General features: G+C 37.4%; 13 protein-coding genes, 1 non-coding gene and 1 pseudogene across 18 annotated transcripts; 9 read left to right on the top strand and 6 right to left on the bottom strand.

The window, feature by feature from the left end:
* Window positions 1-8107: 8107 nt before the first annotated feature.
* On the top strand, window positions 8108-9481 carry LOC121808848. Its single transcript, XM_042209420.1, has 3 exons — window positions 8108-8214; window positions 8953-9424; window positions 9466-9481. The coding sequence occupies exons 1-3, from the start codon at window positions 8163-8165 to the stop codon at window positions 9479-9481; spliced, it is 540 nt and encodes a 179-aa protein (XP_042065354.1). The 5' UTR covers window positions 8108-8162.
* A 2820-nt stretch (window positions 9482-12301) lies between these two features.
* LOC121808847 (protein FAR1-RELATED SEQUENCE 5-like) lies at window positions 12302-14718 on the bottom strand. The gene is made up of 4 exons (XM_042209419.1): window positions 14045-14718; window positions 12964-13801; window positions 12780-12876; window positions 12302-12705 (listed from the first exon to the last, which is right to left on the bottom strand). The coding sequence occupies exons 1-4, from the start codon at window positions 14716-14718 to the stop codon at window positions 12302-12304; spliced, it is 2013 nt and encodes a 670-aa protein (XP_042065353.1).
* Window positions 14719-27945: 13227 nt separating this feature from the next.
* LOC121808846 (brassinosteroid-responsive RING protein 1-like) lies at window positions 27946-28272 on the top strand. The gene has a single exon (XM_042209418.1). The coding sequence runs from the start codon at window positions 27946-27948 to the stop codon at window positions 28270-28272; it is 327 nt and encodes a 108-aa protein (XP_042065352.1).
* A 795-nt stretch (window positions 28273-29067) lies between these two features.
* Window positions 29068-38015, top strand: LOC121808845 (class V chitinase CHIT5b-like). Its single transcript, XM_042209417.1, has 3 exons — window positions 29068-29468; window positions 37085-37791; window positions 37898-38015. Exons 1-3 carry the CDS (start codon window positions 29068-29070, stop codon window positions 37918-37920), a joined length of 1131 nt encoding a protein of 376 aa, XP_042065351.1. The 3' UTR covers window positions 37921-38015.
* Window positions 38016-44039: 6024 nt separating this feature from the next.
* Window positions 44040-47959, top strand: LOC121806300 (ATPase 8, plasma membrane-type-like). The gene is made up of 11 exons (XM_042206296.1): window positions 44040-44233; window positions 44305-44523; window positions 44777-44914; window positions 44981-45295; window positions 45360-45806; window positions 45871-45993; window positions 46078-46182; window positions 46250-46553; window positions 46692-47380; window positions 47457-47615; window positions 47687-47959. The coding sequence occupies exons 1-11, from the start codon at window positions 44201-44203 to the stop codon at window positions 47765-47767; spliced, it is 2613 nt and encodes an 870-aa protein (XP_042062230.1). The 5' UTR covers window positions 44040-44200; the 3' UTR covers window positions 47768-47959.
* A 2225-nt stretch (window positions 47960-50184) lies between these two features.
* On the top strand, window positions 50185-52859 carry LOC121809959 (DNA damage-binding protein CMR1-like). Its single transcript, XM_042210823.1, has 5 exons — window positions 50185-50461; window positions 50735-51365; window positions 51767-52173; window positions 52298-52396; window positions 52504-52859. The coding sequence occupies exons 1-5, from the start codon at window positions 50313-50315 to the stop codon at window positions 52715-52717; spliced, it is 1500 nt and encodes a 499-aa protein (XP_042066757.1). The 5' UTR covers window positions 50185-50312; the 3' UTR covers window positions 52718-52859.
* A 12035-nt stretch (window positions 52860-64894) lies between these two features.
* Window positions 64895-68632, top strand: LOC121809552 (probable hexosyltransferase MUCI70). Its single transcript, XM_042210258.1, has 7 exons — window positions 64895-65141; window positions 65238-65414; window positions 66262-66330; window positions 66419-66657; window positions 67219-67634; window positions 67803-67987; window positions 68086-68632. The coding sequence occupies exons 1-7, from the start codon at window positions 65072-65074 to the stop codon at window positions 68454-68456; spliced, it is 1527 nt and encodes a 508-aa protein (XP_042066192.1). The 5' UTR covers window positions 64895-65071; the 3' UTR covers window positions 68457-68632.
* A 9168-nt stretch (window positions 68633-77800) lies between these two features.
* Window positions 77801-82549, bottom strand: LOC121809794 (DNA replication licensing factor MCM5-like). Its single transcript, XM_042210594.1, has 18 exons — window positions 82199-82549; window positions 81720-81863; window positions 81421-81600; window positions 81252-81350; window positions 81016-81152; window positions 80831-80936; window positions 80581-80715; window positions 80418-80495; window positions 80137-80241; window positions 79937-80028; window positions 79722-79854; window positions 79533-79628; window positions 79205-79296; window positions 79023-79113; window positions 78726-78835; window positions 78345-78474; window positions 78169-78270; window positions 77801-78061 (listed from the first exon to the last, which is right to left on the bottom strand). Exons 1-18 carry the CDS (start codon window positions 82484-82486, stop codon window positions 77978-77980), a joined length of 2202 nt encoding a protein of 733 aa, XP_042066528.1. The 5' UTR covers window positions 82487-82549; the 3' UTR covers window positions 77801-77977.
* Window positions 82550-82700: 151 nt separating this feature from the next.
* On the top strand, window positions 82701-83304 carry LOC121807082 (60S ribosomal protein L39-3). Its single transcript, XM_042207281.1, has 3 exons — window positions 82701-82817; window positions 82935-83038; window positions 83122-83304. Exons 1-3 carry the CDS (start codon window positions 82710-82712, stop codon window positions 83168-83170), a joined length of 261 nt encoding a protein of 86 aa, XP_042063215.1. The 5' UTR covers window positions 82701-82709; the 3' UTR covers window positions 83171-83304.
* A 2229-nt stretch (window positions 83305-85533) lies between these two features.
* Window positions 85534-90468, bottom strand: LOC121809499 (annotated as a pseudogene).
* A 708-nt stretch (window positions 90469-91176) lies between these two features.
* On the bottom strand, window positions 91177-103412 carry LOC121806242 (protein ENHANCED DISEASE RESISTANCE 2-like). Of its 4 annotated transcripts, XM_042206219.1 has the most exons (23): window positions 102959-103412; window positions 102359-102433; window positions 101899-101952; window positions 101505-101570; window positions 101019-101077; window positions 100504-100580; window positions 100210-100332; window positions 99901-99935; window positions 99491-99591; window positions 99328-99423; window positions 98636-98700; window positions 97388-97459; window positions 96677-96847; window positions 95618-95820; window positions 95471-95537; window positions 95170-95342; window positions 94881-94982; window positions 94064-94111; window positions 93486-93629; window positions 93315-93410; window positions 92521-92622; window positions 91794-91938; window positions 91177-91556 (listed from the first exon to the last, which is right to left on the bottom strand). In XM_042206219.1, the coding sequence occupies exons 1-22, from the start codon at window positions 103145-103147 to the stop codon at window positions 91846-91848; spliced, it is 2211 nt and encodes a 736-aa protein (XP_042062153.1). In that variant the 5' UTR covers window positions 103148-103412; the 3' UTR covers window positions 91177-91556; window positions 91794-91845. The 4 variants fall into 4 exon arrangements, with proteins under 4 accessions (XP_042062153.1, XP_042062154.1, XP_042062156.1 ...); XM_042206220.1 differs by lacking the exon at window positions 101899-101952; XM_042206222.1 differs by lacking the exons at window positions 101899-101952; window positions 102359-102433.
* Window positions 103413-103667: 255 nt separating this feature from the next.
* Window positions 103668-103740, bottom strand: TRNAR-CCU. Its single transcript has one exon. It is a non-coding gene; the product is annotated as a tRNA-Arg (tRNA).
* A 240-nt stretch (window positions 103741-103980) lies between these two features.
* LOC121806325 (adenylate kinase 5, chloroplastic-like) lies at window positions 103981-110239 on the bottom strand. Of its 2 annotated transcripts, XM_042206322.1 has the most exons (19): window positions 109970-110239; window positions 109381-109482; window positions 108141-108269; window positions 107929-108063; window positions 107515-107661; window positions 107337-107411; window positions 107158-107251; window positions 106953-107002; window positions 106712-106840; window positions 106199-106234; window positions 106042-106122; window positions 105828-105966; window positions 105557-105636; window positions 105394-105459; window positions 104993-105022; window positions 104799-104908; window positions 104544-104681; window positions 104429-104458; window positions 103981-104346 (listed from the first exon to the last, which is right to left on the bottom strand). In XM_042206322.1, the coding sequence occupies exons 1-19, from the start codon at window positions 110150-110152 to the stop codon at window positions 104322-104324; spliced, it is 1779 nt and encodes a 592-aa protein (XP_042062256.1). In that variant the 5' UTR covers window positions 110153-110239; the 3' UTR covers window positions 103981-104321. The 2 variants fall into 2 exon arrangements, with proteins under 2 accessions (XP_042062256.1, XP_042062257.1); XM_042206323.1 differs by lacking the exon at window positions 109970-110239 and having other exon boundaries at window positions 108215-108269; window positions 109381-109467.
* Window positions 110240-111718: 1479 nt separating this feature from the next.
* On the top strand, window positions 111719-114304 carry LOC121809642 (transmembrane 9 superfamily member 11-like). Its single transcript, XM_042210381.1, has 2 exons — window positions 111719-111864; window positions 112046-114304. Exon 2 carries the CDS (start codon window positions 112130-112132, stop codon window positions 114104-114106), a length of 1977 nt encoding a protein of 658 aa, XP_042066315.1. The 5' UTR covers window positions 111719-111864; window positions 112046-112129; the 3' UTR covers window positions 114107-114304.
* Window positions 114305-119201: 4897 nt separating this feature from the next.
* On the top strand, window positions 119202-119811 carry LOC121806845. Its single transcript, XM_042207005.1, has one exon. It carries the CDS (start codon window positions 119276-119278, stop codon window positions 119615-119617), a length of 342 nt encoding a protein of 113 aa, XP_042062939.1. The 5' UTR covers window positions 119202-119275; the 3' UTR covers window positions 119618-119811.
* Window positions 119812-129084: the final 9273 nt, after the last annotated feature.

The raw sequence follows: 129084 nt of genomic DNA, 5'->3' as shown, positions 1-129084 counted from the left end.
GGACGGAGGGAGTAAAATGCATGACTCAAATTCAAATCGAACGAACTAAAAGCTTATGTAGACATCTATTTATTGAAGGTCGTGTTAGTAATTTTGTGTATCCAAGTCAATTGTAATTTTGTGTATCCAAATCGATTATAATGAATTGATGCAAATATAATCAGTTGATAACTATTTTAAATTGATATCTGACAATTATGTCAACAACCTATGTTGTGGATATCAACACGAAGATATCTATATGTTAGTTGACATACAGATATTCGTGTTGACATATACTCCTTTTGTCCCATTAGAAATAAAACATTTTCCTTTTGTAGTTGTCCCATTAAAAATGAAACGTTTTCTTAAATGGTAACAATACCTTCTCTACTTTTTCATTTCTCTTATTTTACTCTCTTATCATTAACTTACAAAACAACACTACATAAAATTTCATCTGGAAAACCAAATATTTTATATTTAATGGAACTGAGGGAATATAATATAGGCAGTTGACATAGTTGTCACTCAACCTAACAGGACTCCATATGTATGAAAGTTCCTTAAGTTAAAATTGAACGTGGCTTTAAAATATCCCAATGAATTTATAAACGATAGGGAAGGCTGGTGAAAGAAGCATTCAACATTGGTAATGCATTAACTTCAAAAGAAACTTTCAAACGCATCTCTCCACATAAAAGGATATATATATATATATATAGAGGGGTTAGTAATCAAGATATAACTAATCTTAAGTGTATAACTAGAGAACAAATCTCAGCCACACATCTTAATGGAACAAATATTATTTATTTTAATAATCTAAAATAGGCCAAGGGTATTTTTGGAAAATACATTATGAAATTCAAAATCACGTTTCATTTCCTTCCAGATTTCCTTCCAGATTTTCAAATCTCCTTCCAAATCTCCCTCGTAATCTTAGGTCTCGAAATTCCCCAATAGCTTGAAACCACAACGCCACCTTTCTCGGCCTTCTCCTCCGGCGACTCGCTGTTCTTCACCGATGAAGGCGGCGACGATGTAGGCTCCGCCGCCGAGCTCATCATCCGCCTCCACCATATCAACGCCGCACTCATTCATTGATATTGAATGAGAGATGAGAGATGAGAGTTGTTCAAGTGTTTGTTGGAAGATTGTAAAAGAAAGGTGGAGTTGTGGACTGTCGACATTATGATAGAGAGATTATAATACAACAATGGATTATTTGCGCATTTAATTCTTATCAAACGCCAATTTAGTGCGGTCATAATAGGTTGCTTTTGTGATGGTGTATAATAGTAGTTTAGTAATCGTATAATACCCACAATTAGTGTTAAGTAATTATTACTATTTCGGTTAATTGTGTCTGCTACTGTAGCTAGTACATTATGGAGTATAGTATTAGGAGTGATTGAAGAATTATTTGCTCAATCAAATTCCAACTGTTGTGGTATAGTAGCTAGTTAGTATTCACCTAATAAAACTATTCATAACTGATCAGAGAATTCAGAATGAAAAATCAATTAATATTACAGCAGCAAAGGAGCTGCAACATATACACAATCTCATGCATATATATAATGTAACTACTTGCAGTAGCAAGACTAAAAAAGATACACTGATAACTACTTCACTTTTGTTTACAAAACACATCACTCTTATTCTGATTTTACTTCACTCTTGTTTACAAAACACATCACTCTTATTGTGATTTTACTTCACTCTTGTTTACAAAACACATCACTCTTATTTTGATTTTACTTCACTCTTGTTTACAAAGCACATCACTTTTATTCTAATTTTACTTCACTCTTGTTTACAAAACACATCACTCTTATTCTGATTTTACTTCACTCTTGTTTACAAAACACATCACTCTTAGCATGATCTTATTTCACTGTTGTTTACAAAACACATCACTCTTAGCATGATTTTACTTCACTGTTGTTTACAAAACACATCACTCTTACTCCGATTTTACTTCACTCTTGTTTACAAAACACATCACTCTTATTCAGATTTTACTTCACTCTTGTTTACAAACACATCACTATTACTCCGATTTTACTTCACTCTTGTTTACAAAACACATCACTCTTATTCTGATTTTACTTCACTCTTGTTTACAAAACACATCACTCTTATTATGATTTTACTTCACTCTTATTCACAAAACACATCACTCTTATTATGATTTTACTTCACTCTTGTTCACAAAACACGTCACTCTTATTATGATTTTTTACTTCATTGTTATTTACAAAACACATCACTCTTAGCATGATTTTACTTCACTCTTGTTTGCAAAACACATCGCTATTTTACTTCACTCTTGTTTGTAAAACACATCACTCTTAGCATGATTTACTTCACTCTTGTTTACAAAACACATCATTCTTAGCATGATAATGCTTCACTCTTGTTTACAAAACACATCACTATTTTACTTCACTCTTGTTTACAAAACACATCACTCTTAGCATGATTTTACTTCACTCTTCACTCTTAGCATGATTATTTTTGGGACAATTCAACATTGATATTATAATTAGATCAGAGCAAGAAGAAACAGAAAGGGGCTACATCTAAAATGCATAGCTAAAATCTAACAAAATTCAAATACTACACTACATCCCATCATAAAAATTGCAACGATAGCTTATCACCTAATGTTAATTCCCTAATTAAAGGAAATCAAAACTAAGAAAAACAGAAGATAAATTGGGAAATGCAGGCTAAATCATATCATAGATCTGTGTGTTCCCGCTCGGGGTCAGATGCCACGATCATGTACGACAAGATGTCGTAGAGCGGCCCGCCCTTGGCCATCGCCTCCTTCTTCTCCTTGATCACCGCGATGAGCTCCTTCCGGAGCGCCGCCGCCGCCTTGTTGACGGTGGCGGTGTTGTTGGCCGCTGGAAGAGTGATGAGAACTGATAATAGCGTAAGAGTTGAACAACTAATTTTGGCTGCAATTATGTGATTAAACTGTAGATTCACTCAATATTATCTGTAGTAATAATTCCACTCAGTTAAACTGTAGAACTATTGAGGTAAGAGTTGAACAACTAAAAATATTGCGCAGATTCCTTCTCAATTATGTGATTTGATCAAATGACTGTGATATCATTCAAAACTCACGCAAAGTTGAACAACTAATTTTGGCTGCAATGACTATTATACCCCGCCTTGTTATTGTGGTGTAAATTTGTAATTGAGGGAACTAATTTCTCCTTAAATTAAAAAATTACATGTATTAATACTAGCCCTTGATTTTCTTGATCTTGTGGCTGTGATTTGTTCTCTAGTTATATGGTTAAGAGGTGTTTGCCATAGATCATGACCCTATATATATATATATATATATATATATATATAGAGTCCCATTATTCACAAATCCACTCTTAAAGACCGAACCACCGAACCATACCAAATTAGGGTTTTTAGATCTAGTTTTTTTATAGATGAGAGACACAAATTTATCAATTATTTTCACCTTCATCACGAGCCTATTTTAATTCATCTGAAGGTAAATAAGTCATACGAACGTGTTACGAAGATTTAACTTCTTTCCAGTAGGTTTTTACTTCATTCCAGTAGGTTTTTACTTCATTCCAGTAGGATTATTACTTCATTCCAGTACGTAAATGCGGTTTCGCCGTCGCGTGCCGTTCTTTCTCTCCACAATATCTATCACCACCGCCGCAACGCTGATATGGTGTAATAAACACATGGAATGATATAATAAATTATTGGAATGAAGTATGTGTAGAAGCATTTGAAGTCTTACTGGAATGAAGTAAAAACCTTATCCAATGAAGTAATAACGTTTCTGAATGAAGTAATAAACGCACTTGAATAAATTGCATTTTTTAATGTAAATAAAGTAAAAACTCAGGTCAATGAATTCAAATGAAACATATGTTGAATCATTTCAAAACCTACTGGAAGAAAGTAAAAACACGTTGTAGTTTAAAGGTATTACGTACGGAATGAAGTAATAAACCTATACAATGAAGTAAAATGGGCTTGTAATGAAGACCGAAAAATTTACACAGCAGCACATCTCATCAAAAAAACTAGATCTAATGGCCCAGATTTGGTCTCTAGTTCGGTCTTTAAAATTGGTTCGACATTGATCACAACTCTAATGGTTATTAAAAATTAAAACTTATCTACTTTTTTTATTCAATCAAATTGCCAAAAGGGTAGTTTTGGAATTAGGGGAGAAGGAGAGAAACTATCGCTGCTCTTCGGATTCATTCTTTTCAGAAAAGCTGTGAATGAGGAGCTTCGATCTTGATCTGCTACGGGAGGATTTGCTTTTTCCGGTGGAGTAGTACGACGACGACGGAGTTAACGGCGGTATCCAATCACGCCGCTGCTCCAGCCGCCATAGTTTCCGGCCTGCTGTCAACACACCCAGGTGGTGCTGCTCCCCGAACTCAGCCTACTCCGAGGTGGAGCCGTCGTCTCCGTCGTTACACTTCCATCTACTGTCGCCGACTTCGCTACCGTGCAATTCTCCTCTTTCTCTCGTTTCACCCCACCAAAACAAGCCCCAAATTCCTTTCTGTCTCTCTCCCAATTTCTTACTTCCTTCATCAAATTCTTCTTCCAAAGTTCAACATCAACGTCCCTCTTCTCTAAACAAAACTAGAAGTCTGTCTCTCTCTACTCCTAACTGCAAAAATCTTCTTCTTCTTCTTCTTCTTTTACCGACGCAGCCCCAATTCCCTCTCGGTTTCTCTTGGATTTGGAGTTGAAAGAAAGTGGCATAACTTGTAGTTATGGGAAGACTTACAGATGATTGTTTCTCGAAATTGTTGCGTTGAAAGTAAACTGAATTTGTTCCTAATCTTCGTGTGGTAAAGATCATGGAAAAAAATTCCTCAATTGAAAAGAGTGGCTGATTTTGATTTTGCATATTTAGTTGTTATACATATTTCTGACGGGAAATTGTATACAATGGAAAATATAATACCACTAGGGGGAATTGCTCGAACAAGAAATGCATATATTGTCTGGTCTGGTTTGATATTGGACGATTTCCGGTGGAAATCGTCGCGGTAGATTGAAAGAATTTCTGAGTGGAGAAGAATAGATGGAGTATATGCATAGTTTACGAAGAATTATAATTGTAATGAACAAAATAACGTACTTGATGAAGTTATAATTTCAAGTAATGAAGTAATATGAACTGAACTGTGTTGTATGCATCGTTTGCGAAGGATTATAGTTGTAATGAACTAAATAACGTAATTGATGAAGTTACGACCACATGTAATGAAGTAATTTGAACTACCTTGAACTTTAATTGGGTTATTACTTCAGTCCATTACCTTATTAAATGAGGTTATAACTTCATCAACATTGACATACATCATAATAAAGAATAAATACTTCATTTTAAAAACACTTCACAAAGTCTATTCGCTTTAAATTTTGTAAAAAGGTTAAACAAATTCAAATTCAAAGTGGAATGAAGTAATAATCTACTGGAATGAAGTAATTAACTATTGGAATGAAGTAATAAATCTATTGGATGAAGTAATAAACTATAAATGAAGTAATACACGCCTCTGTCATTAGGTATTGCTCTGTTGTCACTTTGGTGATTGAATTATGCAATTCCCTTGGTGTACAAAATAGGTAACAGCCTCTCCCTTGGTAATTGCTATGTTGTTATTTTATTCAACTTGTATTGTTAGTGGCTACGAATTTGGAGAAAAAAAAATATAAAAATCATCGTTATTTAGATTTCTATATTACTTCATTCAACTAGACTCTTACTTCATTCAGTTACATTATTACTTCATTCACCTAGATTATTACTACTTCATTATTTAACTATCTATATTCTTTCATTTGACTAGATCACTACTTCATTTTATTCTATTATATTATTTCATTCAAATATTTTTATCACTTCATTCGACTAGGTTATTACATTAAGGGATTCTTGAGCATATGTGGAAGAGTGATCACTACTTCATTCATATGTGCATTTACTTCATTCAACAAGTATACCACTTCATCACAATAGGATTTTACTTCATTGAACTTCAATTGGGTTATTACTTCAGTTCATTACCTTATTAAATGAGATTATAGCTTCATCAACATTGACATACATCATAATAAAGAGTAAATACTTCATTTTGAAAATACTTCACACTGTCTATTCGCTTTAAATTTTGTAAAAAGGTTAAACAAATTCAAATTCAAATTCAAAGTAGAATGAAGTAATAATATACTGGAATGAAGTAATTAACTATTGGAATGAAGTAATAAATCTACTGGATGAAGTAATAAACTAAAAATGTAATTTGACAAAAATACACTCGGTTGAAGTAATTTGGCTACCTAATGAATGCGAAAATTTTCACTACATCATCTCATCTCATCCATTAAAAATGCATATATTGCTTGATTCGGGCTAGAGAAGCTTCGAGAACAATTTATCGTCATCCGGTTTGATTTAAAAGTATTTCTGGTGGAAATCGTCGCTGTAGATTGAAGGAATTTTGGGGAGCGGAGAAGAACAGTTGGAGAACTGTGTTGTATGTATAGTTTGCGAAGAATTAATATTGTAATGAACTAAATAACGCACTTGATGAAGTTATAACCTCAAATAATGAAGTGATATGAACATAATTGTATTATATGCATAGTTTGTGAAGAATTATAATTTAATAAACTAAATAACGCACTTGATGGAGTAATAACATCAAGTAATGAAGTAATATGAATTGAACCGTGTTGTATGCATAGTTTGTGAAAAATTATATTTGTAATGAACTAAATAACGTACTTGATGAAGTTATAACCACATGTAATGAAGTAATTAACCACTGAAATGAAGTATCAAAACTACTGGAATGAAGTAACAAATTACAAACAAATAAATGTATCATTATATTGTCAGAAAACAAATAAATGAAGTAATAAATTACAAACTAATAGATGAAGTGATGGAACTATCTGAATTAAGTAATAGCTTGGTTAAATGAATTAATATATAATGAATGAATAATATTAGAAATGAAAAGAACCAAATGACTATTAATATTGACGTATAACATATTGTACTAATAAATTGAAAAATACCAGTGCAGAACTTATTTCCAGTAGGTATTACTTCATTTTAGTAGGTGTTTACTTCATTCCAATAGGTTTATTACTTCAATCCAGTACGTAATAAATTGAAAATGAATATATTTTTACTTCATTCTAGTACGTTTATACTTCATTCAAGTAAGTGTATTACTTCATTCCATCCATTACGTAATAAATTGGAAATGAAGATATTTTTACTTTATTCCAGTAGGTTTATTACTTCATTCAAATGTGTCATTACTTAATTCAAATAGGATTTTAGTTCATTCCAATAGGTTTTCACATGATTCAACACATGTTTATTTCAAATTCATTGATTTTTTTTACTTTATTCACCGTAAATAATAGCACAATTTATTCCAGTAGGTTTATTACTTCATTCCAAAAATTTAATACTTCATTATACTAGGTTTTTACTTCATCCAGTAGGACTCCAAATTCTTCTACAAAACTCTGCCCCAATAATTGAACAAATGGATTGACTAGGAATGTAAGTTACGAAGTAAAGACTGAGTAAGCTTCTAAAGCTGGATCCTTTAAGGAATTTCCCCTACATACAACAAAAAGATAAGTTATTAAGCTCCAAAGAGATCAATGAAAAAATCAATATCATCGTTACACCGTTTTCTACTCTGTTAATCGCAACATGGAAAGTACAGAACAAACAACATGAAACAACTAGCGACAACAACAGGAAGAAGAGGGAGAACATACTCGGAAGAAATGATTGCTCAAACAATATCTTCATCATATCAAGTGTACGCTTCATTCTCAAAAGATTTCTCGTGTTACTCCTGATCGTGCGCACGCAATCAGATCTAACATCGTTATCTATCATCACTGGCAGCACAGATACTGATTTTGAAGCCTCCACAAGATCCTTCACCTGAAATGAATCGTACAAGAAATTCTGCAACCATGTCGAACAATACAATACCAATCATGCTTCTTATTCTAGGAATGTATTCACACTCGCTCCCTCAACTACTGAAGCAGGCGAACCCTAGTGTTGAAGCAAACAGATTCAATCTCTCTCCGGCATCAGTTATCATCGAACAACAATGTCCCGGTTGAAGAGAATGGCGGCGAAACATGTTGGGGAATCATCTGGAGGTGATTTAATGTCTATGTTTTCTGTTCTTCGTTCTTAATTTGGTGTTTTCGGTAGAACTTTGCTTCCATTGGTGTTCATTTATGCGAACTCCGAAAATGTCACATTGTTTTGGCCTATTACAGTTGAGTATCAATGGAGTTTGTCCAGTGAATCTATTACTTGTTTTGGTGATAATGAAGGCCATGTGTTGTCTTGTTGTATTGATTTGACCAATGTATTGTTTAGATATTGGGTTTTTCCAAATATGTCTCACTGTTTTTTCCGATTACAATTGGGTAACAATAGAGTTTGTCCAGTGAATCTATTACTTGTTTTGGTGATAATGAAGGGCGTGTGGTGTTTTGTTGTGTTGATTTGTCCAATGTATTGTTTAGATATTGTAGAAGCGAGTTCTTTGCACATTTAATTTCAAATTTCTCTTGACATTTAGCAGACACTATTGATCTCTTGCCATAGTAATTGTGATGTATCTCCTCTGTTGTAGTGATGTATCTGATGGGTTGATGAACAAAGAGAAATTTTGGCCTTCATTTAAGTGATGTGTTGATGTATCTCCTCTTTTGTTGATGTATCTGCTGTGTTGATGTATATATGCTCTGTATTGATGTAAGAAAGTTTGATATCTCCCTTGTATTGATGTATCTGCTGTATTGATGTATCTCCTCTATTGTAGTGATGTGTCGTACTAGCTATGTAGATATTACAAATGTTAATGTCAATCATTGTAAACATTATAGGTACAAAGCGTAATAAAGCCTCAACTGCAATCGTTGTAAGCAATAGGATTGATGCAACTGATGATGGGGCAACGCTCCTAATCAAAAGGAATACAAGAAATTTTGTGAAGATTTTACAATGTTTGAATGAAAAACAAATAGCAGCAGTTACAGAAATGGGGTTTGGAGAACTTATACATTACAATGTTTATGCAATACCAAGAGAGTTGGCCTATTGGTTGTTAAACAATTTTGACCCAATTAAATGCAACATTGCGCTACCAGGTAGTGGGCCTGATTTGCACATAGATGAAAGTGATGTAGAATTGACATTCGGTTTTCCACGAGGTGACGTCAGAGTAGAAAGGATTGACAGGCAGGATGATCTAACCATAATGAGTAAGATAGCAGGTGTAGTGGGTAAAAAAAGACCAAACGTTAAAGCTAGTAAGGTTGCAGAGGAGATGTTGAAGGACGTTGAAGGTGGAGCTTGGTTTAAAAAGCTTTTTCTAATTTTGTTGGAGGACGTTGAAGGTGGAGCTTGGTTTAAAAAGCTTGGCTATGTTAGGCCAAAAATATTACATTTCATCGAAGATATTACAGATTTTCGTCATGTCAATTGGTGTGGGTATATGATTTCCGTTCTGCTTAAAATGCATAGACATTGGAAAGAACACAAAACAGCAACATTTAGTGGTCCAATTGTTTTTTTGGTGGTAAGCTCCCAAATTAAATTCAGTATTTTCTTGTGTTGACATGCGCATACTGTTGTGTTGATTATAACCTCGTATTGTGTTGATGTTATATACTTTAATTATATTTTGTCAGTGTTGCTATGTTGATCGAATTGTCCATGGCCAACGACCTATGCCACGTTGCTATCCTACGGTCAAAGGATGGACTGAAGGTCTTTTGAAAGAGCGGCATGAAGCAGAAAAAAAGGACGGGTCTTATGGCAAGGGATATTTAGATCAACAGTTTGACAAACGTCAAGACAAGTCTAGGGCTGAATTCGTTGACGGTGGTTTAAGCGAACGACAGAGTGGAAAACAACCAACTAATTATCCGAGAAATACGACACACCTATCTGGGACAAATGGTACCATTAAGGTGGCTGATGCTGTGATCAATCTAATGCAAGTACTGAAGGATACTCCTGTAGAAATACGAAGTTCAGACTATTTCAAAATGATGTGGGACATGATGAGGAGGGCATTCGGTATAGCTTATACCACAATTGAACAAAACACAAATCCAGTGGGAACCCTCACACAATCAATGTCACAGGAAGAGTGTCATGGTAGTCAATGGTCCGAGACATTGGATGCGCTCTTGAAGGGGGCTGAGGAGTTGTTAGACAAAAGACATGAGTTCCCAAGTTTTAGTTTGGGCATGGGGTTCACACAAGTAAGTGTAGTGTTTGTCTGTCTAAAAATATACTTTTGCTAATGCTTGTAACATTAAGCAGCATTCAGGTTGATATTGATTAATATATGGTGTTTTTGATGAATTGTAAGGATTTATATGCCAGAGCTGACATTGGTGGTGGCAATGGAGGCCTCGGGGCTGTAAACGAAGTTCTTATTCATGAGAAACACAAAACTGATGACGTGGTAATAGATGCAATGGTTAGTAATTTTAATATCAGGGCAGTATCAGTACAACATCAATGCAATTAGTTCGTATAAAAAATTATAAAGTTGAATTGATGTTGAAAACATTTCACATCTTTAAGGGGGGATGGTCTGACATTGACATTGAAGAGCATCACCTACTTGTTGCAAGCCTAACTGAATATGTAAGTATAATTAGGAGACTTACTAAAAGCAAAAAAAAGTTTTAACGTATATGTGTTGACAAATGATGTTTAGGAATGTAATATGGAACCGGATATGACTGTTGGGAACAATGGTGCTGAGGTCATCGCAAAAGGTGTTGCAAATCATACTCCAAGTACAATGGCTGGTGGTGTGAATAAATCAATTCAGTATAAAAGTGAAGTCCTTTTATTCTTTTGCAGCAATATTTTTTTAGTTCATATCTTGAGGGTAAGAAACATAAAATGCTAGCAAACATAATCAAAGGGTGCGAAATTCGGATCATAAATATGTCGTGGCAAGGTACCGGAGGCAAGGATGATGATGCTATATTCTTAATGCGGCACATGGAAACATATATGGGCCAAAAGGTGAAGGATTGGCATATGGGGCTTGCAAACATATCTAAGAAGAATCTGCAGAATATGCGCGGTAAATACTGCAAGGCCTTGCTGACGACAGACTTCAATTACCATTCTGTTGACATTAAGGATTGTGTGAAGAAATATTTCAAGGATAATAAAGAGAAGAGGACCAAGATAGTTAAGTTTGTGGCAGATTTGATGTGCAAGAAGCCTAAGTGAAAGTTGATTTAATTATATTAGTTGTCCAGTGTGTTTGATCTTCTAGATCATTTGTTTTGAATTCTAGATGGTGTTTTTGGCTGTTATTATGAAGATGATGTTTTCTGTTGTTATTTTCCGGATGATGTGTTTTACAGGATGATTATTATATGTAGCTTTTTTAAGGAATTTGTGTCTACATTGTGCACTGTTAATCTAGCAGCACGTCATTTTTTATGCTCCATGCAACAATTCATACTTTATTGGGAATAATGTCAATGGTCATATTTTATTCGAAGTGCATTGATAATTATAAAAAATTAAATTGATACTTAAAGTGAATAACATTGATTTACAAATAACTAAAAAAGCCATAGATATGTTGATAGTTTTGCAGTCAAATTAATCTTGAACAATATTGGTGTTCAGAGTGCACAAGAAAATTATTGGAAACGACAAAATAGTTCTACAGCTCCATAAAACAAGACATGATATTTGAACTGGATTGGATTGATATTTGCACATGACTAAATTGATTTTGGCATTGAACAATTTTGATGTACATACAAGTAAAAAAAGAGTGTAGATATTTGCACATTTTTGCAATGAAGTTTATACTGAACAATGTTGACGTATAGACAACACAAAATAGCAGTTAGATATTTGCACATTTTTGCTTTGAAATTTGAACTGGGTTGGATTGATATTTGCATTGAACAACATTGATGCAGCATACGAGTCAAAAAAGAGTTTAGATATTTGCAAATTTTTGCATTGAACTGTATATTGAACAACGCAATTGACCAAATAGCAGTTAAACTCTATAATTGAAAATAGAGGCAACCAAACAAACAATATGAGTACTTGTTGAAAAATCCAAAGAAGCAATAAACTAAAAAATATCCAATGAACTGTATAAAAAAGACGAGCCGAATAGAAAAATGGGGCAACAAAATCAAGGAAAAATTGAAATAAAAATCCTTAACATTGTCACTTGTTTTTGTTTTTCTCTTTCTCTTTGCCACAGTTTCTTGAATCATGCCTCACTAGTTCGCGGCATTTCTTGCAACGTCGCAGAGGTTTATGCATTTGCCTGATAGCCGCTTCTTTCCTTGACACCTTCCGGCTTCCAGAACCCTTGGTATGCACAGTATCAGGTGGGCGAACATTGATAGCATCCGGTATTGGATCACCAAACACATTTTCAATCCTCTTTCCCTTATCCAAAGAAGGCACTTCTAACCCTTCATCACCAAACAGTTCAAGACCAAGCCTCTCCATTCCAGTTATGAGTGCATTGACATCATTGATGTGGGACTCTGCCTTTTGAGCTAAACGGTAATATGTTTTGTGCATCTTGGTGATTGCATTTCGTTTAGCGTCAACTTCTGGAGCTGTTCATACCATTGAAAAGTGTCAATACAGTTTAGTAAACATATCAGGACATCACAGATAAAAAACAAAGTACCTCCAGTCATTTCAAACTCGTGTCTTGGAAAACCATGTACGGCCTTTAGTAAGGGCCTCTTCAGCCATCGTGATCCAAAATATTGCTCAGGAATTTGCTGCACATTAGTATTTTTGAAAACAAAAAATATGTGACTGCATAAAATACCAAGCCTTGAGTACAACTTGCATTCACAACTATACACCTCAGCTCCAACTTCATGGTTGACGTTAAAGGTATTGCGACTACCATCTGATACTCTGTAAACTTTGTTGCTTGACTGAACTGACATATCAACCATGTTACAGCTATGATAAGCCTCAACAATTTCAGCCTGAACATCTTTAAACATTTTGTCGGTATAAATTGTAGCCGCATGTTCCTCGAATGGTAATTCTGTTGCAAGTATTGGAACAATTGTGGAATCGAAATAATCGAGTCTCTCTGACTTATTCCTTTGAGCATCTAACGCTTTATCGTACTGCATAACGAATTCAGCAAAATAGAATTGAGGTTTTGAGTACCTTTTGAAGAAGCTATTCTCTGCTTCAGATATTGATGTTGTCTTCAATAAAGAGGCCATTGGAAAATCTCTAAAGTACGCAGGAACCCAAAATGTTCTATCTTCAAACATTGTCTTGAACCATGGCACATTTTCCAAACCATATTGTGTGATTACATTATTCCACGATTCCTCAAATTCAGCAGGTTCCAACAATTCAGACCAAAAACAAGCATTCAAATCTTTCTTAAAAGACTCATCCGCATGAAGTTGTTTAGGTACTTTATCCGCAAGTTTGAGCATAATGTGCCACATACACCACCGGTGTCTTGTATCTGGCAACACTAGTTCAATAGCAAGTCTCATGCCCCGATCCTGATCTGTAATTATCATTTTAGGGGCTGCACCCATGCATTCAACAAGCTGCTTGAATAACCATGAAAATGATTCGTTACTCTCATTGGATAAAAATCCAGCCGCAAAGGTTACAGGGCAACCATGATTGTCTTTACCCGTGAAAGGACCAAATATCATACAGTACCTTCATGTTCAAAACAAAATCAGTACAATTGAAGTAAAGTCAATGCGGACGGTATTATAATTATAAATGCAGTAGTGCATATATGCAAAATCAAGGAATAAAATGGAGTAGTGACATATGTGCATAACATAAACAAAATGTGAGGGTGGGGTCGACCTGTTAGTCGAGTACGTAGTATCGAACGCAACCACATCGCCAAACATATGGTAATTTTTTCTTGACACAGCATCACACCAAAATAACCTTGTCAATTTGTTATTGGAGTCTACCTCGAACACATAGTGAAAGCCTGGGCATGATTCTTTCTTCTTACTCATTTTATTCAGAATCAATTGAGCATCAACCTCTTTCAGATGTTCTTTCATGTCACGAACACAATTCCTGATGTCCGTTACGGTGCAACCAACCGAATCATATCCGCCCAACACCTCTCTTAATAGATTAAATGTCATTGTGGGACCAATGTTGGCTTTCATACAATCGTCAATGAATTTCGAATGTAGTTGATCTAGTCGACGATTCGATTTCATGTAGCGCTTATGTTGATCCTCCACCATAGAGTGGTTGTGCTCCTCAATAAAGTAGTGAACAACATACCAAGCAACCCCACCTTCGGAGACAAACTTGAACATTAACTTTGCATTGCATCCACATCTCTTTGATCCACGTCTACGTCTGTTTGCAAAACCTTGTCGAGCATTAACTGCATCAAATTCTCGTGTCCTCTTTATACCCTCCCTACTGCACACCATATACAGCCACGTAACAACATCCCCCGATGCTTTGTGACTGAATTTCCGAGTCTCAAAACCTGCATCTCGAGCATATTCAGCATAGAACGAACGTGCATCTTCAATTGATTTAAAGACCATGCCAACAACAGGCTTCAAACCGTCTTTGCATTCGGGTATGACCATAACTGTCTGACAGTAAATTTAAAAACATGAGTACTATATACGATTAAGGACAAATATCAATGTATCAAGAAAGCAACGTAAAAGACTAACAATATATCAACACAGATAAAAAAAAGTCATCATACGGAAACAAATATATCAACCTAGAATCTGGCCAACCATCAGTGTACATAAAACTATATGAAATGAAGGAAAAGATGAATGAATCTGTCCATTTTCATTTTTATAGTGAGAAAAAATCAGCTAGAATCTGCCAAACTAGAAAAAATAAGCAATTTTCTGGCAGTGAGAAAACTCACCGACAAACAACCACGCGCTTGAATAGAACGTTAACTTCCGATGTGAAACAATAGATAATTGCATAGAACGCAAAAATATATGAAGGTAGGAAGAATATGATGAAGAAAATAAATACACAATAAAGAATCATGGTTCAAGACAATGAAGAACATTATAAGAGATAGCATACGATTACCGTGAAGTTGGAGTTCCTGGGGGGAAGACACGAGAAGAGAGATGAATACACGAGAAGAGAGATAAATGTGATGAAATTTCTGTGTAGGAATATGAGTTGTATTTGTAGGTAGACATCTAATATTAGTGAATTAATGGAGACAGATCATGTATCATAATTAAAATGGAAAGGAAGAGACAATCATGTGATTTAGTAACAGTCAATTATATAGATTTACATAATTATCCTTGTCTGATTTTTTCTTAATTTTGAATATTTAGTAATTTTTAGTTTGTATCAATTTAAGGCCATGAGATCACCCATATCAAACGGCCATTAAGATGGTATTAGTTATTTCACTAAATAGTTAGTATTTGAACATGAACCTATATATATATATATATATATGGATGTATTCATTTCCTTTTTGCATATTTTCTCCTTTTTCCTTCTTGATCTCAGCCGTTGATTTCCTACATCCTATGGCCTAAATTAGTGGTTTTAATCATTAAATTTAATTATATTAAAAACCAAAAAGGGCAAATTTGGTAATGAATACAATCGTTGGTTATGGCAACTCCCTAAATTTACTCCGTTGAAGATCTTCACGGTTATTGTTTCTGTTCTCACGCTCCAGACGTGATTCTCTCTCTACTCCCTCTCTGCAATTGAATTCATGTTCTTCCTCTCCCTACGCTCCACACGCTCCGACAACCAACAAAGAGAGACGATTCAATTAATCAAGGATGATGAGGTGCTCTTGCGACTACTGGTACATCTTCCTCGTCGCCGACGTGACGTTCATCTACATCCAGGTTTAACCCTAGACGTGATTCTCTCCCTACTCCCTGTCTGCAATTTTTCCTTCGTCGCTCAGTCACACGTTGCCGGCGTTCTCCGTTGACGCCTCCTCAGTATTACAATCTTGTGTTGTCGGCATTGTAGCGATCGTTGTTCTCTCAATAATGGAATAAGGTAATTCAGTGTTGTCTTCCTTTGTTTATGTATCAGTTGGTTGTGTTAATACCAATTCACATCAGTCCGAGTATTCGCTCGTTGTAAAGCAAGTAATTCGTGTATTGTGTTGTCGTGTTAAAACCAATACGAATAATGCACCAAATGGAAATGACTAATGCATGTTATTGACTATATAATGCACAATATGTGAAATGCAATGTATACGAATAAGATGTGCCGTGTTTCGATGATATTGGCACACGTTTCTTATTTCCCCTAAGGGTTTAATAAATGTAGGGGCTAGGGTATAGTACGTACACATTAAGATGCGCCGTGTTTCGATGTTTGGCACACGTTTCTTGTTTCCCCTAAGGGTTTAATAAGTGTAGGGGCTAGGGTATAGTATAGTACGTACACGTTAATAACAACGTATAAAATCGATATGAATAATGCACCTAATGTTAACGACTAATGCATATTATTTAGTGTATAATGAACAACATGTGAACTGCGATGTATACGAATAAGATGTGACGTGTTTCGTAAAGCAAGTAATTCATTTATTGTGTTGTCGTGTTAAAACCAATACAAATAATGCACCAAATTTTAACGACTAATGCATGTTATTGACTATATAATGCTCAATATGTGAACTACAATGTATACGAATAAGATGTGTCGTGTTTCGATGTTTGGCACACGTTTCTTGTTTCTCCTAAGGGTTTAATAAGTGTAGGGGCTAGGGTATAGTACGTACACATTAAGATGTGTCGTGTTTCGATATTTGGCACACGTTTCTTATTTCCCCTAAAGGTTTAATAAGTGTAGGAGCTAGGGTATAGTATAGTACGTACACATTAATAACAACATATAAACCGATACGAATAATGCACCGAATGTGAACGACTAATGCATATTATTGACTATATAATGAACAATATGTGAACTGCGATGTATACGAATAAGATGTGCCGTGTTTCGATGACATTGGCACACGTTTGTTGTTTCCCCTAAGGGTTTAATAAGTCTAGGGGCTAGGGTATAGTACGTACACATTAAGATGTGTCGTGTTTCGATGTTTGGCACACGTTTTTTGTTTCCCCCAAGGGTTTAATAAGTGTAGGAGCTAGGTTATAGTACTTACACATTAATAACAACGTATAGTTCGGTACGTATAATGCACCGAATGGTAACTATTAATGCATATTATTGACTATATAATGCACAATAAGTGAACTGCAATGTATACGAATAAGATGTGCCTTGTTTCGATGTATGGCACACGTTCTTATCTCCCCTAAGGGTTTAATAAGCCTAGGGGCTAGGGTATAGTACGTACACAATAAAAACAACGTTTAAAAATAGCACGTGTTTGAGTTATACATAATTAACGTATTACGTAATGTACATATTATAAAAGTTGTTGTTAGGTGCATTAAGTGTCAGAACATGATTAGTTTTCGCTAATTGATTTTTTGTTCTGGTATTTAAATTTTGATGTATCAGTTCATTGCCTGCAGCCTGCTTATTATAACCTCGGTGTCGTCTATTCCGAAATGATGCAATATGACACAACCCTTGATTGCTACGAGAAAGCTGCAATAGAGCGACCTATGTATGCTGAAGCATATTGCACCATGGGTGTTATCTACAAAAATCGTGGGGATCTGGAGTCAGCAATTGCCTATGTATGACACGACCCTTCCTTTGTTTATGTATGACGCAGCTCTTCCTTTGTTTATTAAGTTGCGAAAAAGTATGAATAAGATTTGACTAATGGATATATTTGACTATATAATGGATATATTTGACTATATAATGATCAAAATCTGAACTGCAATGCATACAAATAAGATTTACCGTATTTCGTTGTTTGGCACACGGTTCTTGTTTCCCCCAAGGGTTTAATAAGATTAGGGGCTAGGTTATAGTACGTACACATTAATTACAAATTGTAAAACAATTCGAATAATGCACCAAATTGAAGCGAGTAATGCATATTATTGACTTTATAATGCAAATTATGTGAACTGCAATGCATACGAATAAAATGTACCGTAATACGATGTTTGACACACGGTTCTTGTTTCCCCCCAGGGTTTAATAAGACTAGGGGATAGGGTATAGTACGTACATATAGCAACTTCTTGTGTGTTGCACTAGGTCATGTTTTTGTTTTTGTTATTGGAACTTTATATCTATCATAATGCAATGTTTGGTTTTTATTTAAAGAAGTCAACTTTGTTTCAGGTGTGTTCTGATGAATTATTTTGTTTGTTCCAATTTTTTTTTCTAGGTCATAATGCAACGTTTTAGTAAAATAATGCACAAAAATGTCTATTGCAGAATTGATATCCGATTTTAATATTCCATGGACCCCTGAATTCTGGCGAAACGGTTAAATTAAAAAATTCACTTATTGGAATAAATAATGCAGCCCGTTGATAGGTCTTATTCAATACAAAATTTTAATTAATGATAATTTCTTGGTAATTAATGCAACGTTTTAATCAAATAATGCACTAATTTATCTAATGTTGAATTTATATCCAGTTGAAATAAACCATGCACCCCTGAATTCTGTTGCAACGTTTATATCCACTTTAAATTTACCATGCATACTTCTTATAATGCATAATTAACTGTAAATAATGACGATATAATTACACATAAAGCTCAGACTTTGCATATACACAATTATTATCGTAACAAACACTATATTGCAAATAATGACAGTCGATAAAGGAGTAATGCACAGATTGTAAAACACAATGCACAATCTTTAATGCTGAATACAGACAATTTACGCAGTCTCAAAAGCATTAGCTAATATCCAAACGCACTTATTATGTTGCGAAAAAGTACAGTTTTAAATTGAAACATCTATCCGCATATCAGTTTACCCATTAACCAAGATCTCATTATAGCCGAACCAAGACTCACTCCAAACCATAATTCTCGTCAACTGGAATAGCATCGTCAACTGCATCGTCAATGTCTGATCTTAGCCGCTTCTCTGATATGGAACAAACAAAGTAATACATCAAAACAATATCAATAAATCAGAATACATAATGGTGCTAGCTTTTTACAGATTAATGCATATATCATATGAAATAATGCATAACACAACCTCATAATGCATTAAAAATTACTCATAATGCATTGTCTAAACACAAAAATGCACATGTGTTACACAGAAAATGTATTAAACAATATAAATAATACCACTCATATAATGCACACAATACTAAAAAATGCACTATTAATTCACAATGCAATACCCGCACAATATAATAAAAAATTCATACTAACTGGGCAGCTATTACAACATACCCAATACCCTTACTAATGCATAATTTAGTAAACATAATGCATAAATTATGTTCCATAATGCACAGTCTATACTAAAAAATGCACATATGTACTCATTCCTGAGTTTAGTCACTAAAACACACAACACCCTACATATTGCATAATTTACTGCACATAATGAATACCATTCATATAATGCACAATATACTCCAACAAATGTACTACTACAGATTCTCAATGCAGTACCCACACAAATTAATAAACATATTTCATCCTGACTGAGTAAATATTAGTACACACCCAATGCGCTTATTAATGCATAATTTAGTAAACATAATGCATAAATCATGTTCAATAATGCACAGTACAAACTAAAAAAATGCACATATGTACTATTTACTTATTGTAGTCACTAAAACACACAACACCATACATATTGCATACTTTTCTGCACATAATGACGGTGTCTGTATAGACATAATGCACTAATCAAACCATATAATATATAAAAGTAAACTTCAATGATTTACGTAAACAGTACACGCAATACCCATAAATTGCATCATATACTGCAGGTTATGTCAATAAATTTCTATATAATGCATTACATATACAAAATAATGCAAGAATACTGACCAATAATATAGTACAGCCAACGAATAATGCATCAGAACTAGGGAAACAATTATGTAACCTTCAGTATGTGTTTGTTGACTCTTGAAGGGTCTGTTTCTCTTCGTCATTGATGCTCTGTAATACACACCAACGAAATTTGTTAAATTCCTTCATCCAAATCGACAAAAAACATAGATATAACTCAATAATCAACCAAATCGTCATTACTGGACAGAATCGACATCACACTGAACACAAAATCGATAATTTCCAGAAACATCTACAAAATCCGTATGGTTTCAATTGGAAATATAGAACATATACCAAATACAACTCAACAATAAACTAAAAATATTAAATAATGGACAGAACCCTAGATCAAAAGTTTACAATTTCATTTTTTGCGGAAAAAAATTGACCCAAAATATTAAATAATGGACAGTACCCTAAATTAAATGCCCCAAAACGAGTCAAGGAGTGTAGATTTGGGTAATATTTTACCACCGGTGGACTTTAATCGCCGGAATCTTGGATCGCTGCTGTCAATTCTTCACCCTCGATGAATGGCTAGGGTTTTAGAGAGTGGAGGGAGTGGGGAGAGTGGAATAGGTTGAGAGAGTAATGAATGAGAGAGGTTGAAGAGATGGATACGTTCAAATCCCTGAAAATTCGCAATTGTCAAAAATATGCCACTTCGAATTTCTCCCATTTACTATATTGCCCCCATAATGCATAAGGTTAGGTTCTATAATGCAACGCGGACTGAGAATTTCAGCATCAATGTGGTCCATTGATTCATAGGATCTAATGGTTAATATTAAGAAGAGAAAAGGAGCTTAGGTATGAAAAGGAGAATAATGCTCCCCTATATATATATATATATAGAGTCCTATTATTTACATTTCCACTCTTAAAGACCGAACTAGAGACCAAATTAGGGCCCTTAGATCTAGATTTGAATGGATGAGATTAAACCATGTCTCATGAATTTTGCTACTTCATTATGTAAGCAATATACTTCAAATCAGGGGTATTTCGATCAAATTACATCTAGGCTAAAAAAAATTCCATGTTGTTTCTCCTCATTCACGCCGCTCATCTTCTTTCTCATCTCTCTCGTTTTCTTCTTCTCCAAATCGAAGAATACTTCTCCAAATCAAAGAATTCTTCTACAAATCGATGAATTTTCTTCCACAAAGCCACGAATCTTCTTCTTCAAAGCGACACTCATCTTCTTCTCAAAATCAACTCTCACTTCTACTGCAAATCGACGCTCAAACGCTGCTTCTCTACCAAAATCGACGACTCCACAACTTCCTCTTCTACAATCGACGACATCTCAAGCTGATTCAAGTCGATTAACCACAGATTCAAAATGGTTGACACACGAAAGTCGTCGATCGATAGTCGTTGATTAACCACGGATTCAACATCTATATCCGTCGATCTCAGCATCTCTATCTCTCTATCAGCCGACGTCCACATCTCCACGCGATTTGAAATAGTTGACACCAAATTCATCAATGGAAGGTGAAGGTTTATATTATATTGTTTTTCTGAACTTCCTATTTTGAAGTCTATGGCTAAAATTGCTTCGATTTACTGTTTCAGATGGACGCCGATTGCGTTCTGGCAAAACGTTATGCCTCATGTAATACACTGTATTGAAGTTTTATATTTTTCAAAATTCTATTTTACTTCATACTTTCTTACTTTGGTTTCTGATTTTTGCGTAATTAGTTTATCAATCAGTGGGTAACAAGTTCAATTAGGGGTGAAATATAATCGTTTGCTGGTGGCTAATTCGCAACATCATTAGTATTACTTCAAGTCCAATTTATGTCTTCATCATGTTTCCTGTTACTTCATTTTTCAGATTGTTCATAGTACTTCATTCGTACACTTTATTACTTCATTCATGTTGCATGTTACTTCATTCGTACACTATATTACTTCAATCATGTTGCCTGTTACTTCATTTTTCAGATTGTTCATAGTACTTCATTAGTATACTTTATTACTTCATTCATGTTGCTTGTTACTTCATTCAATAGGTCTTGTTCCTCATATGTGCAAATCAGCATTATTATGTTGTTTGTTTTTGCTTCAAGAGAAATGCTATTGCTGTAATAGACAATTCTGCAAACGGGATGACAATGACCTCACAATAAATTATGGTCACATTCCAGAAACATTGGTTTGTATTCTTCTCTTATGATTGAATTTTATAGCACATACATATGAATACACACAACTATAAATGATATGTATTTGTTTTGTACATGCAGAGATCATACTTTTGTCACTTCCTCACCAAGAATGGTCTCCATGCATATTGTAAGATCGTGTCCAACTCCAAAATGCAGAGATTGAAAATGCCATGGAGGATAACGTTGAAGATTGTGGAGTATTTCTAATGCGGCATATGGAAACGTACAAGGGTGAGCGAGAAGGTTGCTGGAATTGTGACTTGAAGAAATCAAGTTCGGGTGTGCTTCAGAGCTTTAGGGCTAAATATTGTTCGGCGCTGATGTTAGCCGAAAACAGCCACGAAAGCTTCAACAACAAAATTGTTACAGCAGCGTATTACGAAGAGGAAAACAAACACACTGAAATTGATGTTGAGAAAATGATTGCAGCATATTTAAAGAAGAAATGATCATTTTAGTAGATCAAATTTTGTATTCGACATACATCTGTTATGAGCATTGAATAAAGTACCACGCTTTCTAATGTTGTTCATTATTAGCCTATACTACTGCATTTGGTAACAGATTTAGTCCATTTCAGAAATCTTAGTTCATTTCAAAGATCTATTGACAAATGGAAAATATTTCATATAAAGTAAGATTAATAATCTACTCCTACAATATATTTTGTCTATTCTCTTTAAGCTTGCAAAAAGTCTAAACAAATTCAAATTCAAAATGTAAATGAAGTAAGAAACTACATGATTGAAGTACAGAAGTAAGGGAATGAAGAACATAATTATCCGAATGAAGTAAATTTGGAACATAACTACTTGAACTAAATAGAATAACCAGCCTTAACATCGGATTTTCCTCTTTAAATGTTGTTCAATATTAGCTTGTAATACTGCATTGGGTACCATATTTAGTTCATTTCAGAGATCTTAGTTCATTTTTGAGATCTATTGATTATTGATGAGTGAATGACAAATGGAAAATATATCAAAGTAAGACTAAGAAAAACATTATAATAAAGAAAAAATAAGCCATATAAAAACACTTCAGTCTATTATCTTTAAGCTTGCAAAAAGTTTTAACAAATTCAAATTCAAAATGTAAATGAAGTAAGAAACTACAAGACTGAAGTACAGAAGTAAGAGAATGAAGAACAAAAATATCCGAATGAAGTAATAAAACAACCAGCTTCAACATCCAGAATTTATCCAATACTAGCTTCTTCATTATTGGTCGATGAAGATCCATCTTCAACCGCAGAATTTGTCGGTGTTTTTCCTACTCCATCTTCAACCGCAGAATTTGGACACTGCAGAAATGAAATATGCATAAAAGCATTTGAAGTCCTACTGGAATGGAATGAAGTAAAAACCTTGTTCAATGAAGTAATTATGTTTTTGAATGAAGTAATAAATCTATTGGAATAAATTATACTATTGTTTACACTGAATAAAGTAAAAACCTAGCTCAATATATTACATGCTGGAATGAAGTAATAAACTTACTTGAATGAAGTAAAAATCAACTAAAATGAAGTAAAAACTAACTGGAATGAAGTAAAAACCTAGTTCAATGAATTCGAATGAAACATGTGTTAAATCATTTGAAAACCTACTGCATGCAATGAACTAAAAACATGTTTGAATGAAGTAACGACTCATTTAAATGAAGTAGTATTTAATGAAGTAAAAATCTGTTCATTTTCAATATATTACGTACTGGAATGAAGTAATAAACTTACTTGAATGAAGTAAAAATCAACTGAAATGAAGTAAAAACTAACTGGAATGAAGTAAAAACCTAGTTCAATTAATTCGAATGAAACATGTGTTAAATCATTTGAAAACCTACTGCATGCAATGAACTAAAAACCTGTTTGAATGAAGTAACGACTCATTTAAATGAAGTAATATGGAATGAAGTAAATTCTATTCATTTCAATATACTACGTACTAGAATGAAGTAATGAACTTACTTGAATGAAGTAAAAACCAACTAGAATGAAGTAAAAACATTTTCATTTTAAATTTATTAGATAATGAACTGATGCAATAAACTTACTGTAATGAAATAAAAAACTACAAAAATGAAGTAATACCTACTGGAAATAAATTACTTCATATTGATCTGTTTATTACTAAAAGCGTGAAAAAATCAAATGAAACCTACTGGTGAAATAATTTACTAATGCTCTTCTTCTTCTTCTTCTTCTTCTTCTTCTTCTTCTTCTTCTTCTTCTTCTTCTTCTTCTTCTTCTTCTTCTTCTTCTTCTTCTTCTTCTTCTTCCTCCTCATCCTCCTCCTCCCAGTACTGCTAATATTACTTCATTCAATCTGGTGATTACTTCATTCAGATAATCTATTACTTCATACTGATATATTTATTACTACAAACGTGAAAAAATAAAAAATATACAATTGTTAATATGAGTTTGCATGAAGAAGAGTGCCAATTGGTGTTTGTAGATCATCCATAATCAGAATTCTTCTATGAGATTCTGAAGGTAAGCTTGAGAAGTAATCGAAATTCTGATCTCACGAAGTAATCGGAATTCTGATCTCACGAAGTAATCGAAATTCTTCACGTTTGGCTTCATTGTGTAGATATCTCCAGCTTTATATTCAGAGAAGAATCACGATTTGATGCAGATCGCGATTGTTGAATTGATGAAATTGCAAAACGATCGATGAAATTGATGAATTGATGCAGATAGTGAATTGATGAAGGCGAGGGAGACTATGGAGATTTAAGGAGATTACATTAAGAAGATCGATGAAGATCGATGGAGATTAAAGAATTTGATGCAGATCCAGAATTTGATGCAGATCACGATTGTTGAATTGATGAAATTGCAAAACGATCGATGAAATTGATGAATTGATGCAGATAGTGAATCGATGAAGGTGATGGAGGCGATGAAGGCGATGGAGACGATGGAGATTTAAGGAGATTACAGGAAGAAGATAGATGGAGATTTGAGAAAGATGAAACACGTATTTTTGGAGAGTTAATAAATTGATTTCCTAAAATAACCTCAGCAAGTTTTTTAAAATAAAATAATGAAATAATGGTAAATTAATCATAACCACAAGATCTAGAAGATGGAGGGCCCTAATTTGGTCTCTAGTTCGGTCCTTAAGAATGGTTCGACATTGATCACAACCCTATATATATATATATATATATATATATATATATATATATATATATATATATATATATATATATATATATAGGGAGATGATCAAAATAAGTATGTGTTTAAATCCAGAAATGCAGACCAAATCTTGGCCCTAAAATTAGATGATCTAATGGTCAATAATTAACCAAAAACACGGAAGGTCATAATTAAGCAATTTTAGGTCATATTATAATATTTGGGTTTAATGTCATGCTAAGATCGGTTTAGGTCATGCTTTGTTAGCATGATCTAAAAATTACCTAATTATGACCTAAAAGTGCCCTAATTATGATATTGTTCTGCGTTTCTTTATTTAAATCTAGTTTTGCATAGATCAAAACCCTATATATATATATATATATATATATATATAGAGGTTAGTGATCAACATATAACAATCTTAAGTGAATAACTAGAGAACAAATCTCAGACACACATCTTAATGGAACAAATATTATTTATTTTAATAATACAAAATAGGCCAAGAGTATTTTTGGAAATTACATTATGAAATTTAAATATGAAATTATGCGGCTTCAATTTCCAAATCTCGTTGGAAATTATGGTGATTATTGTCTTTCTGTTTCTCTTCCCCGTCGATCGCCGCCGCACAATCACCCTGAGCCTTGTTCACCTCCGCGTCATTCTCCGATATCTTCTTCTCCACCACCTTTTTCAGCTCCGCCGTCACGTCGGCGATGGAAAAGTACGTTTGCATCTGAAGAATCGGAATCCAATTCAACCTCCGGTGGTGAATCGCCGCGAAAGCCGATTCGTACGCCGCCCCGTCCTCCAGCTGCGTCAGGTGGCCGCAGAGCACGTCAGGTGGCCGCCCCGTCAGCTGCTTCAGGTGGCATCCAGCTCCCGGTCCCACAGTCCCTGAACGGAATCGAACCGCAGGTGATCAACTGCATCAGCACCATCGACGATCGACACCGATGGATGTGATGATGGCGATGTCCCGCCGCCTCGGGCAGAAGCATAACCTGTCCATCGGCTTTCAACAATGTGCCCAGTGTCTCGGGGCTCGAATCGGACGGCGGTGGGGAGATCTCGATCTCGAGTTCCTTGGAGTCGGTGAGCCTGTCATCTGTCTGTGTTGATTTGGAGTCGAAGTCGATGGAGCTGTAGGATTTGTTGCGGCGGCGAGTGTAGTCTTGAGCGGATGTTGGGTTGTCGAGAAATGCGGAACCTTTGAGAATATAGTCATGGCCGTGCGCCGGAATGATGAGATCATCCTCCGACAAATCGTGCCATACAAAACCATTTTTGTAGCTCCTAATTAATTCAAAACGCATAAATAAAATAATATTGGAAGAAAAGACAAAAGCAAGATATAGGAATAATGGTAGTCAGCTTTTGCAAGACCAAGAATACACGGAGGCCATTCCTTTTGCAAGACCAGGAATACAAGAATGTTGTTTACACAGCACATCACTCTTACTATTATTTCACTTCATTGTTGTTTACAAAACACATCTCTTAGCATTATTTCACTTCACTGTTGTTTATAAAATACATCACTCTTAGCATTATTTCACTTCACTGTTGTTTACAAAACACATCACTCTTAGCATAATATCACTCCACTGTTGTTTACAAAGCACATCACTCTTAGCATTATTTCACTTCACTGTTGTTTACAAAACACATCACTCTTAGCATGGTATCACTTCACTGTTGTTTACAAAGCACATCATTATTAGCATTATTGTACTTCACTGTTGTTTACAAAACACATCACTCTTAGCATTATTTCACTTCACTGTTGTTTACAAAACACATCACTCTTAGCATGATTTCACTTCACTATTGTTTACAAAACACATCACTCTTAGCATTATTTCACTTCACTATTGTTTACAAAACACATCACTCTTAGCATGATATTACTTCACTGTTGTTTACAAAACACATCAGTCTTAGCATGATCTTACTTCACTGTTGTTTACAAAACACATCACTCTTTGCATGATCTTACTTCACTGTTGTTTACAAAACACATCATGATCTTACTTCACTGTTGTTTACAAAACACATCACTCTTAGCATGATCTTACTTCACTGTTGTTTACAAAACACATCACTCTTAGCATGATTTTACTTCACTGTTGTTAACAAAACACATCACTCTTAGCATGATCTTACTTCACTGTTGTTAACAAAACACATCACTATTAGCATGATTTTACTTCACTGTTGTTAACAAAACACATCACTATTAGCATGATTTTACTTCACTGTTGTAGACAAAACACATCACTATAGAAGATCAATTCCCAATTGTTGTTTCTCTGATTTTATTACAAAAGGTATCTGTATAGATTGTAACACATTGAGCCACTCATTCAAAATATCCGAGGATGATTCTGATTTGTTAAAAACCAATGCCACTATTATAGTAGGAACAATAGCACAGTTTCCAAATTTTTTTCACACAATAAACACACTAACAGAAACCCAAAACTCCTAAAATTTCGCTCAATTTTTCATGATTGAGAATGGGATTTCCAGTTGCATACACTGATTTAATTATCCCCAAATTGGTGGTATATGCTGACGGCATTAGGACTTGTGCAGAATTTATGTACGCTCTGCTATCTGTATTACGGCTGGGTGATTTTCTCGAGCCGGAAACGGCGTCGTTTGCGTCGCCCGATTATTGTAGCGCGGTGCTGATCCACGAGCTGTTGCCGGTGGTGAAATTCGCAGATTTGGAGAAGGATCTTGACGAGCCGGAGAGGTGCTCGGTGTGCCTGTGCGAATTCGGTGGCGAGGACGAGATCCGGCGGCTGAGGAACTGCCGGCACATATTCCACCCATCTTAATAGGGTTCCTAATCGCCGACGATGGCGATGGCTTGAATGCGGTTTAATTTTCCAGAACAGAGAAGAGGAGAAGAGTGAAGAAACCACGGTTGTTTTTCAAATGAAATCAATTTGACGACCTAACCTGATTTTGGTATCAAGCTTTTACAAAATTACCATAATACCCCCGACTTGTTATTATGGAGTAAATTTATGATTGATGGAACTAATTTCTCCTTAAATTAGAAAATTACATGTATTAATACTAGCCCTTGATTTGATTAACTGACCCGTGTTCTATAAGGGGCTTACTTATAACCAAAATGAAATAATGATGTTGATTCGTTAGAGTCTAAAAGACATATTCCTTCTATTCCAAAAGAAAAGAATATGCACTCAAATCCAAATCAATGGAACAACTAAAAGCTTATATAGACATCTATTTATATTGAAGGATGTGTTAGTAATTTTGTCTATCCAAATAGATTATATCGAATTGCAGCAACTATATATATGTACGTATGTAAGATTCTTCAATTCCAACAAATAAGTCAAAAGTTTGAGTATACTTTAGAAATTTCCATGCGGCTTAAAAATATCCCAAATCCCAATTGATCTATAAACAATAGGGACGGCTGGTGAAAGAAATATTCAACCTTGGTGATGCATATTTTAAAATTGGTCCTTCACAAAAAACTAACCGAAACTTACAAATGCATCTATCCGTAAAAATAATCACATATTGTAAACAACTCCTCTCTCTTTCTCATATAAACACATAGCCATAGACATAGCACTCATAACCAAGTCCTAAACATGGCAGAAGCCCGGAAAAGGATCACGGTAGCGTGCGTGTGCGCAGCATTGTTGACGACTCTCGCAGGCTCATCGCCTTCGTGCATTCCCGTCAAAGGGGTGTATTACCCTGAATGGTCTAACGTGGACCCCTCCTCCCTCAAAACCAAGCTTTACACTCACATCTTCTATGCTTTTCTCACTCCACACTTCGACACCTTCCAATTCCAAATACACCAAACCCAAGCTCCACTGCTTCTCAACTTCACCTCCACCATCCATGCAGCCAACCCTCCCCTCACCACACTCTTCTCTGTCGGCGGCGCTGCTGAGGGCACCGCCCTCTTCTCCCGTCTCGCCTCCACCTCTTCCTCACGCGCAGCTTTTATCCACTCCAGCATACATGTCGCCAGAAAATTCGGGTTTCTTATCTCATCTTTAATTACTTTTGTTTAACTTCGGTTATATTGCCTTTAAATCATGAAGTTTAGTTTGGTCATATTTCTATATATTATTAAGTGATGGGGTACGTACTAAACAAGCCCAATAGCAGTGACGGCCCATCAGCCCAAAGCCCAAGGAAGAGTATCAGTTCGGCATTACCAAAGAGTTCGGCCCCAGCCTACAGCTCGGTAAAAGCCAACCAATCAGTTCGGCATTACCAAAGAGTTCGGCCCCAGCCTACAGCTCGGTAAAAGCCGACCAATCAAACTCTACTCTCAGATCGGCAAAAGCTGCTCGGCAATAGTTCAGAAGTTCGGTCTCAGTATTCGACCGAACTGGGAGATAGTGGACTCATGCAGAACCTCCACGACCTCCACTACACGATCTATTTAGTGGTGTCAACTCATGCAGGATAGCGGACCAAACAAAGAGATAGTGGACCCATGCAGGATCTCATGACCTCCACGACATCCACTACCTAGTTAGTGGTGATGCAAGCCACGACCTAGTTAGTGGTGATGCAAGCCACGATCTTAGTTCAATGTATAAATAGAACTTAGATCAGATAGAGGAGGCGCTCTAGACATAAAAGATCATATAGCAAGTCTGTATTTGTAAGCTGGAAAACCAGATCAAGCAATACAATCTTGCCCTCCTTTCTTCCCGTGGACGTAGATTTACCTCAGTAAATCGAACCACGTAATTCCTTGTGTCGTGATCTATATTCATTACCTGCATTTACTACTATCAAAAATTCGCCCAACCATCACTGGCGCCGTCTGTGGGAAACAGAGAACCAAATTTGTGATAAAGCGAGTTTTTGATCCTCTTCCACCAAAAAAATGCATACCAGATCACATAATACCCGTGCTTCCGTCCGTGATAACCATGAGGAAGCTAGTCCAGCCCGCAGATCTGGAAAACAGCCTCGGGAGAAATCTACTTCCAGTTCTCACGGAGAAGGAACAAGCCGCTCAAAGACTCATCGCACCGAGTCTTCCCAGCAGCCCGATTTGAACGAGGCTGTCAAGTTGTTTTTGGCCGAGAAGCAGGATGAATTCTTAACATTCCTGCAAACAGGCCAAAAGCCTGAGACGAAAACGGTGGATTCTCCCTCCTCATCCAGACATGAAAGTCACTACCGCAGTAGTGCCGTGTCTTCCAGGAAGAAGAATCCTCAACCCCGACATGTTCCTGTTCCTCCTCGGTACCGGAATCACAGGAGAACTCCATCTCCTCCATACCGAAGAGATGTCGGGTTCGCCATGTACGGAGCATTGAAGACTCCGTTCTCGGACGATATCACCCGAACTCCCTTGCCACAGAACTACCGAACTCCGTCGATGACTTATGACGGGTTAGTGAATCCTCATGACTTCCTGGGACGCTATCAGTACAACATGGCGAACCAGGGTCTCAATGAGGTCCATATGTGCAAGCTGTTTCCCGAGCTGCTTATCGGGAACGCAAGAAGGTGGTTCGATAGCCTCCCCCAAGGCAGCATTAGATCTTACCGAGATCTAATGGATGCTTTCCACAGGAGGTTCTTTCATAAAGCAGAAGCCCGAATCACTTCGGCTCAGCTGCTTTCTATACGTCAAGGTCGCGACGAAAAGATCAGCGACTTTATGACGAGATTCCACAAGGAATGCCTACAAGTAGATAATCTCAATGATCTACTTGTCATTTCGGCATTCCAAAATGGAATCCTACCCGGAGCTCTCTACAGAAAGCTCGTGGAATGCAGTCCGCAAACAGCTCAAGAGATGTGGGACATTGCGGACCAGTTCTCCCGTGCCGATGAGGCAGACCGTCGCAAACGGTCTTTAGACAGCTCATCCCGAGGAGACAGGAGGAAGCCCGATCATGGCGATCAGGGACATCCTCGCCGAACTCCTTTTGGCGATCAGAGGCTTCCTCACCGAACTCCTTCCCCACTAAAGGAGGGATAGCGGTCATCCGAGGTGATCAAAAAAGAGCGAGTGTTTGCAGATTGCGCTTAAAAGTGCCGAGCAATCAGATCGGCACCATCAAGCATAGCAATCACAGCAGCCGGAGTCAGAGGCAGGCGAAATGACCGAAGTCACACCGGAGCCGAACTCGATGGTGTACGGCACTGAAGCCGTGATTCCGGTTGAGATCGGCGTACCCAGTCCCCGAACTCTAAATTTCTCCTCAGAAATGAATGATGACGGACTGAGAGCCGAACTAGATCTGGCCGAAGAAAGAAGAGAATTGGCCTGCATAAAAGCAGCCAAGTACAAGGAGCAAGTAGCCCGGTATTATAACCAAAGGGTGAAAAAGCTGCAATTTCAAGTGGGAGATCTCGTCTTGAGAAACAACGAAGTAAGCCGAGCAGAAAAGCTGGGCAAACTCGAACCCACATGGGAAGGTCCATATCGGGTGTCAGAAGTCCTCGGCAAAGGGTCTTATAAATTGACTCACATGTCAGGAGAACAAGCACCCCGAACATGGTACATTTCCAACCTCAAGAAGTTCCATTTGTAAGAGACAGTCCGGTCAGTCAGTCTTGTGTCTAGTTCGGTCCTAGGGGTATGTGCTTTCTTTGTTTTTTACTTGTTTTTCATGTTTGTCTATGTGCGTTTTGTCTATGTGCGTGTCGTCTCTTACAAATGTTACTGAGGTATCTTGTTCTTCGAAGGCTGATCCCCTTTTTAGAACATGTATAAGCCAACGATTGTGAGTCCAAGCTTCTAAGGAGGATACAAGACCACAATTCAGCTTAAGAAACAAGCAGTTCGTCTGAAACGAACTGCAACAAAGGGAAAGTCCGATCCACGCGATAAAACTCGCCGAATTAGGACAAGGGAAAGTCCGATCCACGCGATAAAACTCGCCGAATTAGGACAAGGGAAAGTCCGATCCCCAAATTAGGACACAAGCTTAGTCCGGTCAAAGAAATTTACTTCATAAGACCAAAGACGAGTCCGGTCAAAGAAGTTTACTTCATAAGACCAAAGACGAGTCCGGTCAAAGAAGTTTATTTCATAAGACCGAGGACCAAGTCCGGTCAAAGAAGTTTACTTCATAAGACCAAAGACGAGTCCGGTCAAAGAAGCTTACTTCATAAGACCGAGGACGAGTCCGGTCAAAGAAGTTTACTTCATAAGACCGAGGACGAGCACGATGAAATTTTTTCGCTAAGCTGTAAATACGCAGTGATAGAAGCGAAATGAAGATTTCATTTATTAAATCTTGTTCGGCATACAACTCCGCTGCCCTACGAGAAGGCGTTACGCCATTACAAAGGACTATTCTACTGTCCCTGGTTGCTAAAGTTGAGCCATCTATTCACAAAATCCTCGTGAAGCCGAGTTCGGTCATTCCGGGCAGCTGAAGAATAAGCAGGTCGACGAGATGCTCTAATCGACCTACCGCCTCTTCCCTGAGCCCGGGAAGCTCTGGCACCTCGGCGGCGAAGAGTCTCTTCACGAAGCATTTGTTGATCTTGCTCACTCATAATCACAGCTCCTCTACGAACTTCAGTCCGTCCTTGTCTTGACGTTTCCGGTTGCTCCTGAGTCCGTTCTCGTCTTGACGTTTCCGGCTGTTCCTGAGTTCGTTGCTGACTTGGAGTAGGGTTTTGAGCAAGTGAATCAGGGGTTTGAGCTGGAGTGCGACCATCTGTTGGCGGGAAATGCCTAAGGAATCTCTCGATTGAGGGACGCCGGGAAAGAATGATGTCGTACCGAGAAGCCCAGCGCCGCAATGATGTCACGACTTGTTGGCAAGCCGAGCTCTCCAGCGCATTGTTCCTCCGGAGTACGTGATATTCCTCCCACAGTTCGTCAACTCGTTCCTGAACTTCAGAGATGGTCATTCCCCCGCGCCTGCAGATGAAATCCTCATACGCAGTCCTCTCAGCGACGGCAGTGTTCAGCTCGGCCTCCAGATCTTTCTTTTCGGACTCTAAGTCCTTATTGTCGGCCTCCAGCTTCACTAAACAAGCCAAGAGTTCGTCATTCTTCATCTGGTCAGCTATGGCTTTTTTCTCAGCTTCGTCTAAAGCGGAAGAGTACAGCTGCTTCCAGTGAAGTACCTCCAGCTCCTTAAGAGTTAAGAATACAAAGCAGCCTATGTCAGTTCGGCATTTCAGTTTGCTGAGCAGGTAGTAAACCACAACAGGAGTAAAAGAGAGTACGAAAAGCTATACGAAGACACAAGTGCAGAAAGAAGAATTTTTTCATTCATAAGAAAAAATTTTTTACACGAGGGCTTCAAGGCCATTTTACAAGAAGGAAGAAACTAAACTAAGAGAAGGGAGACGAAATCATACTCCGCCAGCTTCGTCTCCGGCTCCTCGGTGAAGTTCAGCTTCCTTCTCCTTGTCTGCCTCAGCTTCAGCCTCGGCCTCCCTGCTCCCCCCAGCCTGCTCGGTGCCCCCATCACCGATCAGCAGCACCTCTTGCTCGGCCTGCCTGTCTCCGGTCTGCTGATCAAGCTGCTCGGTCTCACCCTCTCCGTGGAAAATTGGAGCGGGTGAAACTGGACCTAAGGAGGCAAAGATAGCCTCCATATTCTCGTCCCGGTCAGCTCGGCAACTACGAACTCGGTCAGCAGAAAGCAGGACCGAGGACGAAGCAAGCTCCTCAAGGAGCGGCAGACTCTGGAGACGAGCTGCTATCTCTCGACCGTACAGCGGCAGGACGACTTCGGGCCCCTGCTCGGCATTATCGGTCATCAGTTTCAGCAGATCACCGACAAAGGCCGAAAATTGATTGCTCAGAAAGAGTTTCTCCGCGAAAGCACGGAGAACCTCCCCTTGGGCAACCACGGCGGCAGCATCCCTCCGTTTCGTCTGCTCTCGCTGTATGACGAGCTGGTTTTTGGCAAACTGGGCTTCATCCTGGGCCGAGATCCTAGCAGCTCTGGCCTTCTCAAAGTCTGCCTTAGCCTGTTCGGCCTGGTGACGAGCAGCCGCCAACTTCCTCTGCATCTCAGCATAATCGTTGGACGCTTTGGAGAGTTCAACGGCGACGAGCTTGGAGAGCATATCGTTCCTCTGAAAATGGAAAAAGGAAAAAGTCAACCGAGGGGCCACAAAAAATACAGGAAAAAAAGCAAGGCCAGAAAATCAAGAAGAGAATTCACCTCGGCGAAGTCCGTGGGCCATAAAAAGGGCTCACAGATATGTTCCGAAGGAGGCGCCAAGACCACGTCTTTCTCCGGCGCTCTTGGGGGCTTCTGGGTCTTCCCCTTCCTACTTGCCGAAGTCGACTCCGGCTTCTTTGGATCCGAAGAGGTCTTTTGCCTCTTCGGATTCTTCTCGGCATCAGACGCCGAGCTGCTGGTTTTCGGCCTCTCCGGTTCCTTAGATTCGGAGGATTTGCGACCGAACTTGTTTAGCAAGTTCACTGCCAAAAAGCAAGAAAACAAGGTTAGTTTTCGTCGTCAAGGCAGTAATGCATAAAAAAGAAATCCTCACCCTCAGCCTCTTCGTCCGAAGACGAGGAGTCGAACACGAAGTCGCCCTTGACGAGCTCAGACTCCAGGTACTGCTTCCTAATCATAGGAATCTTATTGAGCTCGCCCTCGAGCTCGTCCAACGGTTCTAACCGAGGATGAGGAATCACGGACTTCGGCCCTCTCCAGGGAAAGCCTGGAGCCGCTGTCCTATTATAAAAAAAGAAACGATGTTGCCACTTTGGCCACTTGGTTTTGCAGAAGGCCCTAAAAGGCTGTAAAGGGATCAAGTAAAACCAAGATCCCTTCCTCTTAAACTGGAAGAAATTAAGGATTGCCCTCAGAGACAGATCCTTATCTAGCCTACGCAGTTCGGCAGCAAAGGCCGATAAGTGCCTCCAAGAGTTCGGAGTCACCTGACCTAAAGGGAGTTGAAAAAAATCTAGCAGCTCTACAAAGGCAGGGGGAAGAGGGAAACGAAGCCCGCATTCCAAGCAGGCTTCATAAACGGTGGCGTAACCCTCCGGCGGCGAGTCAGCCCTATGAAGGTCGTCGGGAATCGCAACCTTCCCCCCAGGAAAAAAATATTTTTCGTGTAAGGATATCACAGTATCCTTACTCAAGATGCTGTGAAAATACTCTACGGTCTTCTCCCCGGATTCTTTCCGGCTAGAAGACCCCTTATCCCCTTTCCTACCGCTACCTGACTCAGAAGAAGAAGAAGACATGGTTCTTACTCTTTGAAAGTCTGAAGAAATTCTCGAAAGCGGAAGGAAATTTTTACGCAAAAGAGAGAGATTGCAGAAGAAGCAATAGCAAAAGTGTTCAACTGATGAAGAAAGGACGTATTTATCAGATTCGGAGAAGATTTCAAAATCATCGCACCGTTTCGAATCCCACCTTTTCAGGATTCAACGGCCGGATTTTACTGTCGCATTTAATGCAGTCACGCGCAAGGCACGTCCCCTGACGTCAGCCTCCCCCGTACCTTTATCCAGAATGCCGAAGTGACTCGCTTCGCCGAAGTGATTCACTTCGCTTTTCGGGGGGGGTAGTGATGGGGTACGTACTAAACAAGCCCAATAGCAGTGACGGCCCATCAGCCCAAAGCCCAAGGAAGAGTATCAGTTCGGCATTACCAAAGAGTTCGGCCCCAGCCTACAGCTCGGTAAAAGCCAACCAATCAGTTCGGCATTACCAAAGAGTTCGGCCCCAGCCTACAGCTCGGTAAAAGCCGACCAATCAAACTCTACTCTCAGATCGGCAAAAGCTGCTCGGCAATAGTTCAGAAGTTCGGTCTCAGTATTCGACCGAACTGGGAGATAGTGGACTCATGCAGAACCTCCACGACCTCCACTACACGATCTATTTAGTGGTGTCAACTCATGCAGGATAGCGGACCAAACAAAGAGATAGTGGACCCATGCAGGATCTCATGACCTCCACGACATCCACTACCTAGTTAGTGGTGATGCAAGCCACGACCTAGTTAGTGGTGATGCAAGCCACGATCTTAGTTCAATGTATAAATAGAACTTAGATCAGATAGAGGAGGCGCTCTAGACATAAAAGATCATATAGCAAGTCTGTATTTGTAAGCTGGAAAACCAGATCAAGCAATACAATCTTGCCCTCCTTTCTTCCCGTGGACGTAGATTTACCTCAGTAAATCGAACCACGTAATTCCTTGTGTCGTGATCTATATTCATTACCTGCATTTACTACTATCAAAAATTCGCCCAACCATCATTAAGCTTGAAATATTAAATTATTTTTAAAATCATCAATTGATACTCCTTCCGTTCCACATAATTTTCACATTTTACATTTTACCATTTTGACAGTAGATCTCATATTCCCTAACTCATTCTCTCATATTACACTAACTCATTCTCACTAAAATATTATTATAAAATTAATTAGAACCTCATATTCCACTAACGATTTCAACTAACTTTTCATTATATTTCTTAAAATCCATGCCCTCTGGAATTTATGGGAAGAAGGAAAGGGAGTATATAAAAGGGATGATTGAAATAAAATTGATCTTTATGATTTAAAAATTCTAATTTTAAAATTGATGAGACGGATTGACAAAACTTCATAATTTAAATGTATTAACATTTAAATATATAGATTAGCCCTAAAATTCAGGGTGGTTTTTGAACAGATTTGATGGAATAGATTTGGATTGGGAATTTCCTGAAACTCCCACGGATATGGAAAATTTCGGATACCTTCTGGATGAGTGGCGCGCGGACGTGCAAAAGGAGGCTGCCGCCACAGGGCGGCCGCAGCTCCTCCTCACGGCCGCGGTGTACTACTCCGCGGATACGTTTCTCGTTGGCGTGTCGCGGGCGTACCCGGCGGCCTCGGTGAGCAGGAATCTTGACTTGATCAACGTCATGAACTACGACTACCACGGCGTGTGGAACAAGTCCGTCACCGGCGCGCAGGCGGCCCTGTTCGACCCGAGCAGCAACCTGAGCACGAGCTACGGGCTCGGGTCGTGGATCCGGGCCGGGGTGCCTCGCAGCAAGCTGGTCATGGGGCTGCCCCTTTATGGGAGGACGTGGAAGCTCAGGGACCGTGGGGTCCACGGTGTGGGCGCGGCCGCGATCGACGTGGGGCCGGGCTGGAACGGGACGGGTGTGCTGACTTATGCTGAGGTGGTGGAGTTTAATAAGGCCAACAAGGCGAAGGTCTTGTATGACGTGGCCACTGTGTCGGTGTACTCCGTGTTAGGTGATTATTGGGTGGGGTACGATGATAAGAAGACTGTGGCTGCCAAAATTGCTTATGCTAGAGCACTTGGTCTGCGTGGCTACTTCTTTTGGGCTATTAATGGTGATTACAAGTCTACCATTTCCAAAACAGGTAATTCTAAACTCCTATAGCCATTATGTAACCAATCTTTCTTTTTCATTGATTCAAAGTTACTTAAGATTGAACTAACTTTTTCTTGCTATGTTGTGTTTTGCAGCTTCAAAACTGTGGCATCTTTGAAATCAAAGTTGAAATGCATAGTGATGGTTTTGGAATGAAGTTGATTGTATTTTGTTTCATAAGATCGATTATATCACTCAGAGTTATTTCCTAGATTTTCTTCGCATTTTAATATTTATTCTTGTTTCTATTCAGTTGAAAACTAGTGTTTATATATATTGATGACTTACAGTTGAAAACTAGTGTTTATATATATTGATGACTTACAAATTTTATAGGTTCTTTGCACTTCATCTGTCCCACAATAGGAAGTCCTATTTACTTATAGCACGAGTTTTAAGAAATATAAAGAAAATTGAGTTGAATAAATTAATAGAAGAAATGTCTCACTTATATAAATTAATTTTATAATAAAATGTGAATGGAATAGCAGAAGAGTCTCACTTATATAAATTACTTACTATTTATGGTAAAAGTAAAATATGACTCTTATTATGAGACAGCCTCTCGAAACACCAGATATGAAAAAATATATAGTCTAGTATATCACAAAAAGAATTTAGGAAATATGGAAAATTGATAAACTATTGGATGATTAAATTTAATCAATTTTATTGGCGAATCTTTTTGAACACTCAATACGTAAATTCATAGAATACGAAGGGGTATAGAAGCGTGAAATTAAATTTGATCGTTGCTCACTACAACCGACTTTCTTACCATTTCAGAGTTGAGTTTAGTCTTCTGATTTTCAACGGAGTTTATAATCAATCATCAAATTAAATTTTACTATTGCTCAAACCTACAATCTCCTCTGAATCTCTCTTTTGAATTTCAAATCACTTGGGACATCACTTGGGAGTTAATTGTTGGTAATAATGTGAGAATTGTAATAAGATTAATTCTTTGCATTTTGAAATATTCGTAATTATAATTTGATGCAAGATTTTAAATGGCGTCAATCAGGCTGGCCAGAATTGATCATGATGTTTTTGGATAGAAAGGAATGGAGTGAATCCAACTTTTTCAAATTTCTGGTGGGACCCGCATGCAGTCCCATCACATTGAAGTTCTAGTGGGATCCGGTTGAAATTGTAACTCTTTCTATTATTGTTCTTTAGAAATTTTCTTAAAAAATACTCTCACTCTCCTATTAGAAATTAAACTTTTCTTTTTTTAGTTGTCCCATTAAAAATGAAACGTTTCTCAAAATAGAAATAACACTATTTCTATTTTTCCTCTCTTACTTTACTTTCTTTTCATTAATTCACAAAACAACACTGCATAAAACTCTCTAAGTAAAACCAAAATATTTTATATTTATTGGGACGGGGGAGTATATTGGAGGAGTAATATAGTTAAAAGGAAATATTTGAAAGGATAATTGGTGGAAATGATTTAGAAGATAGTTATGTGGACAAACTAAGAAACATTTTATTTTTAAAACTTCTCAATTTGTACAAAATGATACAACTCACTTATATTTATAGACATTCCTTACTAGAATTATTTACTATATTCTTTTATGTTTTTTATATATGGATTTTTCTCTATCAAAATCTAGATTTAGACTGGATAATTCTATATCTAGCTATTCTACTAAAAAATTACTACCTCCATCCCATATTAAATGTCACATTTTTTCAGTTCAGTCCATCCCACAATATGAGTCACATTTCACTTTTAACATAAATGGTAAGTAGACCCCACATTCCACCAACCAATTCTACTCACATTTTATTATAAAACTAATATATATAAGTGGGACTCATAGTACACTAATTTATTCAACTCACTTTTCTTTACATTTCTTAAAATTCGTGTCCACGCTTAATGTAACACTTAATGTGGGACGGAGGTAGTATGTAGATATTCATAATACTTAGATCTAGAGAATTTTATTACATGCTTGGTGTAGTGGCAGTGAGTGTCGATGTGCTTGCTTCAGTTGTGAAACACTGGATTTTTGGATAGCGCAATCGTCGACTTGTTATCCATACAAATAGTTGTTGGATCATTTTGTGGTCACCAGAGCTCCGTTAATAATTTTCTGAACCAAACTGCATGGAAACCACTGAAGGTGACAACTACATATTCAGCCTCGCAGGTTGGTAATGTGACAGTGTGCTGTGCTGGGGTTTGGTGCCTCTTGCACAGCGAAAGTCATGCATAAACAAATAAATCATGCATACAGATCTATTTAACAGGGATTAACAAATCACATGTTAAACAAAATATTTCATACAAGAATGAACATTAATCCATGCTTAAGGAATTTAAACCCTAATTCATGAATTCCTACGATTTAGAATTATCGATCTGATTATCAGAGAATCGACGATTGCTTGCGCCATCTCCACGTGATGTTCTTCGTACTCAACCACGAACCTTCTAATCTGTATCCCGAACTCAGATAATGACCTTTGGGTGGGCAAAGCTTGTCAAAATCGAAAAGGACTTGATTAGAAAGAAGACCGAATATCAGTTCTGTTAACTGATTTTTCATCCACTCCAAGAGGGGGAGCACGAATATTAATAATTAAATTTCTATTAATCTCTTGTCTAATCTCCTTTTATATAGAGTTATGATGGGCCAGATTAGGGATACATGGAGGTTGGACTTGGGCCAAACCTGTTGCACTTTTACTAATTAAATTGAGTCTCAATTAAATACAAGTCCAATAGAATATTATTATCATCCATTATAGTATAATAATATAGACTGCCCGTCCAATCCCAAATTATGAGTAATCCGGGCTTTACCTCTTTAATTTATTATTTCCCGTGTTTAAGATATAAATATTCATTAATTAATTTAAGTCTGCTATTTGACTTTAATTAATTAATGTCTTTTTCCAATAGTTGTCTAGTTTAAAATCTTTATTTATTACTCTGGAATAAATTCCAATCGGCCGAGTTTCTAAATAATAAAATATTTTTCGAACACCTCTTGAGGATATTATCAAACTGGACTCACCCAGCACACGATTCATTGCAATAACAATACTAGCACCTCTAGATATTGATCACCACTACCCAAGATATCTGGATTCTTGGATTGCGGAAAATCTGCACCATTTGATAAATCAAAGTAATGCATAATCAATATCGTATGCTCAATGTTATGTCAACAATGATTAAGAAATAACAATCACCGAGACCTCGTCTTTCAGTAAATAGCAAGAAAGACTTATCTCAACTGTTAGATCCTTCAGTGCTATACCACACCAGTGTCGTTTATTTCCTAAGGTAAGGAAACATGCAGACTGACACTGCTACCTTTCACGATAGGTAGCCAAAGCCTATCTAGGTTTTGAAATTCTATTTCTCTTCTACAAATGACCGACTGCGTCACCTTTTGTGAACGTCGTTCACGACCAGTCTATGTAAAAGTATTAGACTTGTTTGCTTCTTATACATTTAAATGTTTGAGAAACATCTTATAAATGCACAAGCAAACACCAATGTGATAAAATTACTTCTTCTCGCCTTTGGTTATAAGTGGATTGTAGAGTTTATTGTATACAAACAATTCTAACCGTGCAACACGCTCAAAATATATTTTTCAGTATACCAATCCTAACATGTTGCTTCTTAGGGCATCCGCAACGCTGTTCGACCGCAGCTCGGCCCAGCGGCGAACTTGTGTTGCGGGTGGATCGGGTTTTGGAGATGCTCATTGGGGGAGAAGGCTCGCAAGCCAGCGTCCCCCTCCCCCCACGTGGTGCACTGTGGTGTCATCATTTAAATAAATAATAAGACATCCAGAGGCCCTTCAAGTATGTCAATACTTGGAATATTGTTTGGTATATCGATGGGTGGGTGGGTGGGTGGTATCCAGTCCAGCACGGCTCGAGATCGAAACAGACGAAGCACGCGATGGGTGGCTAATACTCATCAAGTCGCGGCAACGGCAGTGGTGGTGGTGGCGACGAGGAGGTCGCTAGCTAGTTTGGGGTAGCCGATGCAGGGGTTCGAGCTCCAGTGCGAGTTTGGGTCATCGTCTGATTGGGGTGAAGGCGGTTTAGAGCAAGAGGCAGGGGACAAGGCCGACCAAGCCACATTGCCCCAGTCAAGGGGGCTATCCGCAAGTTCAATGTCCCTATTCTTCAGCACTACAATCGTCGATGCCGCATATATGACGTCGCTCCAATTAGGAGCATATTACAAGGGAATTTAACTTCTCAAGGCTCAAATAAGACTCCCTCGATGATGACATTCGTTTATGCCGCCACAACAACCTCCATAGTCGCCAACAGAATAGTTTTTTAGGATATTAATAATGTAATTTTTTAATTTCTGGGATTAAATTATGTATTAATTTAATTTCTAGGATTTTAATTATATTAATTATGAAATTTTTAATTTTTTGAATTTTTAATTTTTGGTATACTTAATTAAGTATATTATAATGAACTATTTTTTAATAGTTGTAATTTTTAATTAAGAAATTAAATAGTGAGATCCATGAATAGTTAAGAGAAGAGAATGTTAAGAGATGAAAGGTTGTAGGTGATGTCTCTTGATTAAAAGATGAAGCAAAAAGTGGTGTGATGTCCCTGAATAGTGTAGTTAAGAGATGGATAAGAGACATGGTTGTTGATGGCTTAAAGTTTTTCGTACTCAACCACGAATCTTCTAATCTGTTTTTCGAACTTTGGTTATGATTTTTGGGTGGACATAGTTTATCAACCTCGAAAAGGACTACACCAGAAACAAGACTGAACTTCGGTTATAGGAGAAACTAAAATATTCGAACAGTCCTAGGAGGGGTGCACAAAAATTATGAGAGGTTAAGTCCTTTATAGCATGTCTAGTCTCCTTTATATAGAGTTATTATAGGTTAGATTAGAGATCCAAAGAGGTTGAAGTTGGGTCAAGCCTGTTTGACTTTTACTAATTAAATTGAACTATGATATAATTCAAGTTCAAACATAACACTATTTATCAGCCACTACAGTAAATTAATATTGACTGCACGTCTAATTCCAAATTACGAGTAATCCAGATTTTCTTCTTTCATTTATTATTTCCCTTGTTAAATATTTAATTATCCATTAATTAATCAAAGTCTGCCATTTTTTATTTCCTTTTTAATTTTCCAACAGTGTTCTAGTTTATTACTTAATTTATTATTCATGGAAATAAGTTCAACATTTTTCCGAACACATTTTGAGGATATTATCAAACTAGAATCTCCTAGCATGTTACTTATTGCAATAACAATACTAGCATCGCTAGACATTAATTATCACCATCCAACATAGCAGGATTACCGGGTAACGAAAGACTCACACCGTTAGATATATCAAGGCAGTGAAAGCACCAATATCGTATGTTAAATGTGTTATGCCAATAACGATTGAGAAACACGATCACTGAGATCTCGTCTTTCAGTAAATAGCCAAGAAAAACTTATCTTCCTGTAAGATCCATTCAGTGCTATATCACACCAACATCGTTAGTTTTCTAGGATAAGGAAACTTGTAGACTGTCACTGCAACCTTTCATAATTAGGTAGTCAAGCCTAGTTGTGAAATACAGTTTTACTTCAACAAAGAACTGATTGTGTTACCTATTGTGAACGTCGTTAAAAATCAGTTTACTATGCTTGGACATGTTTGTTTATCATACATTTAAATGTTTGATAAATATCTTATAAATGCATAAACAAATACTGTTATAATGCATAAAATTACTTCTTTTTGTCTTGGCTAAAAGTGGATTGTAACAATTTGTTTTGTTGTTTACATTTTAGCAAATTCTTTAGTGAACCTATAAAACGTTATTGTCAAAAACTACAATATACAACATATATAGCACAAAGATTGATCTGTCACTCTCACATTTACGTGGGTGGGAAATATGACTAGGTTATAAGATTATGATGGATTTTTTTAGTTATTTCTACGTATTTAAGATATTATAGTATTTGATTATACATATGTTAGTATTTGTTAATTTTTCGTAGATACATATTTAATTTAAAAGTTGTTTATTAAAAGTAGAGGTGAAAATGGTTGAGTTGTTGGTGTGTTGACACAATGGTTTTACCAAAAAAAGAAAATGAAAGGAGCGGCAATATAGAGAGTTGAAGCAACAGCTGAAATTAGGCATATATAAAAAGAAGATGTGGCAACTAAGACCAAGCTAGAGTCTCCCTCTCATCTCCTCTTTTTTGAGGTTATATTTTTGCATGGGAGGCACAGACATATATCATTAATCCTTTCGTGTGAAAACAACCTTCGTTTTTGCAGGGAAGATTAGAGAGAAGAGTATTGAATGCTCTTGATCTTTCTTCCCCAACCGACCTCTCCTCGTTTCCTTCAAATTAATATCCATGGGCGCCATCAATATTCAAGATGTCGACCTTGTAAGTACCTCCACACATATATATAGATATATTTAAAAAAAAAAATCTTTACTCATAACCTCAAAAAACAGGTGAAAATCCCCATTGAGGAAGTTTTCACGCACCTGAAATGTTCGAGGGAGGGTTTGACGTCTGCAGAAGCTGCAAAGAGGCTTGAAACTTTTGGCGCCAATAAACTTGAGGAGAAGAATGAAAGCAAACTTTTCAAGTTTTTGGGATTCATGTGGAATCCTCTTTCATGGGTTATGGAGTGTGCTGCTATAATGGCCATTATATTGGCAAATGGAGGGGTATTATTAATTATCCCTTTTCTTATTGTGTCATTCTTGCACATTCCTCACTATTTCACAAAAAAATATGACATTTTCTCAATTCATTTTATGTTATGTTCATGTTATCATAGAAGATGAAACCCTATTGTTGTTGTCACATCACATGTGTTTAAAGGATTTGGATCCCGTGTTGTGGCTGAATGCACAGCAAGGAGTGTTGTTGCTCGCACTCGTTTTTTAAACAATGAATGTTATTTGATTGATTTATAAGGGCAAACCTCCCGACTGGCCGGATTTCGTTGGCATCACGGTCCTGCTAATTATCAACTCCACGATTAGTTTCATCGAAGAAAACAGTGCCGGAAACGCTGCAGCTGCCCTCATGGCCGGCCTTGCTCCCAAAACCAAGGTACATTTTGTTCATTAAATCTTCCTGATATAACAATATGCATATGATGATGATTGAAAAAAAAAGGTATTAAGAGATGGAAAATGGAGTGAGGAAGAGGCATCCATTCTAGTTCCCGGAGACATGATCAGCGTCAAGCTCGGCGATATCATCCCGGCCGACGCTCGTCTCTTGGAAGGTGACCCTCTAAAGATTGATCAGTCAGCTCTCACCGGCGAGTCCCTACCCGTGACAAAGAACCCCGGCGATCAGGTCTACTCTGGCTCCACCTGCAAGCAAGGCGAACTCGAGGCCGTAGTTATTGCCACCGGCATCAACTCCTTCTTCGGAAAGGCTGCGCATCTCGTCGATAGCACCAACAATGTCGGACATTTCCAGCAGGTAAATGAAAAATCAATGAATTTTTTACCCAATTCGACAGCTCTACTTTGTGTTTGTTGATTAGGTGTTGACTTCGATCGGCAACTTCTGCATCTGCTCGATTGGTTTGGGAATGCTGATCGAGATCATAGTGATGTACCCTATTCAAAAGAGGGCGTACAGGCAGGGAATCGACAATCTGTTGGTGTTGTTGATCGGTGGGATTCCGATCGCCATGCCAACTGTTTTGTCGGTGACAATGGCGATCGGGTCCCACCGGCTGTCTGAGCAGGGGGCCATCACGAAGAGGATGACCGCGATCGAGGAGATGGCCGGAATGGACGTGCTCTGCAGCGACAAAACCGGAACTCTCACTCTCAACAAGCTCACTGTCGATAAAGCTCTAATTGAGATCTTTCCGTCTGACTTGGACGGCGATGGCCTCCTCTTGCTCGCTGCTCGAGCGTCTAGAGTTGAGAATCAGGACGCCATTGATGCTTGCATTGTTAGCATGCTCAAAGATCCTAAAGAGGTAATTACCTAATTTGAAATCACAATTGTTGTAGCCTTGTAGCTCCTGATGAGATCATTTTTAGGCAAGGGCTGACATTACGGAGGTGCATTTCTTTCCCTTCAATCCCGTTGAGAAGCGGACCGCCATCACCTATTACGACTCTAATGGCAACTGGCACCGCTCCAGCAAAGGTGCTCCTGAGCAAGTAAACACATATCTTCAACTTTACTAGTACTACTTATATTTTGTTTGAGTTTTGTGTTTATAATATTACAACTTGCTCTGATAGATTATTGAACTATGTGGATTGAACGGAGAAGCGTTGTACAAGGCTCAAATGATCATCGAAAACTTTGCTAATCGCGGTCTTCGCTCTCTTGGCGTTGCACGACAAGTAAGCTATACTACACTTTATTTGTAATTAATTAGATTAGTAATTAAATTGAGTGATGCATACTCAGAGTGTGCCGGAGAAGACGAAAGAAGGCAGGGGTAGAGCCTGGGAGTTTGTAGGGTTGCTACCATTGTTCGACCCTCCAAGGCACGACAGTGCGGAGACGATCAGAAGAGCTATTCAACTTGGCGTGAGTGTGAAGATGATCACCGGCGATCAGCTAGCCATTGGCAAGGAGACGGGTCGTCGCCTTGGCATGGGCACCAACATGTATCCATCTTCTTCTCTACTCGGGCACGGCGAAGACGGGTCCTCGATGTCCGTTGATGAGCTCATTGAGAAGGCCGACGGCTTTGCTGGAGTCTTTCCTGGTAATTTTCAATATCATGTATGGCATTAGCATATACTCTCTTCGACACAGAGTTTTGAAATGAGTTAGTTGAATGGTGGTTCCGTTTACTTAATTAGAATATTAATTAATTAACACCATCTTGATGTCTCTTATGTAGAGCACAAATATGAAATTGTGAAGAGGTTGCAAGAGAGAAATCACATATGTGGCATGACGGGAGACGGCGTGAACGACGCACCGGCCCTGAAGAAGGCAGATATAGGCATTGCGGTAGCAGACGCAACAGACGCTGCCCGTGGCGCGTCGGACATCGTGCTAACAGAGGCGGGGCTGAGCGTGATCGTGAGCGCCGTGCTTACAAGCCGCGCGATCTTCCAAAGGATGAAAAACTACACCATCTACGCCGTCTCCATCACAATCCGCATCGTCCTCGGGTTCATGCTCATCGCCCTCATCTGGAAATTCGACTTCTCCCCCTTCATGGTCCTCATCATCGCCCTCCTCAACGACGGCACCATCATGACCATCTCTAAAGACAGAGTCAAGCCTTCCCCACTCCCCGACTCGTGGAAGCTCAACGAGATCTTCGCCACGGGCGTCGTCCTCGGCACCTACATGGCCGCCATGACCGTCGTCTTCTTCTACCTTGCAGCGTACACCGACTACTTCTCGAAGGTTTTCGGCGTCAGGTCGATCAGAGGGACGACGGATGAGCTCACTGCCGCACTCTACTTGCAAGTCAGCATCATCAGTCAGGCCCTCATCTTCGTGACAAGGTCACGAAGCTGGTCGTTCGTGGAACGACCGGGCATCTTGCTAATGAGCGCGTTTGTGCTAGCTCAACTGGTGAGTTAGTCACATTATTTTATATAATGGGGATTGATTTTTTTTTATATATAAAAATAAATTTGTTGAGTTTCAGTTAGCAACGGTGGTGGCGGTGTATGCAAATTGGGAATTTGCGAGGATGAAAGGCATCGGATGGGGATGGGCCGGGGCGATTTGGGTGTACAGCATTGTCACCTATTTCCCTCTTGACATACTCAAATTCATCATTCGATTTGCATTGGGAGACGTTAAGGTATCAAAATCTAACCTAACAAAATTTGAGTGAAGTCGAATTGATTTTTCTTTTCTTTATTGTTAATGTAGACAACGAAGAAGAAGTACGGTGATGGCGACAAGGACGCGCGATGCTCCCTAACCGACCGCCTCTCCGCCTCTGACTTCTGATGAGCACACAAATACATATATAGATACTTAATATGGAAAATGGTAACAAAGTCATAGTTTTCACAAAAATTAAAATTTATGTTTTCAGGGAAAATGTGATTCTCAAAGAGTAGATAATAATAATAATTAGTAACTATAAATTTTAGTTTTTTTGAACATATGTATTACGCAAACTACTTGCTTGTATTTAAGTTTTCACCATCCTATGAGCTTTCATACAAGTTTTGGCATGATCGTTGATACTTTTTATCTATAGAGGTCCCGAATTTCCTTCTTGCATGAGTATTTGATAACAGTATTTGTTTTACCATAAAATGTATGGTGACATTTGTTATGGTTTTATTTATTTTTGTGACTCGCCAAGTTTATACTCCCTCCGTCTCAACTTATAAGTTGAATCGTATTCATTTTTGGAATGTCCCAACTCAGTTGAATCATTTCCTTTTTTTTAACTAAAAACAAAATATACAATCACTCATACATTTTTCCATCATCTATTTTACTCTCTTTTTATCTTTCTTACTTTATTCATCTCTCCTACTTTTCAACACAATTTCTTAATCTTTATGCCCAAAAATTTTGTATCAACTTAGTTGGGACGTGGGGAGTATTTTTTATCCGATGTCATTTTGTGTGAAGAGATATCAACTAATGAATATACGAGTTTACACTTTTTATCAGATGTCATTTTGTGTGAAGAGATATCAACTAATGAATATACAAGTCTGTAACAAAAATTAGAAATGATTAGATCTAAGAGCACCCGCAACGCGGTGCCGTCGCCGTTCCTATGCCGTTCCGGAGGAACGGTTTCGCGGCGGCACGCGTTGCAGCGTGCGTTCCGTCGCCATTCCGTGCCGCCACCGTTCCCATGCCGTGCCGCGTTTCGTTCCTCCGGAACGCGGAACGAAACGTTCCGCCACGCGCCGAGGCGACATGGCGGACTCCCATTCGACGCGTGAAGCCCACTCGCTGCCCCGCGAGTGGGCTTCGTCCCGATGACGCAATAATTCATTTTTTTTAAAAAAAATTTCGAATTTAATAAAAAAAAAATAAAAATTTTTTTTATTAACGGTAATGAGACCGTTAATTTTATAGCCGTTTGTTTTTTTTATTATTATTTATTTATTTACTCTATAAATACTCCTATTTCATACTCATTTCAATCACAAACACACATCTATTTCTCTCTATTTCCACCCCAATTTTCATCTCAAATCAACTCTATTTTCCTTCTCCCAAATTTAATCAAACTAATGGATCCTTATGAACAAATGCGTCAAATATTGGAACAATCACTTGAAGAAGATCGACGACGGGAGGCGGAAGAAGCCGCTCCGCCCCAACGTCGCTCCCGTACGTACATCCATCGTAACCGGGAGGAAGCCGCCGCAAGGTTAGTACGCGACTACTTCTGCGATAACCCGGTTTGGGGAGATACGTACTTCCGTCGCCGTTTCCGCATGGGGAACATGGTCGACATCATGTATACGTGCATAATCTTGCACAACATGATTGTCCAAGACGAAGGACCCGAGACGGGAAATTGGTTCGACCCCGAATCCCCCGGAAGCTCAACCGCAAGTAGTCCGCCTCGAAGTGGAGCGCATCCGTCTATACAAGAACGGTTATCTATTCGTGCAAGGACACGCGACTCTAGCGCCCACACCCAACTCCAACATGATCTAATTGAGCACATTTGGGCAAACTTTGGCGGATGAAATTATTAAAATTGTGTACTTTTATTTTTTTATGATTTTAATTGTGTGCTTTTTATTTTTTTTAAGTTTAAGTTGTAACTTTGTTTTAATGTTGTGTGTTTTTTAATAAAATGTGTTTGTTTTTTTAATTGAATTGAGTTGAAATTAAAAAAAAATGAAATTGAATGAATAGTAATTTAAGGAACGGTTAAGGAACGGTTAAGGAACGAGGGTTGCAGGTTCCGTTCCTTAGTTAAGGAATGGAGTAAAAAAGTACAGTGGGGCCCTCAAATAGTGGTTTAAGGAACGGTTTAGGAACGGTATAGGAACAGCGTTGTGGATGGCCTAAACAAAAATAATACTCCTTCTGTCCCATCCAACAATATCAGGATATGCAATTTAACTTTGGGTGTTAGAGTAAAGAGAATAAAATAGAAATAAAAATTTTATTTTCAAAGTAACTCATCTTAATTAAGAGAAACTAAAAAGCAAAGCTAGTCATCTTCAATAAGATGAGGAAGTACTAAGATTTAAAAGATTACAGAAGAAAGATTGATGAGAAGTACTAAGATTTAAAAGATTACAGAAGAAAGATTGATGAACTTCATAGTCATTACTGTATACTTTTTGTATTATTTCCATTTAAAACAAAAACATAAAATCATCAAAATCAAAATAGTAAAGGAGTGTCTAGAAACAGAAATACGGTCACGAACACGCCACGTCATCCATATTGCAATTTGGCGCCAATTCGAAACCTCCCGCCCGCCGCCCACAGCCGTAAGCATTCATTCAGCATATTAATTGGAATTCAGTAACCGTCGACAGATACTCCGTCTTTCGCTATGGGAAGCAAGGGGAAAATGACAGACTATGAGCGGCGGAGGCTGGAAAACATTCAGCGAAATAACGAAATGTTGGCCGCGCTCAAGGTCCACTCCAAGCTCAACGACCTCTCTGCCGCCTCCGCCTCCGCCTCCGCCAAACGCACCAGGTTCTTTTCCTCCCTCCGTCCTTCTGTTTCCTCGTTGCGTTTCCCCCAAAAATTGATGTGTTTACAGAGTTTATTGTGAAATAATTTGATGGCGGATTACCTGTTTGATGATTTGTCTGATAGAATATCTCAGATTTAAGATAAAATGTTCCCTTGCGCGTGTGTGCTTACTCGTAATGAATCTATGATACTATCGAAGAAGACAAAAAGGAATTATTTTTCGTTGTTATTTTTGGTTTTCTGCCCTTCCTTGACGAATCTATGGTATCGCAGCGGTGAGATCAAGTCGTATAAACCTGGTTCCGCGAAGAAGCCCAAAATTGAAACCCCGCTAGTACTGCGCCGGTCGCTTAGGGCACGCGGGGTGCCGCCTGATGCCTCTACAGCGAATGGTCTTGACGATGATGGTGTCATCGACAAGCAGATTAACAAATCCCGAACCATGAATTCCAACTCTGTACCCAGTGTGTCCCCTCGAAAGCAGGGACCAATTAGAATGCACGATTCATTTTGCGGTGAAGATGGATTGGAAAACAAACTCTCAGAACTTGTTAAGGGATGTTCCGAGAATGTCCTTCTGAATGGGAATGGTTTGATTTCAAGTGATTCTGTTGATGTTATTAAAGGTTGCAAATCTTTTAAAATTGGAAAGAAATCGTGGGGTCGCGTGGAGGAGTTGGAATTGAAACCGGAGAACATAGCACGAGTGGTTCCCGGGAGAATTATGAGTTTGAGGTTTTTCCCAACTCGGGACATGCAGATGGTTGCTGTTGGCAACAAATTTGGAGATATCGGGTTTTGGCATGTTAATGGCAAGGATGAGGATGGTGCTGAAATTTATTTGTACCACCCACATGCTGGGCCTGTTTCTGGAATTGTGATAGATCCTTTTTCTGTATCAAAGGTAAGTTTGTGTACTTTTTTTGTTTATTTTATTGCATTTGAAAAAATCAACTGTAAGTTGGTTTTTGGTAATTTGAGTACTTAAGATTGCCATAAACTGATTAGGTGATGGGATATCCTCGTAGGTTAAGTCCTTTGACTGGGAATCAGACTGAAGATTTGTTTTGAATCTGATTTTAGCTGTTTAACTCTGGCTGAAATGGTTTTCTGATGATCACTGAATACATAGATTTACCAGTATATTTTCTGGATGATTGAGATCTAATTTGGTAATGAGATTATCATGATGGGAATATATGTGTTGGCTACTGCGTTGTCTTAATTATGTAGTCTTACTTGTATTTTAAATCATTGTTGTAATGCACTTTTAAGGGGAAAACATTCCTCTCATTGTTTATGCAGATGTATAGCTCATGCTACGAAGGGTTTATCAGGATGATGAGCATGGAGAAAGGGGTGTTTGATATGGTATACCACAGTGAGTATTGTATATACTCTATAGCACTGAGTCCCCATGACGTAAACTCCTTATACTTTGGCGAGGGCAAGGGAGGGTTCAATAAGTGGGATGTGAGAACAGGCAAATCTTCTTTATCGTGTGATTTACATGGAGATAGAATCAACACCATTGATTTCAACACGGATACTGAGAATATCATGGCTACAAGTTCCACTGATGGAACCGCTTGTATTTGGGATCTGAGACTCATGAAAAAAGAAAAAACAACCCCGCTTAAGATCATTAAGCACAAAAGAGCTGTACATTCTGCTTACTTTTCACCTTCAGGGAAGTTTCTGGCAACTACAAGGTGTGTTTTTGGCTTCTTGCACATTGTGCAGTTGTATTTGTTACTCTCTGTTCTGGGCTTAGTTTTTTCTTTTGGTTTGGAAGCTATTTTGTCGAAACGATGTTTTTCATATATGTTGTTGCAGTTATGATGACAAGGTTGGTTTGACAAGTGGAGCTAATTATGAGAGCACTTCTATGGTACACCACTACAACCAAACAGGCAGATGGATATCCACATTCAGGTATGAAAACAAAGGGTTTCAAAATATAGTTCACTTTCCTTTTCCAGTTGTTGTATTGTTTCCAAAAACCCGAGAACTATATGTTGATTCTTCTCTCGAATGCACAGAGGCATATGGGGTTGGGACGACTCGTCGATCTACGTTGGTAACATGAAGAGAGGGGTTGATGTCATTTCTGTTGACGAGGGAAGACTTGTGTCAACCTTACAAAGTGATATCTTGTCGGCAATTCCATGCCGGTTTGATCCGCATCCATACAACGTAGGTGTGCTTGCAAGTGCCACAAGTGGAGGTCAGGTTTACATTTGGACTCAGCCATAACAAGATGTTTACTTGTGCATCAACCAATGTATGTTGTGATGAGGATATAGTTTTGCTAGAGGATATTACTAACTACTCACGTTCTTGTAACTGTAATGCAATTTGTTTGGTGATGAATGATCTAAAAGTATTTTTCCCCTCAGATGTTCTTTGGTCCAATTGGATTATAAAATAATAAATTTATTTAGACTCCATAAACATTACTTATAAAAATAGTGAAATTATAGTCTGCCGTTGAAACATGATCACAATTATGTCATCCATATTTTGGACTAAATAATTTGTTTAAGATAATTTTAAGGAAAAACAAAACCGTTGTGTGGTGTTCTGTCAATTCGCTATGGAAAACGACGGGAAAATGACAAAGCAACAGATAGGCTATTTTTCTGTCAGTCGAAATTATCACAATTTGCACTATATGTTGAATATTTGCATGAAAAATATGCTATTTGGCCGGGAATGGAGTATTAGGTTCGAACACTGCTTAATGAAGGCATGAAAAGGAAAACATGCAAGAAAGAGGGCAAAATGACAAGAAATAGAAGAAAGTGAAGGAAGGCAAAGCAAGATCCAAACTGCCTAAGCTGTTAGACTGGCCAGTTTGAACCCGACGGAAAAATGATTAAAGCCACTTCCACACACTCATCAAGGACAACTCTCACTTGCTACACACGCTCATATCTGCCCTTGGAGAGTGATAAGGCTAATTTCATGCATAGGTCTAGGGGATAAATTCATATAATTACGGGGTCTAACATACGTTTTAAGCCAGGTGTGTAGAAGAATTTCGCCAGGTTCAGGAAAGAAAGAGGACAATCACATGGTCCGAGGAAACTGGAGAAAGAGTGAGCATTGTGGAGCAAATTGCAAGACGGAGGAAATCTCGGAGCTGAAGGGTAGAATGGAGATTTCTACGAAGGCTTCTAGAAGATTATGTCCGCACCTATATAAGAAAGGAAGCATGCATTCTGGGGGGATCTTCTCGGTGGAGGCCTCATTAACAGTCTGTGGCTCGTAGCTCATTTTTTTACACACTTGGGTTCTTTAGAGGGAAATTCTGGGGTTGCATTTTGGGTTCACTTTTCGCTTTCTCGCATTTCAGTTGGGTTGTAACACCGTCCTATCGAGGGTGAAGAAACAAGTTCCATTTTATTTTCTCGTATTTTGTGGATTTCACCGAGCTTCGCTGTTCGGAGCTCGGCCCTCTGTTTTTTTTACCGAATATTTCTATGTTTAATGCAAGTTTAATTTTCTGTCATGTCGTTGATGTTGATTTCTGATTTCATTTCTGTGATTATCTGGAGTTTGAGTTAGTTTACTTGTGTTGGATGCGTTTCGCAATTGTTCACTGAATTTGTGCAGAGTAATGGCTGGATCGGGTTGATCAGAGTTTGTTGTTGGTTGAATCGGAGGTTTGAATTCGGTGTTGTAGCTGAGGTGAGTGGAATCGTTTGAATTCGGTGTTGATCGGTTTAGATCTGTTATATCAGAAGTTATGGAGTAGATTGAGGTTGTTGTTTGGTTCGGATCGCTTGGATCCGGAGTGGATTAAGAATCCGACGTGAATCCGAGCAGAGTTGGTTTAAATTTATGCCTAGCCTTCGTGTTTTCATTTCATTCCGTCGAGTATATGTAGATCATTGTTATTTCCGGTTTGTTGCAAGTTTCCGATGACCCAACTTTTATATTCTGTTCGAATCTAGGTACGTGCTCTGTTTTCTTCATCTTCGTTTTTGATTCAGTTAAAAAATGCATGTCGTTGTTAGTTAGAGTTTCAGTTTGTTATTTGCAGCCTTTCTGCCGTACTTGCTAATTCTGGAATTATGGTCTCCACTGTTATATGCTTCCTGTCTGGTTCTATTAGGTAGCCGTTTACACGACCTAGCATAGCACATCGCATTTTCACAACACGAACACACATCTTTCTCTCTCTCCCTTCAGAGAGTAAAAAAAAAGGGAAATATCTTTCATTGGAAAATGTAACAAAATACTTAACTATGCTTTTCCCCAATAACCACTAGTCACTTTATCACTTTAGCTTTAGTTTCCTCAAGCATGTCTGCTTGGAGGAAAATGAAACTATTCTCGTTATCATCAATAGTGAGTTGGAAAATGGCCAAGGTGAGAAGTCGATCAAAGAGCCGAAAGATCCCGACTTTCTTGAATCCGAGTTTTTGCAAGATATGTATCCATTGCCCTCCATTGAAGAACAAGTTGAGCTCGAAGGACTTAGTAAATGCATGTTGTTCAAGATGAGGAATCACACAAACCCGCCTGAGAGATGTAAACTATCCGATCCGAAGGAACTACCCAGTCAGAATGAGTTGCCCAGTCCAAGAGTGGAGGAAGAGTTGCTATTGTTGGAGATTCATCCACCTAAATTGGAGATGAATGCATTTCTTTCCGGCCTCAAAACTTTGGAAGAAAATGAGACCATTCTCATGATCATCAATAGTAGCTTACACAAGAGTCAAGAAAAAGAGTCAACCAAGGTTTTGAAGAGGCATAAGGAGGTGACCGGTTGCACTTCGGCCGATGACATGTTGTGTATAAGCCCCAATGTTTGTGTGTTTTACATGAGTTCAGAGAAGGGTTCCAAACTCTACAGAGATCCTAAAAGGAAATTGAATGCTTCTGCTTGGAAAGATTGGAAAACAAGATTTGATGATAATTTTTTTAAGAACACATATATCCTGCCCAGTTTGTTGAACAAGGCAGTTTGGATGCCACAATGGGTAAAGTAGCTGAAGCCGAAGGTGCTATCAAGCTAGCACATGAGCCTAGAATTGAAACCCAAGGAGGCAGCTGCACCAGCTCCACCACCACTTGCCACATCAGCCCGTACCCCCCGCTTTGTGCAGGGGAGGTGATTTCTATCCAACCCTCTCTTTTATTTGTTGTATATATGTGTTGTGTGTGTGATGTATGTGTTTGCTTAAAGTTTTTTTGTTATTGTGGCCTTGCCGTCCTTGTTTTGTATGCATGTTTTGTGGTCTTGCCTACCTTTGTAACTGTTTTGTGTTGTTAGTAATCTCTCTCTAAACACTTGGTCTACTTGCTCTCGAGCAAGCAATGCCCAAGTGTGAGGAGGCGGGATTCATGTGTGTTGTTCTTGATTTTCTAAGTTTTATGTGATGTGTGTCCTTTTCCAACATTTTAACCAAACTTGCTTGAGAGCAAGCAAGGTCTAAGTGTGAGGAGGGGGTTTGTTTTGTTGTTCGTTCGTGTTGTGTTGTGTCATTATTGTAAAGTGCCGTGTTTTTTTCTTTTTTCCAAGCCTTGATGCATGATTTGGTAATGATCCCCCTATTGAATTGTAGCAAAATAAAAGAAAAATACTTGCTTTGTTTTGAAAAATCTATTCAAGAACTTGTGGTTTTGATTGAATGAAGTTGAGTACGATGGAAATGTGAAGCACTACTACTTGCATAAAAACCCATAAATGGTAAGGTTCAAAGCCTCAAAGTAGAACACTTTCTACATGTATTCGAGCGTGAAATAACATTTTCTTGCATGATTGTTGATATCACTTGGTCACTATGGCATAGATAGAGGGCACTAGGAAAAGCCAAATTGAGCCTTATTCTTTGTGATTACATCAACCAAAAAGAGCTACCCCTAGTTGCCACTTTGAAACCTTGAGCCTACATTTCTTTCCAACTTAGAAAATGGTTTCCCTCTTGTGCAAAATAAATGTGCTTAGTTGCTCCTAAATGATCACCACCTTTTGGGAAAGAGATAGTAGTTGTGAACATCCAAAAAATCTGCCCCCATCAAAAAAAAAAGAAAAAAACAGTGGCTACCATGAAAAGAAAAAAAAAGAGAAAGGAAGCAAAACAAAGAGAAAATGGCAAGGAAAGAGTGGGAAGGAAGGTAGATTGAAGGAGAAGAAGAAAAGAAAACACATAAGAAGAAAAAGAAAAAAAAGTGGAAGAAGAAAAAGAAGAAAATGAAGTGCATCTCTAACTTTTAGTTTGATTGTGGGTGATTGTGATTGGAGTTTCTAAGTACCTCATTGGAGAATAAGCACAATTTTTTTTGGTTGTACTACACTCGCTAGCTTAGGACCCATAGGATCTAACCGACAATATTAAATAGTCCCAAGCCACATTACATCCCGTGCAAGACCCTCTTGAGCTACATGTGATAAAGTGATATCTCCTTGATTGCATTTTCATTATTATTATTGAGAGAATTGTCCTTACATTTTGAGAGGGTCAGGGAGTGAATCTTTTGCTTGTGTTATGTGCTTAACTATCTTGATGAGACCAACAGTTGGAACCACATTGTTCAACGAAGAAAATGATGTTTTAAAAATCTGTTTTGAGCTTGGTTCTTGGGGGTATCATCACGCTTTTCATACAACTTGCTTGGTGTGTCTTTCATGTGTATCTTGAGTCGTGTGTGTTTGTTTTGTAAAAATGTCTTCGTGTTTTGTGTTTGTTTAATTTAGTGTGTGTGTGTATAGAAAGTAGAGGGTAGTGACTTAAACTAACAATTGAGTGAAAAGTCCAACCACATACTTGGGACAAATATGGTCCAAGTGTGAGGAGGTTTGATAGGCTAGCTTTCATCACTCGAAATTGATCACTATTTGCACTATATGTTGAATATTTGCATGAAAAAATATGCTATTTGGCAAGGAATGGAACATTAGGTTCGAACACTGCTTAATGAAGGCATGAAAAGGTAAACATGCAAGAAAGAGGGCAAAATGACAAGAAATAGAAGGAAGTGAAGGAAGAAGGCAAAGCAAGACCCAAAACTGCCCAAGCTGTTAGACTGACCAGTTTGAACCCGAAGGGAAAATGATTAAAGCCACCTCCAAACACTCATCAAGGACAACTCTCACTTGCTACACACGCCCATATCTGCCCTTGGAGAGTAAAAAAGAAAGGGAAATATCTTTTATTGGAAAAATGTAACAAAATACTTAACTGTGCTTTTCCCCAAGAACCGCTAGTCACTTTATCACTTTAGCTTTAGTTTAGTTTAGTTTAGTTAATTCTCTCTCTAGTAACTTTTCTCTCTTCCTTAAGAAGAGAGATTTTAAAATCAAGGCTGCCAAGATCTTTTGTTCTGCTGGGGTTTGGAGCCCCTTGCACAGCGGAAGTTATACATTCACAAATAAATCTTAATTACAGATCTATTTGACCGATTATGGGATCAATTAACTACATGTTAAACACAGAATTGCATCCAAGAACGCACATAATACATGTAAAAGGAATTAAAACCTAAAACATGAATTCCTACGGTTTAGAATTATCGATCTGATTCTCCAAAGAATAGTCGATTGCTTGCGCCTTCTCCACGTGATGTTCTTCGTACTCAACCACGAACCTTCTAATCTGTATCCCGAACTCAGAATCCGACCCTTGGGTGGGCAAAGCTTGTCAGAATCGAAAAGGGCTTGATTAGAAAGGAGACATAATATCAGTTTTCTCAAAAACTGATTTTTCGTCCACTCCCACAGGGGAGCACGAAAATTAACACTTAATTTATTAATAATCTCATTTCTAATCTCCTTTTATATTGAGTTATAATGGGCCAGATTAGGGATCCATGGAGGTTGGACTTGGGTCAAACCTGTCGGACTTTTACTAATTAAATTGAGCCCCAATTTAATACAAGTCCAATTGAATATTATTATCATCCACTATAGTATAATAATATTGACTGCCCGTCCAATCCCAAATTACGAGTAATCCAGGCTTTACCTCTTTAATTTATTATTTCCCGTGTTTAAGATATAAATATCCATTAATTAATTTAAGTCTGCTATTTGACTTTAATTAATTAATATCTTTTTCCAAGAGTTGTCTAGTTCAAAATCTTTATTTATTATTGGATTGCGAAACCTTTTTGAATAATAAAACCTTTTTCGAACACCTCTTGAGGATATTATCAAACTGGACTTACCCAACACTCGATTCATTGAAATAACAATACTAGCACCTCTAGACATTGATCACCACAACCCAAGATACCAGGATTCTTGGATTGCGAAAAATCTGCACCATTTGATAAATCAAAGTAGTGCATAATCAATATCGTATGCTCAATGTTATGTCAACAATGATTAAGAAATAACAATCACCGAGACCTCGTCTTTCAGTAATTAGCAAGAAAGACTTATCTCAACTGTTAGATCCTTCAGTGCTATACCACACCAGTGTCGTTTATTTCCTAAGGTAAGGAAACATGTGGACTGACACTGCAACCTTTCACGATAGGTAGCCAAAGCCTATCTAGGTTGTGAAATTCTATTTCTCTTCTACAAAGGACCGACTGCGTCACCTTCTGTGAACGTCGTTCACGACCAGTCTACTATGTAGAAGAATTAGACTTATTTGCTTCTTATACATTTAAATGTTTGAGAAACATCTTATAAATGCATAAGCAAACACCAATGCGATAAAATTAATTCTTTTCGTCTTGGGTTAAAAGTGGATTGTAGAATTTATTGTATACAAGCAATTCTATCCGTGCAACATGCTCGAAATATGCTTTTCAGTATACCAATCCTAACATGTTCATCATGGGTTGAAGTAGTAGTATTTAATTTCTATAGTTTCTTGTTCTTAACTTGTGGAGTTCTTTTGCACCTTTCTCACTCTTAGTTATTGTTGTAGTTCTTGTTTTAAAAACTTATCTCAAGTAGTAATTGCTGTAAGTGTTTGTGTATTTAATGTGCTTTGAAGTTTAGCTCTTGTTTATTTTCGGTTTTTGTCTTGTTGTTCTAGTGTTTGTTAACCCTTTCTTGCTTAGTAAAAATCTTTCCCAAAGTCTTTAGGTCAGTTTTATTTACTTTAGTTAGTTGTTAGCTCGAAATTTTCAAAAGAAAAGAAGAAGAAAAAAGTTGTGTTCTTGTTTAGAGTTTAAATCACCTAGATTAATTAGTTTAGCATGTTTTAAGTGTAATGTTTGTGGCTTAATTTCTTGCCTTGTTATTCATCCTCCATTGTTGTTGTTTTTAAACTTCTTTCATCATGTTTAAGTGCTTTAACTTTCAGCTTTTCATTTGGTGTTTTCAAGGCATAATTAGGTAGTTAGCATGTTGATTTTGTGTTTCCCTTGCCTTGTTAGTTGTGTGACAGTAAAGTAGTCTTTTCTCTCACTTAATTTATGTTCCTTTAGTGTAAGATTAGTGGCTAAAATCAGCTTTTAGGATTCAAGTGGAAGAACCATTAGTTGTAGGCTTTTGTCCATTGGTTTTACACCTTGGATAAAAGAAGTTGGGAGACAATAAGTACATGCTTCCTTTTCACTTTTGGCAACCATTTAGGTTAGTTAATTTCGGCATTCAACCTACATTTACATGTGATTTAGTTTAGCTTTTAGGAGTTAATTAGTTTAGCAGGGTCACAATCCTAGTTTCTAGATTTCTTTAGTAGCTAACACTTAGTTTATTTTCTTTAGCCTTTTAACTTAGTGTCTTTTGCTTTTTGAACTTAGCAATATTCATGAATGTTGCTACTCTGTTTTTATTTCCGAATGTTCTTATTTTCGCTAAGTGTTGTAATTTTTCTCGCTACTACTAAATTGCCCAGTTTGTCAACTTGCACAGTCTGCGTTCTAGTTTAATTGCTTTCTTCGTATTGTATTTGAACCTTTAGTTCCCACATTAGTTTAAGTCTTGTTTACATTTCGTAGTTCAATTCCCAACCCCAATTTAGAGCGTGACGGCATCGCCAAAACCTTTCTAAGTGTGGAAATACATAACGGATGCTACCGTTCCTCGAGGGTTCGACACCCTAACTTAGTATTTTGGAAAGTGGGAACTTATAAATCTTGTTGAATAGGAAGGGACACGTGAAAACGACACACGTGCAAAATCCCGACCCTTTCATCGACAAAATCAAGATTTTCTACCTCGCCACTAAGTACACAACATAGATGCAGATCGAAGAGAAAAAGAATTGTGTATGAACAATATTCAATGGAAAGAATATAAATCAAGTTAAATACTGATATTTTGATGAGTTCAAGCATTTTAAGAGCCAGTGTGAGATTCCTAAGAGATAGTATGATAACAATGAGCGCGAGTAGTTCGATAAAATTATCAGTAATGAAATACACGGTACACATGTAATCAAGGAAAATTTGTAGAAAATTTTGTAGTAATTGTAAAATTAAGATGAATAGGTTGAGATATTTTTGAAAACACTCATAAATGATGTGACAAAAATAACTATTTATGCCTTTTACTATTACTCCCTCAGTCTAAGAGCATCCACAATGTGGTGCCTTATAGTCTGTGCCCCTATAGGGCGTCATATCCTCCGCCACATCAGCATTTTATCCTCCACTCCATTCACCTGCAGTGGGACGCCCTATAGCTCGCCCTATAGTTTGAACTTATATTTTGTACTTATTTTTGTTTTTTATGTTTGCAAATATATCTGTAACGCCCGTACTTTTTATGGAAGATGACGCACGTAAATCGAGAAACGATCGAAGAAATTATATTTGGAACAACACCAAATATAAGTTGTGACGTTAGGCGTTCTTTAATTTTGTGAAGAACAAGATAACGAAAGTTAATAAAGTTTTGTGAATTTTAATTATCGAAAGAAATGCGAGAATGTAAAGTAGGTTTTTTTTTTGGGCCCTCTCAAATTTAAATAGAGTCCAATGAGTTTAAAAAAAAAGGACTTTGTGCCATAATAATTAAAACTAACCAAGTAATATTATTTGCCAACTTGGGCTTAAAACAACTTGAGCCTAATATCATTTTAATTAAATTGGGAGCCCAATTCTTTTCCAAAAATGAGAGCAAGCCCAGGAATTTCTTTCTTCTTCCTTCTTTCTTTCCCCCTCTCGGCCGTATGCTTCCATGGAGACTCTCCAAGTTCTAACTCCTTCACCTTCCACCTCCCTCATTCAATCCTACATCCAAAAGTCACACATTTAATACATAAGTTTCTTCATGTATCCCCTCTCCTAACTCTTCACAATACACATCAGTGGCGGATCTAGGGGGGGCAGGAGGGGGCGGTCGCCCCCTCCGTGCGACTATTTTTCCCTTATCGGGATGTAAATTTACCATGTCCGCCCCCTCCGTTTGCCTCCGGCGTCGCCCCGAACAACAAAAAAATAGCCATGTCCGCACTAAACTAAGCTAATACTATATATTCCGCACTAAACTAAGCTAATACTATATATTCCGCCCCCTCCATTTCCGGATCCTGGATCCGCCACTGATACACATTACAACTTCAAACAAAAATTTGAGAGAGAAGGCCGAGAGATAGAGAGAGCCGAGAGTGAAGGAAGAGGAATCACCACCATTCTTGCTCATTCACCACCCAGTCCAACCATTTTGAGGTATAATCTCTTCCAATCCCAAAGCATGAATTTTGTATATATTTCATTGCATACATTACACCCACACATAAATCTCTTACAAGTAAATCAAACAAAACAACAATCAACATTTGAAATTAATCGAACACTCGCCGTATGCAATCGAAAGTCCCAAAGAACGTAGCTTGATAAAAAAATATACCTTGCGGGTCTTTTCGGAGTGTTTCCGGGCGGGTTCGGAGTGGTTTCATGGAGGAGGAAGCGACGGCAGCGGCTCGACGGGAGGGACGACGGCGCGACAGCAGCTGTGCTGTCCGGCGACAGCAGCTGCGCTGTCCGGAGACTCCGGCAGCAGCTGCTGCCGGTGGCTGGACCTCTCCGCGGCAGCAGCTTCCCGGCGATCCTGCGACGGCGGGCGAACAGAGGCGACGGACAGCAACGGCTTCGCGAACTCACGGCGACCCCAACGGCGGCCCGATGACGGCGTCGAGCTGGAGAGAGCCACGGCGATGGGCAGGGGCGGCTTTCTGCGTTTTTTTCGAATAGAGGGAAGTTGAGAAAGAAGATGTCGAAGAGAGAGAGGGGGAAGAGAGAGAGAGTGAAGGAGAAAAAGAATGAGAGAGAGAATGAGAAGTGGGCCTCTTTTGTTTGTTTTTGAACTGGGCCTTTTTTTTTGATAAGTGGACTTAATTGTTTTATTTCTGGAGATATAAGGTAGTTGGGCCTTACCAATTATTTGGAAGTAAAAAGGTAAGGCCAAATTAATAAATCTTTGGGCCGATGACTTAATCGTAAAGAATGATTTAATTAAATCCCAGAATATTTCGAAAGGCGAATAATTCTATCCTAAGTCCGAAATAATATATTTTCGAAGAGAAATAATTGCGATAATTTAAAGTATACGCGTAAATAATAATTTTAAGGAATTTATTTCGACGTCGTGGAAATATACGAGGAGCCAACGAAGGAAAGAACGAGCGTAAGCGGCCGACCGGCGTCGCACGCGACGCCTTGGGCGGCCGCCGAATAATCGAAAATGCACGAAAATCGAGAAAATGAATTAAAAGATTTTAATTAGAGTGCATGCATTCTAAAATGTCTTCGTTACCGAGATTGATGTGAACTTTATGTATTTTCCGAAAAGGTGGTTCGCACGCACGCTAAAAGTTGGAACGAGGAACTGTTTACGGAAATCCTAAGCTTTTGAGGTGGGCTTTATTACTTAAGTTCTTTTATTTTGAAATGATATGTTTATGGTGAAATAAGGGTGGTTTAAAATAGTATGTCATGCCATTTTTTATGTTTTGAATTGCCATCTGATTGTCTACTGGGATAATATCCTACTAGACTTTGATAGTTAACGAATTCGGGTCTGACTAGGGAGTGAGTCCCTACTCGGACTAGTGCACTGATAGGGATCGTGAGCCGTCCCCTAGGTCGGCCGGTCCAGTGATCGAGTTTGTGGCCACATTCTCGTTTCACATGATAGTTCAGATATGGTACATGATGGAGGATGATGATGATAGTTGCCTGCAAGCATAATTTTTATTAAAGGAATGATTTAGTGTTTCTCGGCCTTTTAAAGTAAAACCCGAGTTTCACTCAATGATGGCTTGACATAACTTAAATGATAAATGTATTTTGGGCATGAGTTCACTGAGTGCATCAAGTACTCAGCCCCTGCATATGTTTTCCCTATGTGCAGGTTGAGCGTGGATGGGGGACGGAGGATGTTGAGCATTGGACAGAGACAGTATTCAATAAATGATCCGGTTACTATTGTGTCTTCATACATAGTAGTAGCTAACTCTCAAAATGCTTCCGCTACGTCAAGTTTTAAGAATTTCTATTATTCCCTTTCAATTGTCAAACTATGGCATTCACGTTGTGTACCTTCGGGATTTGAAACCCTGTTGATAAATGAAATTTTGTATTTTGATCGATATGTCGTACTTCCTTGATTGTTTCCCCTTCTTCCCCGCTTCTTATTTCCCCCATTAGTCGCGATTTCCCGTGCTTCCTATCCTTAGGAAGTGCGGTCGTGACAATATCAATTAGCAAAAATAAATATAAAAACACCACAAATTAAAGGCAAATCCTATTGCCATAATTTATTTTTTATTTTTTATATTTTATGTTTGCAAATATGGAAAATTGTCGGAATTCATTATTGAATTTAGAGAGAAATTGAGATGGAGAAGAGAGTGGAGCGAAAGGTGTGAAATGAAGTGAAAAAATTGGTGATATATATAGAAGAAAACATATAAAAAAATTAAAAAAAGGAAAAGCTGTTGCATCTTCGGACCTATCGTCCGGACCCCAGCAATGGGGCGGAGGATCGTCCGGAGGATGCAAAAAATGCATGATCGTCCGCGAAGGATGGATAGAGCGCGGAGGAAGGAGGGCGTATCGTCCGCCCACCTGCAGTGGCAGACGATAGGGCGGAGGATGCATCAGGCAGGCTATCCTCCGCCCCATTGTGGATGCTCTAAGGTAATTTGGTTATTTTCTTTTTTGATAAAAGCTTTATTCTTTTTTTTTATTTTACTTTCTTTTACTTTAATCTCACCACTTTAATCTTTTAACAAATCAATTTCTTGGGCACAATCTCACCACTTTAATCTTTTAACAAATCAATTTCTTAGATCTTGTGCCCAAAAAGCCAAACTAAAGTTTGTTATTTTTACATTTTTGTTATAATTCTTAATTTTTAAAAATTCTTTCTCCAATAATTAATAATCTTAGCGACTCATTATTTCATCATTCACATCATACTTTTATCTAGGAACATGATTTAAAAATTAAAAATAAGGGTATAATCATATGTGTACAATTTGATAGGATAAATGAATGAATAAACAAAAATAATTTATACACAGAGCAGATCTAGCTACGGTGTACATGTGCCGATGCCATTTAAGGGAACAATTGAAGCAGTGATAAAAATCAGATCTTTGTGATTCCATCAACTTTTCCCCTTCATCGTAATTGAATAATTTATGTGAATAGATAAACATAGCACAGCCAAATTGAGGCTTTCAATTAATGGAAAACGATTTGGTTCGGTCCGTTTCTTCACGGGCTACCAGAAGAAATCAGAACCAGCTCACTAAAGGTATGCATAAATTCTTAACATTTTAGTTTTTGGTTTCAATTTTTGTTTGGGGTTAGGGTTTTGTAGATTTTAAGGCGAGATATATTGTGAATGCAGATGGTAGAGGATTGTTGTACACCGAGAAACTATCGCCAGAATACACAATGAGGCTCACTTGGAAAATGGGTTTCTTTCGGTTGCTTCTGACGGGAGGAATTATTTGGATGCTGATAATTCTCACTGTTTTGTGCTTTCATATTTGGTCTTGCCAATCCTCTGTTGCATTTTTTTCTGGTGAGTTGTAATTTTTTATGCATCGACAATGCTGGCTCTATTTTGATGCATCGGTCAATTTGAAGCTAGGTTTTTTTTTGTCAAAAAGTTGGTATAAAACGAAGTTCAATTAATTTTTAATTGTGTTCGTTCTAATGAATGTGGACAACATGATTCTGTTTTTTAATTCAGTTTTTGTAAAATTTAACTGACAAGAATGAAGTAATGCTTAAACTGTGGAGTATTGAACTCCCTATAATTACTGCCTATAATTTTATAGTTAATCTATTGCTGCAATGTAGTGCAAGTCTTTTGGGGAAAATGATTGTTTTAATAAATTGAAGAAAGAGTTTGGACTTGGAAGTTTAGAGAGGATCAGTTGCTTGGTGAGATTGTGCTCATTCTACATTGACCGGGAAAGGATTTATGAATCAACTCAGAATTCATTTCCTGATGGTGACCTGTTTTTTAAGGGTTGATCAAAGTGATACTATAGCATGTGCAACTGGTGCTTGAGGGACTCATAACTGATGGTTGAATTCGTGAACTGCATATGTATTAGTATTTTCCCTACATTCTCCTATAAAAGGCATGATTTAGGGAATAGCAAGTAGAGCCCCCTCCCCAAAGAAAAAAGCAGTGTTGTAATGCTTCTGTTTTGGGGAGGGGGAAGGGGTGGGGATTTGCGGTGCTTCAAATTGTGATGAGTAGTTGCATTGTTAATTTTGTGCACTTGAAATGTTATAAAGGCTGTTATGTAGTTGTTTGCTACATTTAATACCATTGATATATTGTTATTGTTCTGAAGAGGTCTATTATTTTTAATCCCTAACAACTGATTTCTAACTTTGTTTAAATTCGACTGTAGCTCTTTGTAACAAAGACAGCAAGGTATATGGCATGTTAAGTACGATGGGGATGGTGACACCACCGCATCGTAAGTTTATGGAGAATTTTATGCTAATCTCTTTGTCCTCTTATATTCAATCTATTGACTTTGAGCAATTTGCTTCTCACTATATAAGGTTGTCCTATCCCCGTTGCTGGTGACCCAAATAAAATAGTCATTCCAACGAAAAGGTCGCCTGAAAAGCTTGTCCGGAGACTATCCTATATCATGGAAGATAGTCCTATAAATAACAGGTTAAAATCTTCTCCTCTCTATAGAACTGCTATTAATGGAACACAATCTACTCCTCTATTTGGTGGGCATCAAACTTGGCAGCAAAGAGATGAAAGCTTCAAGGTCAAGCCAACTATGGAGGTGTATAAGCTACTCATTTTTTTTGTAAACATGTATCTGCCTGCTTTGTTGCTACTGACAAAATGATGCAATAAGTGTTTCAATAATTTTCTACAATATACATGAAAATTTTCAGTTAGATTGCTAAGTAGGAGTATCATGTATGGAGCTTTAGAGTGAAAAAGATGATTGATATCTCTAAACAATCTCATAATCCTGTTAACCTATGCTTGTCCTTTCTTTTATCAGAAGCTTACTGTAAGAAATTGTAATTGCCTTTCCTGAAAAAGAGTGTTCTCTTGTTAGAATTCCAATGTGTTACAAAATTCTGTTGCATTTGGACATTTATGAAACATTTGTTCTCCTAATTGTGCTAGATCGGGAGGTTTTTGTTTTATTTTTTAAGTTATTTTTTGGTTTTGTTTTTCTGAAAGCAGAAATGCTGAGTATACGGTGAACAAAGTTGAATTTCACAAATAATCTACTACCGTACTATTTTTTATGCATAAAGTCATATACCATTGACTAGCAGCTACCTTAATTGATCTGATGTTAATAAATATCGTTCTATGGTACCTTCAGGTCCACTGTGGATTTATGAAGGGTGGAGGAGAAGAAATGGATCCGAAAGACGTTGAATATGTGAAGAAATGTAAATTTGTTGTTGCAACTGGAATTTTTGATACTTATGATATGCCTCATCAGCCATCCAACATTAGTAAACGGTCGCAGACTTTATTTTGTTTTCTAATGGTGGTTGATGAAGTGTCCCTTGAGTTTATAAAAAATAATGCCAGTGTCAGAGTGGATAGTGCTTGGGGAGAATGGGTGGGTATCTGGCGCCTGATTCTCCTTAAGAACCAGCCCTACGATGAACCTAGAAGAAACGGGAAAGTTCCCAAGATATTAACTCACAGGCTGTTCCCTCAAGCAGAGTACAGCATCTGGATTGATGGTAAAATGGAGCTCATAGTTGACCCATTGCTTCTACTAGAGAGGTGTGACAGTATTCTATCATGATATCTTGAACAAGACTGCATCATTAGCTAGGCATGTTAAAGCTAAACTTTTATGTATGTTGTTAATTTGATGCTTCTATTTTCACATGATAATTGGAACCTTGGTCTTGTTTACTGTGTAAACCCAACTTATTTGTCTACTTACAGATATTTATGGCGTGGGAAGCACACATTTGCTATTGCTCAGCATAAGCATCACCGAAGTATATATGAAGAGGCTGATTCGAACAAAAGAAGGAAACGATATGCTCGCCCTCTCATTGATCTACATATGAAAATATACCGATACGAAGGAATGGAGCCTTGGAATCCACAGAAAGACACCTGGAGTGGTAAGGAAGCCAAAAGTCACATCATTTGTTAAGAGATGTTCACTTTCCTACTTGCACATACCCTCCGTCAATTTGCTAAATGCTTTAGTTGAATGCAGACGTGCCTGAAGGAGCGATCATCATACGTGAACACACTGCGCTGAGCAATCTGGCTAGTTGTTTGTGGTTCAACGAGGTCCACCAATTTACGCCAAGAGATCAGCTAAGCTTTGGATACGTAGTCTATAGGTTAGGTGGTATGTTCAAATTCTTTATGTTCCCCAACTGTGAATACAACTCGATCTTTGTGTTGCACCCGCACATTCGCGAGCATTCGTCCAAAATAGAGTGGGCTAAGAGTATGGCGGAGTTGAGAAAACACCCTGAGTTGATAGAGAGCAGAGGGGGATTAGGGTTGTGGACGCCATATCCTGGTGATCTTGGCTTGGTGGTGTTACCACCGGTAGCAAGAACATCTAAAGCTGGTTGATGCTGCTTTCTTTTTACTACTACTAAACTTTGTTGTAGTTTTCACACTCCCACCATTCCTCATTAACATTAGTCTGCAAATTTGAATCTTAGTTGCTGTTTTTGTACATGTATAGTAGTATCCATTGTACGGATAATTTCGAAATACTTTTATAAATTTTGGGATATTGTGTATTATCGTCGAACCCTAGATATTTTTTAGAACTGCTAATTGAAACTTGTCATATATTTGTTGATTTCTCATAATGGAATTTTATGAATTCTTTTCTGGGGCCGTCTAATATTGATACAGAGTTTTTATTAATATGTACTCAAGTATATTATGGATGGTGAAATAGATGGAGATCAGAAATGGAAGGAATGAGATTAAAAACAGGAGTTTATTTTAAGATCGTTTTGGTTCATACGTTCATCAAGTGTTATAAATGTAACGCCCGTACTTTTTAAGTACTAATTAAAATATGTCGTGAAGTAACGACGTCTCTTTTAGTTAAATAATAGAGTTTTCTTGGAGACGTGTTTGAAGGACTCGTTGAAAGAATGACGATGAAGTTGCTATTTTTGGCAAGAAGGATGAAATACGTGGAGATGGATATTTTTTTTTATGGAAGACGACACACGTAAATCGAGGAACGGTCGAAGAAATTATATTTGGAACAACACCAAATATAAGTTGTGACGTTAGACGTTCTTTAATTTTGTGAAGAACAAGATAACGAAAGTTAATAAAGTTTTGTGAATTTTAATTATCGAAGGAAAATACGAAAATATAAAGTATGAATTTATATTGGGCTTTGCAAATTTAATTAGAGTCCAATTGTCTATCTACAAAATGGTTTGGACCCTAATTATTTAAAGAAATCCAACCCATTGATAAAGAATTTTACAAACTTGGGCTTTCAACTAAATGAGCCCAAACCAATCTAATTAAAGTGGGAGTCCATTCTTTTCCAAAAAAGGGAGCAAGCCCAAGAACCCTTCTCCTTCTTCTTTCTCCATGACCGACGGTTTTTCACCCCCCATGACCGAACGGTTTTCTCCACCTCTCCACTCCCCTCATCAACACCTACACCCTCCTCAAACCCCCTCTAGCACCACACACCACTTTCATTTGGCAAAAAAAAAAAAAAAGAGAAGAAGAGAGAAGAAGGAGAGGCGCCGAGAGGAAGCCGACGGGAAGAAGGAGGAAGCTTTGAAGCCACCATTCGTTGTTTTTCTTCCACCATTTTCAACCATTTTGGAGGTATAATTCTTTTCTATCTCAAAGCATGTATTGTAGTAGCTTTGCATACATGTTATACCTTCTTGTTCCATAGTTTTCTTCCATAACCAAACCATGTAACAATCCGTAAGAATCGACCAAACGATCGCCGCGCGTAACCGAAACTAAGAAAGAACGTGACTTTATAAACATAACGTGTTTTGCGTAACGATTCGGAGTGGTTTCGGTGGAGAAAGAACCACCGCCGGCGACGGGCAACGGCGGGCAGCCGTGCTCGACGATCCGGGGCAGGCGACGGTTCCCGGTGGCGATGGCGGCAGCTCCTCGTCCCCGTGGCAGCAGCGGCAGCGTCGTGGCGACCCAGCAGCGGCGTCGCGGCAGCAGCGGTGTCACGGCGAGGCAGCAGCGGCGGTAACTCCACGACGGACAGCAGCTTCCCAACGGCGACCCTGCGACGGCGGCGCGAGTGGAGACTCCTCGACGATGGTGCAGTGGCGACGACCCCGTCGATGGCGTCGAGCCGGAGAGAGGGCGACGGGGGCGCGGCTTCGTGGACGGCAGACGGCGGTGAGGGGAGGAGACGGGGAGAGAGAAAGGAGGGAGGAGAGAGAGAGGAAGGTGATAGAGAGAGTTTTGGGCCATGTAATTTTTAGTTAATTGGGCCTTGGTTTAGTTTGGTTGTTGTTGGGCCTTTTTATAATTAATTGGAACTCTAATTTAAATGATGGGCTTCCTAATCAATTTTTTGGAGGAATAAGGTGGGCTGAGCTTAATCTTTTGGGCCGTAAATTAAAATCTAATCGGGGGAAATTATTTAATTAATTTCCGGAAGACTTCTTGAAGAATGAATAATTTACCTAGGTTTGAGATAATACTTTTCTCCGGTAAATAATTACGGAAAATTTAAGTAAGCGCTTAAATAATTTTTTTTAAAAATTATTTTCGATGCTAAGGAAAAATACGAGGAGTCAACGAAGGAAGAGCGAGCGTAAGCGGCCGACCGGCGTCGCACGCGACGGCTTGGGCGGCCGCCGAATAATCAAACATGCACGAAAATCGAGAAAGAGAATTTAAAGGATATTAATTAGAGTGCATGCATTCTAATTATCGTCGTTACCGATTTTTGATATGAATTTTATGTATTTTGCGAAAAGGTGGTTCGCACGCACGCTAAAAGTCGGAACGAGGAATTTTACGGAAAACCTAAGCTGTTGAGGTGGGCTTTTCTACCCTACTATTTTGTGGGTTATCTTTAATACGGACGTTGTTCCGGAAATGTTTATGGAGATGAACTGTTTGTCTTGCCAACTGTTTTGTTTTGAAACCTATCTGAAGTGGTTTACCACATATGTTTAATCGAATTCGGGTCTGTTGGGCTGCGAACCCTCAGGCTAGTGTACACGAGATCGGGAGCCATCTGAGAGCAAGTTGGCCGGTCTAGTTGACCTGGGGTGTGGCCACGCCCCTTGTCACCCGTTGGATCAGATAGTGTATGATGGTGGGAATAAGGGTGGCAATATCTGAAAATGACTGCGCAGTCGAATTTATGAAATATGTTTTAGTGTACTTGGGTTATTTTCTTTACACTTAAAACCCCAAGGTTACACTGTTATGGCATGACAAACTATGATTTTGGCGTGTGTCCACTGAGTGCAATAAGTACTCAGCCCTGCATGTTGTTTTCTTAATGTGCAGGTTGAGCGACGATGGGGATGACGGATGTTGAGCAATTAAAGTCAAAATTGTGTTTTTACTTTGCCTTTTGGATGGTGTCGTGTCGTCATACCCGGCATTATCTATCTCTTGGTCTTTTCCGCTGCTTTGTAATCTGATACAATGTTTTCATTTAAACTCTGTTTACTTTAACTTTAGAAATGTCGCTACAGTACATTGTTTTGAAGTGAACTTCCTCTAATTAAACGTTTTCGGGTCAAGTATTCTTGTTCTCCCCTTTCTTCCCCGCTTCTTTAACCCTCCCCTAGTCGCGATCAACCGTGTTTTCTATCCTTAGAAAATGCGGGCGTGACAGAATGGTATCAGAGCAATTTTTCTTTCCGCTCTGGACCCGAGAGTCTTTTTCAGTCTTAGTTTAGACTTGTTTCGCTAGACTTAAAGAAGGTTAAATTTGGAAGGCTCAACATCCCACTTCGCCACGCTCAACCAAGAATGAGGTAATATATTTTTTTGTTTATGTGAAAATTTTTATGAAAAAGTTTCGAAGAAAGGACGACGAAAAAAAAATTGAGAAAGAAAGAGGAGGAATTTTTTTTACAAGAAAGATGAAGTAGAATCTTTCTGCGAGGGATTGATTTCGGGTTGAGAAGAGTATTTGTTGATGTTTGAGAAAGGAATGAGTTTTGATGAGGGACGATGGATTGTTTGTTTTTACATGAAAGATGAAAGTTGATGTTCAAGTATGTTTTGAGTTTTGAGTCAAAACTTGTACTTCAAAGTTGAAAGTGAGATGTTGAAATATTTGAGAAAAGTGTGAGTTTTGAAGAAAATGGTTGTTTTGAAAGTAGATGTGAAATGTGAAAGCACTGGGTTCTGGGAAGCGAAATGTTGGGCATTATACTTGTTATTTGAAGTATGATGACTTTAAATGTGATATTTGTTGATCTATGAGTTGATAAAATATGTTGTGAACTTAGAGTGCCTAAGACTAAGCTAGATGCAACATGCGCGAACCATAGTTGTAAGTTGACAATTTATCTATCGCTTTCCCGAGCGATGAAAACCAACGAGAATCTGAAAGTGTGGGGTGAATCCCTAATGTGTCAAGGCATGACGAGGCAAGGAGAGCGAGAATGCGAATGGAGGTCGGTGGACCATGGAACTTTTGTTATTTCTTTGGAATGACGCGAAACGTTAGAGCAAGCTTAGTGTGTGAACCATTTTACTATTTTCTATCGTTTTTCGTGAACGATAAGGAAAAAAAATGCGAGGAAGATTTCAAGAAGATGAGGATAGAGAAGATGAAATGAAGCTTCAAACACGAAAAAGGTGCGAGACAAGAAGAACTGATGCTAAGTGATGTAGCTGTGCAACGACAAGAGATCATACTCGCGATGCAAATTAATATAACATTATCTCGCATAATTTTGCTAAAAGTGGCGACACGATGGAGACGACCTTTATAGCAGGCGGAGAAGCACACAAATGATTAAAATGTTTTAAGAGAATGATTGTTATAATATGCAATAATATTATGAAGATATGGCTTTTGACTGACTACAATTATTTTGTTGTAATGGCGTGATGAATATCAACGTTGAATATACGGATTCTTAGAACGATGTTACCACGTTCGGCCTCAGAAAGACTAGCGAACGAGTGCGACCTTCGTAGCTAGAATGAACGATTTTAAATCAACAGTACTTACTTGGATTCTAAGTTCTTTTCGATACGTATTGAATAACCGTGAGCCCTTGCCTATTTAAACACCTTGGTTGACTCATGCTTTGCAAGTAGTGCCAATTATTTCTTTTCCTATATCGAGTCATAACTCACTTTTATTTCTTGAAAATTGGTGCTTACCTTGGTATCTTTGGATATCTTGATTAGTAGTCCTCTTTGATTCATCTTTCGTAAGGAAAATATTTTGACCTTATGAGCTTCCCTCATTGAACTTCATTCCTAAAGTTGTTTGCAGTTATGACCTTCAGTATGATTACATCTCCCATACATGTTTTTTTCAAAGAATGAAATATTCCTCTTGGAACTTTTTGTACACCTTTTTATTTCGTAACTATGCATGTGGCAAGTTCTTTCTTGCAGAAGTGAAATAGTTTTTAACTCAGTTTCACTACATATATTGTCTCATGCAATAATTTTTCTTGCTTGCAACACTAAGTTAAGGCTATCGTGTTCTCTTTTTCCTTAACTTGTTTGATCTAGCTGGTTTTCCTAAAAAGTTCACTTCACGTCGGTTGCAAACCTGTGAATCCATTGATGTGATTTCATTATTCAATAGCATGATGTCGTCGAACCATGATCAGTGCTACTTCATGACATTTTTCTATGCTCCTAAATCCTCCCACGATTGATCATCTCATGTCATGACATGTTTGAACCGTCATTCATTGATGCCGGAATTTTGCTAAGTTGATTGGCAATTGAAATATCTTATTTGGCAGCCTACTATGGAATTTGAGACTTAATTCGGTTTCATCCTGGTTTTAAGACCTATCTCATATTCTTTTGAGCTCTCATCAGAAGTAAAGTCTCAAGCTTTATGAGTTTATCTGAAACCTTAATTCCCAGAATGAACATGATAAGTTCAATGGAACTTAGACCCTGCTTTATTTTTCTTCAAACCAATTTTTGCAAGTTGGTGATGAGATCTAAAAGAGTCGAGCTAGAAATGTTGTTCTTGTTTTCTTGATTAATTCTGCAGCCTTTCTGATTAAGACACTTTCAGCAATGTTGCAACAATTTTGAAATCAGTCCATATCCAAGTAAGACTGCTTGATCAATTTCCGAGTTCTTGATACTAGACTTGGAGGAAAGGGTGAGGTTGAGCTTTTCGAATGCACACGGGGGAATAAGTTTCTATAATCAGACATGCGTAAAAGTGATACACCAACTAGAGGCATCGATATAACCAAGAACACGAGGTGTTAAATTTTTCAGCAATGGTTATTAATCTTAAAGAGTTACGAGGAAGCTGTTTGGAAATTGGATTACAAGTTCATGGAGAAATATTTTATTAGAATGATGTAAGCAAATTTCGGGACGAAATTTCTGTTAAGGTGGATAGAATGTAACGCCCGTACTTTTTAAGTACTAATTAAAATATGTCGTGAAGTAACGACGTCTCTTTTAGTTAAATAATAGAGTTTTCTTGGAGACGTGTTTGAAGGACTCGTTGAAAGAATGACGATGAAGTTGCTATTTTTGGCAAGAAGGATGAAATACGTGGAGATGGATATTTTTTTTTTATGGAAGACGACACACGTAAATCGAGGAACGGTCGAAGAAATTATATTTGGAACAACACCAAATATAAGTTGTGACGTTAGACGTTCTTTAATTTTGTGAAGAACAAGATAACGAAAGTTAATAAAGTTTTGTGAATTTTAATTATCGAAGGAAAATACGAAAATATAAAGTATGAATTTATATTGGGCTTTGCAAATTTAATTAGAGTCCAATTGTCTATCTACAAAATGGTTTGGACCCTAATTATTTAAAGAAATCCAACCCATTGATAAAGAATTTTACAAACTTGGGCTTTCAACTAAATGAGCCCAAACCAATCTAATTAAAGTGGGAGTCCATTCTTTTCCAAAAAAGGGAGCAAGCCCAAGAACCCTTCTCCTTCTTCTTTCTCCATGACCGACGGTTTTTCACCCCCCATGACCGAACGGTTTTCTCCACCTCTCCACTCCCCTCATCAACACCTACACCCTCCTCAAACCCCTCTAGCACCACACACCACTTTCATTTGGCAAAAAAAAAAAAAAAAGAGAAGAAGAGAGAAGAAGGAGAGGCGCCGAGAGGAAGCCGACGGGAAGAAGGAGGAAGCTTTGAAGCCACCATTCGTTGTTTTTCTTCCACCATTTTCAACCATTTTGGAGGTATAATTCTTTTCTATCTCAAAGCATGTATTGTAGTAGCTTTGCATACATGTTATACCTTCTTGTTCCATAGTTTTCTTCCATAACCAAACCATGTAACAATCCGTAAGAATCGACCAAACGATCGCCGCGCGTAACCGAAACTAAGAAAGAACGTGACTTTATAAACATAACGTGTTTTGCGTAACGATTCGGAGTGGTTTCGGTGGAGAAAGAACCACCGCCGGCGACGGGCAACGGCGGGCAGCCGTGCTCGACGATCCGGGGCAGGCGACGGTTCCCGGTGGCGATGGCGGCAGCTCCTCGTCCCCGTGGCAGCAGCGGCAGCGTCGTGGCGACCCAGCAGCGGCGTCGCGGCAGCAGCGGTGTCACGGCGAGGCAGCAGCGGTGGTAACTCCACGACGGACAGCAGCTTCCCAACGGCGACCCTGCGACGGCGGCGCGAGTGGAGACTCCTCGACGATGGTGCAGTGGCGACGACCCCGTCGATGGCGTCGAGCCGGAGAGAGGGCGACGGGGGCGGGGCTTCGTGGACGGCAGACGGCGGTGAGGGGAGGAGACGGGGAGAGAGAAAGGAGGGAGGAGAGAGAGAGGAAGGTGATAGAGAGAGTTTTGGGCCTTTTTATAATTAATTGGAACTCTAATTTAAATGATGGGCTTCCTAATCAATTTTTTGGAGGAATAAGGTGGGCTGAGCTTAATCTTTTGGGCCGTAAATTAAAATCTAATCGGGGGAAATTATTTAATTAATTTCCGGAAGACTTCTTGAAGAATGAATAATTTACCTAGGTTTGAGATAATACTTTTCTCCGGTAAATAATTACGGAAAATTTAAGTAAGCGCTTAAATAATTTTTTTTTAAAAATTATTTTCGATGTTAGGGAAGATACGAGGAGTCAACGAAGGAAGAGCGAGCGTAAGCGGCCGACCGGCGTCGCACGCGACGCCTTGGGCGGCCGCCGAATAATCGAACATGCACGAAAATCGAGAAAGAGAATTTAAAGGATATTAATTAGAGTGCATGCATTCTAATTATCGTCGTTACCGATTTTTGATATGAATTTTATGTATTTTGCGAAAAGGTGGTTCGCACGCACGCTAAAAGTCGGAACGAGGAATTTTACGGAAAACCTAAGCTGTTGAGGTGGGCTTTTCTACCCTACTATTTTGTGGGTTATCTTTAATACGGACGTTGTTCCGGAAATGTTTATGGAGATGAACTGTTTGTCTTGCCAACTGTTTTGTTTTGAAACCTATCTGAAGTGGTTTACCACATATGTTTAATCGAATTCGGGTCTGTTGGGCTGCGAACCCTCAGGCTAGTGTACACGAGATCGGGAGCCATCTGAGAGCAAGTTGGCCGGTCTAGTTGACCTGGGGTGTGGCCACGCCCCTTGTCACCCGTTGGATCAGATAGTGTATGATGGTGGGAATAAGGGAGGCAATATCTGAAAATGACTGCGCAGTCGAATTTATGAAATATGTTTTAGTGTACTTGGGTTATTTTCTTTACACTTAAAACCCCAAGGTTACACTGTTATGGCATGACAAACTATGATTTTGGCGTCTGTCCACTGAGTGCAATAAGTACTCAGCCCTGCATGTTGTTTTCTTAATGTGCAGGTTGAGCGACGATGGGGATGACGGATGTTGAGCAATTAAAGTCAAAATTGTGTTTTTACTTTGCCTTTTGGATGGTGTCGTGTCGTCATACCCGGCATTATCTATCTCTTGGTCTTTTCCGCTGCTTTGTAATCTGATACAATGTTTTCATTTAAACTCTGTTTACTTTAACTTTAGAAATGTCGCTACAGTACATTGTTTTGAAGTGAACTTCCTCTAATTAAACGTTTTCGGGTCAAGTATTCTTGTTCTCCCCTTTCTTCCCCGCTTCTTTAACCCTCCCCTAGTCGCGATCAACCGTGTTTTCTATCCTTAGAAAATGCGGGCGTGACAATAAACTTAAATGATCTAAAAATGACCTAATGAAATAAATTAGTTAGTTTAGTTATGCATTATAATTTAATTATTTTTATCAGTTTTACTTTGACAATTTTGAGAGAACTGGCAGAATCCAGAAAAATGCAAACCTTTTGTTTTATACGGTCTACTCCCTCCATCGGTGAATAGAAATCTCGTTTTTTCATTTTGGTCCGTTCGCGAATAGGAGTCTTGTTTTTCCATTTTGGTCCGTCTTTCCATTTTGGTCCGTCCGCGAATAGGAGTCTTGTTTTTCCATTTTGGTCCGTCCGCAAATAAGAGTCCCGGTTCATAATTATCATAAATGGTAAAGAGGCTCCACATTCCACCAACTCATTCCACTCATATATCATTTAAAACTAATATATAAAGTGAAACGCATATTCCACTGACTTTCTTCCATCCACTTTTTTTTAACATTGATTAAAACCCATGCCGGATAGGAATGAGACTCCTATTCGCGGACGGAGGGAGTACTTATTTATTACTTTGCTATTGATCTTATTCCAGATGCATAGAATCTATCAAGGATAAGATTTGAATCATTTGATATTAACTGGAGCATTAAGATAAAAACCCTTGTGGAAGTAGTAAACCGTAACGATATAATTAGTTGTAAATATACAGTGCTCAAATAATAAATTGACAAAGATATGATGAGGCATTCTCTGTCTGCATCTTACAACAAATATTCTTCTACAATGGAAGATTGAGCTGGTGGAGTTCTACATTGCTATGACTTCAAGCTTTACGGACAATCACTCGTCTTTCTCGTTTGTATTCTACTTCTTCTCTTTGATGCATAATCAGCAACGCTCTTCTAACCTGTAACAAAGAAGCATGCACAACACACCAGGTTCAAGGAGATGTCAGATATATCACATGTCGTTTACTAAACTTATTGTAAGTAGTATAAAGGCTTTTGACCCTACAATGGATTCATTCAAGCCCATTCTAGAAAGCTCATCAATCAACCGCCTCTCTGATATATGGCTCCCGATTCCCATCCGTCTCTTGATCTGGGTTTCCGCTTGCTGCCATTTTAAAAGAGTTAGAGAAGTGTAGTAGAAGATTCATTTGAATTAAGGCAACGCAAATTGTATCTTACCTTTATCTCATTTGCCATCTCAGGCGTAAGGTTTATATGTTGATTTAACCCAGATCGTGCAGCATCCATAGTAGAGTTGTTGAAAAGCCTAATGGCTTCTAGGACGTGATTATCATTCGCAACGTGAGACCTAAGCGTCAGAGAGAAGATTCCCCAAAAGCTGTTCTTAATTCTACTCCAAATATCAAATCTATACATATACTTATTAAATAATGTTGCAATTTGCAATAACACCAAATACATCTATAGCAAACATTGTTATTATCATCTTTGTATACATGGTACATGCTGAATGCTGGAGTGACAGATTAAATACCAATTGCAACTACAGATTATGATTATACAGATTAAAGTGAAGAATGAATTAGAGAGTCAACTTACAGAGTCATTTTGGCAAGTGCTTCACTTAACCTCACTATAGCTTCCAACTGCCTTACTGTAATTGGAATCACAGCAGCCTCACCAGTTTCATTTGCTTGCTTTCTCATGTCCTGCAACAAAAAAGTACAAAAAGAGAAACTTATATAACATAGTTTGTACCATTTGCAGAACCATCAAAGTACAATAAAAGTGGCCCAAAACCAGTCATGAGCCATCAAAGTACATAAAAGTTGCCCAAAGCCTGTCACGATAGAATATGATTGCATCTTTAAGATTTAAGACCAGTGTGTCATCTACCTGTCTGATTTTCACATAGCTCTCTTGCAATCTGGATGCTGCAGACTCAGATAGGCGAGGTCGACACTCAGTCCGACAATAGTTTATATACCTGTTTCAGAAATTTATTAACTCCAGATGATGAATATCAGTTAAAAAAACCATCAAGATAGATACAAATTACAAATGATCTTGATTAAAACCTTTTCAGCCAATTGTCTTCTTTGGAAGTCCTTGTGTCGCTCATGGTTCCATCAGCTGATGCATGAATTTTGATAATGTGGCTGGCAATATTCTGCAAATGTATAACATCTGTTGAAGTTTTGCATTATACTATCATTTAACTTTGTCAGACTGACCTCTGGTTTAACATTCTTATTACTTTACTATTCAGTAAAAATATTTTAAAGTACCATCCATTTAATTATGTATATCAGAAATCACATACAGGAGAATATATATTTGATATGATTTTTTTTTCAAGTTGAACAGGATGTGGGAAATACGCTAAGTCAATCAGTAATTTTGTACCTTGTCTTGGGCATACATTCTGATATCCTTTACTATAAAAATCAAATCAAATCTTGAAAGAATTGTTGTCTGTAAATCAATGTTGTCTTGTGCGGTCTGAAAAATAAGGTCTGTTAGTTTCTCCAATTACATCACCAGCCCTAAAATGGAAATGATGAAAGAATAAACAAACAATTGACAAAAACTAACCTTAAGGTCATCATAACGCCCAGATGGAGGATTGGCTGCAGCAAGCACAGAGGTCCTTGAGTTGAGTACCGTTGTTATTCCAGCTTTAGCAATGGATATAGTTTGCTGTTCCATAGCTTCATGAATGGCAACCCTAAACAGATCAATAGTTTGAGCCTCTACTGGTAAGTGGAATCAGGAAAGCAGTATGTGATTCTAATTCAAACAAATCTCACCTGTCTTCTGATCTCATTTTATCAAATTCATCTATGCAAACAACTCCCCCATCTGCTAGGACCATGGCACCTCCTTCTAGATAAAACTCCCTCTGTATCGAAGAGGCCGAACCATGACAAAATGATTCAAATTTTATGATAAAAGGTATAGAGGACATTTATTTATGTGCCTGCATAAACATTAGGAGCTGCAAACTTACAGTGCTATTATCTCGAATTACAGAAGCAGTCAGACCAGCAGCAGACGAGCCTTTTCCAGAAGTATAAACAGCTATTGGAGCAGTCTTCTCAACAAACTTGAGAAACTACAGTGGAGTAGGACAAACCTCAGAAATAATTTTACTATGTTATTTGAAGCAACAAAGATAACTTTTTAATCTTTAGATCTCAGCATATATAGGTAAGTTTGCACATAAAGAGGATAATTATTAAGCATGAAATGCAAATGTAACACTACTCAAAATAAAAAATCTAGACCAACCTGCGACTTGGCAGTGGATGGATCCCCCAAGAGCAACACATTGATATCCCCTCTTAATCTTACACCATCAGGCAAAGTCTGCAATTTCAAAGGTAGTCTTTCCAAGTAATTAAACAAATAAAGTAAAACTAACAGTAGTAATAAAAAAACACTAATACAATACCTTTCTTGAACCTCCAAACAAAAGACAGGCAACAGCCTTTTTCACGTCTACATGGCCAAATATTGACGGGGCGATCTTGGAGCATATTTCTTCATATGCATTAGCCTCTGATGCAAATTTTTTGAATTCTTCAATCTGAGAGAGGTACAAAGAGTTAGTATGAGACCATACCATGGTCAGTGTTAAAAATAGTTTCCATTCAAGATTGATTTTTAATTTTTTTTAAAGCCATGAAAACCCCAGGCATTACCTCATCTCTGGTGAAGTTGGTAGGCCCTCGAGAACTAGCCTCAGAAGTTTCCTCTAATCCAACAACCCGAATATAGGGCTGTCTTACTGCTACTGCTCCTTTATGACTGCTCAGACAATTCAATTAAATTGATTAACAATTGACCGTGCTAGTTAAATTCTTAAAGCACATTTGCAAATCCTTACGAAGCTGATGAGTTGGCAGCTTGAAAGACACTGTATATCCCCATTATCGTCAATCTTGTTCCAGGAACAATTGTTTGCACAAGATGGCGATCTACAGATAGAAGCATGTTCCTTGGCAATTCTCCAGTGGGGACATCCTTCAATTTCAAGAGTAAAAGATGTGAGTTAGACAAGAATAAAACTTCTGGAACTATCATAGAAATAAAGCATTATTAATTCCTGAAGTAATTACTCACCTCGGGATTCTCCTGCAACTTTAGTGTCTGTTGATCCACATACTTACTTTTATCAGGAACCACAAGCCAGGGATCAATTGGACATGGCTCTTCTCCAGGCTAAAAAAGTGTAAGACATTAACATGCAATTAATCGAAAGAATAAAACCCAGAAAGTGTATGAGAAATACCTGAGGAGCATGATCACAAGATCGCGGGACAATTGCTCCACCCAGCCCTGGACGACATGGAACAAGCTTCACATTCTTGCAGTTCTTACATAACAGTGTCACATATGTAGCTTTTGCCTTAGTCCTTGAGGCAGCTATAACAATCCCAGAAATCTTTACTAGTTTTGAAATATACTGCGCCTATAAGTATTTTTAGCAGGATAAGTATCAGTACAATGAACATTATATACAAGGTAGCATGAATGCAACATGAACACACTTGGACACAAAAAAAAGGTAACTAGAGGTGATCAACTAACCCCCAGTGATCGCATTGATACAGGATCCTGTTCAGACTTCAACAGCACTTGCACTTCCCCAGGCACCGGCTCCTCCATTTCTCCAGTCTCTCCTTGAACCCTAGCTCTGAGACCTGCCAGAACCTCTGCTGCTGCATTTTCAAACTGGTTTGTTTTCCATACAGCAAAAGAGAGTTCAATAAGTCAGCCCATAATATGCAGATGCAATCTCAAAGTTGATGCTACTGTGCAGTAAGAGGAATCAAGTTTCATATTCATCTTTGGTTAACGAAAATTATTTTCCAAGTAAGACATACTCATTTTCTGATATCCCTTAAAACAGATTAAAACGGGAACGCCTTATATCCAAAAACGTATCCTTGAAACAAATAAAAATTTCAATTCTCTGACACAAACAAAATGCCGATCCAAATGTGCATTAGGTGAAATTACAGCAATACACAACTTAAAGGCGATTTCGCCAGCGTTAATTTGCTTACCAGCGGGAGATAGTCGGCGGGGTTCTGACGGAGGAATTGGGGAAGGATTTGGTCGGGATCGTAGGAAATGAGGTCGGCGAGATCGACAAGCAGGAATCTGGGGTTGGACAAAAGGGCCTCTCTGTATGGGAAGACGTTGGGCTGGCTCTTGTGCTGGAAATTTCTTATGAATTCCTTGAATTTCTGGAGCGCTTGGTGGCGGTTGGCGGTGTCCGCCTGGTCGCCAACGCCATGGGGGAATTGCGCCTGATCGCTGTAGTATACTCCTCCTTCGTCCCAACCAGACATCTCTCTCTCTCTCTCTCTCTCTGTGTGCGAGTGTGTGTGGGTAATGCGCGGGTTGTGATTAGAAGCCGAGGGTTTGAGGAGTGCGGGAAGATGGCTCTTTTGGCGGGAATGAAATGGCGGGAAAGAATGAAACACGTGACGACCACGTGCGGAGTAAAGGAACTCATCTATTTTTATTTTATTGTATGGTCTTTGCAAAGGGCCACAGTTAAATGGGCCATAAATGATTCAGCCCGCGAGTATAATGTGCTCATATTTAAAATTAAACAAAATCCCTCTAGGGTTTACACAAGAGGCTTCGTCCACAGCTCAATCTCCTCAAGCGAAAATGGTGACCGTCTCTCTGTTTCTTCTCCATGATCTGTGTTTTTCTTTGTGTGGAAGTGTGGATTGTTTGTTTATTTCTTTTCCCTTATTTGTATAAATAACCTAACGAAATTATTAACAGCCGTCGCACAAGACATTCATGATTAAGAAGAAGCTGGCGAAGAAGCAGAGGCAAAACAGGCCGATTCCTTACTGGATCCGTATGCGCACTGACAATACCATCCGGTACTTTTATTTAGCTAATTTTTCAGTTATTTTGAAAAAAAATTAATTTTAGGTTAAATTCAGAGTCGATTTTGTTTTTGTAGGTACAACGCGAAGCGCAGGCATTGGCGCCGTACCAAGCTAGGGTTTTGAGGTGCTGCTTGGGAATATTTTCCCTTTCTTTATGTTATGATGGGTTTTAGGTTTGTTGCTTCATTTATGGACTATAGCCTATCTCCTGAGACAAGTGTTTTTTGATTAAGATGAAAGTTTGATATTATGGATTATTACTGTTTTCTTTCTCTATTTTGGCTTTCCAATTGACGAGTAATGGTTATGATATTAGTTCTGGTTTTCTGCGATTTCGTATTTGCATTGTCTGGCTTCAATGCTGTGTTGGTTTATTCATGAATTCGCTTTACATGGTTGCTTGTTTTTATCATGGCTAATAAAATTTGAATTTCAAGAGTTTTGATTTGTTTTCATTAGATTCTATGGCGATTAAGGTTCTTGTGGTGTAAGCATATAATTGTGCTTATTCAAAGAATCCTTGGCCATTGTGATTTGTTTTCATTACAGAAGTTAACAGTTTTATTAAAATCATTAGATATCGTCGTGCACGAATTATGGTTCGTTAAAATGCTTACTCGGTCATTACGTCCTTTGCAGTGCTCAACAAATTTTTCTAAGTTTCATTGTCGCCACTCCGTGTTAGTAATGACCCAATAATGTCAGGGATCAATATAAAAAATGAAACTACATTACAGTGAGGGATGCAATTTTTTAAGAAATAAATCTATAGGATTCAGGTATTTGAAGAAGAAAGCCTGATGAGTTCAGTAGCATAATTGCATCAGTGATTATATGAATCCATTGAGCGTCACAGTTAACTATACAAAAAGTCGGTATATGTTGGTAAATGTTTTAGTTTGTGTTGGTAAATGTTTCCACTAATTGTAAAGGATTATCATATATTATGTAAATAAAACAATAATTCAATTCAACTTCTACATTATATGTATACTTACTACAAACAATGAAAGACTAATTATTAGCAGTAGTATGTAAGTAGTTCTACAATATGAACTCAGTTGCATTTACATATTAATGCTAGAGTTGTCAGAAACACTGCAAAAAAAACCATCTTCCTCTCCTAACATAGACACCATTTACATTCAACACCAAAAAAGCCAGCCAAGGATTTTGCACTCTGAAATCATAAAAAAATACCCTTATTTTTTACCCAAGCAGCACTTAGAGTATCCACAATGGTGGAGGCTAAAGCTAAGCCCAAGCCACAAAAACTTTGCCTTGGTCGGGCTACAAATAAAGCTAAGCTCAAGCCACAAATTATTTATTTTTATCATTTTTGGTGGATTGGGTGGATTGGAATTGGGAGGATTGGAATTGGGAGGATTGGAATTGCTGAGAAGGGGTGTTGATCGCGTCCATGTTGGGCCGGTAGTCGCCGAACCTCGATTGGGGACGACCCACGTTCCCCTGCTGATGAGAGGAGGACTGACCCTATATTGGGGTGTCTGTTGCCATAGCGACGGCGATTGCGGACTCCACATCTGGTTTGGAGGGGGGGACTCGATCTCCACAGTTGGGAAGGTGGAAAGTTGTTGTATCCCGAGTCTCCATAGTTGGGGGAATCATCATCTCCACCTTGCATTTTTTGAGACTATAAAAATTGTAGAGAATGAAAATTAGGGTGTAAAATTGTGTGTGAAGTGAAATGGGTGCAATGAGGTATGTATAAAAAAATTTCGAAAAATATTTTAAAAAAATAAAAAATTGGTAGTTGGGCAGGCGCCGTGGCTCTCGGCCGCCACAATAGGGTGCCGCGCCTCACGCCCAAGCGCCCCGGCCAGGCCGGCTGTGTGGCCCGCCCATGGGCTTCCCCCCCCCCCTCGCCCGCCGCGGCTCGTGTGGCTCCAGCAATAGGGAGCCGCGGCTCCCCTATTGTGGACGCTCTTATCAGCGCAGCAAAAACAACAGAAATCAACTCCATTTACAAGTCGAAAGCTGCATACGGCAAAATCTAGCGATGCCTTCTGCCATTTGTAGGCCTATCGTGCATCTTGCATGGTAGGCCTATCAGATGACCTACTCCTCATGCAGAGCAGCGCAACCTCAACGGCTGACTTCATGCCCTCGTGCAACGACGAGGAGGTAACAATGCTGTTGTCATCTCCAACTTGCCTAATCAGATCCTCCCTTTGAAGGCTCTGTGATGCATATTCCCCACTCTGCCATTTGTTAACACCTCAAGAATGAGCTCTCCGAAGTTGTACACATCCATGTCGAGTTCATCCCTTATCGATGTTCTGAAACCACCTGTGTCACAACATTTTGATGCTATAGGCATTTCACAATTGACACTCAAATTGCCAAGTATTAACATTGCTTGAAACATATAGGCTTTATTCAATGTCAGATGAACATTGCTTGAAACAGATATTGTAGTAGGATTAAAATGAGTTTTGTAGAACTACATAAGCAATTAAGGACCATTATGCAAACAGAAAAGGAGCCATATATTAGTATAAAAATATACATTTGATCTCCATTCTAATCTTTGCTGGTAGAGGATTCTCCGGTGATTCAACTATTGAACTGAGTCCATACTCGGACAAATGGGGCTCCATATTTTCATCGAGAAGCACGTTCCTCGCCTTGAGATTCCCATGCGGGATTGCCAGAAAGCACTCATGATGAAGGACGCATAAAGCCTTTGCAACTCCATGGATTATCCTGCACTTAGTCTCCCAATCTCTGCTCATATCAATCTTGTCTGCTAGGTTTCCATCCGTATGTAGTCGTACAACAAATAAGCAAGCTGATTATTGTAGCATATCCCGAGCAATCTTACCAAATTATCATGCCTTATATCTCCGATTCTAGTAAAATACTGCAACATTTCCTTCATCTCCTTCGCCTCCCACTCGATCTTCTTAGCTGGGACAGTGATCCCCGTGGGCAAAACCACTTTGCAGATCGAGTCTGGCAAAGCCGTGGTTTCAACGCAGTTAAAGCTCCTCAAAACATCCTTTGCTGTGAGCTGAGGAAGCCCATCAAAAGCAACCACTTTCCACTTCCCTTTACTCCCTCTTCTCAAGTAAACTATCCCGAAAACTGTAGCCATGATGAACAAAGCAATCACTGCACACAATAAGAGAACCCAAGCCAGCTTCTGAGCTCTTCTGCTCCCAAGCTGGAGCCCGTTTGGGATCCCATTTCCACAAGGGCATGGTCTCAGGGGTGCTCCGCAGAGCTTCGGATTCGCAACAAACGCGCTCTCATCCATAATCTTGAATGTCTCGTTGGAAGGAATTGCACCCGAGATATCATTGTAGGACACATTGAGAAGCCTCAAACTTGAAGAGATACCAAATTTGTCTGGGATGGGACCAGTTAAAGTATTGTGTGACAGGTCTAATAGGGTGAGAGCAGGGAGAGTAGCAAGCTCCATAGGTATTGAGCCACTCAAGCTATTGCTAGCTAAATCCATAAGTACAAGCTGCTTACAATTAGACACACTTCCTTCAACATTTCCAGATAAGTTGTTCATTCCCAATTCCATGACAACAACAGATTTACACCCCTCAAATGGAGGGATATTCCCAGACACACCACATGAAGCCATGGAAAGGTTCTGCAAATAGGGCAAAGACCATAAATTTGTCGGTATCATGCCTCCTAGCTCTTGATTATCAGACACATTGAAATACTCAAGCCTAAAAGCTTGATCAATATCAGATGGAATCCCTCCTACAAACATATTCCTTGACAAGTCCACATATGACACATCAGGGAAATTCCCAAACTGCAGAGAGATTTCACCTGAAAAACGGTTGTCTTCGAGTCGAAGACGAACCAAAGACGAACAATTCGAGAGGGACTGAGACACCCCTCCTGTGAAATTATTTGAAAACAGAATCAGCTTCATCAGCTCCCCTCCAGCACATATACCAGCAGGAATGTTTCCCACAAGCATATTAGTGGAAACATCAACATGTTGCAGTTTTGAAAACCTGCCTAAATCCTCAGGAAGTGAGCCAGAGAAGTAATTGCTCCATATTAGGAGAGTGTAAAGCTGCGGGAGTGATACGGATTGGAGGCTGGGGAGAGAGAAAGGTGGTTTGGCCGGCAGAGAGAAATGAGGAAGCAATGGAGAGGATTAAGGGAGAGAGCAGGAGTAGTTTGTTGGTTCCTATTTTTATGCATTTCAATTATTTAGCAGTTCCTATTTTTATGTTTTGCAACCCTAGCCGGCTTAGGAGTCTATAAATATATGTAAACCAAGAAAGGTGAGGATCATCTTGGGATAGATCAGTTTATTGGACGAGTTATACTCGTAGGCCTCCTTCGTGAGGATTGGCCTCCTTCAGGAGGATTTCCCTTTCTTGTTTTGCTATTCAGTTTCTTTCAATAAAGCCTAGAATTTCTGATTCCAGATTCTACATTATATTCTTGTTTTTCAGCCTTTACTCCTAACACTTGGTGCGGTGAACGATGGTCAACTCTCGGGGAGATTCACGCCTCGACGGTTTGGAGAAGGCTATAGCAGTGATGAAGCTGCAGTCCCAAAAGACGGCAGATCGAATCGAGGGTTTGAGTGCTAAGTTAGACGACTTCATATGTGAATTTCGAGCTTCTCTTGCTTCATATCTGAGGACCTTTCCCACACCCAGCAATAATACTGCAATTATCCTACCCACCGTGACAGCACCATTGCTGCCCTCTAGTCCACCTACAACAATCAAGGAGAATACTCTACACGCCATCCAACAATCCCTACCTATACAACAAACGTGCACACCCTTGGCAGTACAACAACCCATTCCACCTCCAGTTTTGGTGCCGCTACCACATCCTCCCAGTCTGCCTACACCAGCAACTCCACCTACACCAGCAACCCCACCTACACTAGCACCAATGACAGCACCGCTGTTGTCCTCGTGCACTGATATTCCACAGTTTCAGTCTTCCTTCTTCCCTTTGCTGCGACATACAGTTCCTGCGGCTGCTGCCAGGCAGGCCGCACTCATGTATCTGTTTCTTGTGCATGAGCACTTTCCTTGGTTCAGCTTTGCACCTCCTGTCCAGAAGCATGAATGGGAGCCTCCACCGAACAAAGTAATTGGTTTGAATTTTGAGCTCAACCTTGAGGGCAAGGTTGTTTTGAGGGTGAGGCAGTTGATACGGATTGGAGGCTGGGGAGAGAGAAAGGTGGTTTGGCCGGCAGAGAGAAATGAGGAAGCAAGTGGAGAGGATTAAGGGAGAGAGCAGGAGTAGTTTGTTGGTTCCTATTTTTATGCATTTCAATTATTTAGCAGTTCCTATTTTTATGTTTTGCAACCCTAGCCGGCTTAGGAGTCTATAAATATATGTAAACCAAGAAAGGTGAGGATCATCTTGGGATAGATCAGTTTATTGGACGAGTTATACTCGTAGGCCTCCTTCGTGAGGATTGGCCTCCTTCAGGAGGATTTCCCTTTCTTGTTTTGCTATTCAGTTTCTTTCAATAAAGCCTAGAATTTCTGATTCCAGATTCTACATTATATTCTTGTTTTTCAGCCTTTACTCCTAACAGGGAGCTTAGCAATGCCATCAGGAACAGAGCCAGACATCTCATTATACATCAAACTCAGCAATTTAAGGTTTTTCAGCTCAGATAAGCTCTCTGGGATTGGCCCAGATAGCAGATTGTCTGAAAGATCCAAGCTTTTGAGGTTCCAGATTCTGCTGAGCTCCCATGGAATCTTCCCACTAATCTGATTCCTGAAGAGGAAAAGGGATTCAAGTTTGGTGAGGTTGTTGAGGTGGGGTGGGATTGGTCCTGAAATTTTGCACTCTGCAATGTCAAGATATGTGAGCTCACTCATATTCCCAAACTGCCATGGAATCCCACCTTCATACAAATCGTAACCAATCTCCATATGAGAAAGTGTGCGAAGGTTCCCCAGCTCAGGGTACGCTTCCATTAAGAAAATTCCCAGCTAAATGAATGAAGTGGATTGACTTGAAGGAGCCATATTCTGATGGGATTGGTCCACTGAAGTAACTCCCAGCAAAATTCAAGATTTGGAGGGAATCAAGTTTTGCAGCATCTCTATGGAGGCCACCAGAGAAGCTGTTGCTGAAGGCGTCAAGAACAACAAGGTTGGTGAGATTAGAAATCACAGGTGGGAAATCACCAGAGAAATTGTTCCTGCTTATGTCTAATGATGTGAGGCTTTTGAGGTTGAAGATCCCAGGTGGGAGTCTGCCTGAGAAGGAGTTGTGGCTGAGGTTGAGGTCGACGAGATCGGAGAAGAGATTGAAGTGCTTTCCTGATAGAGAGCCGCTGAGATTCTTCATAGAGAGGTCTAAGGAGGTGATTTTGGTGGAGTTGTGGTTGCATTTGATTCCAGTCCATGAGCATGCATGGATATGGGGGGAGGGGTGGGGTTGAGAGGGTAGAGACCAGTCACTCAAGGTGTTGGAGTGATCAAGAATTTCATTTTTTAAGTTTAAGAGGGCATAGGAGAGAGGGTCATCATGTGCAACAAGTGGCTGCATCAACAACATAAAAGGAGTTAGCAGAATTAGGTGGATGCTGTGACAGAATAGAGTAATTGTATAATCAAGATAAACAGAAACGTAAAGAAGAATCAAGATAAACAGAAACGTAAAGAAGACACAGATTTATGTGGTTCGCCAATTGCCTACATCCACGGGCAGGAACGGAGAACAAATTTTATTCAGAGTGTTTTCAGATTATGGCTACAGATTTCAGGTTTGATCTAAGATCACAGAATTATGTGCTCTACTCCCATATAAATAGGCACACATGGGATCCTATCCTAATTCAGAAACATATTCATATCCCAATTAAGATTCAAGGCATACTAACAGTGGAGAATCTCAGTTGGAACTTGCATCTCTCATTTGCAGAAGAAAGATTGGAGTGGTAGTAGCTTAGAGAGAATGGTGCATGGGAACTAGAGAAACTACTTGAATGAGAGACAAAAATAGTGAGATTAGTTGAAATGAGAGTATGATTGGATTGGTTTTGGGAGCAAGAGGGACCAGAGGGTGATGTTAATTAATCAATTGGTGTTTGTCATTATCAAATAATAACATTCTTATCTCAGGAGCATCTGCTTTTCTTGCCATGCAATTTTTAACAAAGGGCAAAATTCTATCAGAATATCTAGTGAACTTGAAGCAGTAAGTGAGAGGGTAACTATCCATTTCCTTCGTATAACCGTAGGGCAGAGGCCTGAAACCCGAGCTACATGGATGCCAAAGCAAACGAACCAAACAACAGGACCTATCAATTTTACTGGATTTACCATTGTAGTTGTGACTCGTCATTTCACTAGTACAATTATTTCTTTTCAACTAAAAATTTGTATGCTAGGTAGCATTTGCTCCAGTAATTATTTTCATGGAACATGACCTATCAATTTCAAGTCTGCTTACATATCCCATTCGATTATTTTTAAATAGCTATTGTTGTCTCCAATTTATTCATTGATTATGAATTGTCAGAAACAGAAGATAACCCAAGACTATTATTTACATTCATATCGATAGAGAAATAGTACTCGTATTTAATTTATGTTTCATCTGATTTTAGCAATAGTAGTCGTACCATTATTCTCTTGTTCGTTCATGGAATTCTCATACTGACTTAATATTATTGGAGTTTCGATTATTTTAAAATAAAAAAGAGTTTGTTCCATTATTCTTAAGCTATTTACATTTGTTAGCACCAATAATTACTTCGTAGTTTCTATAGTGAGTATTGCATAGAACGGTGATAGTTTTTCAAAAACTTGTAAATAAACCAAACCACAAAAAAGAAGTACTAGTATCTCCAGTGGAAATAAACTAACTAAAGATTAGAGAAAAAAGGCAAATTAAGTTCAATATTTAAAATATTTAATGCAATTATCACCTGAAAGTGTACATTTTACTTGCTCCACTCACATATTTTAAAAATAAAAACATACGTATATAATTAAACATAGTCTAGATATCAATCAACTTGATCACAAAAAGAAAAGAAAAAAAAAAGATGGCTGCGGTCATTTTGATTAGCATCATATTAATTGATGAACGAAAAAGTAACAATAATGGATTCTACAGCAGTTATCCTGTTGATCTGACAGCAAACAATGGTCCATAAATTCTGGATTAATAGTAGTAGAAAGTAAACACATAAAAGCATCAAGAAAATGACAATGACAGCTATCTATCTGTCAACATTTGCCCGAATATGGACGAACTTTACACTTCTTCTACTGGTTGTGATTGCTAAACATATTTCTTATTAAACAAATACTTTATGGGATAATATATTGAAATTAATACTTTAAGGCCATTTTTTTATTCTCTCAACTGATGTGATATAAATTAGATCCATCAAAATAACTTTATTAGTAAACAAGAGAGCACTGATTTTGAGCCATCATTAACAACTCCTCAAATTTATTTATTGAAGCTGAGGGTGTATTCTTCTCAATCTCGATCCATGATCACCCACCTGCAAAAATAGAAGAAAAATAAAGTAAAAAGATCATACAAATTCAAATGCAACCTCAAAGTAAATTCTGTGTATGGACACTAATGAAGAAGCAAAATCAGCTTCTAATGCTGCTTTTATAACATCCCGTAACCTTGTACACAAAATCAAATATTTGCAAACCTAAGTAGATAGAGATAGTGCTGCCTCACCAAAAAAACATATGTTATCTGGGAGGTTGTCTCTATACTATCATACCTCCTGCAACAAGTGACCCTCGTTGGTGACAAAGATTGGTTTCATTAATCGATCACTTATCCAAGTCGACAGCAGTATCAAGCTGTACACGGTTTAGCCTAACAGTTCCAAGAATGAATTCGGGCAGTTCTTCCTCTTCTTTTGCCTGGAATAATAGGGAAAACGTTCACAATCTCCAACTGATAGCAGATGCAATCAATACTACTCCAGCATTAAAGAAGTGATCAAAATTCAAAATACAGAAAACATACAAACATAAAGAAAGTAGAGAATAGCAAATTCTGATCAAAATCGCCAACAGGAAGTTCAATGACTAATTAAATTGTACTTTGTATTATTCCACTTAAGAGCAATCAATGATAATCCTAGTTATTTCCAAAATCTAGATATATTTACATTGTGAGCTGCCTTGGAACTTTCTCAGTCAAAATAAACTATTCTTAACAGTCTTGGTTTCATATGAGCATTTTCATATTTCCAAGCAGGGACGGAGCTAAGTCCGGGACCAGAATAAGCTGCACATGCATGTTCAATAACAGTTAAAAAACTCAATAGGCTAGAAAGAACCAGGGAGAATTTGTGGGTTACGCAGATGAAGCTCTTCAATGTACAGAATAGATTGTGTTTCTCAGAAGAGACACCATCTAACGTTGTTACTGACTGAATTGCACATTAATTAGTTGAAATGGTAAAGCATCAGGATGAGGTGCAGAAAAAGTATACACACCTCAATAACTATGGCAAGATCAACAACAATGCTTGTGACATATCCAAGAACGAGACTAATCACGCTCCTGGCTACAGATGATGAACCAATATCCACATCAATCTGCAGCAAAAAAGTACAAATTCATACTCCAGTTAGTGAGAGAGCCAAAGACATCCACCAGCTATACTGATGGAAGTTTACAGATAATAAGTTGAAAGAACAATGAAAACCAATAACAAGTGGACATGCAACCATATGCCCCAAGTAGACTGTGACATCAGATAAATCAAAGCAGCAATATCTAATTTCCAACAGGCCTTACCAGCAAAATTCACTGGATCTCTATACTTCAACTAGAAATGTCTTAGTAAATTCACAGATGATAAGTTGAAAGAACAATGAAAACTAATAACACAAACTTAAATTCAGCTCATTCATCTACTATGTTAGGAATCCTAAAAGTAATCTATTATTGATTTACACTATCAGGCGTGCCATGATATTTTTGTATCACAGGTGTGGTTAACCCTGTAAATCCTTAGGCATGCTTTTAAGCATTCCTTCTCAATGAAGTATTCAATACAATCATATAAAAGGTTCTAAGAGAATGCACAACGAAGCTGTATATTGTCAGCACTTCAACAGACACGTAACTTCAATGAAATGGATGAAAATCACATTTGGAAATGGGTTATTAGCCCCTGATGATTCGAAGCGGAGGAAGCTACGTCAAAAGTAAACAGAGAAATCTATCAGAGATCCAAACACGAGAAATCGTTCGGGGATGGGAACAATTAAAACTAGGACCTAACCTCAAGAAAATTGTCTTGTCTAACGTAGTTGCATGTTACTGCCTTTCCAAGAAGGCATGATTTTGTTCCAACAGCACGTTTTACCATCCAGTAACCCTGTTGTTAACAGCAATAAGAATTGTAAGTGAGCTATAGAAGTTACCAATAGTTGAGATACAAAAACATTGATACCTCTACAATGCTAGGAATAAGTTTGAATCTTGAATCACGATACATGACAGTGCCATCAATAAATTTCCCCAAGAGTGAGTTTTTTATTACAGGCCTGTCTGCAGCATAATATAGAACAAGGCTATAGTTTGGTCTAGCTGGCACCTGATACAGTTTAAACAGTATATAAAATTTTCTCATTTAAATGCTCTGAACTTAAATATTCCTAGAAAAAAGAAGATGCAAATAAATATAGTAAGTTACACTAGTATAGAGTTTCCTGATCTGAAAAGCTCTGATCTCAAATATTCCTAGAATAAGGAAAATATCTAGATTTTCGGCAACTCTAATTAAAAATTATTTGTTTCAGTGTCAATTATTTCATCTAGTAGTCAAACATGTCTTTGAATGATTTTCAATATGCACTTATTAATCATATGAATTCTTGTTTTAAACATTAAAACCAAAAAGAGTAAAATGAAACAGGAAGACTTGCTGAGAACATTTAAGTATAAGCTCTCATATGGATATACAGAGCATATCTGAAAAACTCATAATACTACTTAGAAAGAGCAGCTACAGTAGCCACATGGACACACCTCAAGATTGATAACGAAGATGAATGGAAGCTTTTTCCCTGCATCACTCTGCAATTAATAACGACATCAGATAAATTTATTTTTTTGTAAAAGAAGAACAAGTTCATTGTAGCAAGATTATAATTTATAATAGTCTGAAAGAGCAAAAGACTTTATGACATTAGAGCAAACAGAGAGAAGAATGACACTTTATAACATCTTAGCAAAAGAGAGAAACATAATACTTCATAATGTCAGCAACTTGCCAGCAAAAACACCAATATGTCACTGTGATATGGTAAGACTGTAATAGAGTAACAACACAAGGAAAAGAGAAACCTAAATCACTAACACGACATCATGAACATGTGTTATTCCTTAACCCTCTTATTATAGTTTGTCCCGATACACATTTAAGTGAAAATTGTGTTTATTTCATGCAATAACCTTTAATATGACTGAGAGTGAGTTTATTACACATTACAGTACCACTTTTTAAGTCTCAACAGAGAGGACATTTAGGGAAAACTATTCAAATTTATGAAAAAGAAGAGCACATTCAGACGTCCCAATAAGGGAAGAACATTTGTATATGTTACACTATTATGGTCCTACTTGCCTCGAAAATTTGAATATGGGATGCTAAAACTTTAAGATTTGAAGCAGAGGAGTGCTTTCTTAAATTAAGGAATGTTAAGACTGTTTCTAAACAGTTGAAGAATCATACTCCATATAATATCTGTCTGTAATAGAATGTTAAACTGTATTTGAACAGTTGATTATACTCTCCACCTCTCTCTCTCTCTCTCTCTCTACAAAGATTTCTCATCGGGATTACCTGAACTAGGCTTTTAGGACGCAATGCAACTTTTGAGGCACAATCTTCCACCTTGAACCAGTCAACTGCTACTAGCTTAAGAAGAGGTTCTCCACCTTTCACCTAAAGGGACATCCAACACAAAAAAAATTTCAAATTTGAAACGGCCATCATTATTGAATGAGTATGGACCAAATGAAATAACCATGAAACAGAATTCAGATTTAATATGTGGAGAACACTGCTAGAAGCAGTCCTTGTAATAATATGGTATTAATTTAGTTCTTTTGGGAAGATGGGTTCAACCTACCTTCATGCTATCTTTCAAGTATGTCTTCCCTCTGATCATGAATCCAGAACCGTCAGGAGATGACCAGCAATTCTTGTCAAGTTCATCCTTCGATCTCCTCATGGTTCCATGATACTCATCCGAGTTGAGATTAATAGGAGGTACAAGTGTGTCCAGCACACTTGATTCTTGTGCTGTATCAGATTATCAAATTAATACTTTGCAGAATGAATTGAATGACTACTGGAAAACTAGCCTATAAATGGCGGTACATAATAAGAGACGTAGTCGATCGTCAAATGAAATTTTGTGCTGAAAGTACCTGAAGTCTTTTTCGCGGATAAACCTGCTACAGCCCAGGAAATATTCCTCACTTTAGTCTTCATATCCTGATATAAGATTAAAACGTGAATTTGGGAAGTTTGTAATGGTAATATCTGAGTTTTTACTACCATTGAATAAACTAAACCTTATTGACTTCTACTTCATTGTCGTTCTCATTATTGTCTTCATCAGAGGATGAATCATCAGCTGCATCATAGAACTCCTCTGCTCCTTCTGCACCCTCAAATTCATTGTTGGCTCCAGAAAGATCAGAAGAATTGGAATGAACTATTGTGGTGGAGAACACAGATGCAAGTGCTGGGTTTGCTCCAATGTATTCCTTTAGTCCTAGACGAATCATGATGACATCACAATAAAAGGAATTACTTCAGACCCAGGTCACTTAAGGAAGAAAAGGAAAAGGAAAAGTAAAAGGAAGGAAAAAAAAATGAAAATGCATATTATGTGCTTAGAAAACAACAGCCTGCCCTGTTAAGTACAAAGCTCTATCCAGCAGTTTGGAGACCATTAGTATTATCAAGAGAAAAGGAAATTTTGACTGATTACATAACAGAAAGTCGACGAGATTAGCACTGCATAACAATCTATCAGAATTATGTCATAGCAGGGCAGTTTTTCATCTGTCACTGTCAGTCATATCATACCCTAAATAAAGCAGCATGAAGAAAAGAAACACAACTTCTAAGTAGATCAACAAGTGAGAGTAAACACATAACATAAATAATCCTATAAAAAGGAATCTAAAGCTTAAAAAAAGCTAACAACTAACAACACTTATGAAGAGTAAATAAATTGAAGCTCAAGTGAATCTAATTGAATTTCACTGAAGGAAACTTTCCTGTACGTCATTTTTTAGGGAGAATCAATAATGGTTCCCCATTTACCCCCTTCGTGACTTGAACTCCCGATCTATTAGGTAGAGGAGCATCTTACCAACTAAGTTGGGCTTTGAATCCCATACATCATTATTTTAATGGCATGACTTTATTTATAGGATAATATCTAGACCTAGAAGAAAAAAAAATTGAACTTTTAAGTGACAGTAGTCAAATGTCAAGATTTTGTTGTTTATTCTAATTCTGAATAAAATAATTGCTACATTAATGTCTAAACACGTTTTCTGCACATTTGGAAAATGAGATGCGCTCCAGCTTTGTAGATTAGACCTCGAAGGATTACAAACCTGATACTTGACTTAGTAACGCATAAGGAACAGTCTTTTCAAACTTCGGACAGTTCTTGTTCCTCCACTTGGACCAACCTTTGGGGTTTATTTCTAGTGTTTGTGTGACGAGACATCTCGCACTATTTAACGAAGAAGATGTGCTTAAATCACTCATCTCCCAAGTGGAAGCTACAGGGCAGAAGGCAAGATTAGAGATAAGAAAAATCTATATATAAACTTTCAAAAAATACTGGTGCCAAGAAAATACTTTACTAGCATTATGCCAAGAAGACCAATGAAAATGTACACAAAACATAAACCAATAATAAAATATGTAATCCATGTATACAAAAAGCCATGAGCATGGTCCAAGAAAGGATTTTGGGCCCATGCATATGCTAACAAAAGCAGAAAATTATAGTGAGAGTAAATATGGATTTTAATATAAAACTATGTCCTCTTAAGAGCAAATTTTAATAAAAATTTATTAAAAAAAACGTGAAAAGTGTAATTAACTTTGATTTTTCAAACCACAAAAACTCTAAGTGCGGTACGAACTCATTAACATTGTACTGAAGAGTCAAGAGAGTTTGTTTTGAAAATCTGAGCTTATTGCCTTTCATAATGGCCATTTTTACTGAGGCCACCTGGTTTACTATTTATATTCAAGTAGATGTGGGAAATACAAATTCAAACTAAATGATTTTATTCAGTACAAAATTTTCTTACGGTTAAGTTTTGTGCGTTCATAGCCATATCTTGGAGGCCGATTCTTGTGCACAGAAGGAACCTGCAGGATTGCTGTACCAAAAAAATGTACATCATATTGTCAATCATAAGAACCATTGTCAGTTTTAACACTGAATCTAGAAACATAATTTGATGTTCACCTTACTATTTCTATCAAAAAAAAGCATTCACGGTATAAGCATCAAAATCAGAAAATTACGTATCCATAATATTTTATATTAACAGACACACAACTATTAAATCTTAAATTACTACAACAACAATGAAGAAGAAACACATTCATAGTATGCTTCAGATATCTGCCATACATGGACAGACAGAATCTCAAAGGGCTCTACCACATGTATTATTCTCTGTTAACATGATGTAAGACTGAGCTTATATACAAATATAGGTTAATTGGATCTGATCAAATAATATATATGGATGAGGACTCACACCACACCAATGTCAAATTAACAATACCAGATCAATCAATTTCTATATATGCATTAGAGTAAAGGTCAATTTTGGTCCTAAACATATGACCAAAATACGAATTTTGTCCAAAACATTCACTTTTTGAAAAACAAGTCCATAACAAATGAAAATGTCGCCGAAGTAGTCCTTTTTTTGACGGTTCCATTAAAAGACTAACGGTCAACGCTAATTGCACACTGGCTTGACCGTTAGTTTTTTGACGGAACTGTAAAAAAAGGACCACTCCGACAAGGATTTCATTTGTAATGGACCTGTTTTTCAAAAAGTGAATGTTTTGGACCAAATTTGTATTTTGGTCATATGTTTAAGACCAAAATTGACCTTTACTCTATGCATTAATATAATTCAGTAATTTTATACTCTATCTGTCCCATTACAGTTGAGGCATTTCTTTTGGGCATGGAGGTTAAGGAATAAATGTTTTGTGAGTTAAGTGGAATGAGAATAAAGTAGATAAGTTAATAGATAAATAAATAATTGAAGAGAGAGAATATAGTAGGACATTAAGTGTGTTGAATTTGGCATAAAGAGAAATGACTCAACTTTAGTAGGAAGCCTCAAAAAGGAATATGACTCGCCTGTAATGGGACGGAGGGAGTAAAATATTAAATCTTGATCTCTGGCACAAACATCTACCCCTTTTTAAAAATGCATTAAGCAATAATGCATTTTGTCCAAGACACATGAGAATTTGAATGATTTAAACTACAGGGTACTTAATATTGGCAGGGTAATATAGATTCTTACTATATGTTCCATCTTGTCCGCGAAACCATTGCCTTGAAAAGACAAAGTCCCTCTTTGACTGCCACCTGCACATAGTAATATCTCTGAATCGGCAGAAAATAAAATATAACCACCACAAGGAGCAAAGAAAATCCTATTCCTTTTCCTTTTCAGAATCAAACAGCAACAAAAGAGAAAAAGAATGTAACTATTGAACACTGAGCCAAGACTGTCAAATTTACAAAATTAAAATGCTACTATGAGACCAACTTTACAGAAACAAGAACCTCAAACAGAGTGTCAAGCTTATGGTCTCATTACTGGCTAAATGAACACCAAATCAACAATAACCATTGAACCCACATAACAAATGTGCAGGTTGGTACCGGTCATAAAGATCTCTGCATTTCAGATTACAAAGGGATATTACTTAAGAAAGATGTACTTCTTTTATTTTTAATGGGTAAACCTAATCCTCCATACAACTCCCAACACAATCTTCAATGTCCCAATTTTCATAGAATATTACCTTGGAGCTGCAAAAATAGAAGTTTTTGACACCTTATGCACTCAAACTCATTAATCAACTTCACATTAACTTAAAAATTAAGAGACTAAAACTTTATTGGTGCCATTGTTCATCTTCCTCTTTTACAGTTAGTGCCAGAAGAGAAAATTATATAGACTGAAACTTGTTGACAAGAATCACTCACCAAGTTAGATATCGTGGATCAAAAGTCCCATATACAACATCATAGTGTCCATCTAAAGAATCAACTAACTCCAAGTCACCAGTCAAAGAATCCCACCTGTGAAAGAACCATTAAATTGATTTAATTGTAAGAGCAGGCACAAGATAAAATTTGAAACACCTACTCATATCTCCTATGTCGATCAGGATTTAACACAATTTCAAATACAGTATCTGCACTCGCATCAACGACACCAACCGCTTTGACCAGTACCCCTTTACCATTCTGTAAAACAAGGCATTGAGAAATTACAATACATAATTACAAGTCCCCCTTCAGACTTTAACCAAAGAAAATAAGAAATGTGTATTGTTGGATACAAATGAGGCATAATAGAGATGGATGGAGAGAAGTGGCAAATAAAGTTATCCCAAATAACTTTTGACAGTGACATAATTCTACTTTTTGGCTTTCAAGTAAAAATCTCTATCTATAATTTTCAAAACTGGGAAAAAAACATTTTCATGATTATTTCAAGATTTGCATGTCAATTTAGCAAAACTAAGTAACAACTTCGTTCAATCACTGAATTACCGTGGAGCTGGTGGCATCTTCAAATATTCTCACACCTGAAACCAAAAGAAATATTACAAACAGAGAATATAATAGCAATTTTTAGTAATAAACTATGGTAGATCAATATAAAACACATGCAAAAGAATCTTATCAGAGCCTGTGGACCTGCTTTTATTAACAAGATAGTCATCCTGTTTTCATGAGCGGTATGATTTCTAGAACTCAAGTACAAATTATATCAGAGACCTACAGAGGTACAAAAAAAGGAACTCCAACCAAGTTGTTATTTTGAAGTGTTCACCACAAAGAATATCAGAATGAATGTACCATTGACTGTGCGGACACATCTCCATTCATGTGCTTCAACAGCATCACCACCATCTGCATCATAACATGTCTCTACACCATTCCCAGATATGCCCGAGGCTTTGCGCACAAGCATTTCTGGCCCTGTGAACAATAAGATCGAACAAAAGATTGAAGAACTTTTTGTAGCAATAAACAAATTTGATTATAAATACATATTTATATAGACATACGCCACAGAAAACAGAGACCTTTCGCAATAATACAAGCAAAAAATAATCTCAGCAGTTACTATGACTAACAGAGTAACCTCACCTTGTCCAATCCTAATTAGCCTTTTCAGACCATGAGCATAATGCCGCACTCTATGCCGATGACCCTCCAGGTCAATCCTTACAAAAAATAAATAAAATAACCTTAGAGTTTATTGTAGCACTGCCAGCTCTAAATTTGAGTGGAATTTAGTACACATTTAAAATCACAGAGCAAAAGTATCCCACCAACTTTGCATTACTAGAGATGAACACCATTCTAAATTAACAAAGGAAATTGGAAACATCACATGTAAAATCGCATATCTATGAGAAATTGCGGCAGTACTGAAAGAACAAAGAGTAATGTCGAGCAAAAGTCAGATAATAAAAACCAATTTAAACTTCTCTAGTTGTACAAATTTCTATCTCAGTGTCTCCACCTTGAGGAAGAAGCTAACAGGATAAGTTACAAAATATGATCCTTATTATACAAGACATGACAATTTTTACACAAGGGAAACGTAAACCTTGAACACTTTATTACTATAAGTATACATATAGAGAATCTGAACATACTCATTCTCCATATTCAGCTTGTTTCTCACACTAGCACCCTGTGATAACTCGTACTCTACCTGCAATTCAAAAGTAGTGTGAGACACTGCAGCAGTTAAAAAGAAAAAAATGCAGCCATTTTAGTTCATTGCCATGAAGTTATCTACGGCCAAACTTGAATAATATCATGAATTATGTCTGCTACCTAATGAAAAGGAAGTAAGCATATATTACTCAGATAAGTGAGACGCGTTAATGATTGTGAATAAATCATAGTAGAAAATAGTATTAAACAACAGTTTCAAAACTGTACATACATCCAGCCAAATACTAAGAACATAAGGTTCCTGTGGAAGTAAAGTTGAACCAATGTAACCATAAAATACTAAAGCCAGCATGGTTATTAATGGTGAACAAATAAAAGTATATACTAATAAGTAGTAATAAACATATTTTATTTGAAAAGACCAAATAATAAATGCCTTATTTTGTTATTTTCTCTTGTACCACTTGTTTAGCATGATCAAATGCTTCCATCCATTTTCGGGCATCACCAGCAGTAGCACAAGCAATCTGCAGCAAGAAAAATCAACCTGAGTAACTTCAAGAATAACCAAATGCCATATCAAACAGAGGAAAAACCAGAACAACTGTGGCTATTTAAGGAGCCATTGCTCAGATTAGAACACATGTGTATTATATTGAGCACTGAATATAAAAGAGACACAGAAGATATAATTTCACACGTCGTTAGCATGCATTACAAGTTAGTTACTCTGACGTGATTATATTAGAGATTGAGCTAACATTAAAACAAAAGTGAACACAAGTGAAACTGCAGAAAGTGATTAACAATTCCCAGTCTCTTCAGAAGATCACATATAATGATTTTATCACTTACTTCACCCTTTTTTGCTTCATCCAAACGATTGTAGAACCTTAACGGATACACATCCTACAAAATGATCAGCAATTTTTCAGAGAGAAACCAAGTTTTTATCTTTGTAAACAATAAGTTCCAAGTTACTTAAGTAATACTCCCTCCGTCCCACAAGAATATGCACTCTTTCCTTTTTAGTCCGTCCCACAAGAATATGCAGTTCCTAATTTTGGAAAGTCCTTTCTCTCTAATGAGGTGAGACCCATTCTCCACTAACAATACTTTAATTACTTTTTCTCTCTACCTCTCTCTTATTTTACCAATTTTACATTAAAACCCGTTCCGACCCCAAAGTGCATATTCTTTGGGGACGGAGGGAGTACTACATTAATTCAAGGATAATAATATGTGATAAAACAGCCAAAACATAAATTCTAAGAATTACAATTTGAACATAAGAAGACTACTACAGAAGCCTTACACCACGGTTCACCTTCCGCCGACCCAATTCCTCTACCAGAAGCGTATGCCCTATGACACCCCTTCGAATAGGTCTCTGAAATAAATGTATACACGGAGTTATTGGATATCAAGGTCTTTGCCTTAAGAAACTAATTATATTTATTCTAGATGATAATCATCACGAACCTACAACATATATATGGAGTGATACTTATATTAATGAATAATCAAACACAAGAATATGGAAGGAGGTCATTCTTTGTAGATTAAGTTTTAGAGAAGTTCCACTCTATATCAATGTAGAATAAATGGATACATGACTCCAATCCAAACATGCGAGTGGACTAAATCGAATTGAATTGAGTTGAGTTAGAAGGTGCATCTTTTGGGAACAACAAGCACCTTCATTCCCCATAGTGAACTAGTTTGGTCAATTTGACTCCAAAATCCCTATATCCGTATTTACAACACTGATCCATAATTCAATCCGAAAACAATTCAGAAAACGTAACCCTGGAGCTAAGTGATCAACCAAATTAACAGCTAAAATAAAACAAAAATCCAAAGAAAACAGAAAAGGAAATACGGAAGGTGATCGCAGAGAGAGGGAGAGATATACAATGCCGGGATTGTCCTGAGGGTCGCGTTTGTACATCTCCAAATACTTGCCGCGTATGGAGAGAAAGCGGAAGTGGCAATACTCGCGCCCTATTTTATTGACACCGAGATGATAAACCCAGCCGGAATACTCAAACCTCTCGCAAATGCCGTCGCCGAAGACCTTGTGGGATGCGGGGCCGGAGGCCATTGCGAAGAATCAATGGAGCTTAATTGAAATTGCGGAGGTGGTATAGATATAGATAATTGAAGGAATGGAGAATTTGAAGTGAAATTGAAAGGTGCGGGAATTGGAGTTATCAGTGAAACAAAATCTATATTTTCTGCATGATGCACAAACACCCTCCGCCTCATTGTTCGCTACTGCAAATTTAAATCAACATTGTCGATCATGGGCAGGCAGTTACCGATGGACGACGGACTGCTATTGCTATTTCCACTCTCTTTCTACCTTCAAATAGAATACAACAAATAACGTCTAAAATTTAGAGTTATTTTTATATACTCTAAATATTATAATATAAATTTAATAAAGTATTGTAAAATTAGCCTGAATTTTTAAAATAAAAAATATCACGGGCTTTTCGAAATGGCGAGCTCTTCCCAACACGTTTGACAAACTTTTTGATAAAATAAAAGAAAAGACATAATGAAAAATATCCTTCCAAATAATTAAGGATCAACATTTTTATAGCAGCCAAAAACATAGACGCGCCAGGTAGGGGTCGAACCTACGACTTTCTGCTTAGGAAACAGACGCTCTATCCACTGAGCTACAGGCGCTTTTTGTTCTTTGCTATAACACTTTACATTTAAATAAGTATTAATAGTAATACTCCATTTGTTTTGATTTCACGTAACATATGGAGTATTTATTCGTTAGATAGTCGATTTATTATACTTTTTCAGTGCACAAAATATGTAATAATATCATTTGGATGAGAACACAACATGCTTGTGCAATGAGTCCACACTTTTAAAATGGAGGGTCAAGTCAAGAGACGATTTATACCAACTTGTCACTGAAAAAAAAACATCAATATGGATGAGTAAGGAACCAGAAAAATATCATCTACGAGTTCTTCAACTAAAGACAGCTCTGATTTCACCTTACCAAGTCCCAAAATTCTAAACTATACTCCAACACTTCTATATACATATTCACATTATAAAAAAAAAGGTATAATAAGTAAGCAGACATTACATCATATAAACAGCATTTATGCCATCACAATCTTCGAAAAGGACGATGATTTGTAAGAACAGCACATGGATTGCTCGTAGACAAACATGATTCTAGTCTTCAAATGTTCATCTCCCATATGCAGAAAAACAGCATTAGTAGGCGCCTTCTGTCGTTCCACTTAAAATATGCTGCTCAAGAAGCCCCTACAAGGGAGGTCAACAGTATTTATCAGCATGAGATGCAACATTGTAAATGGATGATATGATGATCACTAGATAAACTTACCATATTCCTTTCGATTCTTTGGCCTTATCTCTGCAAGTGTGGTTAAAAAAAAGATCAGTAATGGCTGGTTGTGTGCCAGGTTTCAATTATGAAAAACTCAAGTTAAGAATTTTACCTGACTTTTCCTTCAAACGCATCATTAATCTCTTCGCCACTTGGCCTTTTCTCGAATATTGACAAGAGTTCGTATTTCTCCTTCTTGGGAGATTCATCGACCCTCTTGTACAACTGGTATTCGTACGGGTAAGACATCCTAATAACACGAGTGTTTTTTTTCACCGCAAGTTCTAAGCATTGATCTTTGAAAAAAATGTCTTGAGGGCAGGAAGCATGCTGTCTAATATCACTCAGAGGAGGGTAATGACCTCACCTGAGGGCACCCATGATCGGATATTGGGTTCCATAATAGTAGAGTAACCGGAAGAAGTAGCATATCTCAAATGAAGCAGCATATGCTAATCTTTCCTCCCGGCCCATAGTCTGCATAGATAGCAAATAAGAATTTCATCGACCTTCTTGGGAGGTGAATTATGAAATCACCTCCAATGATGACGGTTTACTTACTTGCATGATACCACTTGAACCTGGTACGTCCTACAAAATTCAGAAATGCAATTATATCAGCTATCCTGTTGGACAATCAACACAAACATAACCACAGATATTGACAAAAATTATGTTTCTTCTAAAATAAATTTGACATCAGTTCTTGTGAGGAACCATTTATGACCATAAAAATGAACATAGATATGGCAAAGTAACCAGTGATGGGAGCTACATCTGGCTTTAAGAAGTCTTTACCTTTTTGGAAGTTATCGTTACCTTATTGTTCAGAAATTTTAAAGTAATGACCTCTTAAATAATGCTGAGGGAAAGACCTAAAACCTTCTCAATTTTATCCGAAGTATCTGGGAATTTAAGAGCACAAGTTCAAAACAGATTCAGGTTTAATATGAGAAACCAACCCTGAGCTTAGGATTGACAAGGATGACTGGACGATGAGCGGCGGCATCAGTCATAGCTTTTAGGTCCTGCATTTTCACAAATCAAATAACACATAAATTTTGCATCATCTCCATTGGGTGTGCTTCAGGAAGCAAGAAGCATGGATTTTCTCAAATTACTTACACCAATAATACAGTTCCCTACTGCATTTTGTGGAGCCACTAAGATATAGATGCCATCTTGCTCCTCAACCTCTTTGGCACCTGTAGATCATTTTATTATATTTGTTTTCGCATAATTAGAGGCCCGTTGCTAGAATCGTAGCAGTTTAATGAGAACTGTATGGTAACAATGTCTACCTCCTTTAAAGGGTCAAGGTGCTAGTGAGAAGAAATATATTGTAAGCCTGAGTTAAACCTATAGTTGCAAGTATATAATTCGTGAAATTCATCACCTATGGAACCGATATTGACAAAGGTACCCATAACATCATTGTCACCCCAATCCATGAACTCCAAAATCTTCCGAGTTCCAGCAAGTTGCAGTGGCATTCCAGCTAATGCTCCTTCTCCCATAGAGCCTTGCACACAGACCTGCAAGAAACTAGACTGCTGATACATGCAACTGTTTTGATTTAAGTAAATCAATTACATAAAGCTTGTGAGAACCTTGACGCGCTTTCCATCATCCGCAAAGGAAAGAGCAAGAATACGAACCAGCTCCATTAGAGTACCTATGCGATATACATCCTGAGAAAAAAATGATTCACTTCAAAACAATTAAGGAGGGTGGAAAAGAACCAAAACTTAAAAGAAAGTTTCTCACCATTTCTGGATTCAGCTCTGGGATACTGATTTCCACCTTCAGTTTAAAATTGGTAAAGTCATTATACATCTTTATTGGATGAACCCAGATGAAAAATTAAGGAAAGTAAAGTTTCACTACTCTTTGTGAATAGGGACTCCAATAAGAACTACTCCTATAACACAGTAGGTACATTATGAGAAAAACTAAATTTTGATTTTTAATTCAATCAAATAGATATATCAGCTATGTTGATTCAATTATATACATCACCCAAACCATCCAATGCATATATATTCAACCCAAGTATCGATGGAGAGAATATATTGATTGTGAAACACAAAAAAAAACATAAACAATCCATCACTTTGACATTCATCAACTATCTCTTAGCAAAGAAATATGTTTGCTACTACTAATACAAACAAAACATTCAGAATATTTCAAATAATGCACCTGAAAACATTAAAGAAATGACATTTATCAAACTGCCTATACATGATGCAAAAACTCGAAACATGAGAAGATAAAGACCTTCAATCGAGTTTTCCCATCTTCTATTGCTCGTTTGGTTGCTTGCAACACATCCTCATAGAAGTATTCCCTGATTTCTCTAGAGTGAGGAATGTTATTTAGTTTCGTCGGTATTCCTCTCCATTTATTCTGCAGATAGTAATGGCCAAAAGACAAACCTAAAAATTATTGGTTATTCGATTACACAAGGCTGTCACATTCAGAAAAAAAAATATGCGTACGAAGGTTTTGTTGAAATAACCTTGTCCAAAGATAACGTCTCCAATTTGTTCTCATTTCTTAAAAGTTCACCTGCAAACAAGTGAGATAAGTTCATTCAGTCAAAACCAGTTACATGAAACTACAAATACTAATAGGACAAACAATGCAAATACTGATATAAGTGGGTGTAAAATTTATACAATTCCAATTATCTAAAAAGCATTTAAAGAAATGAGAAACTGGACCTGATTTTGATTTTTCTTCTTTATCTTTTTGCAATCTCAACAACAAAGAATTAATCTCTTCAAACACTACTTCTTTTGCACGGTTTCCATTGATCTGTAAACAAGCAAAAACTTGCCTGGTAAGCATCTATATTCATGACTTAAAACTAAAAGTAGCCTGATTATCAAGTTTCACACACCTTAACCATTACGTCCGAGTAGGTCGATAAGATTGATTCAACATTTCTCTTATATATTTCTAAACGTGACTTCACCTGAGAATAGTCAAACATTTACCTATGAACAGATCAGGTTTGCATACAGATCTCCAGGTCCAGATAAGAACTGACATTAGTTATTTTAGAAGTTTTTTTGGACCTTTTCCTCTGTGTCATCAGGACGAGTAACAAGCCTGTCTTTAATTTCTTCATTTTCTGGTGGGAAGTTTTTCACATGATATATTTTTCCTGTCAAAGGATCTAACCTTCTCCCAACACATCGGTCAATTAGAACATCATCAGGCACCTAATGAAAAGATAACATCAGCAGTCAAGAGCAGTTACAGAGCTTTCCTGAAATAGAGAGCTTTCCAGGTTATTACTCTGAGCATATTCCATTTGTAGAAGAATTCAAATTTTATTTGTTTGTTTCTGGTGAAATTATCAAGTTATCAGTTTGGATATCTATCTAGTTCTGAAAAAATATGTGGATCCAGTGGTGTACACCTCAAACTATATGAGAAAATGCAACTTCAGACAATGAAGAGATACTGATTATTATTAGGTTACATACCTCAAGCATGACATATATATCTGGCCTAATACTCCATTTCTCCAAACTCTCTGCTTGGGCAGAACTTCGTGGGTATCCATCTAAAAGCCATCCTTTCTCCTTCACATCTTTCAGAGATAGTCGGGTTGTTACCATCTATTATAAACACAAAGTGTTAAAACAGCTCATTCACAAACTGAAGAAGAAAATAGTTAGTCGGTCATTTTTCCTACAGCTGTGACGATTTCATCTGGGACCAACCGACCAGAATTCATATACTCCTTTGCTTTGTTTCCGATTTCTGTACCTGCTGATACTTCAGCTCGCAGAATATCTCCAGTTGAAATGTGTACTACTCCAAACTGAATAAACCAAGGAGCGGAGTGTAAATTTAAAAGTAAAAAAGAAAACTGCTAATATAAATCCTTCATTATTGGATAACAGGTGTATTGGTTTAGAGAAGCAGAAAATATGCAAGAGATGTATGAAGCCTCAGCCAAGCTATCATAAAAGGAGATGCCAGGTGTTTTTTCTACCCCAGTAAGCCAACAAAGTGAAATTTGCTTGCTTGTGGTAGAAGTCTCGGCATAATACTAAAATGTGTAGGAAAAACAAGATAACGGTGGTGCTATGTCTGGTTATTGTTGGGTTACAAACCCATCCCACATCGGATGAAGGGGGGAAGTTGGAAGGTGTATATAATTCCTGTCCAACCCCAATTAGTTTGAGGCCTTTTGGGAGTAACCAAAAAACAAATCCGTGCGGGCTTGACCCAAAGCGGACAATATCAAACTAATGTTGCAGTCGACGATCCTAACAAGTGGTATCAGAGCCCAGGTGGCTATGAGTGTGCCGGATGAGCCCCGGTTAGTGTCGGGCCCTGAAGGACTCAAAGCTAGAGTCGGGCCCAGGATGACCCAGGGGCCAGGGCTGGAACGACCCATGTTCGTGTCGACTGCGTTCCCGATATGGTCTCGGTTTGAGGGGAGGTTTGTTGGGTTACAAACCCATCCCACATCGGATGAAGGGGGGAAGTTGGAAGGTGTATATAATTCCTGTCCAACCCCAATTAGTTTGAGGCATTTTGGGAGTGACCCAAAAACAAATCCGTGCGGGCTTGACCCAAAGCGGACAATATCAAACTAATGTTGCAGTCGACGATCCTAACAGTTATAGCTCCCTGAGGCTTTCTGGAAGCCTGAACTAAGTGCTTTGGCAGTAAGTGAAAATATGTTTTTCTGTAACTGGTTCCGGAGCTGGTTCAACAATCTTCAAACTGGGATCTCGAAAAGAGGTACATACACATTCCAATTCAGGAGTTGATTTGGAACTACTAGATCTCTTTCATCTTTGCCTTATACAGATATTTGTTCCACTACCTCTAAACCTGAGATATGGAAAACAAAGAAACTCTTCCTACAAAGATAAGTGGAGCAACTTCAGCGACAGGAACGAAGTACAGAATCGACTAACCTTTTGAGCAATCATCTCACACTGTGTCCCCTTCCCTGAAGCTGGGGCACCTGATATCATCACTCTCAGTGGCTCAGTCGCCGAGCTTACAATTTTGAGCGTCTATTTCAGAGAATAAGAGAGATTTCAGTATGCAGATACACAGGATTTCCATACTTTAGTACACTATTTTAGGCTTTTAGCAAAGCTTTCTTCTTATTATATTTATTTGACTGTGGGAGATGTTCTCAATATGATAAAAAGCAGAAATATTCCAATTTCACTGAAGTATGACAGCTTTCCATCGTCAAGAACTGAAGTAAATTACATAAAGTACTCCTAACGATTAACTAGAAAAGAATATACACTGAAATGGCATGATCATAGGTCAAATCGCAACAGTCAATTCACAATTGAACAAAAATATAAACGCCTAAAAAAGATACTGTAATACTGTAATTTAAAGAAATCCTCTAAACACTTGCCAAAAAAATCTTTATAGCCGTGAATAGCCACATTTTAGATTTCAAACGAAAACCTAGCGAATTGCTCGGTAAAATTACAAATAGGGCATTTAAAATACAGAGAGATCTAGAAGGTATAATCAGACCTTTCGTAGAGGCTTGACCTTGATGGAGGCATGGCCGCACGCGTGATGAGATGTAAACTGCAGCGGGAGAGAAATAGATGAAAAATGGAGAGAAGAATGGAGAGAGGGAGAGAGGGAGAGGTTTGAGAAAGGAGGGAAATTGGAGGTTAGAGAAAAAGTGGGAACGGCTGAGCAACTCAACATGGCTGCAAACTCACACAGAGAGCGGTGGGAGTGTGTGTGATAGTTGTGGCCAACGGCTTAAATTAACGGACAAACTGCCGCCAGAAAATGAAAATCCATCCAGAAAACAGGATAAATAAATAAATACTCCATACTACTGTATTAAATTCCAGTTAATATTAAAAAAATGGTATTTCGTTTAAAGTTGGATGGATAAAATATTTAATTATATATTATATTTAAAATAAAAATATTATACTCCATAAATAATACTACTACATATATAGTCAATTCTTACCTATAGTCGACCTCGCGAGCTATATTTTATGGATCTGTTACTTGTTACTGTATGAGAAGCATAGTTATATCAAAATTAGATCTTGAGCTATACACCCTAATTGCTAATCAATAGGTGTTTATTTCGTATGTGAGAGTTGGCCAAGTGGTAGAGAGGTTAATAATGTCTGAGGCCAAAGATCTCCGATTTGATTCTTCCATGGAGCGGCCTTTAAATTGATGTTCATTTAGTTCATTTCATATGTGTGAGTTGGTTAAGCGGTAAAGAGGCAATGCCTGAGGCGAAAGGTCACGAGTTTGAATCCTTCATGACGTGATATTTAAATTTATATTCAGGTCACGAAAGGTCACGAGTTTGAATCCTTCATGACGCGATATTTAAATTTATATTCAGATCACGAGTTTGAATCCTTCTTGACGCGATATTTAAATTTATATTCATATATCCATACAATGAGTTCTCTATGACGTGACCTTTAAATTATATTTAGATGAGCTGCTAACAACACTTATAATAATTAAATGAGTACATAATCATATATTTTTAATAACTATAACCTTTTGTATTGTTATATAGTACATTTGAATTGATTATATCACTCCAAATTACTATAGATTCACTACATATAATTGATACTTTTAACTTTGATTTTATTAATACTAATTGTATATACCGGTGAAAGTTGACGTCGTTGAAAATAACCTTATTTATAAGGAGTTTCAATAGTAGTAATTTTTTCTTGGATAGTCTGTAGTATACTAATGCAGTAACTATACAACCCACATTGTGCCTCTCTATCTCTTGTAATCACACCTTGTATATTCTCTATTTCTCGTTAAAAATGAAATATTTCCTAAAATAGAAGCATCTCTAACTCTACTTTTTCATCTCTTTTACTTTATTCTATATTCATTAACTCACAAAATAATATTCCCAAATATTGCATATTTAATGGGACAAAGGGAGTAAAAATTATCAAAATATATGATTTTAATTTATTTCATTATCTATTTCCAAACGTCATCAACCTATATTATCTACGTTTAATATACAAGGTTTTATTGTTATTTTATACAGCTTCTATAGATACAAATAATTGATGACCTCAAATATAAATGAAGAATGTATTAAATGAAATACAATTATATTTTTGTACAGTATCATCATTAAATAAACTTCATACTTTTATACCAATATTAAATAATGGAAACATATTTTGTACCAATTGAGGAATTACTCGGCAATTTTTATTTTCATAAAAGCAATGACGTGTCGTCAGTCACCGACGCTGCAAGCATAGTGATACACTGATACAGCATATAAATATGAATAGATCGTGCTTCTCATCACTCAGTTTCATTTCTCTAAATTTCCGCATCTACACGTTTTCTGCCGCTGTTCATGTAGCTGTTTTCAATCCCGATTCTACTCCAAGGTCAGTTAGATCTCTACGATTTCCATATTCAAATACACCCCTTCTCTTCGTTTTCAAATGTTTTCTTCAATGTTTCCGTTACAAATTTTGTTTCAAATTCCGTTTATCTTTTTTTGAACACATTTTGATCTGGAATGCTCACTCTGTACGAAACCTCTAAATTTTGTGAATTTTGCGGCAGATCTTGAAATTTTCCTTGTTGTCTTGGAAATTATCGTCGATTTCCCGGTCTGGGCCGTCCAGATCTACGATAGCGACGGTAAAGATGGGATCTTTGCTGAGTTTGAAGGTGTCGATCTTGCTTGTTGTGTTAGTAATTTGTCAATTGAGCCAAGGGTTTTATCTCCCCGGTAGTTATCCTCACAAATATGAAGTCGGTGATCCCTTGACCGTGAAAGTGAATTCTTTGACTTCAATTGACACTGAAATGCCCTTTAGCTATTATAGTTTGCCATTCTGTCAACCCAAAGATGGCATTAAGGATAGTGCAGAGAATCTCGGTGAGCTTCTCATGGGTGATAGGATTGAGAATTCACCATATAGGTTCAAGATGTACACTAATGAGACCCAGATTTTCCTCTGCCAAACAAAGCCTTTATCGGGTGAGGAGTTTAAGCTTTTGAAAAAGAGGATTGATGAGATGTATCAGGCCAATGTCATCCTTGATAACTTGCCAGCAATTAGGTATACTAAGAAGGATGGGTATATGTTGAGGTGGACAGGTTATCCCGTGGGTGCTAAGGTTGACGAGGGGTACTATATCTTCAATCACTTGAAGTTTACTGTCCTTGTTCATAAGTTCGAAGAGAGCAATGTGGCTCGTGTGATGGGCACTGGGGATGCTGCTGAGATGATCCCGCCCGAGGGAAACCAGGGATCAGCCGCACCAGGGTACATGGTTGTTGGGTTTGAGGTGGTGCCCTGTAGTTTCCAGCATAAGCCTGAAATGGTGAAGAACTTGAAAATGTATAACAAGTACCCGGCTTCAATTATCTGTGATCCAAACACGGTAGCCATGCCTATTAAGGAGAATGAGCCTCTTGCTTTTTCCTATGAGGTCTCCTTTGTGGAGAAGGACATCAAATGGCCCTCAAGGTGGGATGCATATTTGAAGATGGAGGGTGCTAAGGTGCATTGGTTTTCAATTCTGAATTCGCTCATGGTGATCACTTTCTTGGCTGGTATTGTACTTGTGATCTTCTTGAGGACTGTTAGGCGGGATCTTACCCGGTATGAGGAGCTCGACAAGGAAGCTCAAGCTCAGATGAATGAGGAGTTGTCGGGCTGGAAGCTCGTTGTTGCTGATGTCTTCCGTGCACCTTCTAATCCAGCACTCCTGTGTGTGATGGTTGGTAATGGGGTCCAGATTCTTGGAATGGCCGTGGTGACGATTTTATTCGCTGCCCTCGGATTTATGTCCCCAGCGTCCCGAGGGACGCTTATTTCAGGCATGCTGTTTTTCTACATGGTTCTTGGAATTGCAGCTGGGTATGTAGCTGTTCGTTTATGGAGGACGATCTTTTGTGGGGATCACAAGGGATGGATTGGTGTCTCGTGGAAGGTTTCTTGTTTCTTCCCCGGTATTTCGTTTCTGATTTTCACTTTCTTGAATTTCTTGTTGTGGGGTAGTCACAGCACAGGAGCAATTCCTTTCTCTTTATTTGTCATCCTCATTTTGCTATGGTTCTGTATCTCTGTTCCCCTCACCCTCGTTGGCGGCTACTTTGGTGCAAAGGCGCCTCATATTGAATACCCCGTCCGAACAAACCAAATCCCCCGAGAAATCCCACAACAGAAGTATCCATCGTGGCTGCTGGTTCTTGGGGCTGGTACCCTTCCTTTTGGCACACTTTTCATCGAGCTCTTCTTTATCATGTCGAGCCTCTGGATGGGTCGTGTGTACTATGTTTTTGGATTCCTCTTCGTCGTGCTCATGCTTTTAGTCGTGGTATGTGCTGAGGTGTCGCTCGTTCTCACGTACATGCACCTTTGTGTGGAGGACTGGAAATGGTGGTGGAAGTCTTTCTTTGCGTCTGGGTCCGTTGCTATATACATCTTCCTTTACTCCATCAACTATCTGATATTTGACCTCAAGAGTTTGAGCGGACCTGTCTCTGCAACGCTCTACCTGGGCTATTCGCTTTTCATGGTGCTTGCGATCATGCTTGCAACGGGCACAGTCGGGTTCCTCTCCTCGTTCTGGTTCGTGCACTACCTATTTTCGTCTGTGAAACTGGACTGAGGTGTTGGTGACCGGGAAGCAACTTTTGAAGTTTATTTTCGTAGTTTTTTGTTTTCTGATGTCATTTTTTCATTAGAGAATGTTTATCTAAAAAAATAACACCATGGAGTTTGGTATTCATTGTTATTACTATTAGATACTCATACTACTCATTGCAGGATGTTTATTTCTTTTATACGTATAATTTTATCTTTTTGAGATGCTTGCTCATCATTTTTATTCAGCACAATTTGATAAATACAGTAGATGTTTTCATCTGATATTTTACCCGAATTTCACAATGCAATGTCTTCCTATCATGCGTTCGCAGAGTTTATATTTTATAACATGTTTTTTAAGATTATTAATTAGGACAATATGGTACTTTGTGTATTTAAAGCCCAGAATAACCCATATTCTGGGCTAGAAACCTGGTCTGTGATTTTATATTAATCAATCCATTTCTATTTGCAGTGTTTCACAAGACAATAGTTAGCATGTTAATTCTCAACAATTTTTCCAATTATATCTAACATATCCACTATTATGGTGTCAATTGTGTGATAATGAGTATATGTATTTGGTAAAATATAGTAATTGAATTAGATTTATGTTACAAATCCTTCCTTACTCGTAATAAAAACACGGATTAAAATTTCTATCATAAAAACAAATACTTAATAGTACTATATATGTTTATCATTCAATGAGTCAGAATCATATCCCCACCTGCACCATGTATATATATGTTTCCATTCCCCAAACTCCAAATAAATTTCAACCATGAACAACAAAAGTATCCAACACTTATATATTCATTCATGAAGTCTTTTTCAGGTAAAAGGCATTGGGTTTGCCCATAAACTAATAAACACTTGCTTACAAATTATGTCAAGAAATTCACCCTACAAGTAACAAGTTTCGTGGTGAACTATGACTCTCTCTCTCTCTCACACACACACACACACACACACACGTGCATATATATTACTGCTTTTAGTTTAGGTGTGATCTTCTTTTAGTATATACATCGACGATTAAGTACTAGTATGATATATAACCCCATAATTTGTGTAGTGTTAAGACGAAATTCTTTTTTATATCTCACTAGCCGAATTATCTTCATGGCAAACATAAGAAGTAAAGGACACATTCTCGAAATAAAGGAATTAAAGGGTGCGCTCATTGCATCTTATGAAATGCTTTTATTCATGTATATCTAGTGCTAAATTATGTTTATCGCACCTAATTTTATGCTGCCCATTTGAAGTTCTAATCGTGCACGATAAGATATCGAAAGATGAATTAGTGCCAAATAAGTTTGGTTTGACTATTAATGACAACTCATCTCCTAGAAATATTATCCTACATATATATTTTACATGTGTACTATTCATGACCACCCTTCTTCATTTCCATATTATCGTTATTTTATATATTTATTTTAATTTCAGTATCCTATAATTATTACTAACTTCATTAGATCTACAAATAACATAAAAATCAAAGCTTAATTAATTTTTTCTATTATTTAAAATTAAATGATAATAGAATAATCAGTGCTTTTTATATTTATTAATGACGTATTTAAATCATGAATGTATAAAATAAATAAAAGTAATGCTAACACAATCCAATAAAATATGCTCACATAAGCATATTGCCTAACTTTTTTTAAAAAAAATTGCATTCATTATGAAATTAACCCATCACAGTATTTTGTACACCTATTTAAGTATTACGAAATCGGTGGTTGTAGAATTTTGGTTTGCCACAAACTCAAACATGATATTTAGTTTTGAAGTGGAAGAAGATGATAATTAATTAGGCTGAATTTCACTAAAGACTAAAGAGTGCTTGTATTTCGGCAAAATAAAATGTTATAAGCATTTGATTATGCTTCGTTGACCCAGTTTACTTAATCCAATTACTTTCAAGGTTTATGGGTTCTAGCCACTTAAAATTTAAGTTATTTTATAATTTGCGGGTTTTGGCGATTAATCCTATCAATAACCAATATAAATTAATATACTCAAAACATAGGACTAACTTCAGGTATAATCGCCAAAATACCAGTATATAACTATCTTAACATTAATTTAGTTTACCATTGCGTTGTTAATTCCCATAGATTCTCGTACCATGTACGGACTAAAACCATATACACTACCGGCTATCCAATCACAAATCTTCAATAATTACAATAAGACTCATCTTTTTAAACAATGGTTACAATATTAAATAATTGAGGATATTATATAACATGGAAAGTCATTCAAATATAACTAATATGATAGTGAAAACATGCAAATTATAAATATTTAAACTGTAAACTATGATCTGGACCATTTAAAAATGTAAACAGATGACAAAATATTAGCAACAAAAATATCAACATAATGTCAACACAGTATCAACCATTGATGTTGTGTTAACATTCTTTGTTGCTATTATTTTATCATTTATTGACATTTTCTAACAGTCCAGATCATAGCTTGAAGTTTGTATAATATATAAAATTTGCACTTGATCACACCCCACTAGTAATATTTATATCTTTTAAATTATTTTAGTAATAACGCCATTTAATTTCATTTTGTATCAAAATTCACAAATCGATTGAATAATATAACTTGATTTTGTTTCTATATAATGTGGGAGTATAAATTATTTGAAATTATAGTAGTTGTTTATAAAATTAGCTCCAAAATAAATTAAATATCAAATTAATTAGGAATAATAGCATTCAAATTTAAGTGACATAATACTTAAATCATTTGTATAACTATAAAATAATTAATTAGAGAATAAATCAAATTTATTTCTTCATTATTGAACCATAATCTTCAATTTATAATAATTAGAGAATGAAAAGATGTGTCCTTAATGGAATCCAATGCATAATAAGAAAATAAATGGATACATGAAGATATTTTTCCATTACCAAAGACTTGTGATGATATTTAATTTTTCAGGAATCGCAAATTTATTTTTCAGGACTAAATTTGAAATATATAACTTGGCTAAAACCAGAATTGAACCAAGATCGAGAAGTTTTTTTAATAATCAATCCTAATTTATATAGATGAATAGAGACACTTTTTTGTAGTATGAATATGCGAAATCCAATTATAATATGCTGATACGTGAATAGAAGAGATTATTCTAATAAGTACACATATCGTAGTAGAACTCACCGCGTCGTTATCCAATGTGAAAATTAAATGATTTCATTTTTATTATGTTTACAAAATAGAAACAAAATTGAACCTCAACTTTGATACTCAAACATCATGATCAATCGACACTTGCGCTATAGAAAATGACCTAATTTATGGAGTGCGGACGTTTGCACAACGCGACTCTTTTTATTTTCTTCTTTTTAATTGAAGTATCAATTTAATCTACGCAACTAACCTTTTTGCGGTGGTCCACAATTAAATAAATAAGATACTGTCTAGTATTAAACCCAATGTTTTAAAAACCGGACCGGCAACCGAACCGGCGACGTTACTGGTTCACGGTTCAACCAGTCCAACCGATCGAACCACCGGTCTAACCGTTTTACTGTTGCAAATATATATAAAAATATATTAAATTTAGTAAATGATTTACAATTAATAATATATCACAAAACATTAAACCTTATAGATAATTAGTGATGTATAAATATAAATAATATTAAAATTTAGTAAATATATTCAGATATATATATTTAATATTAGTTAGTCTAGATAAAAAAATTTAATATTTCATGTATTAAAATAGATAATGTTTATATTAATTTAAGAAAATTTATTTCGTAAAATAATATATAATTAAATACGAATTAAGTACTTATTAATTAGTTTAGATAAGATTATTCATTAATGTCAATAGCTAGGGTATATAAATTAAGTATGTAATATAAAAAATTTATTTATAGTAAATAATGAATCTTATATGTTACTAATAATAATATAGGTGGTAAGTAGAGCATCATTAAAATATAAAGGATGATAATTATATATATTATAAGTAACAATTATATTAAAGAATAATAAAATTAAAATGAATTATTAGTTTTTGTAGATAAAATTAATGGTTAATGTATAAAAATATTTAATGTTCAAATTGTTCAATGAGTCCATGTGGTGGAGTGGTAGAGGTCTTCTTAACTAGAAGAGAGGTCATGAGTTCAACCTCTACCAACAACAAATTTTAAAAAATTTTGAAAAAAAATAATAGAAAACCGGTTTCCGGTTCACGGTCCAACTGGTCCGACCGGCCGGTTCCACCGGTTCACGGCGGTTCAATGCAGTGGTAATAGAAAACCGATTTCCAGTTCACGGTCCAACTGGTCCGATAGGCCGGTTCCACCGGTTCACGGCGGTTCAATGCAGTGGTAATAGAAAACCGGTTTCCGGTTTCCGGTTCACGGTCCGACAGGCCGGTTCCACCGGTTCACGGCGGTTCAATGCAGTGGTGGTTTAAAGGGGTGAATCGGACCGGACTACCTACCGGTTCGCGGTCCGACCGGTCGAACCGGCCGGTCCGGTCCGGTTTTTAAAACATTTTAAACCAGTAATCAAGTTTTTATAGCTAAATAAACATCGATTTAGGAAAATTGATGCCTCAATCTATGTATTGCGAATTGGAATTGCATTCATGATCATTAATTTCAATTATGGATTTTCATATACTAAAGAGTAATTAATAAAGTTAATAAACTATTACTTGAAACAAATGATGTACTCCCTCAATTTCATGTACTCCATCAATTTCATAATTGAGTCATATTTGTTTTTAAACGCAGTTTAGTCACTTTTATTTTTTGGTACAAATTATATTCTCTTTTATTTTACGTTTTCTTTATCAATTTTACTTGACTATTGTTTATATTCTTTATTCACTCAATATCTAAACACTCATATTTTTTTTAATCTTTGGATTAAAGGTAGTACTCCAGAAAAGATTATTAACATTAACGCGTAACCACATTTAAATCGTAGTCTATGAGCAAAAAGTAATTGAAATATTAAATGGTTTAGTTGGGCCCACAAGAGTATTCCCTCCACATGTCACGTACAAAATACTCTGTCACTTTACACGTTACTATTCAAATAGCTCTGCACAATCCTACAAATACAAAAAATCAATTGAATTCCATTCCCCAAACCGCAGAAAAATATCTGCATCAATTTGTAAGCCATGGCCACTGGAGCTGCCGGCGACGGCTTATTCCGGAGCCTGCTCGAAGGCTGCATTACCGCCGCGGACACCGGGATCCAGCGCCGCCCCTACCACCGCAACTGCGGCTGCGCTCTCCACAACTCTGCCGGACACTGCCCCCACCGCTCCAGATACGATAAGGTCTCCTACCCGATCCGCCGCTCCTGGAGCGAAGGATCTCTGGCGCTGATCGGCCAGTCCTCGCTGTCTCCGTCCTCCTCCCCCGCCTCGGCGTCGGCGGAGATTCCGAGGACAGCGTCGCAGTTGGCGCTGTGCAGAGCGGCAGAGGATGATGAGGTGAGTGATTCGCCCAAAGCGTGAGCTTGAAATTTGTCGAATTTTGGGAATAATCTGTGGCCTGTGCGAATTAAAAAAAGAAAAAAAATTACGGAGCGAAATAATGTTGTTGTGATTATTTTTCTTTGTTTTTTTTCCCGAGTTTAGATGATTTGGATATGCATATTGGTGTATGGAACTCGTTGTACAATCTAAGGCTCCGTCCATAAATTTGTTTATGCTGCTCGCTCACTTAGTCGTGTTTAATTCCAATTTAGTACTCTATTTTCTTCTTCAATTTGTTGTTTATGCTGCTCGCACACTAATAGTATAGAAATAGTAGGCAACTTTGTGGCAAATTAAAAAATCTAGTTGAATAAAAATGAGTTAAAAGGGGAAAATCTTTTGAGACGGCTGAATAGCATTAGCATACCTGTGAATTGTGATGTACAAATATACAACTGTGACAGAAATGAATTAACATTGTGGGTTGATAAAAAGGCGGGCATTATTAATTTAACATTTTTAAGAAACCCAGTCGTTCTGTGTCGCCTAACGATAGTAGACGACTATTCAACACATGTATTTTTGGCTCAACATATTTCTGGTGATGTTTTTTTCTTTTGGAAGGAGGAAACATTTGGTCTGGATGCCAAAAATAGCGAGATGGCAAGCCGCCTCCCTCCCCCAATTCAACTTGCCACACTTTGCTCAAATATTTAGAATTATTGATAATCTGGATTTGGACGAGGCCTTCCATCCCCCAGATATTTCAACATATTATACTTACTCCCAAGTTTAATGATCTGAACCTTGGATATTTCAACAAATTATACTTACTCGGAAGTTTTAATATTGCTTGACCAATAAGCTATAAACTCGGAAGTGTCAAATTCTCCTATAGTAAGGGGTGGATTTTAATTGTTGTAGACGTGATGATGTAATCCCATTTCTTTTTCCTCTATTTACACTTTATAGAGTACTAATGAGTTTAGGGGATCCAAGGATATCTAAGAGTGTCCACAGTGGTGGTGGTGGACACCAGTCACGGAACAGCCAGCCAACAGCCACAAAAACTCTTCCACCGCCACAAAAACTTATCCAACTCAGTGGACAACCATGCCATAGCCATAAATCACATTATTTAATCAATTGTTGGTATATTTAATTGGACCAGAATAAAAATTATCAGATGAAAATAGTTAGAAAAAAACATCATCAAAATTTAAGAAAAATAAAATAAACTAATTAGAAAAATTCAAAATAAAAAAAATCCGGCGGTCGGCGCACTACAGTGGTCCGTCGCGCTGGCCGCCGGTGAACCACCCCCACCGCGTTTGCGGCGACGCGGCGCCACCACTGTGGACAATCTAAGATATGTCTTTCTCCTAATAGACTTCTGATTTAATTAAACAAATTTTAATTTAATTAATTAAATTTTATTAGAGATACTACTCTATCCGTTCCATAGTAGTGGAGTCATTTTGCTGTTTTGGTACGTTCTATAGTAGTTGAGTCATTTTCTTTTTTAGTAAAAGTCAACGCATTTCTTCTCACTTATACTTGATCTCAGTTACTTTATTATCTCTTTATCTCTCTACATTTTTCATTTTCTACTTTATTCTTACTTTACTTAACTCACTTAACACAATTTTTCTTAGTTTCCGTGCCAAAAAAAATGATTCCACTACTATGGAACGAATGTGGTATTAATAAAGACCTCATACTTAGTTTAACCTACATAGAATTACATTTTTTTTTCTTCATGATTCAATTTAGTGTTATATCACACCAAGTATTATCAGTAAAGTCCTTCACGTTAGATTGTCCACATCCGTGAGGTTATGAACAATACTAACTTACTTTCTATAAGGAACTGAATGCAAAATCTACTGAATGGATCGACATGCAACAAGAATGCTCTGATCATACTCTTATAAATCTAAAACTGGAAAGCACCAAAGATCACCAGAAGCATGTTGCGTGTGGTTAACACTTTGTATAATGAGACAATAATCGCCGAGGTCCATTATAGTAAGAATATTTTTTTTTGTCTCCAAATCGATGAATAAAACTAAATTACAACACATAATGTGGTATGAATTGTTCATGCATCATTTCACGAAATTGACAGAAAATATTGATAACCATATGTATGATATATTTAGAATGAGGTTTTCATTTGAGAATTTTTGGTGATGGATGAATTCGAATTCAAATTTTACAAAGTCCAAAATATTTTCAATGGACCGCAGGAATTGTGATAATTATGTAAATGTCTTTTTATTATGATTTAGGGTCCATTATTAGCCAATTGTTATCGATTAAAAATATATCTGAGTAATACTATAAGAGTTATTATCGTTATATCACCTTCAACAATTTAAAATTACAGCCACCATAGCCTATCAAACATTTTCTTTGATATTCCAAAGTTCATTCTTTATCAGTTAGTAATTAATTAACTTGTGGCGGACTTTTGGTAGGGAATAATTCAAGGCTTCACTAAGTATTCAACAGTAGAACTACATATTAGCAACCGTGAACGTTTCATTAACTTTTTTTTATGTATTTAGAAATCAGAAATGACAAGCAGAGGTACAACATACAAAATTAAAGAGATTCAACCGACTAGCAAAAACAACTAAATCAACAACTATTAAAAAGAAGAAGGCCTATGTAACCTCAATAAAGCAACACCAAAAGCAGCCAAGCAACAAAACATCAAGGAAGTAGCCAAGAAAAGTAGAAAAAGAAGAAGAAAAGCCTATCCACATTCTTCAACAAGCCGCATACTTGTCGCTTTTTAATCTCCATTCCAATCTCTGATAGCCCTCGCAATTTTCATTCAACTTTTAGTGTACATCGAATCACAACTATTTCATAGGATGAAATTTTTAGATTACTAAACAGTAAACTACGAAAACAAACATTACATTAATGGTTGTAAATTTGAATTACGACCGAAAAATAACTCGAGACTATTAAAACAAAGTCGAAGAAGTCTTTAGGGGACATCAAAGCGATGATTGTAAGTAGTTAGGTCAAAGATTAAAACAATCTCGGTCTTACACTCATTCCTCCTTGATCAAGTCGCAAACAAACCAAAACAAAACCCAATAATTATAATAATTGAACTTTATTGAAGCATATTTTATTGCATAGGAAAAACCTCAAAAAACTATGCTCTATCACTAAAGACATGGAATTCACATTTAGGTATCCCACTGTCACATCTTAAAAGCATAAAATTAGATAGAATCGAGTTATGTGTTACACACAAAGTAAAATAGATTCCTTAAATGGTTAAATAATTAAAAGAATTGGAGGGACTTCATATGATTCCTTTACTTTGGAATAAGACCTACTAAAAGGAATCTACATGTTTCTTGTGAAAAGTGCCAAGATTCCAAATACAGGAAAGAATCATGAATTTATAGACTAGTTTTTATTATACCGTGAAATTGAAATAAAATATTACGCGTTAAATATATTGTTTATTAAATAAAATATTATCCAACGTTAAATTTTGAAATATGTTAAACTTACGTCACTTACATTCAAAATTAAATTAAAATATATCAAAATATACAACAATGATTATTTTATTGAAATTTTATAGTGTACTAGTATAAGATGCAATCAAATGCAAACTCTAAATATTGTACAAATTCCAAACTATAATCTGTACCCTTAAAAATGTTAATAGATGACAAAATAATAACAACAAAAAATATCAACACAATGTCAACAATTGATGTTGTGTTGACATTCTGTTGACATCGTGTTGACATATTTTGTTGCTGCTATTTCATCATCTGTTGACATTTTTAACGGTCCATATCATAGTTTGTAGTTTTACAATATTTAGAGCTTGCATTTTATCACTACCTATACTAGTATCATGTAACTTTATTTTGGGATATCTGCATGTAAATATATATTTTCAATTTCTTCTTGAATTTTTTTGTTCAATGATTTTTCCAATGAAATTAATTTTCTCTAAATTGAAGTTGACGTGTTCGTAAAAAGTGTTAGCGTAGCATAAATGGCGAGAATTTTAAACGAAATGTTTTAATAAAAATGGTAATTTGTCTATTAATACATCAACTTTCAAAGTTTTCTTGTTTCTAACCCTAGTAAGTCAAACGTTTCCTAGAACACGTCTAACCTATTCAAAAGTCCATTTAATCCATTTAAGAATTAATTATAAACTGTTGAAATATTGGTCTGTATGAACTTTGGCTTGTTTATGTTATTTCTCATAAACTTTAAGATTTGGTCGTAAATATCACAAACTTTTCATTCCGTGTAAATTTTCCAACCCGACTCGAATAAGAATTTTTCAGCAAAAATGGCCAACCATCAAATTTACATGGATTAGACAAAATTCAAGATGAAATCACGACGTTTCGACGCCTCAAAATCCCAATGTCCTTCTCGGTATAATGGAATGGAATGTTCCTATATCCATTCTATTCATTGTTTGTTATAATGGAATGAAGGAAGAAATAGACTGAGAATGCAAGAAAATACAAAGAAATTGTCATTACATTCCTATATTCATTCCACTCTTACCTTCATTTCATTCCACACTCATTTCATTCTATCATACAAAGAAGGGCATAAGTGGCTAAAAATCTCCTCCACGGCGACCCCAAAAAACCTTGGACGAGCAAAGCGGCCTGCCCTTTTGCTCGCGCCATAATCAACTGCTTGTGTGGTTTCTTCGAATTCTTGAAATAAATGTGAAAAGGATTCAAATTTTAGTTGGATTTTTTGTTTAGTTTTTTTCTTCTTCTTATTTTGAAATTTCAAAATGTCAATTTATCTTGGTTCGTGGAAACATGCACGTAGCTGAATTTTCAAGGGATGTATAATATTTTCTTTGGAGAATGGCATTTCAAATAATGTTATTGTAGCTCGGATCGTATGTTATACTAATATCCATTCATCCACAATAAAACTGATGCAAATGAGTCATGTCAGATTAGTTGTGTCAAGTATGATAAAAAGAATTGGCTTACATTAGTCGGGGCATGATGATGGACCCTTGGGATGTATTTGTAAAATATTCAACTCATGTAACATCCCATCCTATTTTAGTAAGTAGATTGTTCAAAGATGATATTGAAATGGACGCATACCAAGGAGTCTGAGTTTTTAGTAACTTAAGGGATCACCTTAGGATTTTCGAATTTAATTTTTTTTTAAAGTTAAAAACAATAATACTCTTTTGCTAATTCAAGGATATGCTTTCTACCTATCATTAGAATAGCCATAATTTTTATCTGTTTTCTCTCCTTTCTAGATTTCCAATCATACAAAAACATGATGTGTTGGAGCTGATATAACAAGTAATGCTGCACAAAACAAGCTGTTAAATAATGCTGGTTTTATTAATTCATGTGGAAGATACTCCAAATGAGTTTAATTTAGCAATTCCCTTTCCTTACTCGACTTTTTTACTGCCTCCATCCCACATTAACGGTCACATTTACTTTTCTGCACTCATTTTGTAAAAATAATACTCCCACCGTCCCATAAAAATATGTGCACTTTCTATTTTCGTCCGTCCCACAAAAATATGTGCATTCCATTTTTGAAAAGTTATATCAATTAAATAATATATGTCCCACTATCCACTAATTCTACTTTAACTCACATTCTCCTCCTCTCTCTTACTTTACCATATCATTCTTCTCTTCTCTCTTACTTTACCAATTTTGTCTTAATTCACGTGCCATCTCATCCGCCCATATTTTTATGGGACGGAAAATATGGGACGGAGGGAGTAATAAATAGTTAAAGTGGAAAAACAGTAAAGTAAGAGAGAGAATAATGTAAATAAGACTTTCTCTACCTTATTCTCTTTCTTATTTTACTATTTCTCGACTTTAACTATTTATTACTCCCTCCATCTCATCTCAAGTGATTGATTGCTTTTCGGCACGTGTTTGGAGAAAGTGATAATAAATAGTCAAAGTGGAGAGAAAGTAAAGTAAGTAAGAGAATAATGTAGATACGACTCTCTTCTATATTATTCTCTCTCTTACTTTCCTATCATTAATTTTAACTATGTATTATCATCTTCACAAAATAACGGCAAAAAAGAAATTAATCACTTGAGCTGGGATGGAGGGAGTATCATTTTTATAAAACGAGTGCAGAAAAGTAAATGTGACAGTTAATGCGGGACGAATGTAGTATATGGTATAGTTGGGAAAAATGATAGAATTGAGGCCTAATGAATGGAATTTCTTGGAATGTTAGGTGTAATGTTGTCTTCTTTGGAAATAGATTATGGCGACATGACATGAGCACTTTTGTTTATATATCGTGAAAGAATAGTTGGGAAGAAGGAATAGTTTTGGTATTCTATGTTGTGTTATAGTGCCAAAAGTTTGTTATAAACAAACTAAGTATCGTTGAATATTTTACTGACTGTATGTTTATAATTCATATTCTTGATGCATGGGCCCACTGGTAGTTCATAACAAGATATACTGCCCCCAAATTATTGTTCTTGCCCACAATAATAATAAATGCTAAGGTTAAAATATGGTGTAAGTAATTGATTTCTAGAAAATAGATTAACTCCGACATAGAACACACATACACCTTTGTTATCTTTTACAACTTGATAATTCATTGACAAGTTCTCAAGTATGAAGAAATCAAACAAGTTTGCTGCACTGTAGGAAAAAAAATGAGTCGCATTTATAGATGAATGAAGAAGAATTTACAGCAAAAGGAACTGTTCCTCTCAACACTACCTCTTATGTTACCTAACAAACTTATCTGATGTTAGATATCACTGTAATGAAACCTAATTATAGGGTTGAGCCCTGAATGATGCTTTGAGGACTCATACTTGATGAACTATGCACATAAAGGAAACATTTGGTGCTAAATTGTCTTTTAGGAAATGAAACATTACTCTGTTTTGAAGCAGAGTGAGAGCATTTTCCATTCTCCTTATGCAATGCGCACTTGCAGTCTCGATGATATGGTCTCCGCTCAATGTCCGTGTCACACATTGATAGGCTTCCTTCAAACACACACCGGGCCATCATCTCTGCTGCTGCACTCGACATCCGTTTTTTTTCTCGATCTTGTGTGTATGTTTTGATTTGTTTGTGTGTATATTAGTGTGTGCAAGTGATGATTTGTTTACAAGTTTACATGTTTGTAGAAGGTTTATATAGAGCGCAGAAGATCATGGTGTGTAGATTAAAACTATGGTGACAAGTTTAGATTTTGTAGAGAATAATTTGATTAAGTCATGCTGCGTGATATTCAAGAAATACTTTTTCAAATTTGGAATATAGTACTATGAGAATTTGGCATTTTGTTGAATATGACAGTTAAATTTGTTTGTTTTCGTGGCATTCTGAGATGATTTTGATTCTTTTGTACCCAACTAAGTACTCACTCCGTCCCGCTTTAGCAGTATCAGTTACTTTTCAGCACTCGTATTGTAAAAATGATAATAAATAGTTAAAGCGGAGAAATGATAAAGTAAGAGAGCGAATAATGTAGAGAAGACTCTTAGCTACACTATTCTCTCTCTTACTTTACCATTTCTCCGTTTTAACTATTTATTATCATTTTTACAAAACGAGTCCTCAAAAATAATTGGGGCTGCTAAAGCGAGATAGAGGGAGTATTCATTTTCGAATTTGTTTTCATTGCATTCTCAGATGATTATATTTCTCCTGTGCCAAACTAAGTATTCTATTACTCAAATATTCAGAATTCTCTGTTTTATGATTTTAATAATAGCGAGTCTCAGTAATATAACAGTACGGAGTAATAATTTAGAGATTAGTGTAATGGTTTTTTGTGATTGAAGGAGACTCTTTTAATGAAGAGAACATTAATTAATTGGTGATTTGAGTGAGGGGTTGACATCCAACTCACCCTCCTCTTGTAAGACTACTGTTTAAAAGAAATTTGTGTGTTTGCCAAATTATTCAACTGAATTTTAACTTCTTATCATATTCCCTAATTGATACCAAATTTAGTTCCTCGTACTTAGTTGCATAGAAATGTTCTTCACCATACCTAATTTGAGATGTATATAGACAAAGAAGATTAGACTATAGAATATTGTTTGTAAATTTCAAGAGAGGTTTGGTTTGGTGTGCAGTAACTCTATAAAAACTTAGTTGTTTTTCTCTGACCTCTATAAAAAGTGTTTTACGTTATTTACTAGAAACATGTGGATTCCTTCAGAATAAAATCAAGACAAATTCCCATCCGAGAGAAAATTAAAGCATTATATTTTATTTGATATGGCTTCAAATCATATTAACGAATCTTGTACAATTTCATCATCCACTACAAAGTTTAATGCAAAAGTATAGAATCAAAGTTTTTTTTTTTTTTTAATTTTCCTACTTTCTATGAGTTCGACTTGACCTTTAATTAGGATCAACTTCACACCACAATTCTCCCTCTCTAAAACTTTGGCATTGACAATGCTCGTTGCATCAATGGTTTCATATTTTGTAATTCATTTAGGCGCTTTTTAATGTGTACTAAAGTTGTAGATTGCAAGGATGTGATTTAAATGAAATTCTTATTAACATCTCAACAGGAAACAGAAATTTAGCCACAAATGTGATATATTATTCACAAATTAAGATTGAGAAGAGAGAGGGAGAATATGATCAATGAGACTGTGACTTACATATGAATGCTCAGTTAATGGTATCACTGCTGCCTAAATTTACATCTTTATTCTACTCTGCTGAAACTAAATTATGGACAAGATTGAGAAGTGATGACAGAGTGTGATATGGAAATGGAACACTTGCTCCCCAATTCTCTCTTTGAAAATGCCACATTACTCTGTTTTGAAGCAGAGTGGGAGCATTTGCCTTTCTCCTTATGTAATGCGCACTTGCAGTCTCGATGATATGGTCTTCGCTCAATGTCCGTGTCACACATTGACAGGCTTCCTTCGAACACATAGCGAAGCATCATCTCTGCTGCTGCACTCGACATCTCTTTTATCTTCTCTTGTTTCGTAGTTTCAAGTGTGTCTGTACTGATATGTGAAAGTGTTTGTTGGAAAGGTTGCATGTTTATTCATGGGTTTATATAGTGCAATGGTGGAACTAAGTTGGTAGAAGTAGAATATTTGTTTGTAAAGTTCAAGAGAGGTTTGGTATGGGTTATTCCTTACACTTTTTACAAGGAGAAATAAGGATTATTAGAACTTGGCCTCAGAATAAACACGTAACAAACAAGACAAAGTTGATCTTAGAGAAACCGAAAGCATTTCATTATGTTTAACCAGTCAAGGAATCTATGATGTAGTTAAGAACAAAGGGGAAAGAATAACTAATCACAATCTTGTTATTTGATTATAAGAAAGGTATTTATGAAATTGCATAACATAAATGGCAGTTAGCAAAGTTTTAACTCTAATCAATCTCACACAAATTTCTCATAGATGAAATATGGTAAGCAAATATGCACCAAGCCAAAGAAACTATTGTATC

This window comes from Salvia splendens, chromosome 6 (assembly GCF_004379255.2).
Source record: "Salvia splendens isolate huo1 chromosome 6, SspV2, whole genome shotgun sequence".
Lineage (NCBI taxonomy): Eukaryota > Viridiplantae > Streptophyta > Magnoliopsida > Lamiales > Lamiaceae > Salvia > Salvia splendens.
This window is presented reverse-complemented; position numbering and strand designations above follow the sequence as displayed.

What these genes read in the sequence shown, in the direction of transcription:
- LOC121806845 (XM_042207005.1), top strand. Translation starts at nt 119,276, where the DNA reads ATGGCCACTGGAGCTGCCGGCGACGGCTTATTCCGGAGCCTGCTCGAA.
- LOC121808846 (XM_042209418.1), top strand. Translation starts at nt 27,946, where the DNA reads ATGGGATTTCCAGTTGCATACACTGATTTAATTATCCCCAAATTGGTG.
- LOC121808847 (XM_042209419.1), bottom strand. Translation starts at nt 14,718, where the DNA reads ATGGTCATACCCGAATGCAAAGACGGTTTGAAGCCTGTTGTTGGCATG. An exon ending in ACCATGAAGTTGGAGCTGAG is followed by an intron (nt 12,877 to 12,963) that starts GTGTATAGTTGT and finishes ACTAATGTGCAG; the next exon opens with CAAATTCCTGAGCAATATTT. An exon ending in CGAGTTTGAAATGACTGGAG is followed by an intron (nt 12,706 to 12,779) that starts GTACTTTGTTTT and finishes TGGTATGAACAG; the next exon opens with CTCCAGAAGTTGACGCTAAA.
- LOC121809552 (XM_042210258.1), top strand. Translation starts at nt 65,072, where the DNA reads ATGGAAAACGATTTGGTTCGGTCCGTTTCTTCACGGGCTACCAGAAGA. An exon ending in AGGTCAAGCCAACTATGGAG is followed by an intron (nt 66,658 to 67,218) that starts GTGTATAAGCTA and finishes TGGTACCTTCAG; the next exon opens with GTCCACTGTGGATTTATGAA. An exon ending in CCATTGCTTCTACTAGAGAG is followed by an intron (nt 67,635 to 67,802) that starts GTGTGACAGTAT and finishes GTCTACTTACAG; the next exon opens with ATATTTATGGCGTGGGAAGC.
- LOC121808848 (XM_042209420.1), top strand. Translation starts at nt 8,163, where the DNA reads ATGTCCCGGTTGAAGAGAATGGCGGCGAAACATGTTGGGGAATCATCT. An exon ending in TGTTGGGGAATCATCTGGAG is followed by an intron (nt 8,215 to 8,952) that starts GTGATTTAATGT and finishes TAAACATTATAG; the next exon opens with GTACAAAGCGTAATAAAGCC.
- LOC121809959 (XM_042210823.1), top strand. Translation starts at nt 50,313, where the DNA reads ATGGGAAGCAAGGGGAAAATGACAGACTATGAGCGGCGGAGGCTGGAA. An exon ending in GCCTCCGCCAAACGCACCAG is followed by an intron (nt 50,462 to 50,734) that starts GTTCTTTTCCTC and finishes ATGGTATCGCAG; the next exon opens with CGGTGAGATCAAGTCGTATA. An exon ending in AAGTTTCTGGCAACTACAAG is followed by an intron (nt 52,174 to 52,297) that starts GTGTGTTTTTGG and finishes ATGTTGTTGCAG; the next exon opens with TTATGATGACAAGGTTGGTT.
- LOC121806325 (XM_042206322.1), bottom strand. Translation starts at nt 110,152, where the DNA reads ATGTTGAGTTGCTCAGCCGTTCCCACTTTTTCTCTAACCTCCAATTTC. An exon ending in AGAAGAAAAATCAAAATCAG is followed by an intron (nt 107,003 to 107,157) that starts GTCCAGTTTCTC and finishes ACTTGTTTGCAG; the next exon opens with GTGAACTTTTAAGAAATGAG. An exon ending in ATGATGGAAAGCGCGTCAAG is followed by an intron (nt 105,967 to 106,041) that starts GTTCTCACAAGC and finishes AGTTTCTTGCAG; the next exon opens with GTCTGTGTGCAAGGCTCTAT.
- LOC121807082 (XM_042207281.1), top strand. Translation starts at nt 82,710, where the DNA reads ATGATTCAGCCCGCGAGTATAATGTGCTCATATTTAAAATTAAACAAA. An exon ending in AATCTCCTCAAGCGAAAATG is followed by an intron (nt 82,818 to 82,934) that starts GTGACCGTCTCT and finishes AATTATTAACAG; the next exon opens with CCGTCGCACAAGACATTCAT. An exon ending in CGCACTGACAATACCATCCG is followed by an intron (nt 83,039 to 83,121) that starts GTACTTTTATTT and finishes TTGTTTTTGTAG; the next exon opens with GTACAACGCGAAGCGCAGGC.
- LOC121809642 (XM_042210381.1), top strand. Translation starts at nt 112,130, where the DNA reads ATGGGATCTTTGCTGAGTTTGAAGGTGTCGATCTTGCTTGTTGTGTTA.
- LOC121806242 (XM_042206219.1), bottom strand. Translation starts at nt 103,147, where the DNA reads ATGGCCTCCGGCCCCGCATCCCACAAGGTCTTCGGCGACGGCATTTGC. An exon ending in GTCCTAAAAGCCTAGTTCAG is followed by an intron (nt 94,112 to 94,880) that starts GTAATCCCGATG and finishes TATTAATTGCAG; the next exon opens with AGTGATGCAGGGAAAAAGCT. An exon ending in TTATTCCTAGCATTGTAGAG is followed by an intron (nt 93,411 to 93,485) that starts GTATCAATGTTT and finishes TGTTAACAACAG; the next exon opens with GGTTACTGGATGGTAAAACG.
- LOC121808845 (XM_042209417.1), top strand. Translation starts at nt 29,068, where the DNA reads ATGGCAGAAGCCCGGAAAAGGATCACGGTAGCGTGCGTGTGCGCAGCA. An exon ending in CATGTCGCCAGAAAATTCGG is followed by an intron (nt 29,469 to 37,084) that starts GTTTCTTATCTC and finishes GTTTTTGAACAG; the next exon opens with ATTTGATGGAATAGATTTGG. An exon ending in GTCTACCATTTCCAAAACAG is followed by an intron (nt 37,792 to 37,897) that starts GTAATTCTAAAC and finishes TGTGTTTTGCAG; the next exon opens with CTTCAAAACTGTGGCATCTT.
- LOC121809794 (XM_042210594.1), bottom strand. Translation starts at nt 82,486, where the DNA reads ATGTCTGGTTGGGACGAAGGAGGAGTATACTACAGCGATCAGGCGCAA. An exon ending in GCTGCCAACTCATCAGCTTC is followed by an intron (nt 80,937 to 81,015) that starts GTAAGGATTTGC and finishes TTGTCTGAGCAG; the next exon opens with TCATAAAGGAGCAGTAGCAG. An exon ending in GAATGTATGCCCAAGACAAG is followed by an intron (nt 79,297 to 79,532) that starts GTACAAAATTAC and finishes ATACATTTGCAG; the next exon opens with AATATTGCCAGCCACATTAT.
- LOC121806300 (XM_042206296.1), top strand. Translation starts at nt 44,201, where the DNA reads ATGGGCGCCATCAATATTCAAGATGTCGACCTT. An exon ending in GCCTTGCTCCCAAAACCAAG is followed by an intron (nt 44,915 to 44,980) that starts GTACATTTTGTT and finishes TGAAAAAAAAAG; the next exon opens with GTATTAAGAGATGGAAAATG. An exon ending in CTCTTGGCGTTGCACGACAA is followed by an intron (nt 46,183 to 46,249) that starts GTAAGCTATACT and finishes ATGCATACTCAG; the next exon opens with AGTGTGCCGGAGAAGACGAA.